Raw genomic sequence first — 130,559 nt, forward strand, 5'->3', positions numbered from 1 at the left:
TGAGGCCTGGTAGGGACCCTTCGTAGGTTTTATACTAATACTATATACCGGCACTCCCTATAAAGTGTTAATGTTTACTACGGATGTAGAAACCTTCACTCCCCCTCCGTACTAGCTTAGGCCGTTTTAAACTATTACTATATAGTTCCGGATAGCTTATAGGGTAGCTTATAGCCCTACCGAGGAGGGTGGTAATGGGATTTCTTCTCCGTTCGCCCCGAAACGCCCTTAGAATACTCGCACCCCGTTAATATTTAGTAATCCGTCTCTAATATATCCTACTATCTCCGGACATCTATATATTGGGTGATCTTCTCTACACGTGATGCACACGATCGGTCTTCGAGGCCTATCCTAGGCTATAACGCCTCCTTAGGAGTCTCGGGTAGAGACGTATTCTCTATTCTATGTATAATTCTATGGATAAACTTACGTTGGTTCCATGGGCATGCCTTATACTTAGGGGTGTGTTAAAAGATTTAGCCTTCGCGCCTACTAGTTAATAATGGCCGAAAGTAGCTTAGGTTTGTACTTCTTAAGGGATGAGAATAAGGGATTAGAGGTAAAGTAGGACTTTATCTTAATTAACGTAAGGTCTAGTTTACTAAATCTCTCTACTATCTCGTTAAACTTATCTAATCCTAGCGTGATATATACTTCGACTAGAGAGGGGTGGCTAAATTTATTAGTTCTTCTTTCTTCATGTGACTACTCTTCTAAGCTAGTCTTCTTACTCCCTATCTTTGATTTATAGTACATGGCTATGGCCAGCTCTTATGCGGCTAAGTACTTGTTAATACGAGCTAGTTCCTTAAGTGCTCTAGCCTTTCGTGATACGAAGTTATAGATAATTATCTAGTCGTAACTATGTGCTTCCATCGTGAGTTAACATTTCTCTATAGCCCGAGCCTTAAGACTATTAGGCAGCCCTTCTAGGAAGAGCTCTATTCGCGAATATAAGCTTAGGCTTCCTTTAGCCGTAAGTTTCTCCGTGATAACATGATACTAGGAGTAGTACATGGGGAGAGAGTAGGATGGGTCTACTTTGACCATTTCCACGTATTTTCGGACAAAGTGGATGGTGCCTTCCTCGAGGGCGGAGTTAAATAGAGAGAATTCCTTTAATAATTCTTCACGTAGCGTGGCCTACTACTATTTCTAAAACCCACCCATTCCTTTAATGGTAGGACGGAGATAGTCCTCGCAGTATAATGGTAGGGAGGTTATCTTCTTATTAGGCGGAACTTCGTAGTTTATATATATATCCTCGTACTTCCGAAGGAAGGCCGTGATATTTATTCCTTTAAAGCGCTTGGGGGCTAGGGTGGGTAGAGGTACTATCCTTCCTTATCGCGCAAATGCTACGAAGAAGTTAAGTATCTCTCTACGAGTTACTAGGTCGTTGTTTTAAGCTTCTATCGCACCATTACTAGTAGTAGGTGTGCTAGTAGAGACGCTAGGGGTAAGGTTATTAGTTAAGGGATTACCTTAACTAAAGGTTGGCCTAATGCGTCTACCTATAACACCTATCATCCCTTCTCCATGTTAATTAATCCCTTTATAAGGTGAACTATTACTATCGTCTTCATCGATATAAGGTTCACGGTATTCTACTTATGTTATTATCTTCGTGTGAGGCGTTCCTAAAGTAGTATACTCGTATAGCCGTGTTTATAAATAACAGCTATGGTAGTACTAAACAGGTTATATTTGTCGTTTTTAAACTCTTCTTTACTGCTTTATCTGGCCCTGTTTTATATCCTATTCCCCTGAGACATTTTCGAGTCGCGCTATCACCCGTATTAGCATGCGCATGCTTTTTACAGCTACTTTTAAGAGGCTAGCCCCTAGCGACTCCGGACTCCCTGTTTTCCGGACTCGTGGCTTCGATCTAGTAAGTCTAGACTACCTTATTAGGCACGCCATATACTTCCCCTAAGCTAGTTTCGGAGTTCTAATCTCCCCCTGTAAGTTCGTAGTCCGGGTACGACCTCTAAAAATGTGATGAGCTATCGCCACGTATGTCCCTTTTTATAAATGGCTATATCCTTAGTATAGTAGTCGCGACGAACTCACAAGTATCTCTCCTAGGTATTATGAGTTCTCTTTGAACGCACGACTTCTTATTAGTTCTCTTTTACAATAGGACGGGTCTATATAATACTCTTAATCGATTCATTAATAGCTAAGCCTAATAATTAATACCTATAGAGGCCTATGAACGTAAGGAAAGGTCGAATCGTCGAATATTAGTGATGGGGGAAGCGTGTCATTTAGAATGACCAAGGAAAACGCCCTCCTTAAATATACAATGAGCCATGTAATCGAGCTAGGGACACATACATGTGGGGCTGTAGGAGCGGCCTTCTACAATACTTAAGGGTACTACCGAGCTAGGATAACATATCCTTCTAGGAGACTTTAACCTCTATTATAGCTAGTAGGGTAGACTAACCATTACCCGCGAAGAGCTTCGAGCTAGAGAACTACGTACCTAATGCCACGGCTTTCTATACCTTCTTATACTAGTAGAATAGATTACCTAGCGAAAATATAAATAAGATAAGGGCGGATCCACACTCGACCTTACCCTAGCTACTAGATATATTTATAATAGGACTCGATACTACCGCCTAAGCCTTATATAGATAGACTCCAACTATGAATGCATGGAGACTATAATAGATATATCCACCCCTTAAGACTAACGAGGGCGATAGCTATAGAAGAATACTAACTAGGAAAAGTATCTAAAGGACCTAGAATCGACGATCCTAGACCCGTCTATAGTCGACGTATCTAATAGCCCGGCTATTAACCAGGCCGTGAATATACTCCTATAGGCGTACTAGGGAGTAAGAGATAAACACGTGCCGTACCGAATATATAGACCCCTAGACCCGAAAAGTATACCTTAAGTGCGAGAGCATAGGCGAGAAGTCCGGAGATTATATATACGCGTATACTATAACTATACACCTAAAGCGTAGAATAAATAGAGAGAGGCGAGAAGATAATAAGATAAGGTCCTCCGTAATAAGCGACGTAAATAGTAGTATATAGTTACGGATAGATACACACGTAATACTACTAGACTATAGTATATAGTAAAATAGGCTAAAAGCACCGCCTCCCCAACACCTATACTACTTATACCCCCTCTTATATATTAAGAAAAGATATACTCTATAAGCCTCGAGAAAATAGAGATCCTATAAGAGGTTATATTCCCTCTTCTAGAACCCGTAGACCTATTAGATATTAACGGCACGGAATACCCGGAAGCCGTAAGTATCCCTAGGGAAATCACGGATAACGATATACTCGGCGCTATTAAGATACTCCCGAACGATAAAGCGTCTAGGCTAGACGGAATTCCGAATTAATGTCTTAAGAGGACTATATAGGCGACCTTACTAATTATAGGCCATATATTCCGAGCGTACGCCCGTATAGGATACCACCTATAGAGCTTCTAAACTATATACACGGTTATACTCCTAAAACTAGGGAAGAGCCTAAACACGCCGAAGGGATGGAGGCCGATCGCCCTCCTCTCCTACCTTAGTAAGGTACTAGAAGCTACGATTACTAAGAAGATAAGTATAGTAGTATAGGTACACGGCCTTCTTCTAGTAAACTAGAAGGCGAAGATAGGAAGCTCCCTAATTATAGCCATTTAATATATTCTTAAGGTTATCTAGACTATATAGAAACACGGACGAGTCGTCACGCTACTCTCCCTAGATATAGTAGGGGCGTTTAATAAGGTAAACCATATAAGACTTATCTATAACCTCCGGATAAGGCGAATACCTAAGTAGATTACATGATTTATATAGTCCTTCCTCGCGTAAAGGACTACTTAAATATATATCCCCGGATACCGAAGCGAATATAAGGAGATGGTATACGGTATCCCGTAAGGGAGTACCATCTCCCTAATCCTCTTCCTCTTCTTTATAGTAGACCTCCTTTAGGGAATAGAATATATAGAGGTAGTCGGATACGCGGACGATATATATCTCCTCGCGGTCGATAGTAGTACTAGTAGAATATATACACGACTCGAACGAGACTATAAGAAATAGGTCTAGTAGGTAAAGCGCCACGGAGTAAAATTCGCACCTAAAAAATACTAGCTTATATACTTTATTAACCGCCGTAGAGAATAGACTACTAGGGAGGGGGTATGTCGCCCCTAAATCGACGCCTTTATAGAACTACTAGTATAGAGTATACGAGTACTCGGCGTTATAATCGATAATAAGCTAAAATAGGGACTATAGGTGGTACACGCCGTCTCTAGAGCCCTCTAGGTAGAAACCGCTATACGCCGGATTACGGTATCTACGTAGAGAATAGCCCGGGATAAGGCGAGATAGCTATACGTCTCCCTAGTACGTCTAGCCTTTATATATAGATACGAGTACTAGTACACGGCCCTTATATAAGCTCGGCGAGTAAAGCTTAAGTCTATATAAAACCGTATACTCCGCCTTATCTCCGGTATATATAAAGCTACTAATATAACGCTCCTCTAACGCGAGATAAATATAATAAGTATATAGAACTTCTACTAGATATAGAGACTTATATACTTTACTAAATAATAAGTATAAGAACGTGGAGGAGATAGGGTATATACCTTCGCTATACTACGCACACGTATCCGCGTGTATTACTAGGCCCTCCCTACTATAGAATAAACTCGAGTATAATATAAATACTATATAGAGGCGGACTCGAGCTAGACCGTGTAGAAGGTTTAAAATAACCCGGATACCGTCCTAAGCTAATAGAGCCCTAAGGAGCTTAGCCGCGTTATACGGTCGTAGATCTAGGATAAATAGAGGGAGGTACTTAAAGCCTAGTGGGCCTCCTAATAGGATAGGTATCTAGAATAGATCTAAGGGCCTTAGAAGGAACTGAGTAAATAGATATATAAAGGGCTAACGAAGGCCTAAGTATCTATACTCCTCTAAGCCTAAATAGGCGCTATAGGTCTCCTATATTATCTCTACTAGAGAGGCGTCCTAGATATATCTCCCTAGTACGAGGACTACGGCCGGAGAGGCATAATACGCCACTATCTCGCGACGTACTCTAGCCTCTATACCCTAAGATAAGCCCTCGTACGTATAACGAGGACCTCTAACATTACGCGATAGCTTAATAAGTACCCTAAGGACGTCGCCTAATAGATGCTCGTATACCTTTCTCTCCCCTAGTTCTAGTAGATCCGTGTATATATGCCGGAAGAAGCCCGATATATACTAGAAGAACCCCGGTATATGTCGGAAGAACCCCGGGAGAACCGCGATTATTAGTTAAGGGCAGCCCTTAACTAATAATCTCCGCATCTACACGTGCTACCTAAGGGTAAACTATTATAATATAGGCTATAGGCCTATAGGTAGCCCCTAGGGCTATATATATATAAAGAACGAGAGGATAGACAGAGCGTAGTTATAGATATAAGGGAGTTTTTCCTATTCATAGGTTTCTTCTTATATAGTAGCTTAGACTAGAGGAGGCATGCGCCTATAGAGTAGTACTCTACCTAGTTTACTAATATTATTATTATTATTATTATACTATATCTTAAGTCTCTTAAAGTACTCTATTAGATAGATAATAATAGAGATAACTTACTAGATAGCCCCGAACTTACTATTACCCTTACGACCCTCTAGATAATAAGTAGTAACTTAGAGTAGTAGAAGTAACTTAAGATATTACCCTATAACGTCCTAATTATAGTTAGTAAGGCTACTAGTCTAGATAAATAGAGGCTTCTAATTTCGAGTATTAACTCTCTTTATATAAGTCTTAACTTATTAAGTTATAGACTTAATTATTATCGCCTTGTCTTTATTAGCCTAAGTCTTAAGCGCGCGTCTTAAATACTTCCTTAAACTACTAGGTTAGTAGCTTAATTAAGTATACTTATTTCTCTTACAGGCTATCCTAACGCGCGTAGCTTCTCTACGCTTTATCTCTATCTCTTTTACCCTCTCGCGTTATATAACCTAGGTAATATAGTACTAGAAGAATTAGTAGAGGGCTTCTCTTAGCTTAATTACCCTTTTAATTACGGAGATATAGCTATTCTATTATATCTTTATAGGTATAATAATATCTAGTAGCTTAAAATTAGAATCTATAAAGGTAAATATAAGTAATAGAATAGATATAATAGGGTAACGTACCTAGCTTAGGAAGACTATTATTAATATCTCTCTAAATATCGTAGAATCGCCGTAAGCGTTCTAGAGTATTAATATACTAGATAATTATAAAAAGAGTACTAAGAGACCTAAACTTACGCCACTTATTAATTAATATATTCTTATCTTTTAAATCTAGTACGTCTTTATAAGTAAGCTTATCCTTCCTAAATAGAATACTCTTTATAATAAGATTAATAATATAGTAAAAGTACCGTATATAAAGATTTAGACGCTAGTTATCTCTAGAGCTAACTCTAGACTAAATTTCTTTATAAATATACTCTATCGTAGTATTATTATTTAAAGTAGAGTTAAGGATAAAGTAGCTAAGGTTCTTCGCCATAAGGTTATACTAATTTAGTATAGAGAGGGTAAGTTTAGTATAATTTAGACCTATATAGACTCTAATTATCTTAGGTAAGTTAAGGAGGAAGTCGTGGAATTCCCCTAGTAGTAATATTTATTAGTATACTTATTCCTTAGTATCTAAACTTTAAACTCTACGTAATTCCTTATCTTCTATATCTATAAAATAGATATAATATTCTATAAGTATAAATCTCTACTAACGTATTATCTAGCTATTAAAGGAAACGTATATCCTTAATAAGGCCCTAGCTATAGCCTCTATAAGTATACTAATATTCGTATTATATATACTAATAATATCACGACGTAGGGTTTTCTATATAATTAGCTAGTCTACTACGTATAGATTTACTACTCGAATTATCTTAATAAAGAAAGGACTCTCTATCTCCCTTAAGGCGTAGTTACTATATATAATCTACTTTAGTACCTTCTTTATAAACTTATCTATATAGTAAGCTTTAATAATAGCGTTTACAGTAGCCTAGCTAATACTAGACCTATTAAGGAGTTACTAAAGAATAGAAGAAGTACTATCTATAATACTATCTTAAGTAATTCCGTAGATAGCTTCTATATAGCGCCTAGTAGCTAAGGTCTATTAAGTAGCGTGGTATATTTCTATAAGATAAAGCTTTTTAAGATTATAATAATAGTAATAAACCTAGTAGATTCGGCCTATTTTCTTCTCCTTAACCCTATATCTATAGCGCTATAGCTAGCTTAGCTCGCTACGAGTTAAGAGACGCTTAATAGAGATATAGTATCTATAGAGGCGTATCTAGTTAATTATCTTATAGCCTTTAGAAGACTTAAAGTTAAAGGAAATATTATCTAAGTTATCTCGCTAAGCACGTGTGATTATTAGAGTATTACTAGAGATAGATACTACTAGTAGTATATTAAGTAACTCGGTTATAGACACGGTAGCTAAGGATAGAATAGATATAATTAAGGTTCTTTAGAGAGGTAAAAACGCGTATTAATTTATAGATATTAGGAATATTTAACATCCGTAGATATATCTTATATAGTATATCTATCTAATTTATATTACTAACTAGAATTAATGTATAATAATAATAATAATAATAATAATAATATTATATAACTAGGTAGAGTAGTACTCTATAGGCCTATGCCTCCTCTAGTCTAAGCTACTATATAAGAAGAAACCCTATAGGGAAAAACTTCCTTATATCTATAACTACATCTCGTTAAACCTCTATTTCGTCTTAAGTATATAGCTATAGGGTACGCCTATTAGCCTATAGCCTATATTACCGTTATTTTACCCTTAGGTAGCACGTATAGGTGCGGAGGTTATTAGTTAAGGGCTGCCCTCAACTAATAATCAGGGTTCTCCCAGGGTTCTTCCAGTATATATCGGGTTACTACCAGCATATACCGGGTCTCTTCCAGTATATATTTCCGGGTCTACTAGTACTAGAGGAGTAGTAAATATATAAGTATCTATTAGGAGACGTCCTTAGGGTACTTATTAAGCTATTATATAATATCTAAAGTCTTCGTAATATAGATAAGCTATTACCGTTATATATAGAGGTTAGGGTATATAGCTAGATAGTGGCGTATTATACCTCTCCGGCTACACGCCTTACACTATAGGGAGGTATTAGGAATGCCTCTCTTATAGATATAGTATAGGAGTCCTATAGCGCCCGTTCGGGCTTAGATAAGTATAGATACTTAGGCTTTCGTTAGCCCTTTATATATCTATTTACTCGGTTCCTTCTATAGCCCTCGAATCTACTCTAGGTACCTATCCTACTAGAAGGTCTAGTAGATATAGAGTATCTCTTTCTACTTATCTTAAGTCTATAACTATATATTTTTTATAAGTTCTTAAAGGCTCTACTAGTCTAGAAGAGCGTCCGGATTATCTTGGACTTCTTATACTACTTAGCTAGAGTCGGCTTCTATTAAGCACCTATACCGTATTCGATTCTAGCCTATATATAGGAGTGCGCGGTAATATATACTAATTCGTACACGTAGCGCGGCGAAAGTATATTCTACGTTTTCTATACGTTTCTATACTTATTATTTAGTAAAGTATACTACCCTCTATATCTAGTAGAAGTTATATATACTTATAACGTCTATCTCGCGTCGTAGTAGTACCGTGTTAGTAGCTTTATATACGCCTAATATAAGATAGAGTATACGGTTCTATATAGATTCGAGCTTTATTTACCTAGTCTATATAAGGGCCGTGTACTAGTACTCGTGTCCGTATATGAAGGCGGGTCGTACTATAGATATATATAGCTAGCGTGCCTTATCCCGGGCGGTTCTCTATATAGAGACTATAATCCGTCGTATAGCGGCTTCTATCTAGAGGGCCCTAGAGACGGCGTATACTACTTATAGTCTCTATTTAAGCTTACTATCTAGTATAACTCCGAGCGTGCGTATGCTTTATACTAGTAGTTCGTTAAATACGTCGATTCGGGGGCGTTATTCGCCTTCCCTAGTTATCTATTTCCCTTAATAATTAATAAAGTATATGAGCTAGTATTTCTCTAGGGCGAACTTTGCTCTATGGCGTTTTATCTACTAGAGGTACCTCTCGTGGTCCTATTCTAGTCGTCTACACGTTCGGTTAGTATTATTATTAATAGCTAGGAGGTATATATTATCGGCGTATCCGACTACCTCTATATACTTTATTTCTTAAAGAAGGTCTACTATAAAGAAGAGGAATAGGATCGGAGAGATAGTACTCCCTTATAGAATGCCGTATACTATCTCTTTATATTCGCTCTAGTACCTAGGGATATATATCTAAGTTATTCTTTCTATAAGGAATAACTATATAAAGCGTGTAATCTATTCTAGTATTTATCTTATCCGGAGGTTATAAATAAGTCTTATATAGTTTACCTTATTAAACGCTCCGGCTATATTAAGGGAGAGGAGCGATACTACCCGTCCCTATTTCTATACGGCCTAGACGACTTTAATAATATATTAGATAGCTATTATTAGGGAGCTATCTATCTTTACCTTCTAGTTCGGAGGGAGAAGATTATATTCCTATACCGCGGTACTTATCTTCTTCGCTATTATAGCCTCTAGTATCTTACCTAGGTAGAAGAGAAGGGCGATTAGTCTCTATCCCTTTAGGGAGTTAGGGCTCTTTTCTAGTTTCGGGAGTATAATAGTATAGGCAACTCGGAAGCTCTAGGGGTGGTACCCCTACGTAACGCATGCTTAGAATATATAAGTAATAAGCGGTAGGGTCGCTTTTATAGTATTTTTTAGGTATTAATTTAGAATTCTATCTAGTCCGGGTGCTTTATCATTTAGGAGTATCTTAATAATATTAAGTATATCCTCCTCCGTAACTTCTTCGGGGATGTCTACCGTATATAGATATTTAGCGCCGTGAACGTCTAATAGGTCTACTAGTTCCGGGAGAGGGAACATGGCCTTCTATAGGGCCTTAGTTTTCTTAAGGCCCGTGGAGTATATTCTCCCCTAATATATTAGGGGAGGCATAAGTAGCGGGGGTGTTAGAGTATCTACGCCCTTAGCCTATTTCGCCATACGCTATAGCCCTATTATATATTATATCTATTAACTAGTAATTATACGCTACTATTTACGCCTTTTATTATAGAGAACTTTATCGCGTTATTGTATCGCTTCCTTCTATTCTTCCTATAACTTAGGTATCCTTATATAGTATACGCGTCTATATAGCCTTCGGGCGTCTTATCTACTTTCCCGTACTTAAGGAATCTCCTTTACTTCTAGGGGCCGGTATATTTAGTATAGTACGTGTTTATTTCTCGTATTCTAGTATATTTATAGGAGTGTCTATACGGCCTAGTCTATGGCTAGGTCGTTAGATATATCGACTATAGAGGGATCTAGAATCGCCGATTCTAGGTCCTTTAGGTACTTTTCCTAGTTAGTGTCCTTCTATATCTATTATCCCCGTTATTTATTCGGGGTATACACGTCTATTATAGTTTCTATATATTCGTGGTCGGAATCCGTCTATATCTAGCCTAGGCGGTAGTATTAGATCTGGTAACTAATATACTCCGTGGCGAAGGTAAGGTTAAGCGTAGACCCGTCTTTATCCTATTTATGTTTTTTCTATATAACTTATTCTATAGGTATAAGTAGGTATAGGAAGTCGTGGTAGTGGGTACGTAGTTCCCTTACTCTAAGTTCTTCCCTAACCACGGCTAGGCCTCTCTACTATTAGTGGTAGAGGTTAAAGTCTCCTAGGAGGATATGTTACCCTAGTTCCGTAGTACCCTCGAGTATCTCGTCTAGTATAAGTATACGTTATTAGTTATATATATTATATATATATAGGGGGCCTATATCTATTTATAGGTGTAGTATTATCCTAAGGTTATCGTACTCGGTATACGACTATAATAAAAGTAGTATTAACCTATAAATGTGGAAGAGGACTCATCTTTCTAGTCCTAGAGGGTATATAGTATGGTATCCGGGGTGTGTGGTTAGTTTACTTATCTAGTAGTATTTATAGGGTTCCTAGATAGCGAGTATTATAGCCCTAGTCTCTTTAAGGAGCGTCGCCTAGTTCTCTCTTTTATATTATATATTTATCTATATAATTTAGAGTATATTCTAGTCTCTTATTAGATACTAGAGAGTATATATACCTATATACTTATTCCTCGGAGGCGCGACTATCCTCGCGCGGTAGCGGCTTTAACTATACCTTTTAGTCGTCCTATCGTCTTTAGAATAGTCTACTATTCTATCTAACTATCTTCTAGAGGGGAGGTTAGGGGTATTATAAAGGAAGGGCTTATAGTAGGTATTATATTCTATAACTATCTCGCGCCTCTCGATTTTAATTATATGAATATATTCTATAACCTATTTACGTTTTATATATGTTAATAACCATGATAGGTATTTCCTATTATAGTTTAAACACTATACTATATCCCTATTTCTTAGTCTATCTCCTCGTGGTTTATAAGGGCACTCCTAGATAGCGTGGTCCCTACGGTACTATCCGTACTTAGTCTTCTATAAGTACCTTTATATAGTATATCTATACCCTTAATAGTTAAAGTACTATATTATTACCTATACTCTATTCTATGGCTCGGCTATAAGGAGCTCTCCTTCTATTAGAAATCCCTCCTATATAATATATTATACGAGGGCGGGGTCTCGGAGCTCTATAATTATAGTAGAGTGTTTTTTCGCCGTCGTCTTAATCGTCTATAGGTTCTTCTACTACGCTTTTATAATCTTAATCCCTGGGTATTTTTGCGTATTAGATTATTCTATACGCGTAATATCCTCCGCTCCGATAGCCTATCCCCGTATAGGTACTACGTGTACTATAATCGGGTATATAGCTACTCTAATAGACGCGCCGGGGAAGATACTATCTATTACGTTTAGATCTCGCGAGATGTTTTACTACGTAGTATTCATTATAGTAGTAAGTACTACCCTACCTAGCGTAACTTTAGTAGCTATAACACTCGACTATATTCCTTTCTATTCGTTAATCTTATTTATAATTTCCTTTAGAGATATCTATTAGACCTACGCTAGCGTGTTCTTATTCTAGATTATAACACGTATACTATATACTCTATCTATAGTCCTAGTAGTTCTTAGTATAGTGGCTCCGGGTATTACTATAATCTAAGCCTACGTATTAGGGCGCTTACCTTAGGATAGCTCTTTCTAGATTCTCCGTAGGCTAGCTTCTATTTAGTTAAGCCTACTACTAGGTTCCTCTTATAGTAACTTTCTTTCTTCCTCCGTAATTCCTCTTAGATTCCGGATAAGGTTCCGGAATATATAAAGGAGGGTCTTCTTTCCCTCCTCGGCGTCCCTCTCTATATATATTATCTAGTATTTAATTTTATCTAGGAGGGTCTCCCCTCTCGGGGTCCCCTTAGTCTAGGTTATCTATAGTGCTTCGTACCCTTAGTTAGTTCCTATATTTTAGATAGGTGTCTAGCTATCTATATTAATATTACTATATAGCCGTTTCTACTATACTAGTAGGGGTATATCCGGCGTATGCTAGGGTATTATAATACCTAAGGCCGCCATGGTTATTAGTTAAGGGTAGCCCTTAACTAATAAAAGGGGGTCGGCGTATCGGCGTTTATTAGATATAGTCTATACTTATATTATTAAAGAGTCTTTAAGTATATATATATAGTATCTCTATACGTTAGTATCGTTATATATTATACACTATACGTATACACGTGTGTCGGAGGTTATTATACTTAGTATACTCTATTATTTAATGTATATAAATCGCTGTTTTACCCCGAGTTGACCAGTTTGGTCCGTTAGGGTATGAGAAGTTTTTTTTTTTAGAATTAATGTATAAGCCTAGTAGATTTTAAAGAGTTTTTACATTAGCGAGTAACCTTAACCCTAGAACCTATCTATATTTAATAAATATAGATATATATAGAGCCTTAAGTTACACGTTACTTAGTAAATAGTCTCCCTTATATTATAGAGTTAGATATATTTAAGAAACTTACTATAAGAACCTAGCTAAAATTAACTAATTTAGCTATATATAGAGCCTTACGTTATATACTATCGGTAAAGTAATATCCGCCCTATATATTTAATCTAATATAAGTAATCTAACTAATCGGATTAAGATTATACCGTCTTAGTAATCTTTTATAAGGCGTAGATTAAGCTTATATTCTCTATTAGAATATTCGAGCAGATTGAGCTTGCATGGATTCGGATTGTATGTGCCGAAGTCTGTCTACCAGGTACTCTAGCGTTCGTAAAATCCAGACCACAGTCTTTGTTCGAACAGTAAAAGGTAGGAACTGAGCGAATCAGGTAAAAGGTATTCGTATTTGCCGTTCATAGGTGCAACGAGGTGACCTTGAGCTGACGGGAGCTGAGCTGCGATCTGACTAAGAAAGTTCGTGAGAACATCAGGAATGACGCCACGACTAAGTACTTGGATTGGTAAATACTTGGTATCGATTGGCAATAGCTACGTCTAGACGCGCTCTGGACCTCACAATAGTGAAAAGTTGATAGCTCTGCACTGCAGCTTGCTGTCTTCCGCGCAATGGAAAACGATATACATATGAGTACATGACTCATCCAATCAAAGTGCCCCGGTACTAGCTCCGGATCAGGGAACCCTACCCGGGGTTCAGTCAGGCATCCTTATTCAAAACTCTATCTTCTCCACTACAGTACAACTTCGTCGTTCCACAGAGCGCTAGCACTTCTCTCAATAGTCTACTCATATATCAATGTTCTTGTGAAATCATTTGTCAGACACACATATCTACCTAATTTTACGGCGCCCGTTGTCAACGAGCCATGCTTCCCGATGGGCTCAAGAAATCAAAACCATCAGTGAACGCAGCTGTTTGTCACCGCTACATGCTCAAACACAACCCAGCGATAACGCGCTCTTTGACCACACATGACCAGAGAAAGAAGAAACTAGAGCTCAACTGAGCTTCCAGACGTAGTTCGACACACGTGTTACCTCCAGTTACAAACTGCTTTGGCCGCGATCCTGCCAGATGTCAGCTGCACTCGCGGTGGCTTTATGCATGCTTTTTGTAAGCATAGTCTGATGTTCGCCTATTCTGATGCCTACTTCGACGTGTATCTTCAACTTCCATTCCTCAGCGTCGCTGTCGTTGACGTAGGCACGTGCCGACGAACATTTTCCAAATTCATTTTGGCCCAGATCCCGAGGGATTTTCAGCCTTATCAGGGTGCGACAGCTGTGTCGTTTCCAAGCTTCCAGTGATGGATTATCTTCTATGATTTGAAAGATGAACTCCTGGAGTACTGTAGTCGTCATTTAGATCAAGACGAGTCATACTACCTCAATTTTGTCCTCTCAGACTCTGGCTAATAGTCGCGGAGAACTTTTGAGTGGTATTCGAATCTGCCCAATAAGGCATGCTCAAGGTGCTATGAACATTCAGGCAAACGAAAGTGTGAGCACGCAAAAAGCGGTCTGGACGTTCAACGTGTGCCATCCACCAACTCTTTGGCCTACCAGAGGCGTCTGTAAATTTTCCCATGGAGATCTCCCATGACCATCTGTCCTGCAAACTCGAGATTGTTCGACGAAAAGGCTGAACGGCATCATCCAGAATCTATGGTACCTTCTTATCAGAACGTCGAATAGTCTGGCCAAAGGCTTCATAGCTTTGTGACGTCTTGCTCAGAATTACTCAGCTGGAGGCTGACTGCTAGCAGTACTGGTCGGTTTGATATCGCATGTACCTCTACTCAAGAGATACAAAGGTTTACAACACAAATACTTTTTAGGAAAGACTTTCTCCGCATATACGCATCCTTGTCGAGGAAGTTAAGCTTGTTTGAGAGCTGGTCCACAATGCTTACTGCATGAAGATGCAGAATACAGCAGACTCACCAAGAACGGCCAATACGCTGTTTGAGTTCCAGCCTCGAACATCGTGGATAAGGCGCGAGGTTCACCTGGCATGAAATTATTGGTGCGCAGATCAGGAATCTGGAGCGTTCATAGGTTCTGGCTGGAGATATGCTCCTCGCGAACCTTGTTGGGAGATACCCCCAGAGTCTCCAAGTGACCGTCGGTTATCTCGAGAATATAAAAGTCGGTAAGACAGCCGTCTCTTTTGCGCTGATGAAGCCTCTCGATAGTTCTTCTCGCTGCTGTGTTCCTGCTTCTTCCAGGCTCTTGAAGGACAAAATGTCTTATAATTACTATTATCCTTGCCAGCTAGGTCAAATTGCGCAATTTCCATCCCAACATCTTCAGTGGACCCGCGATGAGTGCTCGATCTACCGCTTGACTATATCGAGACTGAACGAGTATTTGAGGACTAAGTTTGGAGAAGGTCTCAACTTCTATATCACGGTTAGTTCATCATTCAGGTCGATATTCTTGGAAGCTCAAGGCAGTACATAGAGCAAAGAAGATATGTATCATTTCATCATTCCTCGACAGTACAAACTTACCCAGGTGAGTTAAAATAATTCTTGGATGGTCGTAGAGATTTTCCTGACATGCTAAGGAGGAGAAAGACCAAGAGTTGGAGAAATATCGGCTAGTTGAAGTACAGCCGCAGTATGGTATGTGATATTTAGGGCTTTCGAGCATGCCACATTACTGCATGAGGATATAGGGCGACAAAGTGTTCTGTGGGAGGAGGTATTCGCTGTAGTAGCCTTTACTTTCTATTACGTACTATATCTGATATTATTATAGTGTGTTAGTAGAGGAGATATTATAGTGACTATATCGAATTTGGCTGCCGACTTCTAAACGGGCACATTGCATTGCTGCGACATCGCACCCTGAGGATCCGGCAAGTGCAGAACAAGCCAATAGCGTCCCATACCCTTCTCAGCCTGTTGCCTAGAGGTCTGCTAGTCTGCATGGGCCGACTGCCTTATTGTACGAAAGCACGCTACTAGTCCTTCAGTGGGTGCAGAAACTTTTAACTGGGCTCGTAGGCTTACCGGAATCTTCATTTCCCACCTCAAGCACTCGTAGGGAGCCGAGATGCAGATAGCATCTCATCCTCTTCCAATCATTCATAGACCACCTACGTATGCTACCTAGACATATATAGCTAGCTGCCACGTCAGACTAGACGGGTGAGGTCATCAGCCTGTTTTGTTTGTTGCTCTTGCTAATGTGCAGACCCTCGAATATGGCTAGTTTAGAACTATCACTTTTAAACTATCTTGAATTTCCCCGGAACCTGGTTGAACAGACTTCGTATGATTATATTCTACAAGGTATCTCCACAGTCGCATCGCTTACTGATCCTGGAGCCAATGGTCAGCTTGTCGGGTACGTTGGATATTGAATGATATATTCCTCTCGAGACGCTGATCGGCCACAGATGGCACCACGATATATCGCTCAAGAACATACTTGTTGTCAGTGGACCTACGAACTATAACTGTTATTTCAAACTTGCAGACTTTGGATTGAGCATGTTTAAGGAGAAGGGTCCCTTGGAACAAGTAAAGGGAATAGATACGCGAGGAACTCGAACGTACTGTACGTTGCAGCATTTGTACTCCATGCGAGCTGTACACTGACCCCTACGTGATAGGCGCCCCTGAAACATGTCGATTTGATGAAACAGATGAACGGCTCATCAAATTTGTTACGCAAGCCGTTGATGTATGGTCACTTGGTTGTATATTCAGTGAAGCAGCGGTCTGGGTAATGCATAACGGTATTGCTGGAATCAAAGACTACCAGATGCAACGTATAAAGGAGAACCAGCGATTTCCGAACCTGCTTGATTACGGCGACTGCTTTCACAATGGGATCCGGCCACTCGAGTGTGTCGTTGACATGCACAAGAAGATGATGTCAAATGGACCCAGGAGTTCCAAGGATCAATTAACAGCGCGAGTAATTGAGATTTTAGTGATACCGATGCTTACGGAGGCTCCCCATGGACGACCGCAGGCAGGATCTCTACCATTCTCTGCGACTCGAGTCATTCATGATTATGGTGGCATGTCCAGCATAACTCCGCCGAACACGTACGCCGATCATCAAACACCGATACTAAATACTGATCTCGAGGAGTCTAGACCCAACCACGGTGTAGTATCTCCAAGAGACACCAATATATATCCACAAGAATGTGATATCCAACAGATGCCCGTGGTGCCTTGCACACCATACGAGATTCCAGCTTCCGTACCGGAGGCACAAGCCCGGTGCAGTACCAACATACTGATACTTCGCCTATGATGTTACCTTTCGAACGATGTGGGCCCTCACAAGGTTTCACAAACTTATCTGGATGCAATGGGCCTCCAAGAGATGGTGGAGTCACCAGCAGCACGCCAGATTCTCAAAGCTCTTCTAGATCTACCCCTCAAGCTTCTCAACACTTTCTAGCACCCGAGCACATCGTGAAGGATGAGGTGGGTGAGCTAGGTGTCTCATTTTCAACTGGATCTACTCGACGCAGACAGACAACTCAACAAGAGGTGTCTCGCATGGACGTCGAGGAAGCTGAATGGGAGTTAATGAGTACCCACACCGGTGGGTATTGGAACATCTGGACCAGACAACGCTCGAAGCGGTATGAAAAGCTGATCAAGAGTGCTAAAGAGACAAGAGGAAGGAACCATGTAAGTCCGGACCTTTATTCCTGATTTTATCAGACTAATGTTAGAAGATATACATCATCGACAACTCGAAGAGCATGGATCAATACAAGGTGAAAGTCAAGAAAGTCATTTACGTTCTGAATACAACGCTACGACATGTTTCAAACAGAGGTAGCTTTGAGTTAATATGCACGTATCCGGAGGCTCGACAAAAGATGGACTTGAAAGTGTCTAAGACAAAAGGGATTCTTGACAGAATTACGTTTGAGGGTAATACAGGCATGGCGAAAAAGCTCACAGCAGTGTTACATGATTTCCTCGACGATGAGACAAGCTTGTCTCCTGGAAAATTCCTCAGGTATCTTTTCGTACGGTCTGGTCGTCCAAAAAATGACAGACCGTTAACGGTGTACATCTTCACAGATGGCGAAGGTGGCCGAGCTGAAGAGATAGAAACTTTGATCTCGCAATTTAAAGAACGACTAGACGCAAAGTATGTCGAGAGGGGTGATATAGGGATCCAGATCGTTTTCTATGGCAGAAATGCGACTGCAAAGAAAGTATTGAAGCGGGCTGACTCACCGCCCATTGCTAAGAACACTACAAAGGTAGCTCTGTACGACTTATCCTACATGATCGAAATGATGAAGAATTCTAACACTCAGACAGCGACGTTGTCGACATGGAAGCCGGAGGAGCCAGTGGAAACTTTTTGAAGATAATACATGGATCCATCAACAAGGATTACGATGATGCAGACACTATTATCGAGCACAGTAGTCTTGAATTAAACTAGCAGGCTGCTTCGGGTTATTGGGATTATAGTATAGCATCGGAGGCATAGCGTTTGATTTGATTACACAGTGTAACTGCTGGAGCGGGCCAAGTCCTTTAGAGATTCGCGTTTCCGAATAAGCCATTGGCACATATTTCGTCAGTCACTGATATGGTTTGGGTTGCCTCATCTCATGCCCTACGACACATACCTAGCGTGCTGACATTGTGGACTGTGTACAAATAATTACGAGGTTTCTTCCATCATGGTACACTGTTACGTGTGACATTCACAGTGTAATACGATACCTACATGTTAAACTCAATACGAGACAAAGCTGGAACACTCGATAAATCCAATCTACAGAACTTTGCCTAAATAATAGGTCCAAGACGATCGTCTCATGTGCACATACCTATCTCGCTAGCGCCGCTTCTGGGCAATACAACGTCAGTAACTACATCTCTAGCATGTCGAGGCTTCTATTTTTAAGATGCGGTACTAGTACAGCTAGCTAACATAAGACCGTACTGGGAGATGGTGTTCCATGAAGAATCATCGGTGATTTTACTGCCTAGACGATCGATTATGAATACTATGAACATGCGAGCGTATGCAAATTAATTCCGTGCAATTTCAATTCAAGACTCAATGTTAATAGAGAAGAAGAGTAAGCTCAATCCTCAGCTTATGGAAGGTTATCAGGACTATATAATCTTAACTTTAATTAGCTAGATTACCTGTATAGAATCAGGTGTAGAGACATAAGTAGATTAAATAAAAGTTACATGTATATACTAACATATATTAGAAACCAAGGCTCTAGATATAGTTGGTTTCTACTAGGGTTAGTTCTAGTATTATCTTACTAAGAAGTATAGCTAAACTCAGAGTTACCTGGTATAATCAAGCTTCCTAGAAAAATACCTCTTTGGACGACTGTTTCTGCACATGCCTCCTGAGTCTGATTATAATGGACGCTCGTTTCGTGATGTGTGACTCGTTCATATAACCACGTGATGATGATTTGTGGCGTGAGTTTCGTAAATGTGATGTATGTGTGCCGATATAAAGGACAATAGATGCGATCGTGGATGAATCTAGGGCGAGGGTGAGGAACAGGAGGGTGGTATAATGAAACGTGGGGTCCTGTAATTATCACTGAATATGTTCCGAGGAGGTATGAGGTGAAAGAATCTCGATCCCCGTGTGGTGTGATTGGAACATCAACATTCAACATGTTGCCTATGAGGGTGCTCCAATTTATTGTAACGATGGTTGGGGAAAGAACTTGTTAAAGAACTCAAGCATATCTAACACTTCTAAGACTGGATGAAGACTCAGCATGAAGCTCCTCGGCCGATTGAAAGATCTTTGACCGACGTTCGTCTGTTTAGATCTGCAGGCGTTATCGCCAGCTTTATCAACCTTTTCAGGTAAACATTTCCGTCTTTATGATATCCTCCGCCTTCCCCGACTGTAGAACCCTGCCCTTCTCCAATACAATACAATAATCTGCATGCTGTACCGCCTCTAGTCTATGGGCAATGGTGATCACAGTGCTTTGTTTCATCTCCTCTCTCAATACCCTCTGTATTTCATTTGCAGTGTCTAGATCGATTGATGCTGTAGCCTATGACGCTATCAGTCCTGAAAACGTTGACACTGCGTAATACATACCTCATCGAGAATGATAATTGAGCTCTGCCGCAACATTGCCCTTGCAAGTCCGACAAGCTGTCGCTGTCCCTGACTCAAATTTTTGCCGCCTGCTTCGATTGAGGTGTTGAGAGTCCAACCATGACGCTCGGCGATCTTTTTTAACACTTCTTCGCAAGCTTCGTCGGTGTATTCGGATAAGGGGTCGAGATTGTCGCGTAAGGTTCCTGGAAAAAGAACTGGATCTTGGGCGAGGAATGTCTGCAAGCTTTAGCTGAACTGCCTCAAAAATAGATGCACAATGGCTTACAACACGTGACCTTAGCGTTTGATGGTTTGCCTCAGCGATGTTAATGCCGTCGATGAGTATACGCCCGGCCTCGGGAGTGATAGTGGCTAGCAGAGCTAGGGCAAAAGTGCTTTTACCGGATCCTATCAGATGTAAGTAGTGTCCATGTCCAAGTATAAGAAATACAGCTTACCTGTGCGGCCAACAATTGCTGTGTTCGACCCAGCAGGAATACGCACCGACACCTCTTGTAAAGCTGGATCTAGGTTCGGCGCATATCGAATTGTTGCCTTTTCCCAGACGATGTCACCAGCATACGATGGCCACCAGGCTGGCGGATCGATCGACCCCTTGGGTTCTTGCTCAAGATGGAGCATTTCGACCACTCGTTCAACCGATACAAAGTCCATCTGAATCGCTCCGTAAATACGACAAAGCAAGTGAGTAGATTGGACGACTGTAGGTATTATTAGAGCTGACTCTCTATGCAATTGTTGATTGCCACATACATTTAGCTGCGGCGATCAACACAAACGCAGTGAGGCCCGGAGAGACTCCTGAGTAAAGAGCTAGCAATGTAAGGATAAAAGTCGAGAGAGCTGACAGGCTATCAAAGCGATAGGCAAGCCATGCTTGTAGACTCCAATAGAAGTGGTCCATCTTCTGGAATTTATCGGTGACAACGATGACTCGTTCAATGAATTGATGCTGTGCGCAGAATGCTGACCCGAGTTAGCAAACAGCGTACTTGATAGGACAGCATTTGCAATACCCCTGATTGTTGTTAGACCTTCAGCCAGAGCTCCGAAGTTGGAGAGCAACGGCGTAAGGGAGACCATCTGTAGGAATTAGAGCCGATAACCTCCTTTTAGATGTTCGTAGCTCACCTCGAGCCTTCGTAGACTCTGTGAAGTAGGTAAGAATCTCAGGAATGTTACAACAAACGCAGAGCTCAGGATGACTGCAAATATGAGGAACAGAGGCGTAGCAGTGGCAACTACGGCGATGGAGGACATCCAAGTAACTCCAGTAAAGACAGCCATGATCAAAATTATGCTAATCTGGCCATCAACGGTATTCATGTCGGATGTAAGCCTATTCATGAGGCGTCCGACAGGGGTAACATCATAAAAACGGAAAGTCGCGTGACTAACGCTAGCCATCACCTCTTTGAACATGCTTTTTCCGGCCACATATACTACTACCATCGTGAATCCGCGTGCCATCGTGGACAACAAAGCACTAACAATTGCGAGTAGAAGGAAAACCTTGAGCCAGGGATCAACATCTACCTGAGGAGACGGGAGCTGGTTGAAAAGACCTTTGCGCGCAGTCGAGGATGCTTTGTATGCTTCGCCCCATTCCTTAATAAACCAGGTTTGTAGTAGATCTGCGATGCGATATATGATCATGATAAGTATTAGCAGCGCCCACCATCTGTACTTGCCAGCTTTGATGTATTCCCAGTACACCTTCGCCTGGACCTCGCCATGTGCACGATGTTCGTCTTCGATAAACTTTTCAGGAATTGCAGTCTCTTCCTCCCGCTGACAAGCTTGATCATCAGCCTCTAGGTCCTCTGTTATTGGCCCACCGCGGATACTTGATTGTAGTCCTGTTGTGACAGGGTCAAGCACTCGGGTCTTGCCATCAATGATTTCAACCCACTGTTTGGCTAGTCCTCGACAAAGTTGTGTACGATGTGTGACTAGAACTGTGGTACGACCTTCCAGTAGCCGCCCAGAAATACACTTTTGTACTATATGTTCAGCCGTCTGATGGTCTAAAGCTGATAGAGGATCATCAAGCAAGATAATCTCAGCAGGACTGTAAACAGCCCTTGCAAGTGCCACACGCGCTTTTTGTCCGCCTGACAAACCAATACCATTCTCACCTATGTTGGACAAATCTCCGTGCTTGAAGGTGTTCAAATCTGATATGAGGGCGCAAGCATTCAGTACTTCCTTGTACCGTTCTTCATTATAGGGATATGTGAAGAGGATGTTATCCCGGATACTCATACTTTGAAGCCAAGGTGTCTGGGCACAATATCCTATGTTCTTGTTTGGGCGTATCAGTTCTCCTTCTGATTGATCTAGCTCCCCCAAAATGGCTTGGAGTAAAGCAGTCTTGCCACTGGCAACTTCGCCGTATATGACAGTCAAACCACGAGGGAACTTCAGTGAGACGTCACGAATGACCGACTTCTTACTACCCGGCCAGGAAAAGGTGGCGGACACCAACTCTACGTCCATAGCATTGTCGTCATGAGCATCTCGCTCTGTTCTTTCTGCTTCAAGCATATACGCCTCCAAACGATTAACAGCGACAGTTGCATTGAGCAAGACGGTAATGAGGCCGGGTAGCGCCTGCAGATTCGAGATTACTATCTGGAATAGGTCAATAGCCGGAAATGCGATGTCTACAGGCAGTGGCATCTGAGCAAGAGATGTATATGCCCAAAATGCGACAACGGGGAATAGAGCACCGGAAGCCTCAGTCAGGAATCCGATGAGAAGGTTCCACAGCCCAGATATGACTCGAAGGTTGAGTTCATGTTGCCTTGCAACAAGAATTTCCTTCAGCCAGGAGTCCTGCCAGCCATACCATCGTAAATGACGAATAGCCTCGACGAACTGCGTGACTTTCTGTAACTTTATGTCTGTAGCCGTACGACGTTTGTTCTCCCAGTATATGAGTATCTTGGCAACCAGGACATTGAGTAGCTGTGCCACGATGACGACAGCTGTCCCTACGATACAAGGCCACCCTATTATATTCCACAGAAGAACTATCGAGAGAATAAGACTCAAAGGTTGAGTAACTAGTGCCGGGAACTCCCAAAATCTGTGGTATTGTTAGATTACGATATTATTCCCTCGACGACACCCATTGGCAAACCTTTGAGCGATTTCATAAGCGTCGTTACTAGAAACTGTTAGTCACTACAGACAAAAAACATGAAGCACAAAGCGGACACATACCGCATCAAGTTCAGGATCTTTCCCATGGAAGCTGGCGGTATCACAGGGGAGGCTTTTTGGGGTTTCTTTTTGGCAAGGATATGTCTCACCATGGCGATGACTTTCGAGAATCCTGATTTGGGCGAGTTTGCGGACTGATTCTCCTCATTATTGCTGGCCACAGGTGATTCGATTCTGGCATTCGTGTCTTCTACGATCGAGGGCTCATGGGCATGAATGACTTTACGCTTCAGTGTTTTGTCAAACAGCATGGTGATAAGCTCGCCCCTTGAGCGCTCATATGCGCGTCTTGAGTACCATAGATTGAACACGCCCGACTGTGCAGCAGCTAAGCGTACGACTAGTGAGAGGATTGCCCAAGTCATCGCACTCGATGTATCTGGGCCGTCATCCTTTCCCATGGCCCTCAAAAGTTGCTGCAGCAGTAGCGGAGCCATAAGATCTATCCACAATTAATGGAGAATAAACAAGGCGGACTATTCGACCTACTTGCACCAAGCTCTAATAGAGCTAAGGTAGTGATGATCAAAAGATCCAACCCGTTAGCCCGGAGCAACCTTCCGATGACTGAGCCTTTCAACTCGCAGAAGTTGTCGAAGAGCCTCCGATGTTTGAATTCGTAAGGGAGATCCCAGACATCATCATCGTTAAGCTGACGTTTGTAGCCAATCGATATCAAAGGCGACATCCATGCAACAGTCATGTACTCCCATAACGTCAGCTTGTCTTCTGGACTCCGTAGGCTCGGATTAGGTGTTGCATACACAGGTGCAATTTCTCCTGCCGGTGCTCGAGGATCACGAAGTGGCATCCACAATATGATAATGATACCAACGACGGATAGTACTAAGCTAACAACGTCAGGTAGATTCTGGAAACGTTCCTGCTTTGGAACATAGATCAAAGCTAGTGTTTTGACAAGGCATATTACGATCAAAATACTCAGTATCGCGAAGGTGGTGGTCTGTGGGCGATATACGATGAGAATCACACAGCAAGCAGCCTAGTCATCAGTCATTATCGTAGACGGTACTGAAGGACTTGTATTCATACCCATGCGACTATGGGATACGCGTCAGAGACCGTGACACTTGGAAGGATAGCTTCCAACACCTGTGCCAGTAACCCTGCGAGGCAAAGTACCAGCAAAGCGATGAAGGGGTACGATCCAGGCTTCTCAAGGGAGTGCTTTGATAATTCAGCCTTTGGCACGGTTTCTTGGACGAATTGTCTCATCCATTGTGGTCGGAGTGGTTGAAGGAAACGCGCAAGGCAGACAAGAAGCACACTACCTGTGAAGCCTGCCAGTATCAATGCCAAGATGCTCCGGGCATCGTGTGGTTTCTTTACTGTATACTGCGACCCATAATACTTGCCAGATTTTAGAAGGTAACATTACATTCGAATCATGTATAGAACGCACCAGGTCGGTAAGATACTCAGGCGCACCAATCAATTGGATTGCGACCTGCTGAACGTATCCCATTTACGCTCAATATCAATTACGAACGGGTTTTGTGTAACGTCGGTCCGCTTTGAGATGTCGCGTATCGTACAAAGTTGGAGGGAAACAGCGATTCGTCGGATTGACTGTAACTTAAAAAGCAGTATCAACGGCGAAGCGACGTCTCTGAATTGTCAATGCCAGATTCTCTAACGCGTTGAGGGACAATCGAGTTTCTTGACCTGACGCGATCAGACAATCGTTGGACGGTCACAACGGTGGCGGTGACATTCGAATGTGGGGCTGGCGCCTGGTATTCGTTCCTGCCTGAGGCAACAGTATAGAACTAGATGCCTGAGCCCGCTGAGTCATCTAACAGCTTCCGAAAAACTTCTCAACAACGAATTCTTAGTGACCGGCAACACGGTTTTGAAATATACCAGGTATTCGGTTACAACTCGACACACTCACAGTAACGGTCGAACCAAAGACATGGGGCCAAGTTCACGGTGATCTTTGCCTTCTTAATATGAGGACCGAGACTAGAAGTATCTACCAAACAACCGACCGACCATAGGTACTGTAACCCACGAGGGAGATCTGCAAACCGTCCTTGCTTGTCTCAACTCTGAAGACCCTTGGACCCTTTGATTGTGTTGAGCCCAGTCGCGCGTTTGACATGCTCTCAATTAGATAACTACCAACCAACGAGCAGGACACTATAACGGTTCCTTCTATAGACGGTATTTTTAAAGGGCAACACCAACAACATTTCTGAAGAAATGGCTCTACGTCTACCTCAGGACATTATAGCCAAGTTAACGTGGAGTTTGCATACTCCCATGTCCGAACTCTTCAACATCATTACAAACACATTGATCGCTTGGCGCTTGGCGGGGTGTGGAGTGAGCCCTGAGCACAAGCGGGCCGAGGCTGACGCCGTAATCCGGATCATATGCCTCTTTCGAAGTATCACTCCGGACGCAGAAACGTCTTTGTGTATATCAGGAGTTCAATCCTATCAACAGGTTCGATTGCTTCCATGGATCCTGAGCTCGTCCACTATTCCCAGACTTTTTACCAAATCTCACAGGCGAGAGTCGGAGTCCTGACTGCCATGTGATCTCGCGAGTCAAATCCAGAAAGCAAACACAGGTGAACAGTCGTACTGGCGCAGCAATAACAGATACCTACGCTGGACTGGATAATCCCCGCAATCTTGGCAGAGCTGCAGTAAAGACTAATTTAGCACCTGAACCATCGTGGATTTTCTACTAAAACATGCAGCTCAACACAATCCCATACCGAACAGCGCTACTGTAATGCCTCGCAATCAACTTATTATAGTCACGCAAAACGCCACTGTTCAGATGTCAGCGGCTTTTACACGGAGCGACTGTCAAGTGATCACCACGAGGGTGTTTGCCATTGCATCTAAGCAAGAATTCCCGCGAATCTCCTCCCGTTTACGGCGAGCTAGCTCCCTAGGAATCGCTTCACTTGTAATCATAGATGATGGGATACCCCTGCAGCCGCCTCTGCTGATCTTGCGGGGAGAACAAACGATGTGGCTTCACACCTCATAGACGCCGTTGAAGTTGCCACCGACACCTAGAGAATATTGTCGTCCAATGGTGCTACGAACACATCCATCAGATTCAGTTCCTTGGAAGGGTAGTGGTAATACCGAGGCAGGGATTCCCCACAATGTAAGGTTATTGGCTGCCAAATGCAGTCCAAAAGCTGCGACAACAACAGGTCCGCGACTGGCGGCGACATACGCCATTATCCATCAACTTCGCGAGACGTATACCAACTCCCCATTTGGGTCAAGACGGTCGAGTCAGTTCCCTTGATCGACTATGAAATATATCTGGAATTTCACGTGGGAGTCCTGACTTTCAGATATAAAAGGGGGCCTGACCCTCTCCATTTCCACAGCATCAAGCACATTCAGACAGACTTCCAAGCATCACCACTCTCAATACCACTCGCAACTACCAACGGCTCGTCTTCATCAGTCAAAATGCAGATCACTCAACTCATTCCCTTCTTCCTCCTCGGAGCTGCCTTCGCCTCTTCCCCATCCCCCGTTGAGCGCAAGGCCTCCCTCGTCCAGCGCGACTATGCCACCATCTCAGGCGTCATCTCTGACGTCCAGAGCAAGACCAGCTCCCTAAAGTCCGCCATCGACGCCTACCAAGGCACTGGCCAAACTGCCTCTGTGCAGAACGCCCAAGACGCGCTCCTCAACTCCATCAACACCGGCAACTCCAAGGTCGCCGCCTCCTCCTCCGTCACCCTCGCCCAGGCCTACCAGATCGGCAACCAGGTCGACGACCTCACCGACGTTGTCAATGCCTCCGTCGATTCCGCTCTCAACAAGAAGTCTGCCTTTGTTGCCGCTGGTGATGCTGGCAAGGTCAAGAAGGGCTTCAACGACCTCAAGTCCGCCGCCAACACCCTTGGTTCTACCATCAAGAGCAAGGTTCCCAGCTCTGCGCAGAATCTCGCCCAGCAGAAGATCGACAAGCTGAACGAGGCTATCCAGCGCGGTGTTGACGGCTACGCGGATGTTGCTCGCCGCGCTGCTCGCGACTTCAAGGCATAGATTGCCCCTTCGCTACGAATAATGCCAGACTACATAAAAATCTGATTTGATGATTTATCTGAAGGACGATATTGGACAATGGCGGTATAGCACCACACATGTACATAGCCAACACAGCTTTCCTTATTTTGGCAATACATAAACAGTTGACATTGACATCCTCTTCCTCTTCTTCCTTATTTCCTGCGGTGCTAAGTCGTGGTTACTCCTTCCGCCGTCCAATATTTCCCTATACTAACAAACTTTCCGCTGCCCACCAAGATGTCTTTTACATAACACAAGCCAAACCAGGCGGGGTCCTGCATTAGTGCCACCAGGGTTATGCCCAGGATTTTCCCCAGATCTACGCTTACTCTCCACATCTCGGCTCGCAGTACCGCGCTAGCCCCCGTCTTTCGGTTGGGGCCACCCGGCAAGCCCTGAAGGGAAAGGCGCAATGGCATTTGATACAGCCATTACTGAAGCAATTGGACGGGCTGGAACGTGATTGGTGATTCAACTAATCGAATCTATTGAGGTTGAATATGCGATTCCTGAAGCCTGGGTTCTGGGTGAGGTTAAATTGCCTGCAATGGTGGGAGTACTAGATCTAAGCCGAGATGACATGTATCATAATTATTGAGAAAAGGGATTGTGTCTCTACATCTGGGTCCGTTATTGAAGCCAAGCGCTGTAAACTTGTGCTTTCGCATGTCATGCGTTGTTACGTAGTTGTAATCGAAAGTAAGTATTTGTGTGACTTGCTCTTTTCGATATGCATGCTGAGATTCTCAGGAAGTGGCTCCCTGGTTAGCAATCTCCTCCAAGTTGCCTTAGTTCACTGAGTCTAAAGTCGCCCAATCCACATTTTGAACCATCCAGTATCCAATTCAACCATTCAAGATATTTCATTGATCTATTACACGGTCCACAAGGTCGAAGAGAGCCATCGAACTGATGCGACAGAGGAATTGAACACTTCAAGGTAAATGAGCTCGTTAGCATGCAGACGGATGCATGACTGAATACAGACCCAAGTCTGGCCCATGACCATCACCTTGCAGGCATGATCAGACGCCACGTCTAGCGCAACGGGGTTTCCCATCTCGACACGTTTCCCAGCCCAACGTGGCGGATCATAGGAAAATAAGAAACCCGTTGCGGCTATTGAAGCTAGCGCGTTCGGTGTCCAGGTCAGACTTTCCGAGGCTTCATGTGTACGGGCATGTGATGCCTCACAACAACAACTGGACACTGCGCAAGTTCATCGGGCAGTGGCACAGCGTCCATGACCGCAACAACGTTGAGAGCGAACTCAGTCGTCGTATTCGGCTGTATCTCTTCCAGAATTACCGTCCCTGGCGACAGCTTCTGTTTTTCCCTTTGCTTCTTGCTTGCGCCAGAGACTGGCGAGGAAGTCCGCATCGCTAGCCTCTTCGATGCCCTTGTCCTCTCTGACTTTGAGGAAGCGCGGAAATCGCAGACTCAGGCCACGGTCTTCGTTGACCAGGCCGATAGCGGCCGGATATACTGGACTCAGAGTGATGTCTGCAAAAGCCATCTCCCATACCTCTTGGGGATTGAACCACACGTCAGGGCTACCAAAGTATTCAACGTAAGACGGCTTTGACGGCAGTGTGTTGTTCTTCCGGACAACTCCATCTGCATCTTCTCCATCCTCGTCGTCACTGAAGCTGACGTCTGGATCGTATTTCTTTCTGTTCTCTTGATAGAACTTGTCTGTAAAGCCACTAATGCATTTGGTGACGGCTTGCAAGTTGCCTGTCTCTGGATTGCGCACGGCGAGAAGTATTGGTGACCACCATTTGTTCTTCCTTCCTTGGCCATACCAGCCAGCGATTGGGATCAGATCGAGAGTGTCGGCTGCAGCGCTATCGTAGTCCTTCTTCACTTTGAGCCACGAATCAAGCCTCTTGTCCGGTTCATAGGTTGACAGAAGCGCTTTTCGGCGTCCTTTCTGCTTCTCATCTTTGCTTGCATTGGCTTGAGTCTTAGGATCCGCCTTCTTCCGTTTTTTTGAGGGCGTTCTGGGGGCTTCTGCGTCTGCCTCTAGTCCATCGTCATCCACGCCTGATACGGCGAGATCCGGATTGACTACGTTGTCAAGAACTTTGACCATGATCCCCTCGCACTTGTATTCAAGTGCACTTTTGAAGAACTCAAGGACAGCCTCCGAGTCGGTCGAGGTGGCGTCCATACTTTTGACCCATGTGAAGTGATGCGGAATCTCAATGAACAGGCTTCGTAGTAGTTCTCTCCGCTCCCGGAAAGGTCGATCTGTTAGTTCTTGTCCGTTCAAATACATTAAGTCGAAAGAGAACAGGCAGACATCAATCGTGACGTTGCCAATCAAAACATCTTTACGCGCTCGATTGGCGAGTGTCTGAAAAGCCTTGAGCTCTCCAGTGTCCCTATCTAGGGCTACAACTTCCCCCTCGAGGATGAAACTCTCCACCCCCTCGCCGCGAATCTTAGGTACCAAGCACACTAGATCTGGGTACTTATCTGTCATTACCTCTAGATGTCGGGAGAAGATCGTGACTTTGCCTTCTTTGTCGCAATGTACCTGAGCTCTCTGGCCGTCATACTTGTACTCACAAGCAAAATCACGCCCCTGTAACTTGACGAGCATTTCTTGGAGGTCTCTAGTAATCGAGCCCAACATTGGCCGGAGCGGAATATGCATTGCTAGCCCACATCTGAGGAGCAGCTCTTCCGTCACGCCAATATCAAGTAATGTTGGTATGAGGTCGTTGTAGTTGGGTCTTCTCGCAAAGCTTGCCTTAACAATTTCCTCTGCGTGGGTATAGATAGGCGTCAAGTCTTCCTTCCTCAGCTTCCGTAGTCTTTCCGCTGATTCAATTTTAAAGTCAGCTGTTGGTGGTCTCGAGAGCAGGAACGCTCTGGACAAAGCGATGAGCATGGTGGTCTTGACAGCACCAATTCGAAGGTGCTGAACCAGAGTCCGTACTATGTATCGACTTTCCTCTGCACCTCGTGCATCTTGAACTAACCTTTCGACGATACGCTGCTTGACTTCTTGACTTCCAGTTCCTCTGCTGTTGGCGATTTTGACAAGACATTCGAAGACAATCTTGATAGTGAGAGGTTTTGGCTTGCGCAGTGTGAAGGTTTGTCTTTTCTTGGCTTCGAAAGCGACATCACCAGCATCTCCATGCTTATTGTACAGCGATTTAAGACTTGTATTGTCCAGGCCGCAGACCTTTTTCAGAGCTTTGGAGATCGCAGAGCCGCCGAGTCCAAGCTCCAAGTCGATATAAGGCGGTGAGATAGAATTGGTTGCTAGCCAAACAGCAGGTAGCAAGCTTTCCGGATCTCCCACAATAATGGTTCTGAGGAGATTTACAAGGGTATCAACAATCTTGATGCGACTCTGCGTGCTGTTGACCAAGATAAAACACCTTGTCAAGAGAGCATAGGTGGCACTGCCATTCTCTGGAGCCCAAAGATCTTTCAACTGGGGCACATACTTTGAGGGCTCAAAAATCAATGGACTTTCATCAAAGGGAATGGTGTTCGTGATCGTGTCCTCTGTTGCGCTTGCTGATTGTAGCGACAATGTTTGTTTTGCCGTTGCCCCTGGTCGGAATGAAAATGATTGCTTTGCGACCTCCTGTGGTGATTTTTTATCGTCCATACCATCAATCGTGCTAGATGTGGTGTCATCAAGGGGATATGAAGGCGCATCAGCGTTTTGTGCGCGCTGTTCGGTCTGATTCTCGCGATCGAATTCCTCTTGCAGCTTCCGTGCAAGCTGCTCGTCCGTCAGCTCTTCGTGGTTGGCGTCCTCTATGACCGACTGATTCCGTTCTTCATTAACCAATGTTTCGAAGCCGCCAGTCATGCCACCTTCGTCCCTTGACCTTTGCACATCATTTGCAGGAAGGGATCTTTGCTTTCCGAAGAAGTAGTCGAGACTTCTGACCTGGGGCTTTGGTTCGGCATCATCTTTCTTCTTTCTCTTCTTCGCTGGACTACTCATTACTGCTTTGACCAAACATCTCACATCGAATTCCTGACGATGGTATGCGTGTCGCGGTCGCGTCCGGGTGCGTCATGGATGACAGAGCACAGACTAGCATAAACTAGATGAATTGGGTTAGGATATGCTGCCATTTACGGTCTAGCGCAGTACAATCCTAAGGGTTTGTGCAGGTTTCAACGTCGAACTTACTCTTCACATCGACGTATCATCTTATTTAGTTCTTAAACTTCATATAAATCTCTTACTCAGCTTATTAGATTCGAACGACTCTAACGAAACCCAAGCTCATCGGACGAGACGATCGTCATCAAGTAGCGCGGTAGAAATGATGCCATTGAACTCGATGAAGCTCATTCATATATGAAAACAGAAGGTTTTAAGCGTGTCCACCAACTCGGCTCAAAATGTACAAGGTTACAAAAGATCTCATAGCAGTATTGATCAAGTTTTATCTCGACCATAGTTGCCATGTCCTCTCTCATTTTTTCCATACTTTTGTCTATGATCTGAGATATTTCTCCAGTCATACATAGTAATAATAAAGCTTACTACCGACGTCATTGTATCGGAGTCCTGTCGATCATCTATCCAGGTTAGGTCGTTCTCATCTATCTTCCCTCTTGGACACATCAAGCAATTTTCAACGAATCTGTAGTCCTCGTAGCGTCATTAACATCAAGGCTTTTCTGTCAGGTGTCGGACAAGCCCAACGTTGTGGATATTTACAAAGCCTTACCGCATATGTCTGCGCTGTTACCCTTGCTCAGTCAAAAGCGAACACTCTCGTCGTACATATCTCAAGCAGAGGCGTGCTGCATTATCACCCAATTTGTACAGGGATGCGATATCTCTCTTTAACAATGACCCAACAGAATACGAGAGAAACACGCCTACGTGACCTACCCGGACACTCCGGGCTCACTTACAAAAGATCGGACTCATTCTGCTTCGAAACTCCTGATCACCACTGCCAGCAAAGTCAATCATATTCCAACTCTACAGGCGACAGATATCAGACCATTATGCTTCTCTGATCGACTGCGTGCACGTATTGATCTCTTGCGGCGCACAGCAGATTCATCCTCTACAAAAAGAGAAATTGCAAAAGTGCCCATGATGACGTTTGCATGAGCAGACAGTGATTGTCATTATTGTCGTGTGCTGACGATGACTTTTATCACATCAACATAGCATCGCAAGATTTCAGATATAGAAACCTTCCGAAGAAGCACAACACGCTAGCTGCTAGTCCAGAGGGACGTAAATCATACATTCAATGCTTTTGAGGCGTCAACAACCATGTACCCGGCGGCCGACCTTATTGTCGAGTATAATGCTGAGAGTGAAGAGAGGGGCTTAACCTCAGATATCAATCAGCTTTTATAGAGAAGTCTGCTGGGCTCACAAGTATATACGTCAGTGAATGCACTTCTCCCCAGCACAGCAGCTACCCGCCACACGATATTAAGGCAACAAGATCTACCCGGCGACACCTAGACCCAGATATAAAAGTTGAGGCTTACGGCATTGGAACCTTTCTTTCTCACCCACCGCGATCCCATTGCAAATTGAAGTCCTACGCGGTTATAGAATCATTCTGCGCGTTGTGTATCAAAATATGGATCTACCATGTTCTCCTTGAACACCTATTGTCCCGATCACTCAGCGCAGCGTCAGAATTCATGCGGCTGCGCCGCAGTATGGGGACACTTTGGCAGAGTCAATATCTACCCCTTACCCGAGAGGTGTCGTCATTGCATATATATACGGGCACTCTACATGGCCTTCCGCAATGTCTGCGTCCACTGCTTGTGATGATTTCTCTGTATGAGGAATGATTGGTTGACGGATCAATATGCTGTTGCGGTAATGATGAGTACCATGGGTGTCCTCGCGTGATACTCATCGAAGTCTCTCTTGGTTGATAAAGAGAGCCGTCAACGCATGAGACGCATGATGCACACTGTATCTGGCATTCACTGCATGATTATGTTCAGCATCAAGCGCGGTGTTGGTGGACTTACACGTTGACGTCTTACTCTAGCAGCTCTCTCCCATGAGCCATGACCCATCCAGATCACATTCACAGTGACAAGACCAGCGTAGTGACATATTGACACCACTTACCCGGCAAGCCTGTTATCTTACATATATCGGCCTCTTATTTCAACTCCCCTTTTCCTCCCCTTTTCCTCCCCTTCTCCTTCTCCATTCCTCTAGGACTTTTCAGCCAACCAAAGACCGTATGCATCAGATTTCGATGCGTACCACGGTAGAGAAGATCCGATAGTGTGTCTTGTGTTCGCGTCTGCTTTGGAATCAGGATTCGTGCCGAAATATCATCAATAATGATCATCATCAACGATGCGAGACAGTCATGTGCATCACCACTTTGAGGAGACTGTCGGGTTCATCTTCAGGGTCTACGTCCGATGACTGGGCTTCTAGGAAAGTTCTGTGACACGGGAGTGAAGACGCGCTTGTTGGGTTGGCAGTCAGTGGCAACATACAACAACCTCGCCCTGCAGAAAGGTCACATCATCAATGCCCGGCAAAGCATCGACCAGGTATCTTACCCGGCAGGCACTTCTGAAAACCCATATAACCGCCTCTGCTCTCATCATTTTCCTATTCTTCCTATACTTCTTGACACTCTCATATAATTGCTGAAGAAATGCTTGAACATGCGTCTTGCGCGAAACCTACGCAAATCTCGAAATATGTCTCGCTCCTTTGTCATCCTAACCGCAAATGGCTGTCTGTGAGGACTAAAGACCATAACGAAGACCATCACCATCGCGTGACAAGGGAGAGCACCGGAACCAAGGCAATTGTTCTGCTCTATTCGTACACTGAGACAGCTTATCTACAAAACGCTATATCTACTAAGAGCAGCGCCAGTGAATAGTCCTAACCAACACACCTTTAAGACGGAAACGCAGTGAGATAACAACTTACCCTACAGTTCCAGCACACATATACAAACACACATCAATCTCCTATATCCTCTTCTGTTCAATACACACAGAGTGATTGATTGAGCCAAAACCAAAGCACAATTCAGGTGTTAACTCTACCTTCCTGATCAAGTCATGTACGCGGTCTGGACTGGAAGAAAGATCTAGCATGTGCGATCTGCTACCTTGTCCAGGCAAGCTTGTGTTGTACACATCTAATCGATGATAGTGCTTGTTATATGCGTGCGATGATATGCATCATCATTGTGAACAGATATAAGGTTAGAGTCCTGAAGCATGTATAGGGCGAGGACATGAAGCACACTGTATTCTTCCATTACACGTGGCCAGCACTCCATAGAGGCCGCACCCTTACGTAGACTAGATATTGCTCTGTCTGTATCAAATAGCATAATAGCGAGAGGATATGAAAGTCGACGCTAGGTGTTGTTCTTGTTAATGATGTCCGGACACCACATGCATGACTCTCTATCTGACCGTGTTGAGAAGCTCGGTGACGAAGAACAAGACAGCGTCAATCAGTGCGCGGATGACGTTGTTTCATTGAGAGTGTGAATCACACTCATGTTCTTGAGCGAGTGCATTGGTGGTGTGAAGCTGATCTTTGTGAGCTTGTTGAATGTTGCAAGCAAACTACAGTAATTACACGCTCCATGTAAGGTGTTCACAATGCATGTAGACACCGAAATTAACGCACTGTAAAGAAGTGAAAGTATGGGGATCGTGAATGTTCAAGTTGCGCCTGAGGCACGTGCATTGGAGATTATCGTGGTAGGAGATACATAACAAGACTGTCTAAAGTTGCGATAAAAACGGACGCCTGGTTGACGGCAGGCGAATCGCAAAACAAACTCCAAGGCGAACCCAAATGCGAGCAAGCAAGCAAAATCGCTAGAGACTTGCAGAAACCCAACTGCTCAATGCGCCGACAGTCAACGTATATGGAAAAAGATTCGTTCGCAGCGCGGCACGATATGCCACAGCATAACCGTGTATTTAAACGCCCTTTATGGCAACGGTCCTCTCGGAATTGAGCTTATCGGCATTTTGTTGATGGCATTCCTTCTTGCAGTCTTCCAGACCAGAACATTTGTGGTCCTCCAGCAGCCGGTGCCTGCCGCAAAAGTGCCCGGAGCAAAAGCCGCAATCGCCGACTATCCGTTGGGCAGCGTCTTTGCACTCCTTGAACGAGCACCGGATCTTCTTTGGCGCTCCGCCGCGCAAAGGCATCGCAAGGTGTAACGTTGAATCCCGAGTTATTGAGCACTCTGCTAAGCTTGGGTCTGACTTGGCGGATGTTATCAGGTGCTTGCCGGCGTGCACGAGGCGGAGGTCTTGCGCTGGGAGGTTTGTTCGCAGTGCGATAAGTTGACGAAGCGTCGAGATTGATGTTGACGAAGGTACGGTGATTGGCAACGCTGTAGTGCTGTTAGTTGCTGCAAGAGATGGCAAGGTCTAGAATGGCGTACTGTCACCAGTGATGGTCTTGACGAAGATCTGCATGGTGTCATCCATATCCGAGCATGCCGAGGAGAGCGATGTGATGGAATTGGACCTGGAGAAGGAGTGCATCTTGAAGAGTCTGGGTTGAGTGTAGTTGAGCTGGGTTCGGAAAGACGACGATGACGACGACGGCGAGGAGGACGAAAGAGAAGGACAGGGAGTTGAAGCAGATGTTGCAGATAAGAGGCCGGTAGATGTTAAAGCCGAGGCGCAGGTGATGACGGAGATAGATAGCGTAGGTAGATAGATAGTGAGGTAAGTAGTGTAATGGTAGGCAGGAGGTGTGTAGAGAGTCGGGGGCGGCGCACGAGAGCAAGCGGCGAGCGAGTGGTTATAAGTGGTGGCGGATAAGGGACGACGACGACCAGGCTCAGGTGGTGACTGACACTTTGACTGAGTAATTAAGGTGGACTGTGAACTGTGGACTGGTGCAGGTGGAGTGTATTGGAGGCTAACTAGGCAAGGACGGAGCACAGCGAAGTGGTTACGTGTCGTGACTATTGCGGAAACATGGATCTATCAGGGCTCAAGATTGTGAAGGGGCATGCTAGATGTGCGAGATGTGCTAGATCGGTCCCTCGTGATACCTTCTGAGGTTTGACTCTTTGACTCTCTGGCGCTTCCAGGGTTAGGGACGGATGGGGGACCTGGAATCCTGGATGCGCTGGGCGAGGTGCTGGGAGTGGCTGAAGCGGAAGCATGAGCATGGATGAGGCATTGCATTCCCATGGATCTCATCACCGTCTGCTTCTGGCATTTCTGCATCTCTATGCCATCACCCTCCCATGTATGTACACATCACCGAATTATACGAGTCCCCGTCACAGAACACATCACACAACACCAGATACATCGGTGTCGGTCCGTCTAGATCTAATGCTAGATGACGATTATGGCGCCTCATTCAGTCCTCATATGCTAAGCTCCGGACTTCACCCTGCCGAGCCAGGGAGAGCCAGAGCCAGAGCTAGAGCCAGGAGCCTTCTGCGAGGTTCTACCGTCTCAGGCACAAGACAATCGCTTCGGAACGGACCATGCTATTCGAAAGTTCGCTCAAACTCTGTTTCGCGTCGGCGTTTTTCCAAGTTGCAAAGTTTCCCGGGCCCATAACGATCTTTTACCGCGGCGGCTTGAACGATATCGATATAGGAACGGGAAAGGGCGAGTATTGATCGAGACTCGAGAGTCCGATCCATGTCGACGCAGGGAGCCGCTCCGTTGTAAGACCATACAGGAACTATCCCCACATGAGGTTAGGTACCGCAGCCAGCCGGGATCCATTTCTTCCAAGTGGGATCACTATCACCTGTCTCTCTGTAGACGACAACGACAAGAGGCACGACATCGACATCGATATCGACGGCGCGGTAGTATGTAGCATGTAACTGAAGGAGACACACATTGTGACAGCCGACGAAACGCAACGCAGGCAATGTCTCAACAAATTCACCGCTGCGAGTGAGACTGGGAACGGGTACCCGATCCGTTGATCGCCCATCGCCACACAAAGTCTCCCCTCTGGTTCTGGTTCACATTTAGGGGATTAACAAGGTCCGAGGCATTGGAAGTTGAAGAAGTGAAGGTTACATTAATTCTCCGATCGACACGCCCGTGGATGGATACACCGACAACTTTGGTCGTCGCCAGTACGCCGTTCCGGGAGCCCCGAGCTGTCATGGTTGGGAGAACCCTCGCAGGCGACGATCAATCAACTGGTGTTCTGTGCTCTCCTCACACGCGATACGCTTGCTACAAAGACACAAAGCCATTCACGCCCAGCCAATCTCCGGTCTACTGCTGTGTTTGTCGCAGAAAGCTTTATTCCAACGTCACGTGCCCCAGAATCGGGACTCTGTCCTAATGACTGCCTCAGGTGCCCAAAGTCGATTTCTTGACCTTGCTCCGGTACAACTCGGAACGGAGAGCTGTGGTAAATTATACAATTCTAATGTGGGAAGAAATATCGACACGAATCTAGCCAAAGATCTCCTTACAGCATGGCTTTGGGAAAGCTTTTCATGGCCTGTCTTACGCCCAGATCCGCAAGAATCTCCTCTGTTCCACCGAGAATGGCATCGAACTTATATGTCCGGTTGAACATTTCAACGTGACGTCCCATACCAGTTTGTGTGATGCCGCGGCCTCCGAAGATGTTGGTAGCTTCATCGGCAATCATGTTGGCGCTGCGCGTCAAGTGAAACTTGAGCAAGCCGATGGGACCTGATAGGTGAATAGCCTGATCTTTGTAGCTCATGTTGCACATCTGATAAGTAATCGACTCCAACCACGATTGGCCACTCTCCACATGAGCAATCATCTTTGCGAGCCTGAACATACGTCAGTCAAATGGTATTGGCAAGGTATGCAAGACTTACTTTTGCCTGATAACGGCATTCTCGATCAGCTTCTTGCCAAAGACTATGCGCTGATTGGCCCACTTCATACAATCCTCAGTTACCATTCGGAGTTGTCTAGCGGTCAGGCAAGCCATCATGAAACGCTCGTGATTGAAATTGCTCACTGTCAGCTTGTCAGCAACCTTGCACGAGAGGTAAGGGTTGCCGGGACTTACTGATAACCTTGAAGCCTTGGTCTTCCTCACCCAGCAGATGATTTATAGGCACCTTGACGTTATCGAACTGGACGAACGTGGTAGCAGCAGCAGCAGAGTAAGCCGTCTTAATCGGACTCGTCTCCACACCTTCGCCCCTGGGAACGATGATGACTGAGAACCCTTTCTTTGTCTTACAACCAGTAACAAAGTAGTCAGAGAACATTCCACTGTCGACACGTCAGCACTTCGTCCACCCACAACATTTGCAACTAGGTTCCCATACTTGGTAATCCACTTCTTCGTCCCGGACACGATCCAATGCTTCCCGTCTTCACTCTTCCTCGCCGTCGTCCGCAGCCCCGCAACATCGCTCCCGGCAAACGCCTCCGTGATCGCCAAACAAATCTTCTTCTTTCCACTCAAAACCTCCTCTGTTATCCTATCCTTCAACGCCTCATCTCGTGCCCACTCCCTCACCGCCGTCAGCGAGATGGTCATACCTGCTAAATTTCCGTCCATGAATCCTCTAGCATTCGCACGGACCAACTCCTGCGCCGTGACGAGGTCGTGAAGATAGTCAAATTCCTCGCCCTTGACTCCGCCAGGCAACGTGCGCCCGTGGAGATGCTTCCCAGGGCCCAATCGCATGGCCAGTATGCCGTTCGCGGCCATCTTGTCGATGAGCTCTTGACTGATATACTCGCCACTCAACTCCTTCTCCTGCGCCTCTGGCCAAACCGTACTATCCACAAACTCCCTCATCCCCTTCCGCAATTTGTGATGACTCTCCTTGAAATACGGACTCTTGAACTGCGGCCGCAGCCACAGCGGCTCGCCGTACGGTACTTGAGACAAGTCTCCAGGCGCCATGGTAATCACTTCTGCAGCCTCATTTTGCAGCGTGCCGATGCACAGCGAGGAGTACTTCGTGAGCACCTCGTGTTTGTGCAGATTGTAGAATGCGTCCGTGGCGTCCTGTCCGGCGACTTGCTCGAGCACGATGTTACCGCCGGGGTGTGCGTCGACAAAATCGGTCAGGTCGTAGACTTTGTGGTCGATAATGCACCATAGGTCGTCCGGCTTGTCATGTGCGGAGACGGACTCGCGGGTGAGGGGTGCGGGAGCCATAATTAATGGTGAATACGGGAATGCGAGTAGTAGTCGTTGTCGTATCGGGATATTAGATATACAGTAGAGTCAAAGATGCAACGACAACGATATCACGGACCTGATGGCTCAGCAAGGATTCGAAACTACAAAAGGTTTCAAATGCATTTCTCATGGCTGGCTAGGTTATGAGAATGGTATTTGCCGAGGTCTGGGGAATCCTGGGGTATTAGTGCATGGCACAGAGCCGATGGCGCCGACGCATTTGATCACAACGGCGCTGATTGGTCGGATTATTTCGCCTTGCGAATTTCGTAGCACCGGAAAGTTCAAGGTTCGTATGACGGCAGCAGAATTTGTAAATATACAGAAACAGGGTATCGGATTCAAGATGCACACATGGTATCGCTCAGTTGATTCTGCCATTCTTCTCCCACTCGTCCAGTCCGTCTCCAGCAGTCTCCAGATATCTTCGCAGCATGTTTTCTGTACTCTTTAGGTCATGACTCTCCCTATATTCCTTGTACATTCTGTACAGCTCGAAGAATACTTCAATGGTAATCAGGATGATTATCGTCCACTCCAGACGTATGCCATGTCTCTCGCTCAGTTGCTCTCGCAAGATTCCAGCAATTTCTTGCGTGTAGTTGATCTTTTTGTTCAGCAGCTCGATGCGATCATTGATGTCCAGTGCGTGTCCAATGTCATGATAGTACCGCTCGAGTCCTAGATCATGTCGACTATCCCAGAAGTAGTCGGGGAGAGGATCTGTCAAGTCCGAGTATAGATTCAGTTGCGCACGCAGATTGAGAATGTCGCCAATCTTGGCGATGATGAACTTGCGCGTGAAAGGTAATTTAGTTCCTTCCGACAATTTTGCAATGATGGGCCGGGTATCGTCAAACGCAGTGTCAAGCTGATTCTCCAGCACGGCAAGCTTAGTCGAACGCGCAAGACCAGACGAGTATGCGATCTTGGCGAGCGTGGTGTCAGTTTCGCTTGCGAGGGCAATCTCGTCGGCGCTCAGTGGAGTGTCAGCAGGTTGGGCTGGTGGTTTCGTGCCGAGAAGTATGGTGTCGCCGACAATAGTGCTATTTTCGCGGCTGGGGTCTTCGAGATAATTGAACTCTTCAGTCTCCATGGGTACGGACGGGAGTCTCTTGTCTATGGCCGAGGAGAGCTTGGATTCGACGAACAATCGGCCCTCGCGAGTAGGGATGTTCCAGGTGACGACTGTACCGGAGGGAAAGATGAAAACATCACCAATATCAGTCGGTTCCTTGCCACTTTCACCAGGCACGTGCGACAAGAAATATGTCATGCGAAAGTGCACGACTTCTCTGTGGAGTCCTGTTTGGTAGGGATCGAGAGTGTATCCTTCCCTCTGAAGTAGCCTCACAACGACGGAGAGGTTGTATTTTTCAGTAGCACAATACGCATTCACCTGTTTTGTCTCCACATCCGGGTCAATGTATCTTGTGTTTCCTCGCTTGCTTATATAGCCATGTCGTAGACGATTCGCCGCTGCTACAGCAGGGCTGCGGAGAGATGAGGTGGCTTGCGTAACTTTGCGTGCCTTTGGCTTGCCCTTGGACTGCTCTGAGTCGCCAGTACTATGAACCTGCTCTTTCTGCGATTCTCCTTTCCACTGTGGATACGTTGTGGAGAATGCACTCTGCGGTGAGGCTTGACGTCGAATGTACAACGCTCGCGGCTTGAAAGAAGCAGGTCTGGAACTAATGGATGTCGTCGACCGCACTAGATGTAGAATTCCATGAGGGCGAAGTGAAAACATCGCCAGGATGATTGGTGTTTGGTCGTGTGTAGCATCTGCTGCTGCTTAGAGTATGTCGACTCGAGATAATGTATGCTTATTATGCAGAGTCTGCCAGGTTCTTTGACCAGACCAGGTATCTACCTAATGGCCGTGCTTCAACAGCTTGGCAAACGATGCGCTGTCTGAGCCGAAGTGGCTGGGAATGCTCCAATCGGTATGATAACACTCGCCGATATATATGCAGATGTGCATATAGCACACAGTGTTTGCAGCGGCTCACCAATATAAGAACTGTATATTCTGTGAGAGTGATATGTTAACTGTTCTTGCGAAAGTCTTCTGAGAAACGTCAGGCACAGCTGCGGGTAAGCTTAAGCTTCAGCCAATGGATGGCTTGAGTCTAAGTGTGACGTCTCGAACCGGCTCGCAGGCTTCAACGTCAATCAACAACACGACCTGGAGCTGCTGGCGCGCGCTACAACAGATGCGCTGTGTTCCGCATAATTCTTGAGCTCTCGCGCTACAACCCGCAGCTCATGTATCCAGCATGGCTGCGGAATCCACCGAGCGCGACGAGGAGACGGCTCCAACTACTCCGACCCGCAAAGCTCGACGTACCGACCAGGCTGAACCCTCAACCCCAGAGAATGGACGCCATACAGAGGAGGAGTTGGAAGAGAGCGAAGAGGAGGAAGAGGACGAAGAGGAAGGAGAGCCTACTCTGAAGTATACGCCTGTTACTGGAAGCTTAGGCTCAGTATACAGAGGCGGTGATGCAACTAGTGCAACCATAGTTGGAGGAGACAAGATGGTAGGGTATTTGCGACAAGACTTGAACTTCTACTGACAATGGGTAGATAATGGGTACACACAATGGCAAAGTCGTAAGTTCCCGATTTCTATGCTCCTCTGGGCCACTTTTGATCTCTTTTCAAGCATGTTCGATCACTGCCGACGTTCCAACCTCTGCGAAGCTATGGCGCTCACCAGGCATCGATAACATCAGTCTCTATATCACCATTGGCGCCTCATTTCCCTACCGTGCAGGGCTTGTTAGAAGCTGGGAATGCGACGGAGAGCCCGCGAGTGCCCTCGAGAGCACCAACCTCTGCATCCGGTTCTCAGGCATCCCCACAAAAACCTAGACAAGCCCCGGTACCTTCAATACCCTCAAATCAGATCTATATAGGTACTTCTTCAATAGATGGTACAGTATGCGTTATGTCTCTGGTCGACGAAAAGGACTACACACTTCGAAACTTTGCGCGCCCAGTGCAAGCCGTTGCACTGTCTCCGGATTATAAAAGCGATAGGACATACCTTTCCGGCGGACTTGCTGGGAATCTGATCCTCACGTCCGGCGGACCTACTGGATATAAGGCTGACGCAAATACGAACAGTGCCGCAGCCGCAGCTTCGGGATGGCTCGGCTCAATTGGACTTGGTGGCAATACAGGAAAAGACGTGATTTTACACTCTGGAGAAGGAGCTATTAGCACTATTCAATGGTCACTGTCTGGCAAGTTTGTGGTATGGGCCAACGAAGAAGGTATGAGGATCATGAGGACCAACCTCCACCTCGAGAGCGCAGACTCAGATTACGCCTGGAAGCGCGTTGCCTTCATTCCAAAACCCAACCGCAAAGCTTGGAGGGATATGGCTGGAGTCTGGAAAGCTCGCGCTCAATGGATCGACGAGAAACACCTTGAACTAGATGATGGTAGTAGTCCAGCTGCAAATGGGACATCCAATACTGAGAGCAAGGACGATGTTACGTCTCTACTTGGACTCACGCGAGCACCCAAGACCAAGACCAAGAAAAAGAAGCGTTCTGAGAGGTTGGTAGTCGGCTGGGGCGATGCAGCGTGGATCATCTCCGTTACCGCTGGCAGTACATCAGTCGGAAAGGACGGAGGGGACAGAAAAGTCGGAAGTGCGGATATAATGCAGATGTATGGCTCTATCTTACTACTCTACGCGCGTTGTCAAAGGCTAATGGGAGCAGCTTGTCGTTTCAGGACTGCATTGTGGCGGGCCTGACGCTATATACTCCTTCTCTACTCGCTGTTCTAGCATACCGCACTCGAGACGACGACGACAATCCACTTCCTGTTACAATCAAGGGCACACCGAAGCGAGGTGTACAGCACCGGCAGAATGGCCTGCAACCTGAACTGAGACTCCTGGACGTCAGCCATGGGCAAGAGGTGGAAGAAGTGGAAGTAGACACTTTGAACGCCAGGAATTTTGAATCTCTGTCCGCTGCAGACTACCATTTAAGTTCTTTGTACGTTCCTGTACCGAAACCGCTTACCGCTGCTCAAAGGAGTGCATTGGAGAGCATTGGTGGTGGTATATGGGACGTTGGAGTCAAAGGAGCTCGCCTCTTCAGTACTGGCGCCAGCATAATCAGTATCCCAGGCAGTGGCGATAATGTGCGCTCGTCCACGTCCGTAGGCTCGGGACCCAATTCCAACTACGCGTTGCCTCAAAAACGTATAGATTATCCGGCTGCAGCAACACCTGGTCTGAAGATTTTCTTCCAAAGTCCGTATGACTGTGTGCTGGCGGTCAAACGCGACTTTGGAGATCGCTTAGATTGGGATCTTGAGCACGAGAATTACAAGGAAGCTTGGGAGCTCCTCGAAAAGCATCCAGAAATCATCAGCAACACGCCTGACCGCTCATTCGAGCCGAATTCACCAACAAGCACGCCTTCGCAAACACAGGGTAGTCTACAGGAATTCTTCGCAGACGACTCGGCATCTCAGACCACCACATCCCTCGCGAAGACACAGAACTCGGCAGCCGAGAAGGAGAAGCGACGGATTGGAGACTTGTGGGTCCAACAGCTCGTTACCAGTCAGCGATGGAGCGAAGCTGGAAAGGTAGCCGGTCGCGTTCTGGGGCATTCAGGTAAATGGGAGCATTGGGTCCTGAAGTTCTGCCAGTCTGGTCACTACGACGACATTACACCGTACGTGCCAGTGCACCCAATCAGGCCGCCTATTCCCAGCTATGCCTATGAGCTCATACTCGGTCATTACATTGTTCACGACAAGTCAAGGCTGAAGGAACTTCTTGATACGTGGGACGTAGACCTCTTCGATCTTCCCAGCGTGATAAGCTCGATCAAGAACAGGCTTCAGGCGGGCGACGTTACAGAGGAGTCCATTGAAGATGGCGAGCAAGGGCGGGACTGGAGAATACTCCAAGAGATGCTTGCCAAATTGTATCTGGCGGATAATCGGCCCAGAGATGCACTGCACTGTTATATTCGCGTGCAGGACGCAGACGCGGTTATGGGACTACTGAAGGAGAATCATCACCTACTCGACGCCATCAGGGATGACATACCCGGGTTCATTCTACTGAGGGTGACCAAGGAGCAGATGAAGTCTGCGCCACGCGACGAGCTTGAGGAGATTTCGTCCGAGGCAATTCGCCTGCTGGTCGACGAAGCATATCAGGGCACCGTGTCGCCGGAAGACGTAGTGTCTCAGCTCAAGAAAGGGGGGATGAAACACCAGCTCTTCCTCTATTTCTACCTCCAAGCCATATGGAAAGGGCAGGGGACGATGAGAGACTTTGGAGATGACAGGCAGAACATGACGGAAGAAGGCAAGGGTCTGATTGAGGACTTTAGTGATCTTGCCGTGAATCTTTTCGCCGAGTACAATCGGCCACTGCTGATGGAGTTTCTCAAAGCGTCACACAGCTATGATTTTACCAAGGCGTTGAGGATATGTGAGCAGCGGAAATATGTCCCTGAGAGAATGTAAGTTGCCAACGTCCCGCTTAAGTTTGAGAGAGAGGCTAATGGGCGCATAGTCATTTGCTGTCAAAAATGGGCCAGACAAAAGATGCTCTGCGCCTGATCATCTCCGAGCTTGGCGACGTGTCCCTGGCAATCTCGTTTGTGAAAGAGCAGGACGACACGGATCTATGGGACGACCTGCTGACGTACTCGATGGACAAACCGCGCTTCATCAGAGCGCTGCTGGAAGAAGTTGGCACGGCCATCGACCCGATCAAACTCATTCGTCGGATCCCGGAAGGACTCGAGATTGAAGGTCTGCGCGAAGGCATCGGCCGCATGATTCGTGAATACGGCGTACAGCACAGCATCAGCGAAGGCGTGTCCAAGGTCCTGAGGGGCGAAGTGTCCATTGCAATGGAGACGCTGCGCAGCGGGCAGAAGCGCGGCGTCCGATTTGAAGTAGCACACAAGAACCCGCCCGAAGTCGAAATCACCGTCCAGCCCGCGCCTGTCGCAGAGCCTGTCGAAGAGGCATATCTCGCCATGAACATCGCTGGTGCGCCGAAGCAAGAACTCGAGGACGAGGAGGACTACAAGCCCGGCGCTTGCGTGGGCTGCAGAGATATATTCCTGGAAAACGAGACGGACACGTTGATTGGCTTTGCGTGCGGCCATGTCTACCATTTGACCTGTCTTCTGGACCAGCTCCCGGGGAGCTCTGCAACGGCGGAGGCTGCCCAGGCCATGCAGCAGAGGCTAGCGGCATCGGTCGATGCAGACGACATTTCGTTTTCTAGTCGCAGCGTCGGCGCAAAGGTTGCCCATGCACATATTATCAGGAGTGTTGTGAGGGAGGGCTGTCCGGTGTGCAAGGGGAAGGCGTCGACGTGAGGAGGGGGCATAGGACATGGGACATAGGACATACGACACAGCAGTCTTGTTCACTTTGTGTAGGGGGGAGGGGGCGGGAGTTGTTTCGTATGATATCTGATGCTTTTATCAGTGTGCATATTCTTCTTTTCATTTCTTTTCTTTTCGCGACAAAAATGCATGGACATGGGCGTTTGTATAGCGAGCGACTGACTGCCAGAACGTGGATGTAGTAGGCGCAGAAGGGGGGGGTGGAGGGTAGGCTTGCGCGAGGCTGAGAGAGCACCTATGTAACTTGTAGACTTGTACCACACAGAATGTTGGACTCTGGTGACCCTCCACCTCCTCATGATAGTATGCAAAGTAGGCTTGGCGTGTGGCCTGAGGCAGCAGCAGCACTCGGCTAAGCACAGCTGCCCAGTGGTGGTGTTCGGCCCGCGATCATTTATTTCATGCTGCGTAATAAAATCCGCTTACACCCGAACGTCATCGTCCCAGCAAACACCCGATATAATTACACAACTTCTCCATTCACTCACTGATCCAACTCCCCGATTAACTCAACACTATAAAACAACAGAAAAGAAAGAGATATGACGACGACGACGACACCATCATCATCCACCACCACCAATACCAATACCAACAGCAAAGACACTGTCGTAACGGAGGGCGCACCGGCACATGGCGTGGTAGCGCATCTGCTGCCGCCGACGTATAAGCGGATGGTGGCGAGCTGGCTGGAGGAGGATGCGCCGAGCTTCGACTATGGCGGGTTTGTGGTCGGGGAGGAGGTAGGGGAGGCGAGGCTTTTGGGGAAGAGCGAGGTGGGTTTGGGTTGTTTTCTTTGTTTGGGGGGGTCTTGTGTTGTTTTCACGGTTTGGGGTATGGAAGATGCTGAAGATGTCTTGGGAGGGGGGGAAGAAAAGAGCTTGGGATGAACGTGATTCCGCGATATGCATTTCCACGTTCCCTGACTGATGCTCTATATCATACCCTCACGACTAACACACAGCCACAGGGCATCATCGCCGGCATCCCCTTCTTCAACGAAGTCTTCCGCCAACTAGACTGCACGTAAGCCAGCCCACCCCCATGCACCCCCCTCAAAACAACCCCATTAACCCACCTCCCCAAAACAGCGTGACCTGGCACCTCCAAGAAGGCCAGCCCATCCACCCACCCGCCACGCACTGCGCCACCGTCCGCGGCCCCATGCGCAAGCTCCTCCTCGGCGAACGCGTCGCGCTCAACACGCTCGCGCGCTGCTCCGGCATCGCGTCCCAGACAGCCCGCACGCTCGCCCTGCTGCGCGCCGCCGGCTACACCGGCACGCTCGCCGGCACGCGCAAGACGACGCCCGGGTTCCGGGTCGTGGAGAAGTACGGCATGCTTGTTGGCGGGGCGGACGCGCACAGGCTTGATCTGAGCCATATGACTATGCTGAAAGATAATCATGTGTGGGCTGTGTCTGGGGAGGGACAGGGGGGGGCTATCGCGGCGGCGGTGCGCAAGGCGAGGAGCGCGGGCGGGTTCGCGACTAAGGTCGAGGTCGAGTGTCGGAGTTATGAGGAGGCTGTTGAGGCGGCGGAGGCGGGCGCGGATGTGGTGATGTTGGATAATTTTAGTGCCGAGGGGGCGCGGGCGTGTGCGGCGAGACTGAAGGAGAGGTTTGCGCGGGGGACGGGGAGGGGCTTGTTGGTGGAGGTGAGTGGCGGGTTGACGGAGGGGAATATTGGCGAGTTTGTGTGTGCGGATGTGGATGTGGTGAGCACGAGTAGTATTCATCAGGGGGTGAGGCATGTGGATTTTTCGCTCAAGGTGGTGCCGAAGGCGTGAGGGCTTGGTGTCTGTCTGTCTGTCTGTCTGTCTGTCTGTCTGTCTGTCTGTCTGTCTGTCTGTCTGTCTGTCTGTCTGTCTGTCTGTCTGTCTGTCTGTCAAGGCGGATGGATGCTACATGGCGAGGTTCAGTAGGTAGAGCAGAAGAGCATCACGATCGAACCATGTCGAACGGTGTATATTGTTCTTGCACACACACAGTAACGTATACGATACGATACGTACACTCCTGCCTCAGGCACACCCGCATAATCCACCACGTGCATCCGTCCTGAAACGCTCCACTCCAAGCATCGTGACACATGGACAGACACGCGCACCGCATTGGCTGGCTGGTGTTGCAGTCCAGTCCACACAGTCCGCAGAACGAAAGATGGAATTGGCCTGCACTTTCGATCAAGAGGGAAGGGAAAAATAAAAAGAAAAGAAAGAAGAAAAAGAAAAGAATTAATCCGGTGATGATGATTTATAATTAAGCCGCGGAGGGGTGGGGGGAGGAATACATACTCAGTGGCAGCGGCAAGAGCGGCTGTTGTGACTTTTTTCTTTGTCGACCTACGTGCCTGCCTACGTACCTAGCTACCTACCTTACATGTATGCATGGAGGGTGTGTCGTGACACACATAGCATAGCATAGCATAGCATAGCATAGCATAGCATAGCATACGATACATACACACATGCAACTAGATACGTACGTCTGCGGCGCGCAGTCTGAAAGTTTCTTCTTTTTCCGGAGTTTTCTTGACTTTTCAAGTTGAGTCACTGATTATAGTGTCAGGTGGTAATTAGAGTGGTGGTAGGGCAAAAGTGAGGTAGCTGGGTAACATGAGCTGAGGCAGCAATGCATTCGGTAGTTAGTGCTGCGTGGGATATTAGTGTTGGACAGAAGAAAGAAGGATCATAGGTTGTTGAAGAGGTGTATGGTGGTGTTGGTCGGGAGTGGTTAGACTGATAAAGATGGATAGGGAGTATCAGCGTCATGGCCGTGATGGTAATTAATTACTAGGTAATTACTGTGCAAATGACAGTCAGGCAGGTAGTCAGTCAGGCAGTCAGGCAGCAGTGATGCAGCATGGCAGACAGAAAGACGATGTGGGAGGTGCATCTTCCCCCGTCCCCTTCCCCCGGTCGTTCACGTGGCCGTGGGTAGTGTAGTCTGTAGGCTGTAGTCAGGCCCAGGACCAGGACCCCATGTGGAAAAGTGCAAGTGCAAATCAGATCAGATCAGATTCCTCGAGACGGGCAAGATGGGATAGTTAATTAATTAGTACCGTGTCGTACCGTGTCGTGTCGTGACGTGCCGAGTCGGAGCAAGCAGGAGTCAGGACAAGCAGGACACGCAGGACAAAGCAAGGACAAAGCAAGGACAAAGCAAGGACAAAGCAGGGCCGAAGCAAGGGTTGAGAACTTGAGAGCGAGTGGTGGGTGTGTGTGATGCTGGCGAAAAGGAAGGAGGAGAGATTAGTAAGCTCAGGCAGGAGGTTGAAGCAATAATTAGTACCTGTAAGGAATAGCGGTGGTGTGATTTGGGGGAACAAGTTAGGAAGAGGATAGGAGAATATTGAAGCGGAAGGTGCAACGTGGTGGTGATGGTGATGGACGTTGACCCGACGAGCACGAGACAACAGGAGCAGCGGGATTCGCACCGACTCAGACACCTTCGTTCACATGGATGATGGAGAAGAGGTGGGTTCCTGAGTTTTGGTTCCGGGATCTGGGAATCGGGGGGATGTGGGGTGAGGTGCAGAGTATGATGTGTGATGATGATGATGATGTGTGATGGTTGTTGGGCGGGATAATGATGGTAGCTGTTGTTGTTGATCTGCAATAAATGAGCGGAGGTGACGACGGAGAGATAGAGGATGCGAGAGATAAAAGTCCGAGGGAAAGGGATCCGGATCCGCGGCTTGGATACATGGAGGATACTTGGAGTACTGTGTGGATACAGACAGTAGTTATGACTGCTGGAAGGATGCATGATATTGGCTGTGAATACTACCTTACCATGTGCTGTATCCACATGCACATGCAACTGCACACGCACACGCACAGGCAGAAGCACACGCACACGCACATGCTGCTGCTGCTGCTCCTCATGCTCGAATGGCCAAGCTGGCGGTGCAAAATGACTACTACAGCGACTACAGCGACACAAGTGAAACAGGTCGTGCTCTGACTCCTTTCTGGCGGGGGCTTCTGTCTTCTGGCTGCTGCCTGGACTGCCTGGACCATCATTACCACTCACCAGCCAGTCACAAGTCAGGCAACACGCTCTCAACACGCACCCAGCACATCTACACATGACGATAATAGGATAACAAGACGAAAAGACGCGCCAAGCGATCAACACGCCGCTGCTCGACCTTCTGGAACACCTGCATCAATCATCGTCACTCCTACTATGAAGTAATAGCTAGCTAAATTAATCTAATCAACTAATTAACTACTCCTACTCCTACGCCGCCTGCTAATTAACCCTCATATCCACGCAAATCACTTTTACTTTCCCGCACATCACCTGCTTGCCTGCTCTCCAGACAACTCGCTCGCGTGGCCTTCTGCCGTCTTGCTCCCAACTTCCCGGGTTCAGGCCTGCAAGCCCTGATCGGTGAGTGAAACTGCTGCTAATCCTAATACTGTACATCCTTCTCCTACTACTACACTACATAATACTACATATTCACTTCCAAGCCCCAAGTCCAAGCACAAGCACAAGCCCTTTTATTCGCCGACCCCATATCGTCGTCGTCGTCGTCGTCAATATCAATCACTGTGCCCGCCCTACTACTAATCCTCCACCACTACTTACTTCCGCCTCCTTCCCCCCCCCCAAAATTCCCACCATCCGTTCTCCGGCCCGCCGCTCGTCTCAGCACTAACTCGACTTCGTTGCGCCACTAGACAAACGCCCACTTCTGCTTTTTCTTCCTTCTCTCTCTCTCTCTTTATACCACCACTACTTCATCATTTCCGTCTCTTCTGCCTCACCCCTTCTTTCCATCTCTCTGCCACTTCTACTCACAAATCCATCCGACTACGCGCACTTCACAAAGAAACATGCGGCCTGCTGTATAACTGGCTTGTCACGCTCCAGGTGAAAGATGGACTTCATAGTAAGCTGCCTCCCCAAAATCTACATAATCACCACATCCCACCTCCTGCAATCACTCACTGACGACGCCGCCATCATACAGCTCTCCCTGGCGCACTTCTGTGAGATTTGTGGTCCTACCTCCACCATATGTACTCAAATCGTGCCGGGCAACTGCGCGACTTGCCATCCTTGCCTCACCCCACCCTCTGAAGAACCCTCGCAATCCTCATATTCCACGAATCCGACATGGACAGACACCTCCGCCTCCTCTCCCACTACCCGCCTTGCCCATCGCATGTCCGGTGTGGCCTCACCCTTCGAATCCCCGCCCCTGAGCCCTCGCACCCCCTCGAGCTCCTTTAACAACCCATACTTTCCAGCCACCATCGATGGCTTTGCCGTCACTAGGTTCACCGAGAATCTGGGGAGCGACGGCGATGGCTGTGATAACTGCGACTTTCTCGTGCCAGAGCATGTCCGTGCTCGTCTGCCAGAGGGTGCCCCGGGTAGCCCGACAAAAGATGGACGAGGCAGAAATGGGAGTCCGGTGCTGCGTTCTTGCCAGTCTGTCCTGGCCCGGGGTCCTTCACCCGATTCAGATGAAGACGACGACGACGACGACGACGACGACGACGACGAGCAGTCCAAGTCTTATCTGAGCAACTCGTCATCCTCCCCGTCAAGCGTGACGTCCTCGACGCCAACATCGCCTCTTTCGCTCCCGCGCAACACCCACGCACACAAGCTGATATACATGTCGACCCGCCAGCCCATCTCGCCATCCGCATACTCCCTCCTCCGGCGGTCCTACGTCCGCACATTCTCGTGCGAGGCGCTCCCCAAGAATTCCCGATCTGGTCCCTTATTCTTCGGCGACTGCTCCTCCGGTTATACAATCGCATACGTCTTTCGACTGCCAGACCCGAGAGCGCGAGGCCGCTTACGCACATATGCCCTCATCGCGCTCGGTGGCCGCGACAGCAGGCGCGTCAGCTCCGCCCTGGTCAAGGTGCTGGAACACTTTGAAAGCATAGCAAATCAAATCATCACCATGGCCGACCGCGTGCTCGAGCGTGACTCACCCGTCTCGAGACCAACAACCGCCATCCAACAGCCGCCTCCCACAAGTCCATTGCTAAGCAACAGCAGCAGCAGCAGCAGCAGCAGCAGCACTAGCTCAGCAAGCCTTATGCCTGCTGTGCCACAACAGACACCCGAATCGGGTAACCGCGTCAGCAACACCGGATCCAAGACTGCCCCCATTGATCCGTACCCGGCCTTTGCATCTCCACCACCACACGCCGACAGCGCCCGCAGATTTACCCCGGCCTCGTCGTTCCTGTCCGCCAAAAAGGTCGATCCCGACGGCTATCCCCGAGTCAGCCGCGAAGTCATGCGCGCCAAAGGCTTGGCCGACATTGTAGGCAACCAAAACTTCTTTGTCGAGTTACACGCCAAGTTCACCGTACTCCTCAGCAGTCTCATCAACGACTTTGGCACTGGTGTTGCTGCCTGACTGGGGGGTTGTTGGGAGTTTACCGCACCGCACCACGCCTCGATGAGTCACATATATATCAATATTGGTGCTCTGTATAGCCAAGGGGTCCCCTCTTCGTCCGTCTCGGAGCCTGTACCACCACCACTATGGCGTCGATGAGGCCTGATGACATGAACCCGATTTTCTTTTCCGCGCCATGCTGGGCATAACTTTGTGCCACGCTGCGAGCATGCTGTCTGTCTTGCATCCCTCTTCTTCTTTGTAACCTCTCTGTTTTTTTTTGGTGTCCAAGCGGTAGTATGCACGTTAAACATCCCGTTGTCGCTCTCAGATACCCCCTTCTTCCGCATTGCGCTTTGCACTGCATCCTCTGTCTGTCCTGTCTTAGTTCCTTTTGTGTGTTTTTTTTTTTCGTTGCTTTGCATGCGAAAATGGCCACCATACAATGCAAATGGCCATGTATATGGTTTGGGGGTTACAGTTATAGCGGAGGGACCTGAGGTCCGTGGTTCGCGGTTCACGGTTCGCGGCTGAGAGCTTTTTGTCGACTTCGTTTTCGTCTTGTGTCTCTTACGGGCGGACAGATACACGGGAGATGTGACGGCAACAAGGCCCGTTGACCTTTTTTGTTTGTCCTGTACTTTTATACTACTCTTGAACTTTTCAAGAATTGCCCTGGGAGCGTGGTGTTGTTGTCTTTTTTTTTTTCTCTCTGAAAGTCTCGTCCCTTTTTACCTCTAGACTTGTTTGTTTGGCGTGACACGGGAATTATGGGGAATTAGATCTGGGCGGGGAACATGCGATGTCGTGAATGATGGCGGTGGTAGCTGTGGTGGTGGACTGTATTGTATAGAGAGCAATGGGATGAAGATGAGAATAAGAGAGAGAAAGGAGAAAGTATGATATGATATGACGGGTTTTTGGTTGTCGTTGACAAGCAAGGACCTGCCTGGTTGGTCTCCTTTATGCCGTCCGTATAAACTAGACTTTTTTTCTTTCTTTCTTTCTATCTATCTATTCTTTTCTCTCTTGTCTTGTTCTTCTTGCACAATAGAAAGAAAGAAAGAGAGAGAGAGAGAGAGAGAGAGAGAGAGAGAGAGAGAGAGAGTGAAGAGAGAAGAGGACGGATTTGAATATATGAATACACGTCATTACACACACATCCATTGAGTAGCATTTCTCGAGTTTCTGTGTACATGTACATTGTAGGTCGCGGTGTATATGTACGGAGCTGACGTGACTATATATACTTGCCTTGCCCCCCTTTTCCCTTTCCTTTTCCTTTTCCTTCTCTCTCCTCTCCTCCCTCCCACCGTTCCCTCCCCCATCCATCTCACCTCACCCTCAGACTCACCCCCAGACTCACCCCCAGACTCAACCCCTAACTCCCCAGCTCAATCCTCCTCCCAAGCACACTCCTCGCCTCCGCCTCGCCCACAACCTCCAAGCCCAACTCCTCCAGCACGCCACGCGCCTGCTCATTATCCGCAAACAGCCTCTTCTCCACCTGCCACAGGCCCAATCCAGACGCTGCCTCCTCACTACTATCACCACCACTACCACCACCACTCCGAAAAGGCAGACCAAGCAGCAAGACGCCCTCGCGCAACTTGCGCAGGCCGGACTCTGCGACTGCACTGCTACCCGTACTACCACCACCACCACCACCACCAACAGCCAAGTCAACAACTCTGCAGATAGACGCCACGTCAGCGCCAAGCTGTGCCGCGCCGGCAGTCGAAAAGGTGTGCTTGACCAGCACGCCGTTCCAGAGCGCCGTCTGCAGCGAGGCGAGCACCTGGCGGACGACTCGGCGGAGGGGCGCCTGGGCGACGGCGCGGGCGAGAAAGGTGAAGGATTCGCGGAGCGTGTGCAGCGTGGTGTCGAGCTCGGCGGTTGTCGTGGTCGTTGGCAGGGCCGATGTGCTGGGTCCGGAGGCTGGGAGCGTGCTCCAGGGGTTGATGCGCGTGTAGGGCCGCAGGGCCAGGGAGACTGCGTGATTGAGTGTCTCGACGATGATCTTCTCTGCGCGGACGCGGAGGCGCTGGTATGCGGACGCGGTTTCGTCAAAGAGGGCGCCGCCTTCGCCGTCGCTGCCGACTGTCGACGAGGTCTTTTCTGCTACGTCGGTGACGGACATGGCGGCTGTCGTCTTGCCTAGCGATGCGCTGTTCCGCGCCCGATCTTGGAGCTCTTCCCAGAGCTCGAGGAAGAAGACGTCGTCGCTCCAGTCACGCATCGCGCGCTCGAGGTAGTCTGCGCTGCCGTACACGCGGCATAGTCGGTCTAGGCCCCCGACGCCTTTCAACGAGGAGTCTTCTTCGGCTGTCGTCCCTTGGAGGCTGCGACCCACGGTCGACGTCAGGGTCAGGTACGCCTCTAGCGCTTCGTGAAGTCGGGCGTGGTAGCTGTCGAATATGGAGATTTGAATGTCGATGAGGAAGCGCAGCTTCTGGGAGAATGAGGATAGAGGGCGGTAGCGCTCTGTGGGACGTCGTTAGCTCTCAACCGGCCATACTCCTACTCCTACACGCCAACCCAGATCTCACCGGTTATCGTCTCGAGCAAGTCGTTCACGCGGATGGCTGCCTTGGTCGGCTTCGTGGCGCCCGCATCCATGCTGTCAAAGTCGAGTTCTCCACTATCAGGTGACTGAATAATATCTCTGTATCGGGCGAGCGCAACTGCCCCCAACATGGGTCAACCATGGCACACACGGCAGGGGTCGGGCGATCGGGCAAAACACTCACAGTCTTTCTCAACTTGCAGCCACCGGCCGAAGAGGTCCATCTGCACAAGTACCTCCCACGTGATGCCTTTCCATCCTTCAATGCCATATCCCCCTTCGTATCTCCACTCATCTCGGATGGTCGTGTCAAAATTCATAAGCTCATGCATGTAATGACTCAGGAGCTGCGGCTGAGCAGCAGCACGCTGTATCGAAGAGAATACCTTGGTTCGGACCATCGGTAACAGGGCCGTAATGAGGGCGGAGGTGGCATCGATGTATGCGGCGTTGAATGCCAAGTCGGTACCGCGGAAACGGTTGAGTAGCACAGGCTGCACGTAGCTCACGATGAAGGTATTGTACGAGGCCAAGAGTGAGGTGACATGCGAGAGGAAGTATTCCGGCTTCTCCAGCCGGTTCGTCGGCCGATCTCCTTCAAAATGGTAGCGGAACCTCATTTCCAGCGGCAGCACCAACACCTCCAGCGGTAGCAATATTGTCGGACCCTTGTCGGAACCCTGTTTGGTCTTTGATTCTTCCTGTTCGAGAAGATCTAGTCTCTGCAAGTCCAGCAGCTTACCGACACAGTCGTCCCACTCGTCTTGTAGAGTCGCAGGTATCACCACGTCGGACTTGGGCCATCCGAGCTGATGCAGGAGCTTGTCCAGCTCTGTTGCGTACGACTCTTTGATCCGGCCGTACACATGCCGCACACGCTTCTGCACATCGTGTAGCAGATGCGGAGCTGCTCCGTCCGCAGCGTCTTGTAAAGGGCCCAGTGTAGCAGCAAGAGTGCGGAGGCGACGATATGGCTCGAGTGCATCTTGCCCCGGGGTGTCCAGGAGACGGTCGCTCTCTTGACTATGGTTGGTCAGCACATGCCTGACATTGTGTCCTGATGCAAATTGTTGTACATACCTCAACGTGTCCACCTCTTTGAGCAAACCAACATAACCGGCGGCCACGTCGAGACGTTGTAGCTTCTGGAAGATGGCATCGAACTGCGGGACGGCGTCGTCGCTAGTCTCAGATTGCATGACAATCTGAAGGCGGCGAGTGATATCATCCTGGACCTTGTTGAATTGCTCAGACTGGCGATGAAGCTGGATGGCGTGGTCCCGAGAGGCTTTCTTTGCATCTTCCAATTCGCGGGTGGCATGGTCGAGCTAGGAGGGATGGTAAGTGGACGCGCGACGGGCGCATGAGCAGTCTTACCTACTTGGGACTTGAGCAAGCCATATCTGGTCCTGACGTCGGTCAAGAGGGCATCAACGGTGGCCAGGTCAGCCGAGGTCTGCAGCTTGTCGTCGACATAATCAGCGACACGGACAGCGCAGTCTCCATCCGCAGCAGCAGCAGCCATGTTGGTTGTCGTCGCGATTTGAGGAGGGGTGAGGGGGGGCGCAGTTTCGTGGGAGCAAGGCTGACGAGGGGAGCCGCTGGGGGGAAGCGAATGGCAATCAGCTGGACTGACCTGAACAGGACAGACGGCGTGTAGGTGGTGGTGGTGGTTTTGTTGTCGTGTTGTCGTGTTGTGTCGTTTGTGTATTTGGTCAGTCAGTCAGTCAGTAGTATATAATACGTCTAGCTAGGTAGTGGGTAATTAGTAGTTGTAGGGTGGGGCATCACATCCAAGAATCTACCAGTACCAGCCAAGCCTCTCTCAACACCGCCGCCGCTGTTCAGTTTGCTCCCCCCGCCGAGAAGTCGCCTCTCAATAGGCTACAATAGGCTCTAATAGGCTCCAATAAGGCCCCCGTCTCCCCCAAAATGGTGGCCCCCCGCCCCCCAAGGATAGGCTGGTTACTACTGGTGGAGATGACCAGATTAACACAGGACTCCAGGGCTATTAATTACTACTACCACTCCTCCTACTAATCACTCCTACTAATACTCCTACTACTAATTACTCCTAGGTCTAATACCAGCTACCATGCAAAGTCTGGTCTGGTAGATTGTAGATGCGATCGTGCCACGCTGCTGGCAATTAATGCCTGTCCACCGTTGCGATCGGGGCGTCCACATTCTGCCCTTTTGGCCAATCACTCGCCTCCATCTACCCTCTGCATTGTCTGCAGGGTGCGCTGGGCATTCACAGGCTGATCTGATGCTGATGCCGGTGCTGGATAGGATAGATTCATGGCTAGATGGATCATCATCATCATCGTCATCAACGATCAACTGTGCTCTTCTCATCACGGCAAACCCCCTCGCCCTCTCACCCTCTCACCGTCTTACCGTCTTACCGTCTCACCAGATCTTGACAGCATTCTTCTGGGATTACAAGATGCACTGCAAATCGACCAGTGCACTCACTCCCCCTTGCTCCATACCGCATTTGTTCTTGTGTCCTTCATACTCTCTTGCTGTAATTCGTTGGCCATGTTCTGTCTTGTCCCTCGTACCACCCACGATCCATGAACTTCGAACAGGTGGTGGCTCATCATTCGAAATGACATACTGCATACCATATACCTATGCTACAAGACCTCTCTTCCCAGTCCGTCTCAACATCACCAGATCAAACACAATTCTGGAGGCCAATGTATTGTGTGTAGTAGCCTCACTTGCGCATGGAATGGTGGCCCAGTAGGGAAATGGTTAGTGCCCGTCTTGGGATCCGAACGGTCGCGTAGGATTGTGTTCTAGAAGTCGCTTCTCGATGTCGACCCTCTGCATTCATCCACCGCCATCGAGAGTGAGAGAAAGTTGCACTTTTGCACTTTTGCACTTCTACTCTGCCCTCTGCCCTTTTGCACTGCATTTCCAACAACCCGCCGCCTCTTACGCTCACTCCACTCACTCCGCCACGCCTGCACTAATCCTGCATCTGCGCGTCCGTGTCTTGTGTCTGTCTTTCGTCGTGTCTGTGTCTCGTCACCCATCCAACTTTTATCGCTCCGCTTGTCAGCTCGCTCAACTGCCGCCAATCCCTCAAACCAATCCTTCTCCCAAAACTTCCTTCCTACCATTCTTGCCTCGTTTACTCGTGCAAATACCGCTCTCTACTTCTTCCCGCCCTCGCCTTGCCTCTAAACCCGGCGCTGATGTCGGTCGTCTAGAAGTTTTTATTCTTTTTTTTTTCACACTTCTCGCTTACCGCTCCGTGGTTCGCGCGCCCTCACTCCGTCCCCACCACATCATGCCGAAAGAGAACAAGAAGCGCGGCCGCCGCGAGGAGAAGAAGAGGAAGAGAGACGATGAAGACGAGGATGTCGAGGCTGTGCCTCGTACTAGAAAGAGTAGAAAGTCTGCCGACGATGCTTTTGCAGTGCAGCCCTCGCCTGCTGCCACCCATGACGTCGATGCTGCCAAACCTACAACCGAAGAAAATTACTGGGTCGGACAGCTGGACGAGGAAGAGCAGGAGTACTTTCGTAGAGCTAGCGAAATGCTGGAGCTGAACCAGTTTTCAAATCCAGAGGAGCGCATGCTCTTTCTGGAGAACCTGCACAAAGAAGTGCACGGCAAAGAATTGAAGATCGCCCACAGCCAAGGCTGCTCAAGATTGATGGAACGACTCATACAACTGGCCACTCCCGCTCAACTCAAGAGCCTCTTCCAGACCTTTATCGGAAAGTGAGTATCATGTCCGCACGTTTTGGCTTTGAGACATGCTAACAGCGATAGCTTTTTGAACATGGTACAGCATCGATTCGCATCCCACTGCTGCGAGGCCATATTCATCCATTCTGCCCCAGTTGTATCACACGAGATGCGTGAGGGATCTAAGACTGGTGCGCCATCGGATCCAAACGAAGTCTACGTCACCATGGAATCGCTCTTTCTCTATGCTGCAAACGAGCTGGAGGCCAATCTCGGCTATCTAATCACCGATCGATACGCATCCCACCCGCTGCGTGTCTTACTGGTCGTCCTGTCTGGCATGCCACTCGAGCCGACAAGCCGACGCACCCTGTTACACAGCAGAAAGAAGGAGTCTAATGCAGTTGCCCTTGGTGCCGAGAACACTGAAACCGTCACACCCGAAGAGCGTGTCGTCCCGCAGCACTTCCTGGACGAAGCTCAGAAGATTATCAAGCTCAGTATCTCAGGGCTCGAGACGACGTACCTGCGCGCCCTTGCAACGCATCAGACCGGCAACCCCATTCTACAACTGCTACTGCAGCTCGAGCTCTCCAAGTTTAGCAAGTCAAAAGTCGCCAAAGATGGTGAGACTCTCTTTCGTCGCTTGCTACCCGACGATGACTTCACAGAAGGCTCCGAGAGCGAGAGATTTGTCAAAGGCTTGATATACGATCCTATCGGCTCCAGACTTGTCGAAACGATCGTAGAACATGCACCTGGAAAAGTGTTCAAGTCACTGTACCGCAGCTACTTCAAAGACCGAATAGCTCAGCTAGCTCGCAATGACGTTGCTGGCTATGTTGTTTGCAAAGTGCTTGAGCGTCTGAGTAAAGACGATCTTGAAGAGGCTGTCAAGTTGGTCATACCACAGATACCCTCTTTGGTGGAACGTAATAGGACGTCTGTGATCAAGACACTTATCGAACGCTGCGTCGTACGCGACGCCGACACGGCCAGCCTTGCGACAGCGCTCGAAGCGTCATACGCCGGCAGCAATGGATTCGAAATTGCACGTCTGCTCAAGCTCAGCGAAGTCGCTTCCGAGTCAACGATGTCATCGCCTCCGCCAAAGGCGTCGCAACAACATCGTGCGCCAACGTCAATGCCAGAGCGTCTCCACTCGTCTCTCCTCGCTCAGTCCATGCTTACAGTGCCCGGCACGTTGTCCGATCTTGTATTCGACTCTCTCGCTCGGCTGTCTACTCCACTGTCAATTGCCCTCGCACGTGACCCGAGTGCATCACGCACGTTGCAAGCAGCCCTCAAGTCACCATCGGCGTCCCTCATCTTCCGCCGCAAGATGATACAACGGTTCTATGGCCATATCGGCGAGATGGCACTTGACCCTTCTGCATCGCACGTCATCGATGCTGTATGGGCCGGCACATCTGGCCTAGCTTTCATACGTGAACGGATCGCCGAAGAACTGGCCGAAAACGAAGCCGCTCTCCGCGGCTCCTTTGTGGGTCGCAATGTGTGGCGAAACTGGGAGATGGATCTGTATAAGCGACGCAGAGATACATGGGTGAAGCGAAGCCGCCAAGGGGCTGGTAACGATGGCTTCATGAGCTTCCCGGAGAAGAATGATGGAGCCGCAGATGCGAAGGAAGGGACAAAGAAGCATAAGAGTGCTCTGGAATTGGCGCGGGAAAGACATTTTTTGGACAAGAAGAAGAAGGACAAGGAGGAGCAGAAGAAGCAGAAGATTGGGAAGGAGCAAGAATCTCAGCCTCAGCCACAGGAAGCATCCGTTTCTTGACACGATCGCTACTACATTCATTCATTCCGTACCGTCTTTCATTCTATCTCCACTCTGCCGCCACCAGCGCGCAGTTTTAACGAGTCGTTCCGCCCGACGCGGACGGATCTGTTGGGTCATGTGTTTGTCGAATTTCACGCATCTGCATGGCCACCGGCGTTCTACAAAACTGTCACCATACACAGAGGTAACCTGGGATTCACCTATCAAAAAATCAATTCTTTATTTTTAGTTTTGTTCATATTCGTGATCTGATGCTGTCATTGCGCCTCAGGCTCGAAAGGAGCTTGTTGTTTCGTTATACGTGGCCGGGTGCTGATCGACTGCATGGAATCTGTAGACCCTACCTATGGTATCAGTGACGCTATAGGCACACAATACACTCGTCTTTTATGTCGGTATATACATGTTGGTGCTTTATGTGGTACATGTCCTGCTGTCGTCTATGCTACTCGATATTCCTTTTTTCTCTCAGATGGCCACCCGACTTGCTCTATTTACCCATCTCATATCCTACCCCATATACACACACACACCACTAACAACACGCTCTTTCCTACCCGTCTCGTCCCTTCAATCATCTCATCTCATTCAATCACTCACCCTTCCCCCGCACATCCTCCCCAAAAGCTCCCTCCCCACCTCCTCCACCGCCCGCACAAACCCATCCACCGTCCCCGCCCTCGTCCCCGCATTCACAACAACCCTGACAAACTTCCCCTTCTCGCCCGGCGCATAGTCCACCATCCACCCGCGCGGCACTAAGCCCGCAATAAGCGCCTCCGTATACGCCGAGTTCGCATCCGCGTCCGCCGACAGTCCGCCCGGCGCGTGGTGGAATGTTACTTGGAGACAGGGTGGGCTGGTTGGGGGTTCTGCTGGGAGTTTTTGGGGGGTTGTTGTGGTGGTGGTGGTAGGAGACGTGCTATACGGCACCATGACGAAATCGGGATGCGCGGCTAGGCGCGCGTGCAGTGCGGCGGCCGTGGCAAAGGCGCGGTCGAGCATGGCGGAGTAGTAGTCTAGGCCGTGGTACTGGAGGGCGAGGTAGAGCTTCAGGGAGTCGGCGCGGCGGCCGCATTGCGGGGTGAGGTCGGCGAGGTCGTAGAGGGTTGTTGCGGGGTTGAATTGGGCGTTGGAGGATGTGGGGTCGGTGTGGAAGAGGCTGTTTTGGTGGGTGAGACATGAGATATATGAGAAGGTTGGTGGTTGAAGGGGGGGGGGAAGAGAGAGAAAACGAAGAAAAGGGGGATATCAAAAACTCACTATCCCGCCGGCAAGCTCATCGCCCTCCACACACACCTCAGATCCCGCACGACCAGGAACGAACACGTCATCGGCACCTGCAGCATCTTATGCGGCGTCACAGCCACGCTATCCGCCCGCTCACAGCCGCGCAACCGACTCCCGCGCAGCCGCTCGTTGAACACCACCCCGCCGCCCCAACTCCCATCCACATGCATCCACACGCCATGCCGCCCACACACATCCGCTATCCCCTCAAACGGATCGAAGCTGCCCAGCACCGTCGTGCCGGCCGTCGCGTTGACCAAAAACGGTGTTTCCCCAGCCTGTTTTGCGGCGCTGATCATGGCGTCTAGCGCGGCGGGTTGCATCCGGCCGTGTGTGTCGACGGGCACGCAGCGCACGGCATCCCGGCCGAAACCGTACATTTGCGCGGCCTTTTCGATGCTGTAGTGCCCGTGTGCGCTGGTGAAGAGGACGAAGCGCCGGCCTGCATTGCCCGTGTTTTTCGTCTCGGGAAATAAGGTGTTTCGCGCGACGACAATGGCAGAGGCGTTCGAGGCGCTGCCGCCGGGCTGGCTGATGCCGCCTGCGAACGGACACGCGTCAGCATCACCACCACCACCGAAGAAAAGACGGGCGAGCAGGGCGGTAGTGTGTTTCTCGACGAGCGTGAGCACGGGCGAGACGGCGTAGACGTGGGCGTTTGTGTTGAGGACGGCGAGGAGGAGTTCGGCGGCGAGGCCGATGGCGTTGGTGCTGCTGTACAGCTTGTCCATGAAGCCTTGGTCCCAGGTGTTGACGGAGTAGCGGAGGATTTGGGCTACGGAGGCGAGGAGGCCGGGTTTGCGGGTGCCGGTGCGCGGGATGCTGAGGTTGAGGAGGGATTTGAGTTCTTCCGGGGGGTGGTGTTCTACGAGGACGGTGCGGGGTGGGTTGGCGGTTTCGTTGTTTGGGGTTTGGGGCTTGGTGGTGGTGGTTGTGGTTGTGGTCATGGTGTTTGCGTGGTCGTCGGCGGCGCGGATGAAGGGGATGATGAGCTCCATCATGGAGGTTAGGAGCTGTGTGGTGGTGTTAGAATACAAGGGGGGTCTAGGGTGTGGTGTTTTGCTTGGTACGCACATCTTCGACTTCTTCTGCGCGCTGTAGGGGTGGCTCCTGGTCGAGCTCTGCATGTGCATGTGCATGTGCATGTGGTGCTGCATGCTTGCTAAATCCGTTGGTCGCCATGGTTCTATATACAGTATACTAACGAGGTACTATCTGATGATGATGATGATGCCGAGAGCGAGTGAAGGTCAGAAAAAAGAAACAGAATATATAGTAGTGATTTTTTGGATGAAGCATCAATCCACCCGGTGAGAATTTTCTGGTGTAACGTCTGTCATCCTGGGGTAAAATTTCGCAATTCTATAATTAATCTTGTGACGTCGGCGGTTCGGAAGCCCTAGCCGGTTCGGCTCCGGTTTTTCCTGACCAATCATGATCGAGGACCCCCGGAATGCTCGTATAATCTTGTGACATTGAGAAAGAACACGATGTAGTAGATGATGTAGATGAAGAAAGGTTTTGTCAGAATTTGAAAGGAGAGTGTCGATAGTGGCCAGTGAGACAGCTTCAACATACATGAGCGGATTGACCCCGTACCCCCTTGGAACCCTGGTCCACGGTAAAGTAAGTCAAAGAAATACCTACGAGACTCAATCGCTCATAATACCCTACCTGTAGACCTCATGCCACGTATTATGACCCCCCAGTCAGGCCTTTCTCCTTCCTCAGCTCCTCCCATTCGTCTCTACACATCCTGAAGACCACATCATCACAAAGCACACCATCCCGAGTGACGAAAGCATGCCGTATCACACTTTCCCTCAAATACCCAACCTTCTCAAAGCATCGGAAGCTCGACGTATTCGGCGACAACACCCCGCCCCAGAGCCGGAGATACCCAAAGGCTTCAAAGGCCCAGTCCGTGAAGCCGGCAAGCACCTCCGTCATGATCCCCTTGCCCCAGTACGGCTCGCCGACCCAGTACCCGATCTCCGCCGTTCGTGCGCCAATGTCACTCCCGGGCTTCAGACCGATGGACCCGATACAAGAGTGAGCTTCGCCGGGTTCCGGGGCCGAGAAACGAGGAGTCACGTCATCGTAGTCGCCTGGTCTGACGCAGATTGCGAAGTTGTACTGCGTTGGGGCGGACAGACACATGTTGAGCCACGCATAGCCCTTTGCAATCGTGTAAGGCGACGGGAATCCAAGAGTCATGTATTTGACCACCGCGGCGTTGTTGCCAAAGTGGGACATTGAGAGCGCGTCATATGGGTGGTAGACTCGGACATAGCAAGACTTGAGCTTGAGTAGCGGCTTCGGGGGGAAGTTGTAGTCGACGATGGCGTTGGGTTGGTTGGCTTCCTGGGCTCGTCAATTGTGTGTTCATTCTTGTATTGCGCAAAGAAGCTCACAGTCGGTTGTGCGGGCAGTAGTGGGACTGCCGGGCCCTGAGCAGCTTGCACCTGTGCGGCTTGCCCTTGGAGTTGTTCTGACATCCTGTGCTCGGATATGAGAAAACTAAGGGCCACTCTATACGAATGATTGTAAAATGAAGCCTTGGTCACGAATAGCGGTCAGTTGGATGTCTTTATGTATATGAGCGCAGAGATGCGTCTGTTGAGTCACGGTGTTGCTCTTGATATACGAGTGTTCAGCCGAATGTCACCATTTCCAGTGTCTGCCTCAATGCAACCCAGGCGGGGCTGAGTAGCCTTGCAACTTGTGGGGGCCTTTTGCGTTCGCGGGCATTTGATAGTTTGGAGTCAGCCTGGATTTCAGGGACTGACTCACTGTGGTTTACCTGCAAATGACAATATAGATGTGACTCAAGGGGGTGATGAAGATTGACTCCGTTCAACCAACATGGCCTTTCGTTATCGATAAGAGGACATGGTCACGTGGTGATCCCAGACATCTCACGCACGGATGCTTCGATGACTTCTTCAGGTGGACTGATCGATCGCAGATTCTCCTCGTCTAAGTACGGTCATGACAGTCAAACCACAGCATTCCTTTACTCGTTCGAATCGGTCAGTATAAGTAGGGCCATGGTGACACCTTTAGCACACCAGCCAGTTGGCAAACTCAAGGCCTTGGCCGTACCAACTCATCTCCGAGCCAAGTTACCAAACTACGCTCTATTCTCGTGTAGAACTCCCAAAGGTCGCGGATAGATCGGACAACATCGCATAGCCAAGCTCTTCAAGCCTGCAATGAGCCTGAATGAGGACCTATAATACATTCCGTCTGGATGGATCACGTGCCATTGTCAGCCTCGCCGCGCGGCGACGAGCGGCACCGCGTCCAGGCCGATCCATCTCACGTTCAGTGTGGGCCGGGGGCGAAGAACAAAACGTCTTCATCGCCATCTCATCAAGCCTTGTCATGGTTTTGAAAAGTCTCTGATATGACCGAGAGAGCGTCACAAAGCTCTGTGTCCATATTCCTAGGCAATATCCATAATGGCGTCCCATGCCTCGAGCTCCACGAGAGCCAATGACTCGCGCGATGATATAGAAGCGTCAGCTTCATCTCGCAGCACCGATTCGAAGGCATATCCGATGATCAAGATCGAAACCACCGACGGCCCTATTCGATCCAGCCCTACGGATAATAGTTCCCAGGGATCCTCGTCGACAGACTCCGGCACCCGGACTCGGTCCGATTTCGAGAGACTACCGCTCTTTGCGCAAAAAGCTACGAGACGGGCGCAACAAGTCTCGCAACCCGTGACCGGACCTCTTGGAAAGGCCTGGAGATGGATTCAAGGTCCGGCGGATGCGCGTCGATACCGCATGGAGAAGGGTTTTCTAGGGAAAATACAGTTTTATCCAATCGCGGTGCGCAATCGTTTACTTCCCGGACGACGTCCGAAAATACTTGCGCTTCTAGCCTACTACATCCTATGGATGTCTCTCTTCGTTCATATTTTACGCCAGGCATATACCGTAAGAAGTGTTGGAAGATTTGGCACACCAACCACCTTGAGTTGCACAAGTCGATTATGGTAATGAGTTTCCAGTCTTTGAGCGTCTGCATACTTACATCTACAGGGGTGACGGACTCACGTGTGGTATCAACGGCGAGACTTGCCGGCCATTCGAAAACAATACGTGGCTGTTCCGCTGCCCTGCTGGCTGTCTTGACACCATGGTATTGAATCCTTATACAATAGGTGACCAAGAAATCAACTACCGCTCACTCGTCGTCGGTGGCGCTACCGCCGACGAAGAAGCGTTCAACTATCGAGCAGACTCTTTCATCTGCGGCGCTGCCATTCATGCTGGCGTCATCACGGATGGTAGTGGTGGTCTCGGGCTCATCTCCATGATTGGAGAGAAGACGTCTTACCCAGACACCACTAGTAATGGGATCTCGAGTGTGGGCTTCAATGGAAGCTTTCCTTCTACGTTCACATTCGATCGAGACCCGGTACTGGCTGACTACCAAGACGGGTATGATGATCCTCAATGGCGCCTCCTGGGTGTGTCTGTAACTTTTACCGCAATCCTTTCGTTGTTCACCACATCAGCACCTGTATTCTTCGCATCTGTATTCTGCGCCGGATTTTTCCAGGTCGGTTTGGCATCCAACCCACCCGAGGCTATCGACTTTAACACCTTGGTCTCCATTGCGTTCAGCAGATTCCTACCAGCTGCTTTTATGATGGCCATCATGTATCGAATCAGTATTAAGAAGTCCTTGATTGGGCTTGAAGCCCAGATTGAGAAGACTGTCCTCTGGATCGGAGGCTTCTGGGTAGGGTCCCTTGCTCACTACACTACGGAGAAAATACCTATCCAGCGACTCACGCCTCACGACCTGAACCAGCAACCTGGTGCTATTGCCGCATTGGTTATCATCATCATTGTCTTGGTCGCCATAGTCTTGCTCCAAGCATGGAATTTCCGACTTGAAGGTCGCCTACCGCGCTATCTAGCATTGTACATTACTCTCGGTGTAACCATACTGTTACTACTCGCGATACCGGGTCTAAATCTCCGCATCCATCACTATATTCTAGCTCTACTACTCCTTCCAGGCACAGCAATGCAGACACGGCCAAGTCTACTCTTCCAGGGGTTTCTTGTTGGCTTATTTATAGACGGCGCAGCGCGTTGGGGCTACGCCAGCATCCTCGAGACCTCCGCCGCTCTCCGAGGCGATGCTCAGTTGGGCAGTCTCCTACCTGCAATCGCCACGCCACTCGTGAACGGTAGCAATATCACCTTCACGTGGGACAGGCCGACACGCGGATATGACGGCGTGAGTGTCTACGTGAACGACGTTGAGCGGTTCAGGGGATTCCAGGACGACAACATGGATTCATTCAGCTGGACGCGCCATGTTGAGGGACTGCCTGAGTACTTTAGATTTGCATTCATCGCGTTTGGCAAGATACAGGGTGTTGCCGTGGCGGATTATACGAAGGCGGGGATCTGGCATCCGGATGGGAGTTGGACGCAAATGGCCGCGGGCGCGAGTCGGGCATGAGAGCGTTGGGTTGCATACTGGATAGAACTGCATGATAGAAATGTTTAGACCATGGCTATGTCTCAGATTGCCATCAAGACATGACAGAAGCCCGCTTTAGCATTCTGATTAACTCCAGCCTCAAGGAAAAGGCTCTAATATGCTAGTTCATGGTTCTACGGTTCCCACGAAGCACGCTAGATTCTGATATGAGCATCCATGAGGAATATAACTATGTAGACTTCAACATAGCAATTATTTGAAAGATCCAAGAAATAAGTCTATTCCACTATCAGATAAATACTAACACGTGATACCGCGTACCGCGTTACGCACCAGTCGCGTAATCGTCATCCCGACCGAAGCACACGATCTCTCTCCGCCACGACGACTCACTCCTACGACCCACCTTCTACCACCGGCCAGAACCACAACCCCCCAACGATGCCGCTCGGCTTCGAGCGTCTCAACGAACGCACCACCCGCCCCAACCCACTCATAAACTTCATAAAGCCACTGCCCGGCCCATCCTCCACAACCGCACACTCCATCCTCTCGCGCATCGCGGCGCAATGCGTGCCCGTCATGCGAACGCACCACATCGCCGTCATGGCCCTCGAGGAATACCCCCCTAATCCCGAATTCGTGGGGCGCAACTTCAACGCCGGGGAGGTCATACAGCTGGTTCTGAAGGACAGGGCTGGGCGGTGGCTGCCGTTCAGACATGTGCAGATGGTCATGATGCATGAGCTGGCGCATTGCAAGGAGATGAATCATAGCAAGGCGTTCTGGAAGGTGCGCGATGCGTATGCGGGCGAGATGAGGGCGCTGTGGGAGAGGAGGTATACCGGGGAGGGACTGTGGGGTGTGGGCAGGGATTTGAATGGGGAGGTGAGCGAGAGGGATGGCGGGGTGGAGTTGGATGTGCCGGAGAACTTGTGTGGGGGTACGTTCAGGACGAGGCGGAGGAAGAGAAGGAGAGGTGGGAAGGGGGGTGGGAAGGAGGGCGAGTTGACCTATGCGGAGAAGAAGCAGAGGAGGATACTAAGGAAGTTTGGCGCTGGTGGGGTGGCCCTAGGCGCGGACGATATTAAGAAAGAGGAGCTTCAAGGTGGGAAGATGGTCAAGGGGAAACCGAGAGTTGCGGGCAGTGCGAGGGGACGAGAGCTTAGGGCTGCGGCTGCGTTGGCGAGATTCGACCAGGTCAAGAAAGAAGAAGTCCATGTCAAAAAGGAGGAGTCCGAGACAGAATCCGACTCAGACTACGGTGATGTCGAAGAAATGGAGGATACGGCTCTTGACCTGGACGGCAAGCAGATGACGGATTCCAACGGCCACGGCATGGTGAAGATCTGCGAAGACGAAGACGAGCAAGACGACAACGCGAAAAGAGAAATGGCTGAACTGTATGCTGCCAACGGTCAACTTGCCATGAGAAAGCGACAAAACCAAGCTCCAAACTCACCCAGTAATCAAGCTCAGCCTAAAAGCAGACCAGCAGCAACAAAAGCCACCAAGAAGCCCCCTGAATCGAAGCCAAAGTCTGAACCTCGAACCGAAACACGAAAACCTACTGTACCCACCAAATCCAAGCCTTCAAAACCAAACACCACCGCGAACCCTGAGCCCACCCATCGATCTACACGCGAATGCCCAACCTGCTCCCTCCTCAACGACCCCGGCTCCCTGACATGTCTAGCGTGCGCCAACGTCCTCGACACAAGACTCCTCCCCATCCACTGGCGCTGTCAATCCCTACAGTGCCGCGGCGGCGCATACATCAACTCCGGGGATACCGGCATGTGCGGTATCTGCGGAGCTGCAAAACCTCCTTGAACGCCATCTCGGTTGTACTAGTGGACCTGCCACATCAATTACCATAACTCTCATCATATGTCTTGGTATTCAACATCCGCAGAAGATGTTCGAGACGTCGTAACTCGTACGCATGGATTCGCACCATTTATGTGTGCGTACGAGGATATCCGTCAAGTAAACTCCTCATTACGAGTACCACTGTGTCCGAAGCTTGCTTGCTGCTCTTAGTAGTATAAGCCGACTGTCGGGCCAACTCCAGTCCATCCAACTATACCAATGGCTGTAAGCAGTCTCAGCGCCCAATGCATGTGTTGGCATATAAGGCACCGTCATTCGCGCAAGCAAGGGATGTTTTTGTGGTAGATAAGTACATGTAGTATCGGTCCTCCTGAGAGATATACATATATCCATACATATACACATAAATATAATGATTTTACCACATCCATCCTCGAACGCACATCTTCCTAAGGTGAGACAATCATACTTTGCCACATGCAGAACGAACCAGGACTCGCAGTCATCTGTGACTGTCTTCTATCATTACAGAATATATATACCCGACTGCTTATAATAGGTAATCGTTTGACGTTCTGTTCCAAGTCAAGATGGCGGGAGGGAAGGTCCGAATCGAGTTCGAAACAAGTGCGTTTGTAATACTATATCAACGCCATTGCTGTTAATACAACTGTGATTTGGAGTTTGAAAAGGGGGCTTTGTGGGCTCAATGGGGGTCTTTGTTTTGGGCAATAAGTTGGACGCATGCGTGGATGAAATGCGTTACAGAGCGTTTTAACAAGTCGGAGGTTGTTCGCCTTGACATTCTTCGACTGACACATTAAGAAATGCGAGGCCCATTATGTAAGCCTTTGCCTGGAATCTCCTTTGCCTTTGTTGGTCATCATCCCCCAGCGCGTGCATAAAATCAATTCATATGTACAATTCCTCACCTCGATCCTATCACCACGTCCAAATATCAACAACGCCACGCTCAACACAGAATCCACGCCAGGTCGAGCCCGAAACAAAACGAAAATAAAAGAAAGAAAAAAGGGTTCGAGAGACATTCTTAGAGAAAGATATACTGCAAGAACACGGCAAAGTAGCCAGTACGTCAACAATCAGCAAGCCACCACGAAGTCATCAACTCGGGGAGACTGCTTGTTTCAAGCTTCACTCCGGGTACGACTGTGGCCCTTGATCCCATCCCCGCGCCAAAAGCCGGGGCTCCTCTTCCCTTCCTCGACGCTTCCGCCGAGATCCTTCTTACTCCTCTTGAGCCGGAGGACGCGGCCCATGGGGCTTCCATCGCTGCGTTCGCTGGCGTCGGTGCGGCCCTCGGCGCGCGCGAGGACGTTTGCGCGCACGGCTGCCTTGCGGGATTTCCACATCTCGCGTTCCCTTTCGGTGTCGTGGGCTGCAGATGTAGTATCTGGCGACGTGATAGTCGCGTCCTGAGAAGCGGGAATCGCCGAGTTGCCTGCGAGCTCGGGGAGGCTGGGCCGCGGGACGGACTCGTTGCTTGAAGAGCGCTCCGTCTTTTCGGGTGAGGCGTCCGATTCTCGACCTGTGCCGTTGGGTGGCGTTCTGGGATACGCGGTAACGACGCTCTCGCTCATAGTTCGCCGGCTCTTGCGCATCTTCAGACTGACCTCGCGGATAGGGGTTAGGCTCTGCATGGGGCTGTTGCCGATACGCGGTACGCTTCTTGGTGAAGGGGATGGTGGCGGGCCAGAATATGGGTGTGATGTTATTCCCAGTCCTCGAGGGTTCTTGGGACTGTCCTCACTGGGGGATGTGAGGGGTGGCGGCTTGGGGAGTTTCTTGTGTATGCTAAAGCTGGAGCGTGAGCCTAGTTTCGGAACCTGACCGGAGCCTTGGGGTGCGGACGCTGCGCGCTCTGTTCTACCCATGCTGATGCTTGAGAGAGGCGTGCTCATCGCTGTGCTTGGAGTTCCGGGTGGAAATTGGGGCGTGCGGGGCGAGTAACCGGGACCGGTGGACGCGCTGGATACGGAGCTCTGAGGTGTGTCTCGCGAGGGCGAAGGGTGCGTCTGCTTATGCTGTTGAAGTTGGAGTAACATGGTGTCGCGCTTCTGAATACGAGCCGCGAGCTTTTTCGCTTCACGCTCGTAATCGCGCACGACAACGCGGTAGGCGACAATGTCACGGACGTGGTAGTCGTTCTCCTTCTCAAGGATACGCAACTGCGTTTGAGGATCTTGGGAGTCTTCGCTCAATCCCAAGAGGCGTGCGGCTTTAGATTTGGTTTCTTTCATCTCTTTGCTCAAGAGGCGTTCTTTGTCGCGTGGGGACAGATCCGTGTTGGCTAGAGGGTATAGCAGCGGGTCAAGATGGCCATCTTCGAGGCACTGCTGACGCTTGCAGGCTTTTCTCTTGATCTCGGATTTGAGCAAGCGGTAATACTCTTCGGAGTTGAGTTGGATCTTTGCGATCGACTCCTCGTATTTTGAGCATTTTGCCTTGAGTTCGAGATTCTCACGACGAACACGGCCATACTCACCCCCCTGAGTACCTTCGCGGACAAGTTTTTCATTCACCTTCATCACTTCTTTAAGCCGCTGCTCGGCGTCGTCGAGCTCTAGACGGAAGTGCTCATTTTCTTTCTTGAGACGATGTCGGTCAGATTTCGAGGTCGTGAGTTTGGATTGCAGGTCTTCAATCTGACGAACGAATGCTGATATTGCGTCCTCCTCAGGTCTTCGTTCATTCGCGGTCTTTAGTTGAGCTGTAAGCTTATTAATCTCTGACTCGGCGCTCTCAAGTTTACGTGCGAAATCCTGGGATTGAGCATGGACAGCTTCGACACGCAATTCCTTGTCCTGAAAGAGAGTTTTGTGCTTCTGCTGAAGCCTTTTGATTTCGCCCTCATACGTGAATGCAGCCTCAAGCGCATCGACTTTCTCCATGTTGGCTTCTTCGAGTCGCGCCTCTAGAGCCTGAACCTCATTCCGAAAAGCAGATTCTTGCTTTCTGGCATTCTCGAGCTGAGTCATGATAGCGATCGTCTGTGAGTTTGCAGTCTCGATCTTCTTTTTCAATCTGGAGTGCTCCCGACGGACACGGTCTTCCTCCTTGGAGCTACGGGTTGGTGCCCTGGGAGGTACAGAAGGAACCGAATTCGGAGAGTCTGGCCGGATCTCTCTGAATGTTTGCAAATTTTGAGCATCCTGGGGCTGGTCTGGCGCATTGGTTAGAGACTTGTCTTTCGGGCGGCAATCGGACTGCTCGGTATCAAGCATAATCATCATATGGGAACTCGGAGCTAGCCAGCGGCTAAGTAAGCCGATCGACGGCGCAGAAGGATGACTTACCATGATTGAGAGGCTTTGATCTTGATTGCCTCTGTTCCAATCCTTCGATGTACGTCCTTAGGGAGTTCATCTCCTTGGCGTGGGATTCGACGAGGCTGCTGACGTGAGCCTCGTGGCTGCCCTTGAGGCTCGAGAATTGGTCGGTAAGCGTCGATATGGTGTGCTTTTGCGCATCTAGCGTCAGCTTGAGCTGCTCGATTTGCTGGCCATCGGAGTGGATAGAAGAAAGGGAGGTGCGAGTCACGTGACTGGGACCACCATACGAACGGCTTCGGCTCCCCAGCGCGGCTGGCCTGAGGCTATTCCCAGATGAGCTGCAGCCATTCTTTTCGACATTCAAAGGTGAAGGACGCAAGCTGCTGGAGGACTCGGAGTCGTTCCCGTCGTTTGTAGATTCGAAGCTGCTATTTGGATTCGTCGGCTGTGAGCATAGTGTGATGCGACTGTCCATGGCAGTATTGATTGCACTTAAACCGCGAGTGAGTCTGCTCTTCCGAAGCTCGGGCATGGGAGGAAAGAAGGAATCCATAGGGGTAGTTCTTGGAGGAGCAGTGCGGACTGTGGCAGAGCTGGCTTGATAAGTTAGACGCCTCCGACGACGTTCGTCATCTGTCGCAGAAGCGGACCGGGGCTCCTGGGGAAAGCCACGATTCTTCAGAAGGATCGAGCCAGGTAGTTCGGGAACCAGGTGTTCTGGAGTCGACGGCGCAGTCTTAGAGCGTGGGTGTTGTGGTCTTGGCGGCAGTGGCTTATGGTGAGTAGCAAGTAGAGGCGACTTCAGCATACCATTGACTACAGCAAGTAGATTGGAGGCGGAGCTGACAGAATGTAGGGCAGCATCGTGTAAGTCGGAAGCCGTGTAAATATTGTGAGTCGAGACGGACAAGTCGAGGGGTTTTGGACGGTTATGGGGGGCCGCGGATTTCTGGTATGACAGTAGTGGTCAGCGAATGAGAAGACAACAACACACTCGGAACAGCAGAGGTGTTGAACGGTGACGGTAGTCGACAGGTGGGAGGGAAGACATTCAAGGGTGCCGTCAGCCAAAGCCGCAACTGCAGCTCCACGTAGCCTCTCTCGGTCGCCTGTGTCCGGTGCCCTCTTAGCCGTGCTAGACATGGTCAGGCCGGCTCCTTCCAACAAAGCCAACAAGTTACAAGGGCTCCAGACCAACAGCTGGCGGGTATAGAGGCATGGGTTGTTGTTATGAACTTGTTGCGAAGAAAGTTGGAATGTTGTACTATGGGTGTGATGTATCGCCGATTCCAACGGAGCATTTTTATGGGACTACGGGGACAGACTTACCCGGAAATGGTCGTTTGCGTAGCCGTAAGTGTGGCTGTAGCCGAATCCGGACATGGCCGCGTGTCCAGAGTGAAATGCTGCGCCCGCTCCGGCTCCGGCCGCAGCTACAGCTGGTGAAGTGGCCGAACAAGATGTGTCGGGCCACTCGCACTCGGTGTCGATAGCCACCAACCCGCCCATGGGAGGCGTCCCAGGCCATGATGTCTTCGACTCGGCCTTGGAGCGCGAGAAGAACTTGGACGCCATGACAATTGCAAGCCTTTGCACGGGCGCATGCTCAATTGTGTGTGAGAATAGTTGTCTGCTTGTCTATCCTCGCGTGGTCGGGACGACCTGGACAGTAGGGGGTTTACAGCTTGTGGTTAGGAGACTGCTGCGATTCATGCAGAAAGAGGTATTATTCGTATATGGACTACTGGCAGACTGTGCTGCACTGAGCAAAATAGATTGAAGATATGCGCGTCGGAAACCGAGCAGACAAAACCAGGGCTATGGTGCAGCTTTTGAACATTATAAATGTGATATACCAGTCCAGGCGCATTACGAGACCTGCCTGTTGTCCTCTCCACTACCTGCTAATTAGTCGGAACTGTAGGCGCCTGGAGTGCTGGACTGATCAGTGAAGCAAACAATCAAATCCAGGTACCCCCAAATATCATGCCACTGACAGTCAGCGATCTTGGGTCCAGATAATTACATGAGGGTTCCGTTGCGGAGCGGCGCAGGCTTAGAGGAGGAGAAAGGCATGGTGCAGCCACATCCGTGGGGCCGGAATGAATGAATCCTTCGAGTACATGCATATCGATCGCCGGGGCACACTTCGTTTGGCTGATAGACGACGAGCAATGTCTTGGATCTCAAACGTGGCCCCACGAGCTTCTCCCAGGCTGAGAGTAGTCTTGACTCCACTGACAGGAGAGAGCATTGCGCAGCCAGTGGATAGACGCCGCAGCCTGACACTTTTCCTGTCCAGCATTATACCTCCTGGTCGTCGCTTGGAAGCTGTCGCAGATGCTGCAACCAAGCGCCGACCGTACGTGTCCAGCCCTACGCATTCTTCGACAATTGAATCTAGTAGCTCAGGGGCAGCGTATATTCAGACTATTGACTGCAGGCTGAAATCTATCGCGCCTGTGGCCGATGTGTAAGTGATGAAGGATGTATTTGATACGATCCGTCGAAAAGACTTCGTACCTGAGCCTCAACAATGGCGCTTTACCCGAACAGGCAACCCTATCTTGCGGCAAACACCAGAAAATCACCTCCACCAACCTTACACCTTGTCCACACTCCACTACTCCTAATAACCACCTGATCTCCTTGCCACCACTCAATCAGGCTACCTTTCATAACCCTTGTGTTTGCTAGTACACCCCGAACGACGTCGCATTCATGTTGCAAACGACCTGAGACACCCTCACACTCTCTTAGTAATTACTCAGCTTGCTACTTGGTCCTGTAGCATAAACATCCTCTCATCCACCAACGCCCCATCACACATGACGTCTCACATACATCCAGATCGCCTCTCGCGCCTTCCTCCTGATGATTCAGGCAGTCATCGTCGCATAGCCTATGATAAACCACAGTCGCCTCGCCGTCACACGGGTCGTGTAATCCGCCATTCTGCTTCGCCACACCACACAAGACACTCCCCGTCTGATGACGATCGTGCCGGACGTAAGCGTCCCAGGAGTAATAGCAGGAGTCCAGGCCGTTTGCCTACAAAGCGTGGCCGGGAAAACTCTCGCCATGAGCGCCACCGTCGCGATCCTTCCTTGGAGAGCAAACCCCGAGTTCCCGCAGGAACGAGGAACCGCGATAAGTACCGCAGGAGCCGAGATTCGCGGGAACGCGAACGGTCAGAATCAAGAGATAGGAAGATTACAAGACCACGGTCGCGCTCAAGAGATAGACAACCACGCGGCACCTCGCCGTCGCCAAACAGAAGCTCGAAGCGTCCTCGCAGCACGTCACCAGACCGTCACCGTCACCGTCGACGACGCTCACGTTCACGATCACGCTCAAGAGACAGATACCGCCATCGCTCACGCAAGCACTCGTCTTCACTCTCTCCATCTCGCCGACACAGACACTCTCCGTCCCGCAAGCTCTCTCCTGCTCGCTCACCGGTCCGTCGCAGCGGCCCCCTCGCAAGCCAGAACGCCGCCTTCAACGCCGAACTCGACCCGTCCGCCCCTCCGCCCGTCGAGAAACAAAAGCCCAACTTTGCCAATACCGGCCTCCTCGCTAAAGAAGCAAACAAAGTCACCGGCACAAACATCTCGCTCAAATACCACGAACCGCCTGAAGCACGCAAGCCCCCTGCTAGCGCTCCATGGTCCCTCGTCATTTTCAAAGACTCTGCCTGCATCGGTACAACAGAGCTTAATGCGCGAAGCTGCTGGCTCATAGGACGCGAGGCCAAGGTGGCGGATATACTTGTCGAGCACCCGAGTTGTAGTGGGCAGCATGCAGCGATTCAATTTCGTTACAGAGAGAAAGCAGGGGGAAAGGGCCGGGTGAAGCCGTACGTGATTGATCTTGAGAGTCGTAATGGCACGAGTGTGGATGGTGAGAAGGTTGAGGGGGGCCGATATATGGAGCTGAGGAGTGGGGACGTCATTCGGTTCGGCGAGAGTTCAAGGGAGTATGTGCTTATGTGTGCGAAGACTTAGCTGCTCTCAGGACCAGGTTTGAGCATTCGCGATACGGAACACACTCGCGACTATTATAAAGATCATGGTAGCGTTACGCGATTAATTGAGGATTTATCGACATTCCCAACGTACGCCGTGCTTACTGGTAGTCTTATTCATACACCCCTTGTCATCTCACGCTCTTGGACCATCCTTTCGATCTAATCCATTGCTTTTTTCGCCTGACCCTTCAGCTCATCCTTCTTCCCCTTAGCCTCACCCGCGATCTCATTCGCCTTACCCTTGGCCTGTCCAGCAATTTCCGACGCCTTGCCCTTGACTTCGCCTTCGCTCATTCCAGCTGCTGATTTCGCCTTTGCGGCTGCTTCTTCTGTGTGCGGGAGATGTATGTCAGCTTTGATGATTGCGGTGTAACATTTCAAGATTGGGAGGTGTACAGATGGGAGGAAGGATACTGAAAGCTGGGATAACATGTAGAGCAAAGACTGCGGAGGGTTCGTGCTACGTACCGCCCTTTTCGATACCGGCGACGATGGTGTCGCTAACGGCACGGTCGGCCTTTTTCACAGGCTCCCTGACGGAGTCGGGGACGACTTTGGCGCGGAGAGGTGTGGTGCTGAAGAGGCGAGCCTGACGGGCGATAGTGGTTCGCAGCATTTTAACTGTTGTTTGGTGGATAATTGGTTTGAGGGAGTTGATATGTGAGCTCTGGTGAGTTGTTATTGGATGGTGCGTTGGGGTGTTATGAATAGGTTGAGGGATGAGGATAGAGATTGAAACGAATGACAAGATGGGAATAAGAGGCTGGAGAATGAGGCTCGGAGGAAAGATGTCGATGATGCTTTCTTGCAGGCTAGTAAGTCATCGTCTTGCTCCTCGCTCCTAACGAGCTCTCTGATTCCCATCTGTCTCACCATTCACGGATCCATCAGATCCACCAAGGAATGCACTTACAATTTGGATTGGTTTCAGTTCTGGAGAGAGTAACGTAACAGGAAGAACAGAGCAGAAGCTGTCAATCGTCAGCTTTTGTCCGGAGCTCAGAGCCCGTGCTCGGTTTACACAAACGCCGGGTGACCGCGAAATGACGTCGCCGTATACATGCAACAGCATCTGGCCCAAGCTCCTTCATAAATGTGGGGTAAGCATCGAGATTGGATTTTTGGCCCTCGGATGCAAGTCACGTTTAGCGCACAATCGCATGATTGGTCACATGGCATTTTCAGGATCAGGATGTTCATAACCAGGGTATCTATCCTGAGCATAACCTGATTAAGACCGCAAATAGAATTTCAAAGCTGTGCATCTTGTGGAGTTCTTCTGTATACAGCAAACGTGCATTCCAAAAATACAGTTGCTACTAGCATTAGATTACAAAAATACGTCGAATACCTCGCAGATTTCTTCCAGTGTGCAGGTCTAATAATACAACGCCTGCTGCCACCATCGACATCGTGCATTCGCAGCCGGGTCTGTCGCAGGCGAGATATTCGTCCCGTTGATCTCAACAATGCCTGCGTTCGGTCCATACGTATTGAACATCGGCGTGCCATATGGTCCAACTGGGCGGCCCAGTTGCGCAAAACTCGTGATCCATTCTTGCATCGAAATGGCAACTGTAGCATTCTGCACGCCCAGTGGGTTTAGTGATGGTGTAAGCGTCGTGTTGCCAGTGTAGTAGGTGTACGAGATGTCTTGCCCATGAAGCGCCGGTGGAACAGTGAAATAGTATGAGTAGGTCTGGTTGAGAAACGCGCGGTCAAGGTAGTTTGCGTTACAAGTGAATCCCAGCTCAGATAGGGCAAGGGCAGCACGACCGATAGAGTCTGTGTATGGCTGCGAGCCGTCAAAGGTCGCAGGGTAGAGCACTTCCGTGATGTACTTGATGACGTCGGATGGGGTGTTCGGGAATTTTTCGACGAAGTAGTTGTCCACAGCGGTATCATTGGTCAGGTACGGGCTGGTGAAAAGAAGACCCTCGTCCCCGTTGTATCCTACCATTACGCGGAGACTTTGATCGAATTGGCCATATGACAGGAGTTGGCCTGGAAGAGCAGGAACGAATTCACCGTCTACTACTGGGCCATAGGTGAACAGGCCATATGGAGAATCGAGGCCAACCTGTTGCTGATTGGCTTTGTACAGAGTCTCTTCATCAAGCTGGCGGGCATCTTCCAAAGAACTGACACCGGCATGTCGAAGGAAGTTTTGGAACGTAGTTTCTTGGGCATATGTAGAGACCACCGGGAACCAGCCTGGAGACTGCGGGACTGCTTGCTGGAAAGGAACAGGCCCCTTCATCCCACCGTAAGCTGTGATTTGATGCATAATAGATCCGCCACCAGCAGACTCGCCAAAAACAGTGACCCGGTTTGGATCTCCTCCAAATTTGGCGATGTTCTGCTGAACCCACTCAAGCGCAAATCGCTGGTCAAGCAAACCAGCATTTGCAACACCATCGGTCTGGATCGTTGGTCCGGAAGCCCAACCATACACACCAAGACGATAATTCATGGCAACATAAATGACACCGTCTGTGGTGGGCGCCGTGAAGCTACGGTCAAGCAGACCAGATGGCGAGCCAGAGGCCGCTTTAGTTCCAGCCGTATAGCCGCCTCCATACACCCAAACTAAGACTGGAGCGCCATAACCCTTCCCAGCTTGCTCGAAAACTTCTTTGGGGGTAAAAACATCCAAGAACAGGCAGTCTTCAGTCTCTCTTGGATCTTTCGGGGGCGGGGAGAAAGTTGTGTTTGCAGGAGGAGTGAAATTTTGGCCACTCAGATAATCGACGAGGAAATTGGGTATCAAGACTTGCCATCCCGGGTTTGCTTGTGGACAAACACGCTCAATTGAGTTGCCATCATCGATGACATCTCGGTTAACAGCGGGTGCTTGAGGAGCTCTCCACCTAAGTTCACCAGTCGGAGGTGCAGCAAACCGAATGTTAGAGAAGTTGTAGTACGAAGTCTGGCTTTCTTCTTGAGCTTCCTGTGGCGAAGTTAGTTCAGGCCTGCCTCGTGAAGGGTCTGCGTAGGTATATACAAAGTAAGATGAAGCACGTTGAAGCTGATAGCCTAAATCGACGACAGGCAGGTCATTATTTTGCGCACTGACATAGGCCAGGACAGAGGCACAAGCCAGAGCTTGCAGTGTTATGGATGTTACCATTGTGAGGTAGCTTCGTATGCGGTGGTAGCAATACGAACTATGTCGGGGGCGGACTACGTCAGGGTTATGGAGCTTCCGCTGGTCGATATAGGCACAATGCGATAGCTATAAGAAATGACAAGCGGACGCGCGTCAGACAAGGTACAATGCTCGATGATCACCGCAAGGAATCCGTACATTTGAGCTTTCCTCGTCCGGGGTCCGTGTAGTTCATATACTCACTCCCAGCTCCAGGACTGTGGTCAAGCTGTTGACTTCCTTCTAACGGCACAATATGGCACCCGACACCATACCCCGCATATAAGTCATGGCTCACCGTTCCATTCATCGCCCAGGCAATGCTTCGTGCCGCAAAATGGAATTAGTTAGTACCCAGGGTGAGTAAATACGTGGTGCTAGTCTGCTAGACACGGGACCGCGCAGCTGGATCTACACGGTCCGTGATGATGCATCACAATGCTTGCATAAGAGCCCGAAAACAGTTTGATGAACAAATACGCATAAGCCTAGATTATAATCGCTTCGGTGATTGTGTAGTAATTGGGAGACGCCAGCCGCAGTCGGTCCTCGGCCAAGAGTCGGGTAAAAATGGACGGCCTCTGGCTAATACCTGGAGCTAGACGTTTTTGGGTATCGAAGCTCCGTCAGCCTCATGTGGCGGAGACAAAGTGAAGTCATAACGCCAGAAGAAACAGTAAGCGGACGTCGGCATCAGACCTCGTGATTTGTGAAATGCGTGTTGTATGCGCCGCACACGGGATCGAGAGTTGAATTGTGCCACACAATACGACCTTCGCGTGCATGTGAATCTTTCTGGTGTATGGGCGCTCTGATGTTGTGCAACGTTGCACTTTTATGTCGAAAGCATACGGACGACAAGTTCCGGATCATCCTGCTTATAATCGACGGCGTGGTTGGAAGCTGTGACAATGCGACGACGACGTTTAGTTCATCGGCACAATCTTGTTTCCGGTCCCGCAATGACACGTGCGAGACACCCTCGGTATCGCCAGCCGCCTGGTGAGGAAATGTAATCACCATATCGTGAAGACTGCTTCTGCCTTCCACCGTAGTGGAGAAGAAAGGTCCATATGAGTCTATGAAGACATACATTTGGCTCCTCTTCAGATCTCTACCAAGACTCCTCGGAGATTGAAATACGAAGCCACTATATCGACGTAAACGCTGCGCTTTGATTTGAGTAAATTGGTCGCCATCATCTTGGTGTATACTAAAATTGCACGCTCTTTTCAACCATACACGCAAAGCCATTACTCGTCGCCAAGGCTGTCCATAGCCGTTGCCCAGCCATCGCGGGCATCTCTACCATGTACCCGTCGATTTGACCAAACCTAAAGGATGCTCGTGAGCTAGTGCCCCACCGCATTTGGAACTGGTCGCTCAGAATCGCGAAGGTATCACATCACGTATAGGATATCAGTGTCTGGAGAAGGATGTTAGAACACATCAACGATACTCACGGGCAGTTGTTCTTAACTCACTCAGCGGGTGACTGCAACTAAGCTGGGGCTTCTGACTATATTTTCCCTCCAACTCGTCACGAATGCTGTTGAGCAATTGCACATAACTCTGGTTCGGGTTCTTCTTCAGAGCACTAATGAATGCATACGACATAGCGCCAGTAGCCTGGCTAGCGATTGTGGCGTCAGCGCTAGAATATGTCAGCTTCCTTGAAGGCGAATGGGTTTCGGTTACGCACGAAGTTTGATCGTCTTTGCTCCCAGACCACATTATAACATCCGCAGGCGAAGTCTTGGTGCGCATGTTCTTTTGGAAGACGTCGTCGCCGGTAGTAAGTTTCTTCAGAAGGCCAGCACCCGTGGAAAACATGCCCCCAATATCTTTCCTGGCATATGCTCCAACAATGCCCAATAATCCTGCACCAGCCTCTTTTGCAAGATTTGGTTCTTTGAGGACGCCTTGTGTGGAGTAGATGTACGGTAAATCTAATGCGGACCCGGAGTGGCAAGAGTCGAAGATTGCTGTAAGCCTAACGCCTGCTTGTAATGGCTGAACCCTGTGTTGTAATCAGTGGTCGCACTATGTGTCAAGCATTCAACGTACATTATTCTGTGCATCTCATCATCGACAATGTGGCCCGCGGTACGGAAATCCACTGGATAAATAACTTCGTCGTAGCCATCTTCTTCGTCGCCATCAAGATCTTTGGTTTGGCCACCGTGGCCGGAGTAGTGGAAAAATAGCGAATCGTCGGGTCTGGCATCCTTGACTAGCCAGTGCATAGCACGGAGGATATTCTGCTTGGTGGGTTGACTCATCGGATTCTGCTGGTCATCGGTCAGGATAACCATGTCCTCCCGCTTATAGCGAAAGAAGCCGTTCAGGTAATTTGACATGTTCTTCACATCATTGATGCATCCGCGCAGCTGACCGCGCTGATTGAAGTAGTTGATGCCGATGAGTAGTGCTTTGCGACGACCATTGCACGCAGAGTACCGGAAATGGTAATTCGAGGGAGCACCATGGCCAAATGCCTGTTCTTGCTGCGGAGGCGGTGGAGGCGCATTATGGTTCCCTTGTGTCCATTGGTTGCTATTCACAGTTGGCATTCGTCCTACTACCAATCAGTTACGTGCGTTTGGTGCTCATGAAGAAGATTTGTTTACCAGGTTGTGGATATTGACCTGGGGGTGGGCCTTGGGGCTGGTTGTTCGGCGGAGGGTAGTTGTTGTACTGCTGTGGAGGAGGAGTCTATCTTCAATATCAGTCCTGTAACAGGCCTTGTCAAGGAAACATAAAACAAACGTTCTGGTACCCGCCGGGTGGGCCTTGAGGCGGATAGCCTTGGTAATTCTGCGGTCTGAGACTTGTCAGCCTGCACCTGAGAAACAAACCACACCTTTCCTGCCTCGCTCCAACAAATAAAAGATGTGCTCTTACGGTCCGTATTGTTGTGGTGGAGGACTGTTATACAGCTGCGGCGGCGGACCTCCATATTGCGCCGGAGGACCATAGTTTTGAGGCGGCTGGCCATAATTCTGGACAGGAGGATATCCGCCACCTCCTTGGTGAGACTGTCCACCCGAATAGTGACCTCCGGGAAACTGATTATAAGACATCGAGGGGCGCAGAGGATATGGAACGAGAGAGGTGTGTCAAGCGTTCAGCAGGCGAAGGGATGTAGGGGAGAAGGAGGCTAGGACGACGATACGTAAATAGAAGAGTAATGGGATTTCGTGAGAATAGTCAAAGTTTTGAGCGTCGTAGGTAGGGCGGAAGTTCACGATTCGGTTGTGTGCGAGGTACTGATGGCTGGAGGGATATTACGGCGGGGTAGTAGGGTCTGGAGCTGACCTAGCTGACGATGCGTATGCGTACAGGAGAGGATGACACAGCTTGGAAGGTGGATGACTGACACAAGTATGGCAGGTAGAATGCTGTATATATATGGAGATGGTAAAAGAGAAATGAAGCCGTAGATATTGAATTGAAGGGCCGCAGCTGTACAAGAGAGTAGAAAAAAAAGATGTGGTTGACAACCTCGAAACAAACGTCTCTAGCTTTGTTCGACCTCCAGCTCTCGTCTCTACGCCTGCATGCGCGGATATGATTGGCCACCGACAGATGGATTGGGAGGTTTGGGTCGTTGGCATATGCATATACACTTCATACAATTATCCTTCTCTGTCTCATTGGCTGTATCGAGGCTACATCATGCATAGCAGCAATCGCCAGCGCACTCTTGCTCAAGCTCCGCCAGGCTCTACACATATGACCCCAGAACGAACTCCCCTCCCCTTTAGCGGCCTCGCCGAATCTTCGCCATAATCGCCTCCGTATGTGTCCATACTTATCCTTACCCTACATCACTAATATCGTACCCGCGTCGGGCTATTCCACGAATCATCGGCTTGATAATTATACGGCGAAAAGCCTTCACAGCGGATCCCCACAGACACTAGGCATACCGACATGGCCGCTCGTCCGCCCAATGTAGTTGCATAGCCATCGCTCACTCTTGACGGGCTCCGTCCCTGGTCGGCAGTACTTCGTTACAATTGTTTCGTTACAGTCCCTCGGGAAGTGATATCGGAGCTGGTTCTGGGGCTGAGCTTGCGTTTTTGCGAACGCGCGACTCAAATTGCCACGCCATGAGGTACAGTCGAGACTCGCACGATAGCTGATATAGCGATAAATTTGGTATAACCATAGCTTTTCTTTGGCTACTTAACTGGGCAGGCGTATTTAGCTAACATCCCGATATCTAATAGATCGCCTTCTTTTAGCCCCATTATCGATATATTAAGTCGTAAAATAGGTATAGAATAGGTATTGACGGGCCGGGAGATGGCTCTTGATGGAGGTAGCCAATCAATACCTAGGAGGTAAGCTTACGTAAGAACCGACTGTACGATAATCTCCCTAAAACGATGTCATTGACGTGATCGGATTCGTATCGTTATAGCGAGTTTGACTGTACATGTATTGCCTTTACTGTGACCCGATCCATGAAGAGCGTTCAAGCGGTCTTTTTTTGTGGTTAAATTGCAACTGGATTGGGACAGGGACTTCTTTTATGCCATTACGCGCGCGCAAATCCCCGCTACTTGAGAAGAGAGCCACACTTCTTTTCACAATTGCAATCATCTACAGCGGTGATAACAGGCCATCTGATCTTACCACCATGTGGGTTGCGTTGCAAGACAAGAGTTGGCTACTACTATATTTTGCCAGAAGGCTGTGGACGTCCTCCAGTTCCCGGAAACGAACCTGATCGCAGAAGCGCCACATCCCAATCCCCCAGCCCGAGTCATTTCAGTCACAATATTTCATGTGAAGCGCATGGTGCTCAGGTGTGTATATAGATTGGGGTTAGAAAGGCTGGAGCCCGGGATGCGTTTATGGTGCCATTCTAGGGTGAATTGGATCAAGAGGATGTCAGGAGGGATGGAGGTGCTGAGATCTAAGTTTTAGAAGGTTGATGTTCCCGCTGACTGAGTAAGCAATAAAATTAAGCATACGGCCGGGGGTGTTGAGTGTTGTCTAGCTGGGGAAGAAGGTGAAGAGCTGAGCTACGTCACGGAGTCTTCTGAGGCGCTAGTACCTGGGTCTGCGAATGCCAGTACTTCTGAGCGGTCGTCGTACTTCATCATTTTGGAAACCTGTGAAGACGCTCATTGTTAGGCTTACAGGTGTTTTGATGGCATGTCCAGACTTGTTCTCTGACCTCTTTACAAGCCAACTTGTAAATGATTCTCGAGGAAGACACGAGGGGCAGCGACTGTCAGCTGACTGATTTATGCAACGATTTACATATTGAGAGGCCGGTATTTCACTTCGATGGCCGAAGAAGACATTTAGACCGACTTCAAGTCTTCAAGGAAATAAACGACGCGTACAAGATGCATAAGCAGCCCCTGAATAATAGAGTGGAATTTACGAGCCAGTGTCACCAATACTTCTGTGAGGAGAAGAATATGCCTCTTGTAGCCACTATCATGAGAGTAGGCAGGAAGGGCCGGAGCCCTTGAGGCGTAAAACATGAAAAGTCCAAATGGAAAGATCTTAGGTAAGTTGGTCAAATCATATCAAGGTAGAAAGGTCTTGCAAAGCCAAGATGTTGTCTCGTGGAGCAGAAATGAGAGGCTTCCGGAAAAGAACGGACGTTTGGGGACGAGCACGGTTAGGCGAGGATCAAGTTCGAAAGAGCCCTTCCTGGATCTTGTAGGGAGGTAAAGAAACCATTGTTGTTCAGACATAGACTCAGCTTCTCTCAGACTTCTTGCTGAGTCAGGATCTTTCTTGATGATTTCTTTGAGGAAAGAGCATGACGTGTTCGCCATTTCTTCCGGAATTGACCGTCCTGATTTCCATAATAGAAGATTTCACCCCATCCTGTGCTTGTATATTTCGATTCTCTGATCTACCTTCGACGACTAGCTGAGCCAAAACCCTCTCATTTCTATCATACCTGCTGATGCTGTATCGGTTCCTTTCCTTGTAAACTCCTTCCTATTACTTCTAACTTATCTTTGGCTCACACCTGGTCACCTTATTGTTGCGTTCCCCATGGCAACCTATCCTTTCATTCCATATCCCACTGAGGATGAATGGGCTTCGCTCGACAGCTACCAAGCAACCACTCGCGACTTCGATGGTACGCCGTTTCTCCTGGTAGGAAGACTCAATGAAAGCACGCCACGACCTGGCACTCCAGTCTATGGAAATGCTAGGGCTCAGATACGCATGTCATCGAAGAGAGGACCAATCCTCGAGTACCCGGCGAAGCTAGTCGATGACAATGGCCGGCCATTCTGCACTGTAGACATTCCTCACTACTGTCAAGACGATGCAGATACAATCAGCATTCCAAAATGTAACTTGTTCTCGGCATTAGATACTGATATCCCGCGGAAGCTTTACAATCCGAATAATCTGACTGCCACAACAACACTATGGAGCATCATTGCAGGCCTGCTGGAGTCGCAAGAGAAGAATGTGCGCTTCAGCCTGAGATGTGAGATGCAGAACAGATACCCTCCTCCGTCTGGACAGCCACCAAGGAAACTTAGTGCTTTGCCGGAGGCTCGCAAGCCATCCGCTTTGGCCATACCGAGTCCTGTTGAGGTATGGCTCCTTTCGCAACGCTGAATCTATTTGAGCTCACATCCTGTCAGGAAGCTCTATCCGTGATCTCATCACCTCCGTCAGAACCTGAGTCCCGAAGAGAGCCATATCTGGAGTCTGAAATCGAGCCCGTGGCTCTCTGTCAATGCGGTAATCCACTTCCTCCTCGAAAGGCGGCGACATTACCTCCAGAAATACCATCGAGGAGAGAGAGTGTTGCTCGGATTGCTTCTCCCCCAAGATCACCAATGGAAGCTTCACCCACACCGAGTGTGCCACAATCTGTCCAGCCCTCTCGTCATGCGAGTCTTATGTCTGCTCACCCACAGTCCCGACAGCCCAGTATCGCACCACCAACACGTCAACCATCGACATATGAGCCAGTTTCTTCGCGGCGACCGACTATCGCACCTCAAACTCAACAGCCTACCATCATTGCAGACACTATGCCTCTACGACGTGCGACTACAGTGCCTGCATCTCGGCAGCCCAGTCTGGCTCCTGCACGTGCGCCTTCACGTCAACCAAGTGTCGCACCTGCAGTAGATAAATCTCCCTTCAGTGATCCACTACAAGGACCACCTCAAAGACGCAAGAAAGTGCCTGGACACGGGACCTCGCCTGCTTTGGCACCGTCTGTTTCGACCGAATCAAATGATACGACTCTGCCAGACGTGCCACCTCCACCAACACCTCCCCCATTGCCACCTGCTTCTGCTCCGACTGGCACGATCCACCCCCGGGTATCTATAATCCCTCCACTCCGCCTCGCAAGTCGCGAGCCTACTCTAGTAGGTAGTCCAAAAGTTGCACCTGCTCTCGAAACCTCGCTGACCGAGCCCGCATTCCCTTCGCCACCGCGGATAGGTCGTGTTCCAACAATTCTTTCCAAACTTCAGAATCAGCCTGACTTTGATCTAAAGCCAACGCCCGGTCGTCGTGAGTCCGCGGTACCCGCAAAGAAGCTGCCTCCGTTGACACGAGATGATCGCGATAAAGCGTCGCCTCTAGACGATTTAAGGAAAGCGCTAAAGAATCGACGGCTGAATCATCGACAACGGAATGTCAATGATGAAACTTTGACCATCATGACAGAAGCTTTAGCAGCACTGGAGCAAAGTACGAGAAGTGCGCTAAATATCAATGATCAAATGGATGACGAGAAAGCTATGGAGGTTAACAAAGAAGTTGCACAGGATCTTGAACGGTTAAAGCAGCAGTTTGGTGAGGACCTAGTAGGCGCACTGAAGAAATTAGATGACGGCGAGTCTTGGTGAAAGAAGCCGGTGTGCTCTTGAATCTTGCCTTTTTATCATGAAGCCGAGAGGAATACATGTCTTTCTTTCAGTACATGTGTCTACTAATCTCTCTGATATCAGATATCAGTGAATATGGCCGACGTTACTGGACTGTTGTAAGTAAGTCCTGTGTTCTACTCCACACCATCTTCTGTTGTATCCAAGAACGGCCGGAAAGCTGCAAACTCCAAGAACTTCCTCGTCTTGGCCTGATTCATTGGCTCCATACCCCCATCCGCTTTCTTCAATGCCTCTAAATACGCCGGCCTCTTCGCTACATCGCTTAGATACCTCAAAATATTCTTAAAAGGGGCCAGGTTCACAGGATAAAATCCACGCATGGTCGTCAAAGTGAACACCGTCATCGCGTCCGCCGCACTAAGCTCCTCGCCAGCTAGATACCTGGTCTTTGAAAGTCGATTGTCGACGAGCTTCAGAGCGTTCTTGAACTTATCGCCGAAGCGCTTGCCGATAGCCGAATCGTTTTGACCCGCGAAGCCTAGAGACATGCTGCGACCTAGGCCAGGTTGTAGCGTGCCATTAGCGTAGTGTAGCCAGGATAAATAGGGCACATAGTCCGGGTCGCCCGGGGTTCGGATCATTCGTGTCCCAGGCGCTTTGCCAGAATACACGGACAGGATGTAATCGACGATGGCCATGGATTCGAAGAGCTCCACAGGTGGAGACATATTGGTGTCGCGGAAGAAAGGGGCTGTGCCGGTTGATGTCTGAGATTATTAGGAAATGTACCTTGAATCGGCGATGATATGATAGATGAAGACGCACAATCTTTTTGAGTTCTTCAGGAGAGCCACCGCTTTCAGGGTCCCGCTGGAAGATTTTGAGGTCGTAGGGAACTTGCATTTCCTTAGAGACATTTAGAATTCACAGGATTCTGAAGTTCAAGAGGAGGGCAGAGGAACCTCTAAAAGCCAGACAACCCTTTCGCTCTGACTGAGGTGCAGATGATACACTTCGAGAGGCATAATGGTCGTGTGTCTGATGGTGAATATGCTGTTAGGCTTGAGAATGATATGCTAGAGGTGATATTGTCTGAAGAATAGACAGCTAGGCACTTTACCGTATCTATATTGGACCATGATGACCAATAGAGCGTTTCGTTCGAACTATTGCTCCTGACGTAGCCTAAACGCTTTCCAACTTGTATAGCCGGCTGGGATGAGTGACGTCATAGGTTGAATGAAAGTGATATATCACGTGATTTCAGCGTGACCCGAAAATTTGAGAATCCGTCTACCTCCAGCGTCAATTACGAACAACAGATGCGTCCAGCCGCGCACGAACCTTCGATTCTCATCTTCTGACTTGGTAGAAAAGGTATTATGAAAGAGCAAGGTCATGACGGGCTAGGATTGCAGATTTGTAAATGACACTTGGGTACACCCGCTTTCGCATTTGCGTTTAAAACGGCTTCTACGTCTTCTCTGAATATTGCAGAGCCCTATGAAGTGCTTCAGACCACGGTTGAACTTTTCCAGTTCCAGACGAAATTTAAGGCGCTGGCGTGCGTTCACAATGAGCAATGATACACAACGCGTGTAAAGCACGCGTCTTTTTCTGCTTGTGGAGAGGCTCCGCGGTTGGAAGCACCGGAAACGTCGATCTTCCACCATTTCTAACATGTTGTAATCATGTTTGTCGTGTAGTCTATGCTCAAGCAGTCCCTGTAGACTGTTTGCTGAGGCACAAGACGCATGCAACCATGCTGCAGCCGCTATGCTTGTGCTTCCTTCCATATTATATGCCGGATGCGTCGGCTCCCAATCGCGGCGATTGTACGACTTTTGACTTATTTGGTTCCATCCGCAGATTTCCCGAGTACTTCGTGACCGGTCGCTCTACATGTTATCTCGTACGCTATTGATGGCTTTGCTCTTTGTACTTCTGCTCCCGTGAGGTCGAGCAGTCTGCCTTGAAGTATGCCTCATAGAGCACTTTGATATATGGTGCAGCATATCATTACATTCGCGAAACGCTTCATATCGAGATTATCTCCTATGCCAGAAGTCAATGAGCATGAAGATTTATCTTTCCCACAGATGTTATTTCTATAGATACGCGAACCGTGTGTCTCATCTGCAATATCCCGTGCACACAAGGTATTGTGATGAAGTTTAAGTCAACCAACACCTTTTAGTCATTGCATATGTTGATCTTTGTAGGTAACGTTTGGTCCTGGTCCCATGCTACTTGGTCGTCCTACAGTGCGATACTGCTGTGGTCTCTTCAGCATTCAATGTAGAATATAGGGCTGTTGAATGTCTGAAGAGCATGTAGTGCGACAACAGGACAGAGTACTTCTAGATCCCCCGAACTTAGTCGCAGCTAACGACGAATTCATTACGTATCACAAACCGTGCATTCCATTTGCCTGCGGCAACTTGAATATGTACTACAGAAGTCAACGCAGTTTGCTACGGGCAATTTAGTCCACCGCGCGGCGAAGCAGGACTGCGAGTCATTGTAGGTAATTTGACTTCAATATCTGGGTTTGTTCGCTTATTACGTCTGTATTAAAACCATCCTGTGAAATTCATGATCTTTCAGAAACGATCTCTGGCAATGGTTCTTTCAGCGCTACGTCTTAAACCTAAACCGAAAGCAGAACTACAGAAAAGTCGGTGTATGGACATCGTTCAGTGTTCTCCTAAACCACAACAACCTCCAGCAGACCCACCAGGCGCATGCTTAGTGTCCGAATCAGACCTTGGCGTAAAAGGTGTGTCTTGCAGCCTGTCGCTCGAATATCAGTCAACTGACGCCTGCAGTGCTATTCAGTGGAATTACATCGAGCCAGTGTAAATCAGTCACATCATTGTATCCGCAACCACAACGTTCAGGATGCAGTGACCCCCCGGCTAGCTCGCCCATGGAGTTCGATAAATTCCATGAAAGGCTGCAAATGCGACTCAGAGAAGAGAACTTTTCTGAGAAAAGGATCCAGTGTTGCCTCGAGCAATTGCGCCATAATCAATGCGACTCGGTGCAGATGATGGTAACAGAGATTCGTCAAGCCTGGGATCAGCGAATTAATGCCTCGAGTCTGGTGTATTCTATCAGACGTTGGTGTGCCCCTTTGTTTCACTTCCAGTGGTCCCTCGATACCCTTTCGCAAACTTGCACTCCATTATCTGCCGCTTGGGGTGTCTCAAGGATATTCTTGCAAGTAAATCATCCCCGTAGGATGATTACATGAGTCCCGCTGAACATCACTAAGGTACTGCACGATCTGACCGACGTACCAGACAGTATTGCAACGAAGTTTGAGTGCTTGCAAGACCACGTCCCCATATTTGAGGCCTACAAGATTGCGTTCGATGAAGACCCGAATGTCGTTACACACAACGTACTTGTTAGAGTATACGTCGAGTTCTACATAATATTTCTGCAAGTAGAAAAGATTCGTCTTCGATCCGCAAGTAAGACACACAGCGCCGCCCCTCATATCTCTGATGCTGTAGCAGAGACCAGCTGATGATCTAAGACAGACCCACTCAGACAGCCTGTGTGCATACTGAAGGCCAGCAAACCATTGATAGACTCACTACAATCCCTCGAGTACTACAAGAATCTCTTGAACGACATGGCTATCCCTCACTTGTTAAATGGACAGAGAGAGATGAAAGAAGAACAGAAAGACACGAATAAAACTCTACAGCAGGTAAGGCATGCTCTCGAAAAGTTAGACCAGAGGCTTGAGCTCGAGCGCAAGAGATCCTTTGGTCGCTATGAGCAACCAAAGACCCTTATATTGATGCGCGACTTCGACCACGATAAGTTTGTTGGTCGTCAAAAAGACTTGGATTTTGCGAAACGAACCTTGAGCCGCAGTGATGGGATGAAACGTCGTGTAGGGATTTATGGGCCGTCTGGCATGGGCAAGACTGAGTTTGTGGGTTTGTCTTCATTACATCGTATCATTTTATTCACGCCTCACGACAGGTGCTTGCGTACAGCAACTTATATTCCGAATATTACGAATACCGCATTTTTCTCGATGCCAGCAACATCCATGTCCTTTCAAATACTCTCGATTCCGCTTTGATTGGCTTGAACTTATCCGACCACGGCAACGCGAATGCAGATCGGCAAGCGCTAGCATTCCGAGATTGGGCGTCGAATGCACATGGCTGGCTTTTGATAGTTGACAATATCAAGATCGAGACCCAAGAGTCGGTTCGCCGATTGATGCCAGATGGTGGATCCACTGGGCACATCTTACTGACCTCGCAGAACAAAGCTATAGTGGCGTCGGTGGTGGCTTCCAGTGATAGCTGCATTCAACTGGAGCCGCCATCACACGACGACGCTGTTGAGATGTTCATTGTGACCAGTGATGCACCTCGCTTCTCACGCGACAAAGCTACGATAGGGAAGATCGTCAAGTTCCTTCGATATTTACCGCATGCCATAGCTCAGACTGGTGCGAACCGTAGGAACAACGGGTGGAGTTTGGATATGTTGTGGGAGCGATTGTCTAATAACCCGAAACGAGTAAGTCGGATACACTATAAGACACCCATGATATCTGTCTGATCCGTCGTAGGTATTGTCAGGAAGACCAGACGATGGACGAGAATCGATCACCGCATCGCACGATCTAATATTCAACACACTCTCAGATGATGCGCAGAGCTTGCTGCGGGTCATGTCTTTCTTTAGCCCATCTGCAATCCCGACGCTTGAAGACTGCATCGAACGCCGCGTAAATTCCTCCCTGCACTCGCGAGCTATACACAAAGCAACACCATCAGTGCCGTTGAAAGAACACAAACCAATCGACCAAATCGCAGCTCTTGTGTTGAATTGGTCGCGCTTAGAAGGCGCTCTTCAGTGTCTACGCAATGTGTCGATGATACACAACAGTGCTCAATACGTGCTTCATATGCATGACTTCTCGCAGCTCATGACTCAGATGAGTCTGGAGCCATCACAGTGTGAAGAGTGGACCTCTGCGTGCATTGCTCTTCTTTGCTGGACGTTTCCCGAGCATGATGCTACTTTCGAGGAGCGCCAAAAGGTTAATGTGTATCTAGCGCAGGCTGAGATACTTCTGAGTAAGTACGATTCGAAAAAGGACGACAAATCTGATGACTCTGTGGCGTATGCTACTGAACTGGAAGCCATCGTTGGACAATGCTTGATAAGGAGGCTGAGACAGAAGGATGCACTACACTACCTAAAGCTGTCTCGAGATTCTTACCTTCATAATCAATGGCAGGATCCCCAGCTCCTTTTGAATGTCACAAGACATATCGGATATGCATATCGTTACGCTGGAAATCTTTACGAGGCCGAAATCGCATTTAGAGAAGCGCTACAGCTCTGTGAGAGGTCACATGAAGCTGAGTCAGATGAGATCATCCAAGCAAAAAATGATCTTCTAACAACAATAGAAAGATGCTGTCGACCTCAGGAGGCCGAGGGTCTTTGTCGCAATCTTCTGCAGTTAGCAACGGCAAAAGGTTATCATGATGATCATCCCGTAACACTTGCCATAACACACAACTTGGCACTCTGTCTTTTGAATCAGACAAAGTTTGAGGTTGCCATACAGTTGTCCTTGGAAATCATCAACATCGAAACAGGAGAAGAGCAGGACGGCTCTAGTCTACTCAGAACTTTTAACAACCTGGGTGTTGCGTATGATTACTCTGGAGACTACGAAAGAGCGGAGAGCTTCTATCGAAGAGCCTTAACGGGCTTCAAGGAAATGTTTGGCCCACAAGACACTTTCACACTCCGTAATCAAAGCAACCTTTCCTCTGTTCTATTGACATTGGGACGTCTGGATGAAGCAGACGATCTTGCAACGGAAGTTCTTGGGCAGTTTCTCGTATGTACTGGCCATGATGTGTTCGACACTGCAGTCGCTCAGCGGGACAAAGCAGAGGTTCTACGAGTAAAAGGACGCTTCCTGGAGGCGAAAGAGCTCCTAGTAGCTGCCTTGGGAACAATGCGCGAAGCTTCGGAGTCGCATCCTCTCATCCCTGGTACGATTACATCTTTGAGCTTAGTCGAAGGCAATCTCGGTCTCACAGCAGAGGCCCTAGTCCATGCCGAGGAAGCTTTTCAGGCTCGTACGACACATTTTGTGGATTGTATCAATGTTGGCACCTTCCAGGCAAACTACTGCTACGCAACGGCCCTCGCTGCAACGGGTTCCACAAAGGAAGCTGCAGTGCTCTTCATGGAGTGCATTGAACAATGCCAACGTGTTCTTCCAGAGAATCATCCTTTATGCCTGATGGTCCAGAATAGCTTAGCCTGCCTTACTTGGGCGACTAGCCCACTTGAGTCCTTGAAACTCCTGCAGGACGTCAAGTCCGGTCTCACTGAAGGTGACGGAGACAGTTCCGGCACAGAGTCGGGGCAGCCTCGCATCCGCGGATTCGGTTCCGACAACTATGCGGTACTCATTGTTTCCCTGAACATTGCGCGAATACAGCTCCATATCGGATGCACATCTCAAGCCGAATTTGTAATCGACTCCATGAGAGCAGCACTTATTCGTGTATTCGGGTCAGACCATCCCGTCGCACTCGTCTACTATGTCATCCGCGGTCTGATACAGGCTTCCAAGGGTGACAAAGAGGCAACAGAAGAAGCTTATGAACTTTTCACAGAAGCCGCCACCGGGTTCGAATCAAAGCTATCACCGGATCACATGGTTCATTCATGGACAAGGTGCCTCATGACAAGAGCATTACGTTGCCTTGGCCGGTCAAATGAAGCAGCAGCTCTAGAGACTTGGCCGAATGCCCGGGATGAGAAACGCACGCATAATATGTTTCTAGAGGAGCTGATGAGTCCGAGAATGGATAACTTTGACTGGGTCCGTTACACTCTATTTCCTTGTGGGGAGACTTTTGTGCATCGACAGTTGCGTAAGACTATGTGTCGAACCATATTGCGCGAGATTCCCAGGCTCTAGGATCCGTCAAGGTCCCAATATTTACATAACATCAAATATGAAAATAAAAAAAAGGTTTTTCATGTATGTCATCTATGCCCACATCGACCAGATTACGGTTATAAGCTTGCCATAACTCACGGCGCCGTAGCCCGAGCGGCATCCTTGGTCAGTCGAAGGAATTCGGCGTCCACCATCTCCGCCACCATAGACTGTCGACAAGATTAGCCATGAATAATGCTTTTTCGACATTTTAGGGTGTCTTTGCCTCAAGCGAGATTTCTGGTTTCCAGCCAAGTTTCTGCCTCGCACGGCTGCTGTCTCCCAACAAGCATTCAACTTCGACTGCTCGGCGAAGATCTGGATTGATCTTCACCAGTATCTTACTATTGCTTTCATCTACAGCTACCATGCGATCATTACAGCCTTCCCATCTGTGTAGTATTGTCAGCGCAACCAAGATGGGATGTAAGGATATCGATACCGTAAGGCAACCCCAACATGATCGTATGCTGCTTCGACGAATTGTTTCACAGTAGTTCCCTCTCCTGTCGCAAGAACCAAATCCTCTGGGGTGTCCTGTTGTAGCATGAGCCAAATCCCACGGACGTAGTCACGCGCGTGACCCCAATCCCTAGACATGTGGACCCCTGCCAGTGTGAGCGGGAACTCCGCGTTGCCTTGCGCGTAACGGGCCGCTTCCCTAGCTATCCGTTTCGTAACGAACCGGCTACCTGACAAGGAAGTCAACAAGGCTGCGTATAGTCTATACAGGATGTACCTACCCCGACGGCCTGACTCATGATTGAAAAGAATTCCATTCACTGCATACGCGCCGTGTGCTTTTTTGAAATTCTGCACAAGCCAGTATGTACTAAGCTTCGAGATCGCGTATGGTGACTGGGGGCGGAACGGTGAGCCTTCGTTCAGAACACAAGTTTCGTTGCTGGTGCCCCCGAAAAGCTCTGATGTGGTCGCCTGCATACAAGTTAACCCTTGCTATCAGAAACCCCTGTAGCTGCTTGACTCGGGCGCTTACGTTGTACAACCGAATTCTTTTCTCCAGTCCACATATCACGATGGACTGTAACAGGTTCATTGTACCCTGCTGATTGACTTGAAATGTGTAATCCAGCATTACAAACGAGAGCGTCACGTGGGATTGGGCGGCAAGATGATAGATCTCGTCGGGACAGATGACATTAAGAATTCGGATAAGACAAGGGCAGTCCATGATGTCGCCACCATGTAGATGTAACTTTCCCAGTATATGACTGGCGTGTCCCATCAGTATAGGATCACAGGAACACGTGCGATGGGATGAGCTGACCGAATGTTCTCCAAATTCGCCCCTTCCAATGCAGTGCTCTTGCGTATCAGGCCATGTACTTCGTAGCCGTGTTCTAGCAGGAGTTCTGCAAGGTAGGAGCCATCTTGTCCAGTGATCCCTACACTCTGTCAGCATAGTCGCGAATAGCAGAGTTTCGTGTCAACCTGTAATAAAAGCTTTCTTCATGATGGGAGCGTGGAGATTTGAATGTTGAACAGGTGTTCTGCGGGTGCTTGCACGACTTAAATAGTACACGCGAAACCTTCTCGGGTTGATACCACGCACATGTCACATCGGATGCGAACGCTGCTTCATGTAGAAGCTGCTCTATGCAGATAGATCGGCCAGGCTCGTGCTGTCGAGGGACTGTCAGCCCCTGGCATACAACCCTGGCATACTGGTTCGTCAACGTCAATAATTCCTCGGACAATAAATTATTATGAGATACAAGGTAAGAGGGTTTTCAGGTTATTGATCGATACAAGTGATTTTTCGATCTGTATAAACATGGTTCAAGGTACTCAGCCCGTACTGCCTTAGACTCTGGAGAATACCGAATGTTTAGGATTGATCCGATGCGACGCTGCGAAACATGCTTTATTGACCAGTCCTGCGTATCATTGACATCCGTTTACTTTGTTTGTCACGTGAATTATCTTCTCTCAATCAGTATCAGGCAATGGACGTTGTTTGAGGATTAGGTTTGGCTGACCTCAACACCAAGATTTGCCATCGAAACACTTGAAGACTCGTCACACGCAGCATAGATCCAGATCTGGCTTACGTCGACCCCTTTAAAAAGCTCTGCCTCATCTGACATCGCTGTGCCGAGTCCATCGACTGTGTGCTGTCCGAATTCAGTGTTCTGTAATTCCCCCATGATAAACTGGGACGAACCTTAGGAATTCGGGAGCCGATAATACTCCACTCAGCATTAACACAACCAGGAGGAGGTATTCTTCCCTTCCTAGGAGACTTGGCTACATTTTGGTTACACCACTGGTGCTCAAGTGTCAGCTGCCATTTTCCCGGTGACTGAGGGCACGTCAACTCACGTTCACCAAATCCGTTTCCTCAATCTCAGTACTCGGTGGTGAGAGTAGACAGGTTCCTGCAGGGGACTCCAAATCACCCATGATCACCTTCGACACATAGACCACGCACTCGAAATCCTGCTCCCGTTCGTTCAACTTCGGTAGCCACTGACCCGTCTCGGTGAATGCACACCAGCCAATAGCAAAAGCAAGGGAGTTCGTCCAATACACGGCTGGTGAGCATGAAAAGTAGCCCCTGGGTCGCGAGAATCGGATGGATGGACCCCACTTGCTGAAAGATTCAAGTATCGCTGAACTTACTTTGTTGCCGCATCCATGGAAGACATACGCTGGCTGAAGGGGATTTCCCATACCGGAGTAGCGGTTTAGCTCAAGCGCTGAGCTCAATCTCATTGTGTTAATGGGAACATGAAGTGGTGCTCTGCTTTCTTTTTTGTATCCGTCGTCGACTTCTTGGACTGGTATCTGGCGTCTTATAGGAGGGGGGCCAGGTAGCCATGGGCGAAGCGGATCAAATCGGACTAGGCCGTCAGTAAGCTCTATGGACTCAACAGTAGAGAACATGTCGGAATATGAGACAGGCTTGATGTTCTAACCTTGGGAATGACTGTGAGTAGCGTGGTATTTATTATGCTCCCTCCAAGAGCTAAGGCTCGAGGGATGTGCAAAAATCTTCAAGGATAGAATCAATACTACGTTTGTCCATCATCGCTAACTCGTTAGAGATATCCTGATTCTTCCGTCGGTGATCCATAGATCTCTAGAACAGGACTGTCCTCCGAGCGATTCTGAGTAGTGCGTGATTCCTGATGCACAATATGGTAAAGTGGTCAGCATTTCCGAGCTTCCGTGATACACAGAGTTTTCACAACAAATTAAGCTCCCAACTGACTGGGGATGCTACGATCCACAGCGTACGCAAAATCATAACACAAGCCAATTCAGGGCAGGTTGGTGTATGCCGCGCTTAAAATGATGCTTAGCGTATGCCAGATGTCCGCATTCAGGATTGTCCATATACTTAAGTGATCGGCACTCGCCCTCTTCGTCCTGCAGCTCTCAGCCTAAACGTTCTGCTTTGCTAATGTGTTCTTGCGACTAATTGACCTAAGTAACACCTCTTGTTGACAGAAGATTCCTTCTTTGGGATCATCGTATGGTTTTGACCACTGACCGGTGCTCTCTTCTGTCATGATGTTGAACCAGTGTTCGTGTATATTTATGTACTAACACTCCGACTGAGAAGCAGTTGTCGAGCACAGCGAATAAGAGTAGCATTATAATGGGCTGGCGACACGGTCACATCTTCTCAGGTTTGGGAAGTTTGTAAGCTGTAACGTGTCACCGACTTCTACAAGCACCCGAGGAACAAGTGGAATCAGACTTGGTTCATGCGTGGTACCGAATCAGTAAATCATCCTCTGCTGGATATTTGCGCGCAAGTAGTAGTTTCGATCTCGCGTAAAAGTGCAAAGTGATATTTAACTAACTAGATGGGAAAATCTTGATCGACTTTGTTCATCTATCGATAACGCTAATCCGTCCGTAACTTTTTCAGCGCAACTCTTGGCATGCACGCCTATGCGCGATATAACGTTTTTCCATAGTAAATGAGCATTTTAAATATTATCGTGCATAGCAGCTATAACGTCGTGAAATACGTCGAATCCATGTATATAGGCACTTTATAGTGTTTATAGGCACTATATATAGTTATTAGTACGTCAATAACCCTACTTTTAACGCGTGTATACCTAATATTAGTATTATAGTGGCTCCTCGGCTATCGAACTAGGTACGCGTTGATATTATTACCTATCTCTAGCTTAGTATACCTCCTACTTAGATAGTAGATATTTACCACTATAATAAGGTAACTATATACTATATATAGAGGAATCTAAATATATAGAGATAGGCTATAGCGCCATTAAATTCTCCTAGTTGAAATCCGAAGGCGTCGACTAATAACTAGACGATAGTACTCGTCTTACTATACCGATTCGGATACCTATACTTAGATAAGATTTAGCGATTCTTAGAAGAGGAAAGAGATATATAGATAACTCGCTAGTTAATTAGGCATAACCTTAAGAAGCGAGGCTATACACGGACGAATATTAAGAGAATCTATATAAACTAGAGTTCGGTTATACGCGACTCTTATCGCTAAGATATAAAGAACTTTACCTCTAATTAGCTTATCTTTATTAATAAGGCTATATTTAATAAGAAAATAGGTTAGAGGCTATAGAGATACTTACCTCGTGGTAATCGAGCGACTTAGTATAAAAATATATAACGTGGTAAGACGTGGAGTATCTATGGCGTGATTAGCCTAGACGGATTCGTTTACTATTATTTTAAGAAGGGATATTATAAGTAGGAAGACTTTATCTATAAGGAGGCGGGCTCTACGCACCAACTAACTACACTAAAAGGACCAAATCTTAAAGCTACTACTTTAAGGGTAGAGTACACTACTTATATACGACTACTGCATACATGTATAATCAACTGGCAGGCCACGTGCTCCTCACGTGCCTAACATTATCTCGTGGTTAAATAAGTGTCTATTACCGGGGATTAAGGCTCGCCACCTAAATAAGATAATAGTTATCGTAATAGATAACCTAAATCTTCATTATGTCCCTAAAGTTACGGCTATTTTAACTAGGGCTAGCCACGTCGTACGCTATCTACCTCCGTATTCGCTAGACTATAACCTAATCGAGCTTATATAGACGGTACTTAAGGCGTAGATACGTAGATAGTAGGTATATAAGCGCGATAAGCATCGTAACTTCGGTAATTTCATGGAAAGGGTACTCCGTGATAGCTACTATAATAGATTCGTACTAAAGTTCTTTAAGTACGCGGCTAAGGGTTTCTATATTAATAAGGAGATTCGTATACGCCTAATAGAGTAGTTAGATAGCTTTAAACGTGGTAGAGATGGCGAAGATATAGTTAAATTAGTAGAGAGATTTAAAGGAGCTAAAGTCATAGAGGACCCTAATATTACTACTAACGTATTCTAACGTATTTCCTAATTAAGTAATATAAAAGTAGTATAAATATATATATATATATCCTAAAATATAGTCTATATAACTCTACTCTATAGTCGTAGAAGGGTATTAGTAGTATCCCTATCTACCTATCTATCTCTCTTCTTTAACTCTCTCTTATATTTAGATAGCCACGCGCGATACTTCTATATATATGGTATAGAAATGCTATTTACGAGCGCATCCTTATATAATAGATGCCTACACGTTCTTATTGCCTTAACTTTACTATACTTATATAAGTTCTTTAATAACTATGCCTTAAAGTTCTCTAGCGCCTTAATCTTCTTATCTACTCTCTCTATACCTATCTACCAGTCTATTATCTACTTAATAACCTCTACCTAGTCTATATATAGCGCCGTAGGACTAGAAGCCGTAGCTACTAGAACTAGCTTAGGCGGCGTTACTTCTCGAGGAACTAGTAATATACTAGATAGAGGTAGAGGATATTAAGGCGGAGGGTATACCTAAATAGGATGGGGTATATAAGGCTAGATATGCCCATATAGGATAGCCTCTTATTTAAATATACCATCGCGGTAATAACGTTTTACCTTACGTTCGTCTATCTACTCCTTATTATATATTCGATCCCGTCTCTCTTCACGTCTAGCTTAAGCCTTATTACGTTTAGTCTATTATTCTTTACGTTTTATATCCCGTAATTACTACTTAGTAGTAAATAGCTATATATCCTCTTATAACTTCGCCTATTTCTCTTTATTAAGCTAACGCTTATTAGGACGCTTCGACTATATACCGATAGGCTCACGGTTACGGAATCGCTCCTTTAGAAAAGACGGTAGATTCTTAATAGAGACACCCTCCTCTACTTCTACGGTAAGTACGTTTACCTAGTAGTAGATATCTACTATTATAACTTTATAGTGCTAAGTACCTATACTAGAGCCTTTATTAGCCTATACCTAATAGTACCTATCCTTATAAGGATAGTTGTTAACTCCACACTTAAGACGAGCGACTAGAGCGTGGTAATACTACGTAGTATTCGCTACTACGTCTACTCGTATAGTATTCACGGCGCTAATAGGGCTATTCCGTCTCCCTCCTAAACTAGGTGCCCTAGCTTATATATAGTATATAGAGGCGTGTAATAGTAGTGTCTCGAGATTATTTGGAGGAGAGAGTAATTTACTATATATACTAGTAGGCGCAGGCGTTCTACGTATATTTACTAACGACGTTACGCTATAAGGTCTAGTTTTAGAGGCTTATTGTTAGGACTTAGCCTTAGGTAGGACTCGACCTACACGTACCTTAGCTAACAGGGTTAGAAGGTGACGTGAAGGGCGGTGAATAGTCACGTGCTAGATAGATCGGCGTCCCTTTATATATATACTCTCGGATTCCTACCGAAAGGGTTCGGTAGTAATTCGTTCTATAATAGAATATACCCTATTATTCTATCTAGCTACACTACTATCTAATAATCCTATTCTTATATTTAAATTACTACCTATATAGTACTATAGTTAAGATGGTCTAACTAGAACTAAGAAGGTCGACACGATCTACTATAGGGATAAGTAATACTATATTAAATAATAGGGATCCTCTATAATCGGTATTAAATCCAGCCGTTCTTAATAGAGAAGTGGAGATGTCCGACCGAATCACGGAACTTTCTAATAAGGAAATAGTGGATATACTAAGCGACTTCCCATGATAGGAAGCTAGATAACGAGTCGTGGTAGAGCTACACGAGGAATCGCAACCATTAATCGCCGAACTATAGGAGTATATCGCTAATTAAGCCCGAGAGATATAGATCCTTAAAGAATAGACCGAACGTGCGAAACTCCTCGTAAAACGACGAGAACTTAACGAGTCTCTTAAAAGACTACGCGGAACGATAGTAGGTGGACGACTTCCTATACTAATTTAGGCGGAATCAGTTCACCTACCATTAGAGTTATGATAATCTACCGTATACCCGGCCGCTTCGTTACCGATTTACCCTACTCCTTCCTTAGGTATACTAAAACCTAAAGATCCGACTATATTTATAGAGAAGAACCAAAAGAAGTAGAAAGATTAGAAGAGAGACTGCGAGAAGTACTTCCTCGATAACCCTATGCTCTTTTCTACCGAAGTATAACGCATTTCATTCGGAGAACGTTACTTAGGTTTATAATCCCGCGATTAATAGGATAGATAGAAGGAAGTTAAGCTACTATCGGCGATAACCTAGGAACATTTAGCTATATTTATACTAAATACCCTCGGAACTAATAGAGAACGCGAAAGAAAGGCACTATCTAAGTTAAGAAGCGTGGCACAACGACCGAACTAGACACCTACTTAACTACTATAATACCTATAAAACCTCTAGGATAATATCCCTACACTATAGGAAAATATTCGTATATTCTAGTTTCGCGAAGTACTACTCCCGTTAATCCGCGAAAGATTAGGAATAGTATTATTAAGTTTTAACTATCTACACGAATTAGAGGAGAAAGCTAACGAATACTACCGCATCCTTAAGGAATGCGGCTCTCTAGGTAAAACCGACGAACCCTATACGGGTTAGAAACGAGGTCGATCGAATACGTTCGATCAAGAGTAACCTTACTATAATTAATACTAGAAGAGTATAAATCGGGGTAGAAACGCGTTAAGAGGATACTAAAATAATCGAGGTGGTGGTTCCTAACGCGGAAAAGGATAAGGCATAGGCTTAAATATAACGCCTATCGTAAAATAGCAGGATTATAGCGCACTTTATTACTATAAGTATGGAGAAAAGGGATATATTTCGCCTAACTACAAGAATCCGAAAAAAGAATAGGCTAGTACGCGAGACCTAACCGCGTTCTTAGCTAAATTATATATACTTAGGAGGAGCCGTAGCGCCTTCCGGCGAGTAAAGACCTAATATTACTAAAAGTATTATTACCTATAGTAAATGGTAATAAAACTATATAGGCCCTTATAGACACTAGTATAGAAGATAACTATATTTCGTCGATTCTCGCCAAGGAGTATAGATTATCGTACGATCTCGGTAAAGTTAGCCGAACCATCGTAGTTAATAGACATGAAGTTAGAACTTTAGGTAAAACTATAACGAATTACGAAGTTCATGACTTAAAGATAATAAAATAGTAGATATCTAATGAATTTATCGTGGCTAATATTAGCTAATAGAATATGATTCTAGGGATGTCTTAGCTTAAACGCCTAAACCTAATCCTCGATTTTTAGAAGGAGATATTAACGTTCTATCGATATCGCGGTAAATTATACTAGTAAGTCATAACCATTAGTAAGGAGGCATGGAACCTCGCCGTGCGGACCCGATCGTTACTAGTCTATCTTATATCCCTATCGATCGTCGACGAAGACGAAGAGGATAGCAATAATCGGGGTAAAGACACGCTACCCGACGTATATTCGTAGTACACGGATGTGTTTTCGGTAGGGGACGCGTCACTTCTCCCCGACCATAGGCCGTATAAGCTAAAGATCAAGCTTGAAGAGGGAGTAGACGTCCCTTATAGTCTACTTTACCTACTTTCAAGACTAGAACTCGAAGTTCTTCGTAAATATATTAAAGAATATCTTAGAAGAGGCTGGATACGTCGTAGTATATTATTAGCCGGCGCACCTATTCTCTTTATAAAGAAGAAAGACGGAAGTTTACATCTATGCGTCGACTATCGAGTACTAAATACGGTGACTAAGAAGAATCGTTATCTATTACCGTTAGTTAGTAAATCTTTAGACTAATTAATAAAGGTAAAGTACTTTACGAAGCTAGATTTATAAGATATATATTACTAGCTTCGAATCCATCGCGGAGATGAGTAGAAAACCGCATTTCGGACTAGATATAGTCATTTTAAGTATACTATTATACCGTTTAGGCTAATAAATACGCTAGAAGTATTCTAAGGATATATTAATACTATACTTATAGGATTACTTAATGTAATCTACGTAGTTTACCTCGATGATATACTGATTTACTCCGATAGCATGTAGGATTACAAAGAACACGTGAAATCGGTACTAAATCGTTTAAGATAGTATAAACTCTACGTAAAGTTATCTAAATGTAAGTTTTACTAATAAGAAGTTGGGTTTCTCGGCTTTATTATAATACACGGCAGCCTTAAAATGGAGCTAGAGCGTGTTAAGACTATTATAGAATGGCCAGAACCTACTACTATACGTTAAATTAGGACGTTTATAGGTTTCGTAAACTATTATCGTAAATTCATTATAGGTTTCTTACGAATTACGGCGCCGCTTAATAAACTCATAGAGAATAGCGGTAAAATCCCTATAGGTGGGCGAGCATAGCGTAAAGCTAAGTCAGTCGAGATATAGTTAACGCCGGAAGCGCGAGATACGTTCCGATCGTTGAAGAATTGCTTTATAACTACGCCGATTCTTAGGTATTTTAATCCCGAGAAGCATATTCGGGTCGAAATAGATGTATCTAGATTCGTAATTACTAGAATTATTAGTTAACCGTATAAAGATGCGAAAGATAAGGTGTAATGGTACCCGGTCGCCTTCTTTTCCCGTAAAATAGCGGATATAGAGACGCGTTATAATACGCACGACTAGGAACTACTTATAATTATTGAGAGTTTTAAGTAATAGCGATATTATTTAGAAGGCTCCGTATATTAGATTGAATTGTTATCGGATCACGTAAATCTATATTACTTTATATTAACTAAGGTTCTTAATCGCCGATAAGTACGTTAGGCTAAGTGGATATTAATATTTAACTTTAAAATCTTATATAAAGCTAGAAGAGAGAATAAAGTAGATCCTCTATCACGGCGTAAAGATTACGAGAAATCGTCAAAGAATAACGTAGATAGTCGGTGTAATTTAGACTATACTATACTATAGATACTAAAAGACTAGTTATCTAATAGAGTGCCGGAAGCTAGGACACTTTCGGCGACTCTCCGCGGGAATTAGAGCGGGCATTAAGTAATCTAAACTAACGTCTAAGAAATAGAGTAAATCCTCGAAGACTTAATTAAATCTACCTAGAATTCCGATGTATTAGTAAAGAAAGTCATAAGTATAAAGGGAATAGCTATAGAACCGCCGTAGTTATTAAGGTGGGAACGACGATCGGACGCGATCTACTTCTAAGGCCGACTCTACGTGCCGGAAGGCGGCCTATAAATTAATATTTTAAGGGAATAGTATAATTACGCGTTAGTAGGGCACTTCGGCGTTATAAGGACGGTCGATTTAATCCGAAGGACGTACGACTAGCCGGGTCTTTATAAATATATAAAAGACTACGTAAAAACGTATAACGTTTACTAGCATACGAAAGTATATAGACACTTACCATATGGCGAATTAAGGCCATTACCTATGCTAAAGGAAGCATAGAAGGAATTGTCGATGGATTTCATTATAGATCTACCTCTAAGTGAGTGTCTTAGGTATATTTATAATAGTTTACTCGTAGTTTTAGATAGATTTACGAAGATATTATACTATATCTCTATAAGGAAGACGATCTAAGCACCGGATCTTATAGATATACTACTTCGTGACGTAGTTCGGCTCTATAGTACGCTAAACGGTATAGTTTTAGATAGAGGTCCGTAGATAACGTCTAAGTTTTAGAAGGATTTCTACTATACGCTGGGAATTAAGCGGAAACTTAGTACCGCGTTCCACCCATAAATAGATAGGTAGATAGAGCGGTAGAATTAGATAGTTAAGGTGTATTTACGCGTATATTATAACTATAAGTAAGATAACTAGGTAAGGTTGGTCTATGTCGCGGAATTCGCGTATAATAATAGCCGACATGCGTTAACCTATATAAGTCCGTTCGAAGTAAACTTTGGTCGAAACTATAAAGCATAGTTTATAGGAACTTAGTGTAAATTAGAGTAGCCTAACGTCAAGGCGACGGAGATTACGATAGAACTATTCTAAATATAAAGAAGCGTTATAAAGTTATTATAAGATACTATAGATTATAGTAAATCGCACTATAATAAGGGTAGAAAGCCTATGATCTTTAATGTTAGAGATAAAGTTTTACTAAATAGTAAAAATATTCGTAGTATTAGGCCGAAGAAGAAGCTTAACTATATAATAATAGGTCCATTTAAGGTTACTCGTGTAATTAATAACTAGGCGTATGAGTTAAAACTCCCTCCCACGTTAAAGATATATAATATATTCCACATCACGCTTCTCGAGCCATTCCATGCCTTATCGTTACCGGATTATTCTAAATAGACGTTATATAAAGTAGTTACGTAAGGAGGTGCGGATATCTACGAAGTTAAGTAGATACTAGGCTAATAACGTGCCGAAGATGGCACGTGGCTATATAAAATTCGTTAGAAAGGGTATAATCCTAACGAAGATACTTGGGAACCCGTAATATATATTAGTAAAGCAGCGATGTTAGCGTATAAGTAGTAATTAGTAAAGAAAGCCGCGGAATCATAGAGAATTATACTAAAGTACGGCGATTTAACGTTTTTTAGTATAGTTCGGCGCCGAGGACGGCCGCCTAAAAGGAAGAAGGTGAAAGAGATATAGATCTTTAAAACATTCTAAGGAATTAAGGAACTTCCTTAGAAAGTTCGAACTTAGAACTTTAAAAAATTAACTAAAAAAGAGACTTAGAAAAATAATTCACTAAGAGAAATAGACATCGAAAATCGGTGCCAATCAGTATAGATCAGTATAGATTACTAAAGAGATTAAAGAAGTTATTATTAAAGAAAGATGAAATTAAGGAAGCTAAAAGAAAATATAAAGATCTATATAGATCTATATAAACTTATACTAATCTATCTAGAAGAAGTAAGATCGCTTTAAAATTAAAACTGAAAAAACTAAAACGCTAGATAAAAGAGACATATTAGCACTAATTAGTATAGATCTAAACCGATTAAGTTGGAGTAGGAGTAGAAGTACTAATTACCGCGATAGTTACATCTAATTCCTTCCGCTGGTTCTTGTTTAGTATAGTATAGAGCTTTATAACATAAGTCTCTAGCCTTTTGTTCCGACGCTATAAATTCTATATAGCGCGCCTTATAGCTATGAACTCCTCTATAGAAACCTACGGAGCGGCGGAACCTAGGACGGAGAGGGACGGACCGGCGCGGGCACGCTAAGAATTATATAAATTAGCGAAAAGATTCAACGATCGGTATAGAACCACATACTATTAGTATAGAAACTTCTAGATTAGAGCCATCTTCCCTAAATTTACGGCTCTTTAGCACGCGCGAGGAAGGAACCTTAGCCTTTTTACTAGAACCTTTTCTAGGAATTTTAATATCGCCGGTATATAGAAAGAAGTCCGAAGGAGCAGAGATTTTAGCACTATTATAGAGATTAATATATATTAGTAAGAATCTATAACGATTTAAGAAAAACGATATTACCTAGTAATCGCGGTAATAATAGCTATAGTAGATTCCGATAAACCCTTACAGATCTTATTAGAATCGTACTCCTAGGCGTAACCCTTACCTTAGGTATATAGCTCGTAGAAAGCCTTCTCTAAGGCGTTACGATCGGTGGTACTACGCTCCTTATTAGCAGGGGTTACTAGAGGCCTAGTAGTAATCTATACCGATATAAGTAAATCTACGTAAAGTTCTTCGAACTTACTTAAATACCTATAAGTAATAACGCTTCTTGGTTATATAAGTACCGTATATTATAGATTTAGTACTACCGTAAGTAATATACGACGGAAAGCGATAACCATAATAATATATAGCTAGATTATTAGAGCCCGGCCTAGGTTAGGGTAGATTAATGGCTTTTAACATGTCGGTAACGTATATAAGATAGGGATTATTCGAAGGCGCCTATTTCCGCGCCGATTACTTTAGAGCGTCGAGATTTCGGGAAACCATATTATGATTATTATTAATTTATATAGATTATTACGAATTATGTTATTACTAGCTAAGGACGGTACGAAAATTAGTAAATTACGCAAATCGCACTAAATAGTAGTAAATCTACATAAATCTATGTCTATAAGGATCGGGTGATATACCTAATAATCTAAAAAACTCTATAAAGAGTTAAGAAGTTTTTTAAAGAAAGGAATATTTCTAAGAAAAGATTTTAATATAGGTAGTACCCGGGCTTACCTAATTACATCACGTGATACGCTAGGCCTAATTAGGTAATCTCACCTATATAAGAAGTTAAGATAGATAAAATCTAGTTTATTAGGAAAACACTTATATAAATCTTAGATCAGCAAATATCAGTAAGTATCTAAGATAAAGCGTAGAGAACGACTAAGGTCTTACGAGACTTAGGATGGGGATATAGAGATAGGTAATAATCTAGGTCGCTAAGGGTAGCTTCCTAGAGGGAAGGGATAATTATTAGGACTTAGCCTTAGGCAGGACTCGACCTATACGTACCTTAGCTAATAGGGTTAGGAGGTAACGTGAAGGGCGGTAAATAGTCACATGCTAGATAGATTAGCGTCCCTTTATATATATACTCTCGGATTCCTACCAAAAGGGTTCGGTAGTAATTCGTTCTGTGATAGAATACACCCCATTGTTCTATCTGGCTACACTACTATCCAATAATCCTATTCTTATACTTATACTCTTCGTTTCTTTATAGCTTTATATCCGGGGTATAGTACTCTAACTTTAAACTTTAGATTAATATCGTGTTTTGGTTTCCTTATATAAATACGATTAATATAAGATAGAATCTTAACCTTATCTATAAGGGCGAATAAGACTTCTATTAAGTATATATACTTATTTAAGATAGACTAAGATTAGATAACTAGAGATGTTTTTCCGTTAAACTCCTACGACTCATTAATAACTATCTCTTATATAGCCTTATTTATCTTATCCTTAGTCTTATCTAGTGCCTAGAACTCGCGTAGAGTTAAAGATAGGTTCTTCTATTTCTCCTTCTTTCCATTAATACGAAGTACTAATATTAGATATAGTATAAAGAGAGTAATAGCCGTAGAAGGACTTAATAGAGGAGGCTCGTTTTCTATATTATGCTTATTACTATATAACAGCAATAGCGACGAATATATATCTATCGCCTTATTTAACGCCTATAGTATAGAGATAAGTATCTCTACTATATTCGCGTTATAATTAGATATACTAGCCGTATATTTAACGATAGGAGCTAGTATACTATTTACCGTCTTACTCTTAGACTTCCTATTTCGGACTACCTAACTACGGCTTACTATCGCCCTTACTATCGGTTAATATATACGACGCGTTTAAGGAGAAGGAGGAGCCTCTATTAAGTAGTCGGGTATCTTAAGCGGCCTACTAAAACGAGCCCTCTTACCGCTACGACGCGCTATAGGCATGGTTTAAGGGTATTTTAAGTATTATATAATATGGAGATAAGGCTAATGAGTGCCTATATACGTGGATTCGACGTATTTCACGACGTTATGGCTGCTATGCACGATAATGTTCAAAATGCTCATTTACTATGGAAAAACGTTATGTCGCGCATAGGCGTGCATGCCAAGAGTTGCGCTGAAAAAGTTACGGACGGATGGTCTTGGCGCTTTCAACAATCGAGCGATCCGAATGCATCATGAGAAATTGGCTGGCTTACCAGTGGCTGGAGCTACCCAGAGCGGCATCTACTACCGACCACATTATCGTCGTATATATACTGAATCTGGCCTAGATCATGACTGACTCGAATGTATAAGAAGTCTACGCGGACCCGGAGCGTACGAGGCTCGCGACTTCTCCTCCCTCCCTAATATTCCACTATGAGGCTCCTAGATACAAACACAAAGAAGCTTCACAACTTCATAGCTGAGGTACCAGCCTACGCAATCCTCTCGCATCGATGGAGAGCAGAGGAAGTCACATTCCAGGATCTCCAACGGCAAGACGTGTCTTCCATGAAGGGATGGGCGAAATTAAGCAGTGCATGCGAGTTTGCCAAATCATTTGGCTGCGACTGGCTGTGGATGGATACGTGCTGCATCGATAAGACGAGTAGTACTGAATTGACTGAATCGCTCAACTCTATGTTCAGATGGTACAAGAAGTCTGCAATTTGCATTGCGTATATTGACGATCTGGACATAGAGAGCTGGGAAAATAATCTTTCTAGAGCAAGCTGGTTCACTCGAGGATGGACATTGCAGGAGCTAATTGCCCCTAGTGAGGTTCTCTTCACTACCAAGGGATGGGACGTCATTGGATCCAAGACAAAATTGGCTCGCAAACTAGCAGAAGTTACGGGAATCGAAGAGGTGGTGCTCAAGACTGGCAGCATGGATGATGTCAACGTCGCACAGAAGCTTGCTTGGGCTAGTAATCGAGAGACTTCCAGAATCGAAGACGGGGCTTACTGTCTACTTGGGATATTTAACGTCAATATGCCAGCCCTCTATGGCGAGGGGTGCAATGCCTTCATCCGGCTGCAGGAGGAAGTTTTGAAGAAGAGCGATGATCGCAGCATATTCGCTTGGGGGTAAGTATCAACAAGTCTTGCTCGAGTCCGTTCATCCTCGATAACCCCGTATACGGTTACTAACAGCGACCTTATACCTTTTCTGACGATGATACTAGCATGCTCTCTGAGTGCTCACCTTCAGGTCCCCTTCCAAGTCCCTCCAAGACCGATATTACAGGGCCCCAATTCCGCATTGGCCTGCTATCTCCATCTCTTGAAGGCTTTCAAGACTCCTCACCTCTGCATAATATCACGCTCTCTTATCTCTGTAAACGTCTCTCGATCCCTCCAATAGACGGCGAAATCACTACCACGAACTACGGTACCAAGATTCTCTTTCCCATGTTTCCCATTGAAGCCGCAACAGACGATTATCAGCATCATAACGTCTATATTGCGCTTCTTTCTTGCGAAAGTTTAGACGGCAATGTCATCGGCATCTACCTTCACCAACTTTCTGACCACCATTTTGCCCGCGTCAGCTCCTTTGTTGCTCCTGACCTCCTTAGTATTCCCTACTCACTCATTCCCACGAAGAAACTCATCTACGAAAAATGGATTTACGTTACACGTGAGCCGCCGGCTCCACACGCCGTCTCCATCCTCGCCATGATAAACGCCACCGCACTCTTGCGCTTCTGTGCCGAGTCCGGCTTCATAATCACCGGCGAGGGTGAGATTGGAGAGTTGAACAGTTGGGGACCGCCTGTATTGCCATCTGCGGACACCATGGAGCCGTGGACGGTGGATGCCCAGGAACTGGAGCCTAAGTACGTCCTCCTACAAAAGCAATCGTCGAAGCTTGGTCTACTCCTCGCCCTCACAATAGAGCCAGAGCGGCAGGGGCGTGCAGACCGCAACTTGTTCTCCGTCAAAGTGTGTGTACTTGCGGAGCGTGGCGGAGACGCGCCATATACAGACGAACATAGTCTTGAGGCAGTGAAGAATATTGTTGAGTTTTGGAAGACGACAAAGAAGGATGACACACCTATCTCGAGCTATTGTACCGTCGCGGTGCCAGATATGGGAGAAATGACACTACTCATGATCTGTGAAACAGAGCCAAATTGGAGGAACGTGGACTCATATAATGACTGTAGATATAGACTGGTATTGAGATGGAATGGGAGAAGATTAGCGTGACCTCTTGCAACTATAGAGAGAGTCTTCGTGTATGGCAAAGTGTAGAATGCCCAGAGCATATTTACTCTAATGCCCTACAGACTGTACCAGGTACATGCAGCTCTCAAATAGGATTCAGGATACCTCCTGTGCAGGAATTCGCTCTCCAGTAAGGCTAAACTATGTAAATGTTGGCCTCTAGATTGCGGTGCATATTGTGGGCCCAAATAGCTGCGTGATCATTTGTAAGTCAGTATACGATCTTTGCGTATCTATAAGCGACACAATGGTCCTCAAGAGGATAATACTTTGAGTTCGTGTGTACCAATACATGTTCGTTACGTTAGCTGATAATATATTCGTTTCAATTGACTTCTCTCGAAGTTTCGGTCATGTTCATATGCGACATTCATATATACATTATAGATCATAGCCCTTGGCTGTTCCACAATTCCCGTTATTTCATATCTCCATCTATGCAGCCCCGTTGTACGCGATGGCGTTAGGAGTGCCAATTTTCAAGGTAAGTCCCTTGGCGGCACCCATGGTGCTTAAGTCAACAATACGCTTGCAAAGCGCAGCAGGAGTACGCGAACCCTCAAGAGTGAGAAGGTAGGCACCAAGGCCGGTGATATGAGGGGTAGCCATGGAGGTACCAGATATCGTGTTCGTATCGTCATCAGAGCCGTTCCAGGTCGACGTAACGTTTAAACCAGGAGCAAGGATGTCAACAAGCGCACCCCAGTTAGAAAAGCTGGCAAGTGTGTCGGTGCTATCAATAGCACCGACTGTGCAAGCACTCTTCTCAGATGCGGGGGATGAGGTGATAGTAGGAAGACCAGAGTTTCCAGCCGCTATGGCGAGGAAAAGGCCTTGGTCGATGGCGGCCTTAGCGGCGTCATTGGTCATCTGGGAGAAGACTCCGCCCAGAGAAAGGTTACCGACAGCCTTACCGGTACGACCTTTGGCCTTCATATCGTTGGCAGCCCATGCAATACCTTCCAGTACACCCGAGTTAGAGCCGGAACCGGAGGCGTCGAGGACCTTGACGGCAATAAGAGAAGTTCTCTTCGCAACGCCGTAGGTTGCTGAGCCGACCGTTCCTGCAACATGCGTTCCATGGCCGTTGCCATCGCTGTTGTCGTTATCACCAGCAAAGTTAGCACCGAATGAAGCTCGTCCTCCAAAGTCATGATGGGTAGTGCGAATGCCGGTGTCGATGATATACGCAAACGTGCCCTCGCCTGCAGAGGAATCGTAGACATAGTTTGAGCTGGGAGTACGGTGCGAGATACGAGCCAGACCATAAGGAGGATTATTCTGAGTGATGAGAGCACTGGCATAGACCTTGGTGTCTGGTTCGATGGCTTCAATAGAGGCAAGGTTGGCAACAAGCTGAGAAAGAGCGTTGTCACCCTCGAAGGCGAAACCTTGAAAGGCGCCAATATTGAAAGTGCGGGTTGGCTCAGCACCGAGGACTTGTCCCACACTGGCAAGAGCGCTTGACAGAGCATTTGCGTCAGAGCCAGACTTGAACTTTGCAATCCACTTGTTAGGAATGACCTCCTGGTCGGCACGCGTCTCGCGAATGGGAGCGGCGAGGACAGCCGGCACAGCGGCAAGGAGGGTAAAGAAACGCATATTGATACCTGAAACGAAAATGTAGTATATCTTAAGCGTGCTGCTGGGACAAGCAGGATGAACAGCAGGAGAGGATGGGCTTCTTATAGCAGAGCGAGCACACCATATTCCGAAATCTTGATCCTGCCAAGCATGCCTTTCGGCCGCTTATTCCTAGGGCTGGGTGAAGAGAAGAATTCGAGGTTGAAGATCATAACATAATCGGACAGAAGGTTGCCGCCAAAGGACAAAAAACCAGCGAACCAGAGGAGTGCCAAGATTGAAATGGCCAAAGAATTGATAAAGGGCAGGAGTAGCATAGCGCCAGCGGCTGAGTCGAGAAAGAGATCTTCGTAGATCAAGCCAGGCGTATACAAGCGGAATGCAGAATGACGAATCTCACGCTGCGGTGTGAACTCCCGTGTTGATTGCATGTCTCCCAAGCGCTGTGTGGATAGGATGACCATTCAATGTGGGGTGAAGTGTGAACGCTGCCTCGGTGTTGTTGAGATTCCTTGCGGGGTCGCACTACGCCTGCGCTATCACTATCACTATCGTGGATCTCAGCACTCCGCTAGTCTATCCTCTTCGGGGAGACGGATCGCTGTCAGTCTAGATAACGCACTCTTGTTACCTGGCTAATGGATAGGTCCAAAGTGACAGGTCTAGCTCACACCGTGAGAAACCGTAAGAGAGCATGAGCTACAGCACAGGCTGCGACTCGGGCTGACGTTCAGGACCGGCTCCAAGAATACTCCTCAAGCAAGCCGGAGAACAGAAAGCCGAAATGCAGTCGCCCTCGATCCGTATGCAGACATACCCTCTTCTCCGGTGGCTAGGGCTTTTTCAAACCTTCCTGTCGTAGAATAGCACATCCTCGTGTCTCTGAGCTTAAACTAGACGACGTCTCTTGGCATCAGTATGATCTTTCCTTCTTTCGGGTTACTGGCATTACACCGTTCCAAAAGTTCATGGTAGTGCCTCTGTCCGAAGGGATACTCGTCGATGAGAGGAGCGTCGAGATGGCAACTGCGATACTTCGAGTGGAGAGCAATAGAGACGATGCTAGCTTGTCCTCTGCAGATCTCGTTGATGTGGTGGAATTTTGCCTCTTCGGTGGCTTGTGGCTGTCGCTGGTGTTTGATAGTGTCTGATGGTGATGCAACGGTAGACGCCTCTTATTCTGCTGTACAGGACAAACCTTGAGGGTCGTGAGGCAGGAGGCCGAGGCTCCCCGGCACTCAGCCCTAAGCTTCCAGGTTTGCGCCTAAGGCAGTGAACTGTTAGGACCAAGTGGTCCACCGGGGCGGCAAATCGCACCCCGGCCAAATCCGTCAACCACAAGCAGGCAGCGGGCACAACTTGATTTGCATTAATTACCTCAGAGGAACTTTCACATATTCTCTCTGCATTGCGACGTTAGAGACACTACCCAATCGTCTTGCTCTAGAACATTGTAATCAGGGCTTAGCCGAGTACCTTTTTGACGCCGAGGGCCCGAGATGACGAGCCAATGAAGGTGTCTTGACTGTTGGCAACATTGATTGGGACTACAATATCTGTAGAATCACGGTCCATAGCTAATCCATTATTCAGTCGATGTTACTCTCAGCCTATCGCGCATAAAGCCCTCGAACTAGTATGCAGGTCCGTGCAGCGCCTGTGTATCATCACTGAATCTTCTGCTTCTTCTTCTTTACTTATGCAAGGCATCTAGCTATGGCGCTTCATTAATCTACATCTATCAGCTATTAGCTAGCCTCTTGCTCACAGACAACAGAACCACATAGTGCAATGTACCTTCTTCGTGTAGATTGCACTATGTATACCTACCAGGTTTATTTCATAGTCCATCTGCTGAAAATAGTTCACTGCTTGATGACTACAATTGTCAATGAAGCATATTCGTATACCAATGTCTCGAATAATACCAATCACCCTCTTCTGACCTATACTTCTTATGTTATCATAGAGCAGTCTGGAGAGGGTCCTGTGGACCTGTATTAGTGGTGTGATGATTAATCTAAACACCGCGCTAGTAAAGTATTTTAGTTAGGGGACGGAAGCTCAAACGAATTTGAGAGACAAAGAAGTACCTAAGAGACATTCTTCAATCGCTTAGTATCAGTAGAATAATAGCCTCGCTTCTACCTCTCTCAATCAGAATCAAACCAGTGTAAAATAAAATATTGTGTCCGTAGCGTAATCTGCATGTTCTCTCCTGACAGCGCTATACGAGCCTCCCCACATTATTTACCCCTGTTCCCTGTCAGCAAGGCGGGACCATTCTCCCGGAGAGGCTCAACTCATGGCCCGAGCCTCATCAAATACGTTAGATGACGACCGTTCAGTCCACATCGAGATATCGTATCATCGAAATTGCAACACCTTGCTTCTTATTTCTTATAAGGTTACGATGCTTGCAGTGATGTGGTACGAAAGCATTCCTCAATACCAGCCACTCTCAACATGCATTCAAGCAGTTTTGCAGTCGTGCTGATTGCTGTTACTGTACCTGCTCTTGCGCAGTCCGGGGCCTGGGCCCAATGCGGTGGGGACAGCTTTTCTGGACCTAAGACTTGCACGTCAGGATACTACTGCGCGAAGCTGAACGATTTCTACTCGCAATGTCAACCTGGAGCAGCCATATCCGCACCTGCCAGCGCCATCCCAGCTCTATCCTCGACTAGTTCAAGAGTCCCATGGTGGTTCGGTATCAATCTATCCGGCGCGGAGTTCGGGGAAGGTAAGTTTCCCGGCGACTACGGCATCGACTACACCTGGTACAACAAATCCACCATCGACACTTTGATCTCGGTGGGCATCAATCATTTACGTGTCAACTTCCTCATGGAACGCCTTACGCCAGGTTCCCTGACTGGTGCTTTCGACCCATACTATCTCGGAAATCTGACTGATCAAATCGATTATATCACCAGCAAGGGTGCATATGCTATGGTACAACCACACAACTATGGCCGCTTCTATGACGAAATCATCACCGACACCGCAGGCTTCAAGACCTGGTGGTTGAATGTTGCAAGACTGTACAAGGATAATGATAAAGTTGTCTTTGACATCAACAATGAATTCTATGACATGGACCAGCAACTCGTCTTCGAACTCAATCAGGCCGGTATCGACGGCATTCGTGGTGCTGGTGCTAACAAGCAATGGATCACACCTGAAGGGAACTCGTGGACGGCGGCCTCAACGTGGGTGTCTAGCGGTAATGGCGCGAGTTTAGTGAAGTTAGTGGATCCAAGCGACAAGCTGATTTATCAGATGCATCTGTACCTTGGTGAGTCCATATCAATTCTCTGAAAACTTGGGAATAATATATTGTCTAACACGATGATAGACACGGATGCCTCAGGCAATGATCAAACATGTGTTAGCGGAACAATCTTTGAAGAACGTCTCGTCGCGGCGACAACTTGGTTGAGAGAGAACAAGAAGCTGGGCTTGATTGGCGAGTTTGCAGGAGGTGCAAACGAGCTGTGCATTCAGGCGTTTATTGGCGGTCTGAAGTACCTCAAGGCAAATCGTGATGTGTGGACCGGACATATGTGGTGGGCTGCTGGGCCGGTGAGTGAAACAGCTTTGCTTTCTCATGATTCTGGCTAACAGGTTGATAGTGGTGGGACGGTTACCCCTATAGTATGGAGCCGCTGGTTGGTATTGCATACACCGACGTCCTACCCAAGATTCTGCCGTACGTATAGGTACGCTTCGATCATCCACTGACCCTTAGACTATTCTGCTCGCTTTACCAGATAGAATTATATGCCAAGATTAGATCGTATGACATAATTGACAGCTAGCTTACGCATATGAGTGCATTATTACCGCCGGATTTACTTTGGGGTTTGTTTTATGGGAATGAGTAGTAAGACTTGGATATAGCTGAGTCCGTAGTCCGTAGGCGCAATAGTGCTCAATATACATGCGACCTGGTGCTAACAACAAATTCAAGTCTTTATTTAAGAAGCCTACATGTTGAGGGCTTGATCACCCCTAAGACATATCTGAGCATATGTTTACTTAGGGAAGACATGAAGACGCTCGTCAAACACTCAAGTAGTGGTAATGGGCAGCCTCAAGTGACCGACGGTAGGTGTAATGTAGGTCATGAGCCGACTTAGCCATACCTCCATGACACCAAATATGGCAGATATTAGTAAGATGGAGTTGAACGACCAGGATAATATCATATCGAGATTGTCGGCCTTTGCATTGCAAGTATAGACCCTTGGACGGCTCATAGAACGCTGGCCCGCCGCCGCGTAATGCTTGTACGGCCATTCGACCAACGGAGAAGAGTGGGGTCCAAATCTGGGGATCTCTCTGCTCCCCATGCTTCTGATACTAACACTCCAGGAGTAGACAAGGCGGAGAAGTGTTGAAGCGTGCAGTTCGCTCGTTCCTGTTGGCTAGGCTTGCGGTTGTTAGGCACGGACCACATCCACAACAAGGTCGACGTCATGGATCATAGCTGCCGACGTCCTCAGATCTCCACCTCGAACTTTCCCGAAGCCGTAACGTGTCAATCATGCACGGATTCTATGAGGGACTGTGGATCTTACGGATCACGAGACCCGTACATTCAGGTTGTTTGCATTTTGAAAGGACGACGGTCCCACATCTAGATATTGTTACTCTTTGCGAGCAGATGTGGTGACGAGACTTTCCACCAGTTCACTCTTCGCTCTACCACATGGAGTACGACAGTAAGACCGACGACAATGTGCTAGCCCATGCGGGCAGTCCAGATGTTGTACTCAAGCACGAAGTTGCACCCTCGCATACGAACGCGGCGGTATGGGATAATCGACAGACATATGGGCCGGCAGGTAATTGGTCTACAATGCTTACGACGAAGTTGGTTTGACAACTGCCAGGGTTTCGTGGTCTACTGTCGTCGCCTTATGTTGCGCTATGCGCAGCATTTTCTGCGATTGGGGGACTATTATTTGGTTACGACCAAGGCGTGGTGTCTATAATTCTAGTTATGCCGCAATTTCTGGACTACGTCCCTCGTATTTCCAATGATGCTTCTGGGTCTGGTTTCTGGAAGGGTTTACTTACAGCAATGATCGAGCTCGGGGCACTGCTAGGTGCATTCAATATGGGGTGGGTTGCCGATAAGTGGTCTCGGAAGTACGGCATTGTCAGTGCCGTAGTCATCTTCACTATAGGATCTGCTATCCAAACGGCCGCTGTCGATTATGCCAGTTTGATTGTGGGTCGCCTGGTTGGAGGTATCGGAATCGGAATGTGAGTGGAACAACGAAAGATCATCCCGAGGCACCTTTACTAATCTAGTACAGGCTGTCAATGGTCGCCCCGTTGTATATATCCGAGATTTCACCTCCGGAGATCCGTGGAACGCTTCTAGTGCTGGAGGAGCTCAGCATTGTGTTCGGTATCGTTGTTGCGTACTGGATCACTTACGGCACCCGTGAGATTGCTGGGGATTGGTCTTTTAGACTGCCGTTCCTTCTACAAATCCTGCCTGGGGTAGTCCTTGGCATTGGCATACTATGGCTTCCGTTTTCCCCTAGATGGCTGGCCATGAAAGGGCGCGATCAAGAGGCATTAAAAAGTCTTGGGACATTGCGACAACAGCCGGAGTCAGACAGTCGTGTCATTCAGGAGTGGTACGATATCAGGGCTGAGGCCACATTCCAGAAAGAAGTCAGTCTCGAACACCACCCACTCCTGCACGCTACGGAGTCCAAGACGAACAGCATCAAACTCGAAATGGCATCTTTTGCCGATTGCTTCAAGAGAGGATGCTGGAGACGGACCATGGTCGGAATGGGTCTCATGTTCTTCCAGCAATTAGTCGGTATGTACCAAATGGTGGTGCAGTCTAAACGAGAGCTAACCTACTATTGAGGGATAAATGCTCTGATATACTACTCAAATTCACTCTTCGAGCTCATGGGCCAAGGCTATGAGACAAGGGTAAGTCCAGTCGCAATCATCCCAGTCTAAATGTGCAGCCTGCTAAACAAGCACAGCTCATTCTTTCCGGAGTGTTGAATGTTTTGCAACTCGTGGGAGTCTTAACGTCCTTATATACTATGGATAAGGTTGGAAGGAAGCCGTTATTGCTCATCGGTAGCGTCATGATGTGCATTTCTCACCTCATCATCGCCGTCCTTGTCGGGCTATTCGATGAGAGCTGGTCCTCGCACAGGGTTGAGGGCTGGGTTGGCGTGGCTTTTCTATTTGCATACATGATCGGTACGCCAATTGATATGTTACGATGATAGTGAAGCTGACCACTAGACAGCCTTCGGGGCTTCATGGGGACCGGTCCCATGGGCTATGCCATCAGAAGTCTTTCCTACCTCTCTTAGAGCCAAAGGTGTAGCGCTGAGCACGTGCTCGAATTGTAAGGGAGTCTATTCCTGTGTCAGATGTGATCTAAATATCTACAGGGTTCTTCAATTTCATAGTTGGACTGATTACACCCCCAATGGTGCAAAACACTGGCTTCGGGGCATTTGCTTTTTTCGCCGTGTTTTGTTTTCTCTCGTTCGTGTGGACGTGGTTCTTCGTACCCGAGACAAAGGGAAGAACATTGGAGCAGATGGACAATGTGTTCAAAGACGTTAGTAGCGAAGCTGAAGAGGAACGGAAGAAGAGGATTGAGATGGAGATCATGGGAAGTGAGGGGATCCAGGTGACGGTCTAGGATGGCCGTCATAGTTCATTATTCATACCGAAGTAAGATCTATCGTACCTTTCGTATATTCCAAGTCCGTACTTAGGACCGGCTCCGTGGCATTCAGTTTGTCAGATAGTATATATTTGGCAGGTCGTGATGTACGCACGTGGAACGGACCGGGCGCTTACCCCTCGCCCTCGCTGCAACGTGCACTTACAACCACGTCAGGGATCTGCGTCACGCCCAACTTCAACGTACTGACCGGGCTTCCTCGTAGTCTTCTATACTTCCACCTGCCAAAACGCAGAGGACACTTTGCGTATATTCAGTATTCGAGGGGATCCTGATCCTGGTAGCAAGCTGTACCTGTTTTACTGGTTACGTGTTAAGGCCAGAACAAGAGCAATCTCGAAAAGCGCGTCGCATCGCGAATAGTTGGAGCTGCAGTACTCTCCGATATCTCAATACCATCATCGACCTCTGCAGCCTGTACCTGCGACTATATCTTACCGCCTCATCCAGTCCTTATACAGTTCTCTGTAACCTGTAGTTTCCGCTCGAGTCAAGATGTCTGAATTCTTTACCAGTCTTTGGGAGTCAATCTTCACACCAGGACCAACTCCAACGCTTCTCATCGCAACGAATGCCACTTTCGGTGCTCTCTCTCTCCTTCTCGTCACCCTTCTTGTCGCTACCCAAAGCATACACTTCCTGATCTTGTCAATACTCAGTGGAGGTCTATGGTGGGCAATAAATTGGTTTGCCACGGAGCTCAGAGCTGCACAAGCAAAAGAGGAGGAAGCGAAACAGATCAGACGCCGGAGCCGCGAGAAGGATATATCATTAGGGAATAGTGGCCCAGGGGTAGGGGCTATCGGTGGAGATGGAGAAGGCATGGACAGCGGAGACGACACAGAGACGGAAATAGATGAAAGGCTCTCAAAAGAACCGCAGGCTGTACTTGGTGGATCAGGAGTACAGGCAAGGAACTCTGATACTCAGGGTCAACTGGCCGGCCAGCGTGGGCATGGATATGGATCAGGAGATCGATCAACGGCGGCGCAAACAAGCCTTATTCCACCCCGCGACGAAGGGATGAAGAAAAGAAGGAGTATGGCTGAGAGCGATGCGAGTTTGAGCACTGACAGCGAGTGGGAGAAGGTTGAGGAGGAATAGCGTTCACATCGTTCTGTTTGACTTGTCCTTGATGTTTCACATACCCATAGAGACGCATGGCATTTCCCCAATGAAATAATTTTCCTTATGATACTCTCTATAGAGACATGAGGATTCTTTTGACAGGTCCAATGTTTGTGACGTGCTCACGATTGCTTCTCCTATACTATTGCTTGAAGACACGTGATCTTTCGCACGGATGATTCTCGGTCTCCCCAGTGGCATGCACAGCACGATGTTGAACTTGCAGCTTCAAGCTTTCCACTTCTTCACGCGCGACCTTCCTACGCCGCGAGATCACATACGTCCGCTCGCGCATCCCATATCATTCCTATTCTCGACCCGACTCGTCTCAATCGTACATTATCAATATGAAGCTCGTCAGGTGGGTGTTCCAATATTCCGTCGCAATGTCTCCAAAAAGCTCGATCAGCCCGAACAACCTCTCGCGATACGCTGACCATGCACACCAGATTTCTCATGAAGTGTCAGAATGAGACTGTCACTATTGAGCTCAAGAATGGTATGTGCTCAAATATCTCCCGGAATGTCTCTTAGTGCCAAGCCAACCATATATTCACAGGCACCATCGTCCACGGCACAATCGCATCTGTATCACCACAAATGAACACGAATCTCAGAACAGTCAAGATGACACCGAAACACCGTGAAACCATCGCCCTAGATACACTCTCTATTCGTGGATCGACGATTCGATACTACATCCTCCCAGACAGCTTGCCGCTTGATACTCTTCTGATTGACGATGCGCCGAAGCCAAAGAACAAGGCTAGGAAAGAGGTGGCTGATCGTGGTGCGCCAGCGCGAGGTGGCCGTGGTCGGGGCGGACCTCGTGGGCGTGGACGGGGCGGTGGTCGTGGTCGTGGTCGTGGATTCTGATGAAGCAGGGCCTAAAGATGAGTTTAAAGATGACATAACCTGGGCAGTCTACATGTTGATTCGCATGACGGTGTGAGTTGAAAACTTCACGCTCGCGGAACATGTCAAGATATCTTGCCATCAAAAGAGCGCGTACAGGACTTTGGCTTCATACGGGAGTGCAGACAGATGAAAGTGGGAACATGGCCTAGTACTGGCGGCAACTCACTCTTCAAGTCTGTCTTCAATACAGTCGCGCCTGGGTGGACTGATGTTCACAAAATACTATACAAGCTTCAAGAGCTTTCTTCATTCCAATCACCCCAATCTTCCCATTTAAGTGTCGATGCAAATTCATGTCATTGGTGTGGTTACTCCCGGACCCTATCAAACAGCAACCTCAAAGCAAATCGAAATCCTCATAGATTTACAACGCATAGCTAGAGCTCGAATTTGATATGCACTAAATGAGGTCTCTATTCGGCATCCTCCGGCGCAACAGGTTTTGTGTTGTTCACCTGGATACCGCCACGCTTCTTCTCTCTACTATCCTTGAATGGGAGTCTCCAACCCCCTTCACTCTCTGGCGTACTTAACCATAGCCGCATAAGATGCCTCCTTGGTGCCGGCGCCGGATAGTCTTTATACTCCGTCCTCGAGTGTAGTACATGCTCGTTTGACAAAAATTGGATGTCGCCCACGTCCAGCACCATGTGCAGGCTCAGCCTCATACATGTGTCCTCTAACACCTGCAACGCCTCTGTCTGCGCTGCACTTAACGGCGGAATAATGCCCTTGTCCGAGAACCGGGCTAGGCTCCTCACATAGTACGGGTCCCATTTACTGTAAACCCTGCGCTCCGCCGCTGGGTTGGCCGGATCCGGCGCCTCGAGATAGAACACACTGGTGCGGATATACTCCTCTTCACCCGTACTCGTCTCGCCCTTGCGGTCAAAGTACCAGATCGGCTCCGTTAGCGTCTTTAGCACATCTGGGCGCTCCGTTCGCAACGTGTTATACACATGATGGCTGCTCACAATGTCACTCTCACCGCCCTCCAGCGCCTTCGCAACGCACAACAAGCCCACAATATCGCTGTCGTCGGCATGGAAGAATTGGCGCGCGTTGGTGCGGTAGATGCGCACTTTGTCAATCTGTGAGGCATCTTCGCCGAGGTCTTTGACATGTCCGAGGACGTGACCGCGCCCGTTCTGACTGACAAAGTACCCCAAGTACGTGCCGAGGCCCATGTATGCAACGGCAGACTTGCGATTGCCCCAAAGTTTCACGGGAAACCCTTTGAAGAGAATGAAGCCTTTACCGTTGAGGAGATCGTCACGAAGGGTTGTGAGCAGTCTTTGCAGCCCGGGTAGCGGAAAGTTGTCCTGGTGGGGGTATCAGCCTCGCTCTTCATATGCAGCTCTCTCGTCTCTATCCTCACTCCTAACTGGAATACACCTAGGTACTACATACCTTACTAATCCCCGTCAATGGTATGCCACTCTGCAGGAATACATCCGCTGTCTCGCTCAACTCGGCCACTTCCTCCTCGTTAAACACATACGTCCAGCGCTCTGGGTTTTTGGTGTAGTCCTCAGCTTTCCAGACCGTCGGTCCTATGATCTGCTTTGGGAACTTGTCGTACGGAACGAGGAGGTCGTATAGTGGAGGGTGTTGGCCTGAGGTGCGGATCCCATCGGGGAAGATGTCCTGGGGGACGGAGTTGTTGTTGGAGAATTGGTGAGGAGCTGTAGGTAGATTTTCAACGAGTCCGGGGACCATCTTGAATCTCTTGAAGTGTTGGCTACTTGAGAGTTCAATGGGCGCATGTGGAATCTATCCTGACCGTGTGTATGCGAATATACGTGTATGGTACTCGTAGTCCAGATCGAATGAGACGGGACTTATATATATTCTTACAGCCCCGCCTCATCCCTGTGGTCTGCCTAGCTCTGTGCGCCATGAGGCTGGCAGCATTGCGTGATTGTCATTCCAAGAGCCGTTCTACGGTTTCTGGACGTTTGTGATGGTGCCGTGTCGATCGATGGCGTGCTTGCACATGGTGATTAGGTAGCTATGCCATGGACCGGGGCCCGTGTGGGGTAAGGGTGAACAGCGGTGCTACGGTATAAAGTATACGCAGGAAGTGCCGAGAACATCAGTAGTTTGTTGGTTAGTCCAGAATTGGAGTGTATTATATGCTAAAATTGTGCTGAGGTTATGGATGTAACATGGACTTGCGTGTACAAGCTGAGAGAGTGTTCAAAAGTCACACATTCCATGGACAAGATTGGGTATCTTCATTTTAGAGGTTATCACAATCGAGGTCTCAAAATTCATCATATATGTCATGCGTCTCCACTCTTCACTTGACCTGATGTCGCCACATCGCTCCACTGTTCTATTACCTTGAAAGCTTAGGCACCGTTATTCGTCGCCCATATCGGTGCGTTACACGTAAATCCCGTCGTTGTCCCATTCTCCACCGCGTCACAACAATAACTCGTCGGTGCGCTAGAATTACTCGAGACAATGACACCAAAGTTCTTCACATCGAACCCATAACAAGGACTCGCCTTGCTACAGTCCAAAGATACAGCAGCACCGCTCCTAGTCGTGCCAGACCAATTTTTGAGCGCGATATCATGGATGTTGAACTTGCTGGTATCGCATTCGCCTGTAGCACCTTGATAATTTGTGCACTGCGTGACCAGAAGTGTATTCGCAGTGTTGACGAGCTTGAAGTCTTCGAGAGTGATGTTCTGCATGTATCCAATACCGCCACCGCCGCCGTTTGGTGGATACCCCTGTGCGATACCGGTCCACGTCTTAAAATACGTGCCAAACTTGGTGCCTGAAGCCGTTAGGTTGCGGATGACGACGTTCTGGATGGTCTCGAAGGTATTTTTGTATTGTCCAATGGACCCGAACGCAATTCCTTGGCCCCTGTAGCAGATGCTGTTTGAGATTAGGATGTTGGTGCTGTTGGCTTTGAGTGAGATACAGTCATCGCCATTGTAGACCACCCAACGGTTGAATGTGATGTTGTTTGCGTATATTGTATCTGCGCCGTCGGTGTTCGATGTGCCAGACTGGGACTTGAATCAGCTTGCCCTCGTACACACGTGAGATTGGGGCTACAGTACCTTATTGATTGAAGTTGTGTTGACATATATGTCCTGAAGGAGCACATTCTCGGAGTGAATGACCGTCATGGTCCACATCTGACTGTTTATGAACCTTAGCCCCTCGAAGACTGCATCTTTGACTCCGGTAAACGTAATCTGATGTGGTCGTCTAGGATAGTTGCTGGCGCCTTTGACAAAGTCGTACCATGCTTGACCATTTCCATTGAATGTGCCGTAACCATGGCCTGTCCAATGGATTCCACTTCCGCCAAACAGCCAAGCTGAGGATTGGTTCTGGTAGCCGACTGGAAGGGAGTTGCTCAACCAGTAGGAGAGATTTGAGTTGTCCCATGCCAGCGTTCCTTGCAGATCGACATCCACATTTGAGAGACCGGTTATGTTCATGACACTACCAACTGTATAGGTTGTGTTCTGGAAAACGACCTTACCTCTGCTCTGATTACTGTTGTGGCCGCATTTTCGAAAGGCATCGATGATTGCTGGCGCCGAGTCATCCAAGCCTGTAGGGACTACACATACTGCCGCGGCTGTGAGTGCTGGTAATGATGCCAGAGCAATTGAAACAACAGCTGTGGTGCCAAGCATGGTGAATGAGACAAAGTGCTGTTCAATGTCTTTGTAGCAGTGGCAGACTCTTTACCTCATCTATATCGTTCCGTCACGGCTTCTTTGTAGATTATTCGGTCGACACATAATACATGTTACCTTTGCGGAACAACAATAAACCGAATCTGTCCGATATTGTCCTCGCATAGTACGTAAAGGTAACTAAGCGATGATGCGGGGAAACGTGAGAGGTCATCGCTCATCTTCTTGTTCCTGGCACTCGGTGCAGAAGTAGATCTTGACTTGCTACTTGGAAGCTTCCGCAATCCACCAATAGAGATTCTTCCGTACCGACGTGCAAGAACATCGAAGATCGTTAAGGGCCTGCTCGAGTCCGATACTCCATGAACCATATCACGTGCTTGCACGCGTGAGCGTCCAGGAAGGCCTTTGCCAATTATAGGTACCCATAGTCAGGAAGAGCGGCTTGCATTTGGGAGTTGCGATAATTGATCAAACATGGCCGATGTTGCTAAAATGACTCGTGGTGATGGGCCGAGGGATATCATCTGGCGGGAGCTCGGATCAGATAATGCCGACACATAGAAATAATTCATCCTCAATACGACGCCTGCTCTTTCTCTATGACTTCTCTGAGAACCTCTGACATCGATACGAATGATCTCATTCTTCCTTTTCGGATCCTAACTCATGCCTAGTGGTCGCGTCTGATTTACCATTCCGCAAAGCCTGGCAGTAATCCTCGAGAACCTAATCGCCAATCTCTCTCAAGTATATTCTATGACGCTTTGCTTTCTGATGCCACAATATTTATATCTCACTGGACGCCGGGGTGGAGTCTCTCTTCTACGCCCGACATATGAAGGTGCAGCTGTCTGATCAGTTGCATTAGCATAAGTCTCTCTGGCAGTTTCAGCCACATTGTGAAGCTGAACGCGTGCCTCTGGGCTTTCTAGTCTGTCGTGCAAGTCCTTAATACAGCCAGATCTTGTGTCACAGCGCTTGTGGTGATTTAGGCTAGATCTCAAGCGATGCATTGATCTCCTCATCTGATATTTGATCCACATAATGCTTACCAGTCCCGATGGCTTCGAATATCAGCCTCTCGACACTGACGGCTCGGTCATTCGTCTATTGCGACTCGGTCGTGGCCGTGACCTTTCCGTGATACAGTGTACGCTCAAACACGTCTCTCTAGTCGGAGCAAATCAGATGCCCTACGAAGCCTTGTCATACACTTGGGGCGGCAAGCTCAGGAGCGTGCGTATTGAGGTCAACGGAGTACCTCACATGGTAACCTACAATCTCGCAAAGGCCCTTACGCATCTACGATATACCGATCAGAAACGACTGTCATGGGTCGATGCCATTTGCATCGACCAGTCAAATCTAAACGAAATAGTGATCAGGTCCAGCTCATGAAGCGGATCTTTAACCAAGCTGATCAAGTCATCTTCTGGCTAGGCGACGCAAACCGCGATACCAACATTCTGTTCAACTCACTAAACCAGCTGCTTATGGAAAGCACCAAGAGATACTCTCAAACCTATCTAGACGAAGGGGAGTGGAGAGAAATATGGCAAGAGCTTCAATATAAGCGAGTTGTAGGACATAGCGAACCATATTTGACACTGCGACAAACGTCTGGCCTTAGGACTCTATTTGATCAACCGTGGTTCAACAGGATGTGGTTCATACGAGAAGTTGTGTTAGCACGCACAGCTGAGGTTTGTTGCGGCTACAAATCAACACCTGCTCGTATCTTTGCCCTCGCGCCCGTGGTACTTGGTATTTGGACTAGCCGATCCGTGATACTTGACATCATGCCAGGGTCATCTACAGTGAATCAGTGGTGGGTACCAAATTGAAATTTAGGCAATCGTCTTTTCCGATTCAGACAACATGAGGCCAGTGATGAATCGGATAGAATTTATGCACTGCTGGGCATAGCTTTAGACGAAGACCTTCACGATGCAATTAAGTTCGATTACTCAAATTCGCCTGTTTCTGTTGCTGAGGAGGCCCTAAACTTCAACTTCCCGGAGGTCGAAACTTCTCCCTTGGGAGTGGATTATATGTTTGAGGTTATTTGCAAGGAACTAAAGCTAGAATAGATGACAACTAACAAATTGAAGAAGAGGAAATAGACGAGAATAATCATGAAGGAGAATGAGGGAGAAGCCTCTAAACAAACCATGACTATGGAAGCACCACACGCTGCCGATGTATTACTACTTCCAAGGTCATTGACACATCTGATTTGCAGGCAGGTCGCACTTCCAGCTATATGATACTGACTACCGATAATCCCATACGTCAAGATCTGTTTTCCACACGACCTATCAACAGCACTGCTACACAGTTCTTTGGCTTCTGCCATGAACTTTCTCACCTCTAGACATGGTCAAAGAGCCCTCTCGACCAATACTCGTGGATGAAATATGGCTCACCCCCTAACGGCAGTAACGCCTGCGCCGATTTTGATCCGAGATAGATTGCTCCGAGAAACGCTGCTTCATTAAGATGTAACGCATGATCTTCCTTTCACCCAATCGTGACACACAGTATACACAACCATTCCTTGTTTGGACTAGTCGTGTCCACTCCAAGAATATCGGGTGGTTCGTTCCCCGCATCGTTCGGATATTAATCCCGATAACCTTAGACTGGACCCTCATAGGAGTCATGTAGATTGAAAACACGGTAATGAGACAGAATCCCGACCAGTAACTGTTTCGGTGGAACAGTGCCATATTTGACCGATATAACACTCAGGCGAACATCATGGAATACTTCTTATGTAGCCACTTCCAAACGAAGGTTTCCGCAGGCTGCACTTTAGAATGTACTTCCTTCCTATCATCGCGATCTTCTCCTCGCTCTGCACCGCCGCTCTTCAATACCGCGGTGTCGACATCTCCTCCCTCCTCGTCACGGAACAAGCCGGCATAACCTACAAATCGACCTCCGGCACCACCCAACCCCTCGAAACTATCTTGAAATCCTCCGGCGTCACTTCCGTGCGCCAACGCATATGGGTCAATCCTTCCGACTCCATTTACAACCTCGACTACAACGTGAAGCTGGCGAAACGCATGCACGCCGCCGGGCTTTCCATATACCTCGACCTGCATTACAGCGACACTTGGGCCGACCCTGCGCACAACAATGCGCCCACGAAATGGTCTAAATACGACTTGAACACCATGGCATGGGCAGCATACAACCACTCCCTGGCCGTCTCGAACCGCTTCGCCGCCGATAACATTCCCGTAGATATCATCTCTGTTGGCAACGAAATCGGCAATGGCTTTCTATGGCCCATCGGCACAACCACGTCTTACCCTTCTATTTCCAGGCTACTGCATTCCGCGGCATGGGGTATCAAAGACTCGACCCTGAACCCAAAGCCGAAGATTATGATCCACCTCGAAGATGGCTGGAGCTGGACCAAGCAGCAGTACTTCTACGACTCAGTGCTGAAGAGTACTACGGACGGACTGACGAGCAGTGATTTTGACCTGATTGGCGTTAGCTATTATCCGTTCTGCAACGCCGCGGCGACGCTGTCCGCATTGAAAACGAGTTTGAAGAACATCAATTCGCGATATGGGAAGAGCGTGCTTGTAGTCGAGACGGATTGGCCAGTCAGCTGCCCAAACCCGAGTAACGCATTTCCGAGCGATGCCAAGAGCATTCCGTTCAGCGTGGCAGGGCAAACGACTTGGATCAAGACTGTTGCGGCAGCAGTTGCGCAGACACCAGGCGGGTCGGGGTTGTATTATTGGGAGCCGAGCTGGATTGGGAATAATAATTTAGGGTCGAGCTGCTCAGACGTGCTAATGGTCGAGCAGAACGGACAAGTCAGAGCGAGTCTGAATGCGTTTGGGCAGATATGAGGTTCATTTAAATCTTTCTGTCTACCTGTACGATAATTTATGAGTGACTGGGCGGATACTTGACTCCTGAGACGACTTAGAGAAATGAACACAATCTGCTATTGAAATAGCAACCTACTTCGGCGAGGGTGCGGTATCCTGTCTCACAATCAATCTCCACACTAAGCCTCGACCCTCGAACTCAGACTCACCAAATAGACCTGATAGAAGCTAAAGCGCACCTTGCCGTCCTCCTTGTTCAACACAGCCCTCGCAGCCCAATCCTTCGAGCAACTCTCTCCCGTCTTCATCACATAATCGACTGTTCCGTACAGCATGAACTCATTTGAATTCGGTCCGAATGGAAATACTTTTAATGGACTATGCCGACGTTGCTCAACCGCACTCCACATTACATGTCGCAGAGCGATTATATCTATTTAGTGTTAGTGTCGAAAAATGCGGTGTGAGTTCTACAAGAATAGAGAGAGCATATACCTTGATGCCCAACGCATTTCTTTTGACCCATGACAAGTGGTGTGTCTGGCACGAAGTATTGTGCATATTCTTCATGAGCCGACGGGTTATCAGACACCTGATAGAACTCTTCAAAAAATGCTTTGTAGAGGGGATCGTACGGAACATCGGGGTACTGAGACTGGTAAGTGGACATTTTTGAAACTGGAATGATGTTGTTTAGTATTGAAAATGTTGCAATTAAAGTAGTCGGTTAGAAAACTCAAGGTGGAGACATCAGTTGATGCATAACGTCGGTCGGCAATATATCCATCCGGATTAATGAACGGAATCGGGCCGAGGACGCTATGTCCGGATGCGGCATTTGTGACCTGCGACCATTGGGCGTGTAAGATTTTCAAGGTCTAAGATGTCTGATCGAAGAAGTTAGATGGGAGAGAGCGACGGAGGTATCTAGGCTGAGGGGTGTGAGACTGAGGGAAGTTGCCTCGTAAGATAATCTAGACGCGTGCAGAACAGGGTGGTAGTCGGTACCTGTCTGGCGTTGTGAACGTAAACACAGAATGGATCGAGTTGTCGCAACGTGCGTCGCACCAA

General features: G+C 47.8%; 40 protein-coding genes across 40 annotated transcripts; 19 read left to right on the forward strand and 21 right to left on the reverse strand.

Annotated features, from left to right (window-relative positions):
* Nucleotides 1-16,312: 16,312 nt before the first annotated feature.
* On the forward strand, nucleotides 16,313-18,460 carry EJ05DRAFT_486256 (uncharacterized protein; the record flags this gene model as incomplete). The annotated part of the gene is made up of 5 exons (XM_033745516.1): nucleotides 16,313-16,455; nucleotides 16,508-16,668; nucleotides 16,724-17,227; nucleotides 17,284-17,765; nucleotides 17,813-18,460. 5 exons carry the CDS (start codon nucleotides 16,313-16,315, stop codon nucleotides 18,458-18,460), a joined length of 1,938 nt encoding a protein of 645 aa, XP_033600657.1.
* Nucleotides 18,461-19,796: 1,336 nt separating this feature from the next.
* On the reverse strand, nucleotides 19,797-24,560 carry EJ05DRAFT_380849 (ABC bile acid transporter). The gene is made up of 10 exons (XM_033741228.1): nucleotides 23,941-24,560; nucleotides 23,452-23,893; nucleotides 23,369-23,395; nucleotides 21,355-23,314; nucleotides 21,240-21,306; nucleotides 20,977-21,189; nucleotides 20,661-20,924; nucleotides 20,489-20,610; nucleotides 20,200-20,439; nucleotides 19,797-20,152 (listed from the first exon to the last, which is right to left on the reverse strand). Exons 1-10 carry the CDS (start codon nucleotides 24,260-24,262, stop codon nucleotides 19,952-19,954), a joined length of 3,858 nt encoding a protein of 1,285 aa, XP_033600658.1. The 5' UTR covers nucleotides 24,263-24,560; the 3' UTR covers nucleotides 19,797-19,951.
* A 2,361-nt stretch (nucleotides 24,561-26,921) lies between these two features.
* Nucleotides 26,922-27,506, forward strand: EJ05DRAFT_486258 (uncharacterized protein; the record flags this gene model as incomplete). The annotated part of the gene is made up of 1 exon (XM_033745517.1): nucleotides 26,922-27,506. The coding sequence occupies one exon, from the start codon at nucleotides 26,922-26,924 to the stop codon at nucleotides 27,504-27,506; it is 585 nt and encodes a 194-aa protein (XP_033600659.1).
* A 1,139-nt stretch (nucleotides 27,507-28,645) lies between these two features.
* On the reverse strand, nucleotides 28,646-31,547 carry EJ05DRAFT_380867 (putative DNA ligase I). The gene has a single exon (XM_033741229.1). It carries the CDS (start codon nucleotides 31,507-31,509, stop codon nucleotides 28,801-28,803), a length of 2,709 nt encoding a protein of 902 aa, XP_033600660.1. The 5' UTR covers nucleotides 31,510-31,547; the 3' UTR covers nucleotides 28,646-28,800.
* Nucleotides 31,548-35,184: 3,637 nt separating this feature from the next.
* Nucleotides 35,185-36,276, reverse strand: EJ05DRAFT_380900 (ubiquitin-like protein). Its single transcript, XM_033741230.1, has 2 exons — nucleotides 35,960-36,276; nucleotides 35,185-35,908 (listed from the first exon to the last, which is right to left on the reverse strand). The coding sequence occupies exons 1-2, from the start codon at nucleotides 36,060-36,062 to the stop codon at nucleotides 35,487-35,489; spliced, it is 525 nt and encodes a 174-aa protein (XP_033600661.1). The 5' UTR covers nucleotides 36,063-36,276; the 3' UTR covers nucleotides 35,185-35,486.
* A 1,461-nt stretch (nucleotides 36,277-37,737) lies between these two features.
* Nucleotides 37,738-39,869, reverse strand: EJ05DRAFT_380932 (acyl-CoA dehydrogenase NM domain-like protein). The gene is made up of 4 exons (XM_033741232.1): nucleotides 38,831-39,869; nucleotides 38,566-38,774; nucleotides 38,369-38,513; nucleotides 37,738-38,320 (listed from the first exon to the last, which is right to left on the reverse strand). The coding sequence occupies exons 1-4, from the start codon at nucleotides 39,673-39,675 to the stop codon at nucleotides 37,984-37,986; spliced, it is 1,536 nt and encodes a 511-aa protein (XP_033600662.1). The 5' UTR covers nucleotides 39,676-39,869; the 3' UTR covers nucleotides 37,738-37,983.
* Nucleotides 39,870-40,063: 194 nt separating this feature from the next.
* EJ05DRAFT_493100 (DUF155-domain-containing protein) lies at nucleotides 40,064-41,430 on the reverse strand (the record flags this gene model as incomplete). Its single annotated transcript, XM_033746091.1, has 2 exons — nucleotides 40,064-41,267; nucleotides 41,414-41,430. 2 exons carry the CDS (start codon nucleotides 41,428-41,430, stop codon nucleotides 40,064-40,066), a joined length of 1,221 nt encoding a protein of 406 aa, XP_033600663.1.
* Nucleotides 41,431-41,705: 275 nt separating this feature from the next.
* EJ05DRAFT_452890 (uncharacterized protein) lies at nucleotides 41,706-46,387 on the forward strand. The gene is made up of 5 exons (XM_033742416.1): nucleotides 41,706-42,242; nucleotides 42,289-42,315; nucleotides 42,368-43,383; nucleotides 43,437-45,209; nucleotides 45,263-46,387. The coding sequence occupies exons 1-5, from the start codon at nucleotides 41,979-41,981 to the stop codon at nucleotides 46,080-46,082; spliced, it is 3,900 nt and encodes a 1,299-aa protein (XP_033600664.1). The 5' UTR covers nucleotides 41,706-41,978; the 3' UTR covers nucleotides 46,083-46,387.
* A 142-nt stretch (nucleotides 46,388-46,529) lies between these two features.
* Nucleotides 46,530-48,218, forward strand: EJ05DRAFT_538437 (nicotinate-nucleotide pyrophosphorylase-like protein). Its single transcript, XM_033749453.1, has 3 exons — nucleotides 46,530-46,888; nucleotides 47,083-47,138; nucleotides 47,204-48,218. Exons 1-3 carry the CDS (start codon nucleotides 46,655-46,657, stop codon nucleotides 47,898-47,900), a joined length of 987 nt encoding a protein of 328 aa, XP_033600665.1. The 5' UTR covers nucleotides 46,530-46,654; the 3' UTR covers nucleotides 47,901-48,218.
* Nucleotides 48,219-49,415: 1,197 nt separating this feature from the next.
* EJ05DRAFT_476479 (uncharacterized protein) lies at nucleotides 49,416-49,946 on the reverse strand. The gene has a single exon (XM_033744039.1). The coding sequence runs from the start codon at nucleotides 49,818-49,820 to the stop codon at nucleotides 49,554-49,556; it is 267 nt and encodes an 88-aa protein (XP_033600666.1). The 5' UTR covers nucleotides 49,821-49,946; the 3' UTR covers nucleotides 49,416-49,553.
* Nucleotides 49,947-51,004: 1,058 nt separating this feature from the next.
* Nucleotides 51,005-52,513, forward strand: EJ05DRAFT_486266 (uncharacterized protein; the record flags this gene model as incomplete). The annotated part of the gene is made up of 2 exons (XM_033745518.1): nucleotides 51,005-51,016; nucleotides 51,098-52,513. The coding sequence occupies 2 exons, from the start codon at nucleotides 51,005-51,007 to the stop codon at nucleotides 52,511-52,513; spliced, it is 1,428 nt and encodes a 475-aa protein (XP_033600667.1).
* A 1,316-nt stretch (nucleotides 52,514-53,829) lies between these two features.
* EJ05DRAFT_465225 (RINT-1 family protein) lies at nucleotides 53,830-56,586 on the reverse strand (the record flags this gene model as incomplete). Its single annotated transcript, XM_033742772.1, has 5 exons — nucleotides 53,830-54,979; nucleotides 55,045-55,179; nucleotides 55,246-56,084; nucleotides 56,142-56,389; nucleotides 56,443-56,586. The coding sequence occupies 5 exons, from the start codon at nucleotides 56,584-56,586 to the stop codon at nucleotides 53,877-53,879; spliced, it is 2,469 nt and encodes an 822-aa protein (XP_033600668.1). The 3' UTR covers nucleotides 53,830-53,876.
* A 1,326-nt stretch (nucleotides 56,587-57,912) lies between these two features.
* On the forward strand, nucleotides 57,913-60,972 carry EJ05DRAFT_531913 (rRNA processing protein Nop9). Its single transcript, XM_033749049.1, has 2 exons — nucleotides 57,913-58,802; nucleotides 58,854-60,972. The coding sequence occupies exons 1-2, from the start codon at nucleotides 58,366-58,368 to the stop codon at nucleotides 60,568-60,570; spliced, it is 2,154 nt and encodes a 717-aa protein (XP_033600669.1). The 5' UTR covers nucleotides 57,913-58,365; the 3' UTR covers nucleotides 60,571-60,972.
* On the reverse strand, nucleotides 60,831-63,045 carry EJ05DRAFT_486269 (PLP-dependent transferase; the record flags this gene model as incomplete). The annotated part of the gene is made up of 4 exons (XM_033745519.1): nucleotides 60,831-60,917; nucleotides 61,174-61,735; nucleotides 61,837-62,876; nucleotides 62,938-63,045. 4 exons carry the CDS (start codon nucleotides 63,043-63,045, stop codon nucleotides 60,831-60,833), a joined length of 1,797 nt encoding a protein of 598 aa, XP_033600670.1.
* Nucleotides 63,046-63,270: 225 nt separating this feature from the next.
* On the reverse strand, nucleotides 63,271-64,580 carry EJ05DRAFT_381208 (acyl-CoA N-acyltransferase). Its single transcript, XM_033741233.1, has 3 exons — nucleotides 64,278-64,580; nucleotides 63,538-64,227; nucleotides 63,271-63,474 (listed from the first exon to the last, which is right to left on the reverse strand). The coding sequence occupies exons 1-2, from the start codon at nucleotides 64,359-64,361 to the stop codon at nucleotides 63,559-63,561; spliced, it is 753 nt and encodes a 250-aa protein (XP_033600671.1). The 5' UTR covers nucleotides 64,362-64,580; the 3' UTR covers nucleotides 63,271-63,474; nucleotides 63,538-63,558.
* Nucleotides 64,581-65,426: 846 nt separating this feature from the next.
* Nucleotides 65,427-67,359, forward strand: EJ05DRAFT_438857 (LCCL domain-containing protein; the record flags this gene model as incomplete). Its single annotated transcript, XM_033741846.1, has 2 exons — nucleotides 65,427-65,872; nucleotides 65,919-67,359. The coding sequence occupies 2 exons, from the start codon at nucleotides 65,427-65,429 to the stop codon at nucleotides 67,357-67,359; spliced, it is 1,887 nt and encodes a 628-aa protein (XP_033600672.1).
* A 374-nt stretch (nucleotides 67,360-67,733) lies between these two features.
* On the forward strand, nucleotides 67,734-69,597 carry EJ05DRAFT_476486 (WLM-domain-containing protein). The gene has a single exon (XM_033744040.1). The coding sequence runs from the start codon at nucleotides 67,783-67,785 to the stop codon at nucleotides 69,172-69,174; it is 1,392 nt and encodes a 463-aa protein (XP_033600673.1). The 5' UTR covers nucleotides 67,734-67,782; the 3' UTR covers nucleotides 69,175-69,597.
* Nucleotides 69,598-70,158: 561 nt separating this feature from the next.
* On the reverse strand, nucleotides 70,159-72,888 carry EJ05DRAFT_381298 (uncharacterized protein). The gene has a single exon (XM_033741234.1). It carries the CDS (start codon nucleotides 72,492-72,494, stop codon nucleotides 70,323-70,325), a length of 2,172 nt encoding a protein of 723 aa, XP_033600674.1. The 5' UTR covers nucleotides 72,495-72,888; the 3' UTR covers nucleotides 70,159-70,322.
* Nucleotides 72,889-74,641: 1,753 nt separating this feature from the next.
* On the forward strand, nucleotides 74,642-76,474 carry EJ05DRAFT_511044 (uncharacterized protein; the record flags this gene model as incomplete). Its single annotated transcript, XM_033748217.1, has 2 exons — nucleotides 74,642-74,940; nucleotides 75,259-76,474. The coding sequence occupies 2 exons, from the start codon at nucleotides 74,642-74,644 to the stop codon at nucleotides 76,472-76,474; spliced, it is 1,515 nt and encodes a 504-aa protein (XP_033600675.1).
* Nucleotides 76,475-76,541: 67 nt separating this feature from the next.
* Nucleotides 76,542-77,481, reverse strand: EJ05DRAFT_476489 (uncharacterized protein). The gene is made up of 3 exons (XM_033744041.1): nucleotides 77,411-77,481; nucleotides 76,966-77,164; nucleotides 76,542-76,826 (listed from the first exon to the last, which is right to left on the reverse strand). Exons 2-3 carry the CDS (start codon nucleotides 77,111-77,113, stop codon nucleotides 76,657-76,659), a joined length of 318 nt encoding a protein of 105 aa, XP_033600676.1. The 5' UTR covers nucleotides 77,114-77,164; nucleotides 77,411-77,481; the 3' UTR covers nucleotides 76,542-76,656.
* A 272-nt stretch (nucleotides 77,482-77,753) lies between these two features.
* Nucleotides 77,754-79,627, reverse strand: EJ05DRAFT_531917 (acetylcholinesterase precursor; the record flags this gene model as incomplete). The annotated part of the gene is made up of 2 exons (XM_033749050.1): nucleotides 77,754-79,447; nucleotides 79,502-79,627. 2 exons carry the CDS (start codon nucleotides 79,625-79,627, stop codon nucleotides 77,876-77,878), a joined length of 1,698 nt encoding a protein of 565 aa, XP_033600677.1. The 3' UTR covers nucleotides 77,754-77,875.
* A 1,019-nt stretch (nucleotides 79,628-80,646) lies between these two features.
* On the reverse strand, nucleotides 80,647-82,830 carry EJ05DRAFT_381412 (uncharacterized protein). The gene is made up of 7 exons (XM_033741235.1): nucleotides 82,550-82,830; nucleotides 82,415-82,469; nucleotides 82,276-82,360; nucleotides 81,713-82,226; nucleotides 81,348-81,665; nucleotides 81,130-81,299; nucleotides 80,647-81,071 (listed from the first exon to the last, which is right to left on the reverse strand). The coding sequence occupies exons 1-7, from the start codon at nucleotides 82,726-82,728 to the stop codon at nucleotides 81,046-81,048; spliced, it is 1,347 nt and encodes a 448-aa protein (XP_033600678.1). The 5' UTR covers nucleotides 82,729-82,830; the 3' UTR covers nucleotides 80,647-81,045.
* Nucleotides 82,831-85,465: 2,635 nt separating this feature from the next.
* Nucleotides 85,466-87,513, forward strand: EJ05DRAFT_538451 (uncharacterized protein; the record flags this gene model as incomplete). The annotated part of the gene is made up of 2 exons (XM_033749454.1): nucleotides 85,466-86,236; nucleotides 86,287-87,513. The coding sequence occupies exons 1-2, from the start codon at nucleotides 85,679-85,681 to the stop codon at nucleotides 87,511-87,513; spliced, it is 1,785 nt and encodes a 594-aa protein (XP_033600679.1). The 5' UTR covers nucleotides 85,466-85,678.
* Nucleotides 87,514-87,668: 155 nt separating this feature from the next.
* On the reverse strand, nucleotides 87,669-88,520 carry EJ05DRAFT_493112 (glutathione S-transferase; the record flags this gene model as incomplete). The annotated part of the gene is made up of 3 exons (XM_033746092.1): nucleotides 87,669-88,262; nucleotides 88,321-88,401; nucleotides 88,458-88,520. 3 exons carry the CDS (start codon nucleotides 88,518-88,520, stop codon nucleotides 87,669-87,671), a joined length of 738 nt encoding a protein of 245 aa, XP_033600680.1.
* A 1,171-nt stretch (nucleotides 88,521-89,691) lies between these two features.
* Nucleotides 89,692-91,166, forward strand: EJ05DRAFT_381841 (uncharacterized protein). Its single transcript, XM_033741237.1, has 3 exons — nucleotides 89,692-90,274; nucleotides 90,324-90,721; nucleotides 90,773-91,166. Exons 1-3 carry the CDS (start codon nucleotides 90,091-90,093, stop codon nucleotides 91,028-91,030), a joined length of 840 nt encoding a protein of 279 aa, XP_033600681.1. The 5' UTR covers nucleotides 89,692-90,090; the 3' UTR covers nucleotides 91,031-91,166.
* Nucleotides 91,167-91,603: 437 nt separating this feature from the next.
* On the forward strand, nucleotides 91,604-94,683 carry EJ05DRAFT_381843 (TPR-like protein). Its single transcript, XM_033741238.1, has 2 exons — nucleotides 91,604-92,049; nucleotides 92,102-94,683. The coding sequence occupies exons 1-2, from the start codon at nucleotides 91,744-91,746 to the stop codon at nucleotides 94,487-94,489; spliced, it is 2,694 nt and encodes an 897-aa protein (XP_033600682.1). The 5' UTR covers nucleotides 91,604-91,743; the 3' UTR covers nucleotides 94,490-94,683.
* On the reverse strand, nucleotides 94,364-95,984 carry EJ05DRAFT_531920 (NAD(P)-binding protein; the record flags this gene model as incomplete). Its single annotated transcript, XM_033749051.1, has 7 exons — nucleotides 94,364-94,680; nucleotides 94,737-94,902; nucleotides 94,953-95,198; nucleotides 95,250-95,446; nucleotides 95,508-95,742; nucleotides 95,799-95,916; nucleotides 95,963-95,984. 7 exons carry the CDS (start codon nucleotides 95,982-95,984, stop codon nucleotides 94,606-94,608), a joined length of 1,059 nt encoding a protein of 352 aa, XP_033600683.1. The 3' UTR covers nucleotides 94,364-94,605.
* Nucleotides 95,985-96,376: 392 nt separating this feature from the next.
* Nucleotides 96,377-97,539, reverse strand: EJ05DRAFT_381875 (uncharacterized protein). The gene is made up of 4 exons (XM_033741239.1): nucleotides 96,854-97,539; nucleotides 96,696-96,797; nucleotides 96,511-96,645; nucleotides 96,377-96,454 (listed from the first exon to the last, which is right to left on the reverse strand). The coding sequence occupies exons 1-4, from the start codon at nucleotides 97,415-97,417 to the stop codon at nucleotides 96,416-96,418; spliced, it is 840 nt and encodes a 279-aa protein (XP_033600684.1). The 5' UTR covers nucleotides 97,418-97,539; the 3' UTR covers nucleotides 96,377-96,415.
* Nucleotides 97,540-109,531: 11,992 nt separating this feature from the next.
* Nucleotides 109,532-111,885, forward strand: EJ05DRAFT_476498 (HET-domain-containing protein). Its single transcript, XM_033744042.1, has 2 exons — nucleotides 109,532-110,433; nucleotides 110,532-111,885. Exons 1-2 carry the CDS (start codon nucleotides 109,721-109,723, stop codon nucleotides 111,556-111,558), a joined length of 1,740 nt encoding a protein of 579 aa, XP_033600685.1. The 5' UTR covers nucleotides 109,532-109,720; the 3' UTR covers nucleotides 111,559-111,885.
* EJ05DRAFT_381930 (oryzin precursor) lies at nucleotides 111,726-113,645 on the reverse strand. The gene has a single exon (XM_033741240.1). The coding sequence runs from the start codon at nucleotides 113,176-113,178 to the stop codon at nucleotides 112,012-112,014; it is 1,167 nt and encodes a 388-aa protein (XP_033600686.1). The 5' UTR covers nucleotides 113,179-113,645; the 3' UTR covers nucleotides 111,726-112,011.
* EJ05DRAFT_500753 (uncharacterized protein) lies at nucleotides 113,262-113,591 on the reverse strand (the record flags this gene model as incomplete). Its single annotated transcript, XM_033747033.1, has 1 exon — nucleotides 113,262-113,591. The coding sequence occupies one exon, from the start codon at nucleotides 113,589-113,591 to the stop codon at nucleotides 113,262-113,264; it is 330 nt and encodes a 109-aa protein (XP_033600687.1).
* A 1,848-nt stretch (nucleotides 113,646-115,493) lies between the features above and the next one.
* Nucleotides 115,494-116,882, forward strand: EJ05DRAFT_511055 (glycoside hydrolase; the record flags this gene model as incomplete). Its single annotated transcript, XM_033748218.1, has 3 exons — nucleotides 115,494-116,458; nucleotides 116,519-116,745; nucleotides 116,796-116,882. The coding sequence occupies exons 1-3, from the start codon at nucleotides 115,627-115,629 to the stop codon at nucleotides 116,880-116,882; spliced, it is 1,146 nt and encodes a 381-aa protein (XP_033600688.1). The 5' UTR covers nucleotides 115,494-115,626.
* Nucleotides 116,883-117,715: 833 nt separating this feature from the next.
* On the forward strand, nucleotides 117,716-119,863 carry EJ05DRAFT_528774 (putative MFS monosaccharide transporter; the record flags this gene model as incomplete). The annotated part of the gene is made up of 7 exons (XM_033748915.1): nucleotides 117,716-118,010; nucleotides 118,059-118,434; nucleotides 118,488-119,008; nucleotides 119,060-119,127; nucleotides 119,184-119,409; nucleotides 119,459-119,560; nucleotides 119,607-119,863. The coding sequence occupies exons 1-7, from the start codon at nucleotides 117,875-117,877 to the stop codon at nucleotides 119,861-119,863; spliced, it is 1,686 nt and encodes a 561-aa protein (XP_033600689.1). The 5' UTR covers nucleotides 117,716-117,874.
* A 180-nt stretch (nucleotides 119,864-120,043) lies between these two features.
* On the forward strand, nucleotides 120,044-121,141 carry EJ05DRAFT_476503 (Pkr1-domain-containing protein). Its single transcript, XM_033744043.1, has one exon. It carries the CDS (start codon nucleotides 120,404-120,406, stop codon nucleotides 121,010-121,012), a length of 609 nt encoding a protein of 202 aa, XP_033600690.1. The 5' UTR covers nucleotides 120,044-120,403; the 3' UTR covers nucleotides 121,013-121,141.
* Nucleotides 121,142-121,215: 74 nt separating this feature from the next.
* EJ05DRAFT_382086 (Sm-like ribonucleoprotein) lies at nucleotides 121,216-121,996 on the forward strand. Its single transcript, XM_033741241.1, has 3 exons — nucleotides 121,216-121,397; nucleotides 121,486-121,535; nucleotides 121,596-121,996. Exons 1-3 carry the CDS (start codon nucleotides 121,384-121,386, stop codon nucleotides 121,910-121,912), a joined length of 381 nt encoding a protein of 126 aa, XP_033600691.1. The 5' UTR covers nucleotides 121,216-121,383; the 3' UTR covers nucleotides 121,913-121,996.
* EJ05DRAFT_476504 (Clavaminate synthase-like protein) lies at nucleotides 121,938-123,945 on the reverse strand. The gene is made up of 2 exons (XM_033744044.1): nucleotides 123,365-123,945; nucleotides 121,938-123,276 (listed from the first exon to the last, which is right to left on the reverse strand). The coding sequence occupies exons 1-2, from the start codon at nucleotides 123,671-123,673 to the stop codon at nucleotides 122,368-122,370; spliced, it is 1,218 nt and encodes a 405-aa protein (XP_033600692.1). The 5' UTR covers nucleotides 123,674-123,945; the 3' UTR covers nucleotides 121,938-122,367.
* Nucleotides 123,946-124,198: 253 nt separating this feature from the next.
* EJ05DRAFT_511059 (pectin lyase-like protein) lies at nucleotides 124,199-126,105 on the reverse strand. The gene is made up of 2 exons (XM_033748219.1): nucleotides 125,038-126,105; nucleotides 124,199-124,983 (listed from the first exon to the last, which is right to left on the reverse strand). The coding sequence occupies exons 1-2, from the start codon at nucleotides 125,623-125,625 to the stop codon at nucleotides 124,309-124,311; spliced, it is 1,263 nt and encodes a 420-aa protein (XP_033600693.1). The 5' UTR covers nucleotides 125,626-126,105; the 3' UTR covers nucleotides 124,199-124,308.
* A 570-nt stretch (nucleotides 126,106-126,675) lies between these two features.
* EJ05DRAFT_500760 (uncharacterized protein) lies at nucleotides 126,676-127,475 on the forward strand (the record flags this gene model as incomplete). The annotated part of the gene is made up of 2 exons (XM_033747034.1): nucleotides 126,676-126,959; nucleotides 127,010-127,475. 2 exons carry the CDS (start codon nucleotides 126,676-126,678, stop codon nucleotides 127,473-127,475), a joined length of 750 nt encoding a protein of 249 aa, XP_033600694.1.
* Nucleotides 127,476-128,144: 669 nt separating this feature from the next.
* On the forward strand, nucleotides 128,145-129,521 carry EJ05DRAFT_476506 (glycoside hydrolase family 53 protein). The gene has a single exon (XM_033744045.1). The coding sequence runs from the start codon at nucleotides 128,451-128,453 to the stop codon at nucleotides 129,504-129,506; it is 1,056 nt and encodes a 351-aa protein (XP_033600695.1). The 5' UTR covers nucleotides 128,145-128,450; the 3' UTR covers nucleotides 129,507-129,521.
* Nucleotides 129,522-129,620: 99 nt separating this feature from the next.
* Nucleotides 129,621-130,158, reverse strand: EJ05DRAFT_500762 (uncharacterized protein; the record flags this gene model as incomplete). The annotated part of the gene is made up of 3 exons (XM_033747035.1): nucleotides 129,621-129,644; nucleotides 129,698-129,921; nucleotides 129,984-130,158. 3 exons carry the CDS (start codon nucleotides 130,156-130,158, stop codon nucleotides 129,621-129,623), a joined length of 423 nt encoding a protein of 140 aa, XP_033600696.1.
* Between the last annotated feature and the right edge of the window lie 401 nt (nucleotides 130,159-130,559).

The sequence above is a fragment of the Pseudovirgaria hyperparasitica genome (assembly GCF_010093815.1).
Source record: "Pseudovirgaria hyperparasitica strain CBS 121739 unplaced genomic scaffold EJ05scaffold_8, whole genome shotgun sequence".
In the NCBI taxonomy this organism is placed as follows: Eukaryota; Fungi; Ascomycota; class Dothideomycetes; order Acrospermales; family Acrospermaceae; genus Pseudovirgaria; species Pseudovirgaria hyperparasitica.

Excerpts from the sequence above, each read along its gene's own strand:
- EJ05DRAFT_380900 (XM_033741230.1), bottom strand. The coding sequence starts at position 36,062 with ATGCACTCCTTCTCCAGGTCCAATTCCATCACATCGCTCTCCTCGGCA. Across the intron at positions 35,909-35,959 it reads CAAGACCATCACTGGTGACA|CGTTGCCAATCACCGTACCT; the intron begins GTACGCCATTCT and ends ACAGCACTACAG.
- EJ05DRAFT_476498 (XM_033744042.1), top strand. The coding sequence starts at position 109,721 with ATGAGGCTCCTAGATACAAACACAAAGAAGCTTCACAACTTCATAGCT. Across the intron at positions 110,434-110,531 it reads CGCAGCATATTCGCTTGGGG|CATGCTCTCTGAGTGCTCAC; the intron begins GTAAGTATCAAC and ends CGATGATACTAG.
- EJ05DRAFT_476489 (XM_033744041.1), bottom strand. The coding sequence starts at position 77,113 with ATGCTGCGAACCACTATCGCCCGTCAGGCTCGCCTCTTCAGCACCACA. Across the intron at positions 76,827-76,965 it reads CGCCGGTATCGAAAAGGGCG|AAGAAGCAGCCGCAAAGGCG; the intron begins GTACGTAGCACG and ends TCCCGCACACAG.
- EJ05DRAFT_452890 (XM_033742416.1), top strand. The coding sequence starts at position 41,979 with ATGGCTGCGGAATCCACCGAGCGCGACGAGGAGACGGCTCCAACTACT. Across the intron at positions 42,243-42,288 it reads TAGTTGGAGGAGACAAGATG|ATAATGGGTACACACAATGG; the intron begins GTAGGGTATTTG and ends GACAATGGGTAG. Across the intron at positions 45,210-45,262 it reads AAATATGTCCCTGAGAGAAT|TCATTTGCTGTCAAAAATGG; the intron begins GTAAGTTGCCAA and ends ATGGGCGCATAG.
- EJ05DRAFT_381412 (XM_033741235.1), bottom strand. The coding sequence starts at position 82,728 with ATGTCTTATAATCAGTTTCCCGGAGGTCACTATTCGGGTGGACAGTCT. Across the intron at positions 82,361-82,414 it reads CACCCGGCGGGTACCAGAAC|ACTCCTCCTCCACAGCAGTA; the intron begins GTTTGTTTTATG and ends TATTGAAGATAG. Across the intron at positions 82,227-82,275 it reads AGGTCAATATCCACAACCTG|TAGGACGAATGCCAACTGTG; the intron begins GTAAACAAATCT and ends ACTGATTGGTAG.
- EJ05DRAFT_476506 (XM_033744045.1), top strand. The coding sequence starts at position 128,451 with ATGTACTTCCTTCCTATCATCGCGATCTTCTCCTCGCTCTGCACCGCC.
- EJ05DRAFT_380867 (XM_033741229.1), bottom strand. The coding sequence starts at position 31,509 with ATGAGTAGTCCAGCGAAGAAGAGAAAGAAGAAAGATGATGCCGAACCA.
- EJ05DRAFT_381208 (XM_033741233.1), bottom strand. The coding sequence starts at position 64,361 with ATGTCAGAACAACTCCAAGGGCAAGCCGCACAGGTGCAAGCTGCTCAG. Across the intron at positions 64,228-64,277 it reads TACTGCCCGCACAACCGACT|GAAGCCAACCAACCCAACGC; the intron begins GTGAGCTTCTTT and ends TGACGAGCCCAG.
- EJ05DRAFT_476503 (XM_033744043.1), top strand. The coding sequence starts at position 120,404 with ATGTCTGAATTCTTTACCAGTCTTTGGGAGTCAATCTTCACACCAGGA.
- EJ05DRAFT_382086 (XM_033741241.1), top strand. Across the intron at positions 121,536-121,595 it reads CACTATTGAGCTCAAGAATG|GCACCATCGTCCACGGCACA; the intron begins GTATGTGCTCAA and ends ATATATTCACAG.
- EJ05DRAFT_381930 (XM_033741240.1), bottom strand. The coding sequence starts at position 113,178 with ATGCGTTTCTTTACCCTCCTTGCCGCTGTGCCGGCTGTCCTCGCCGCT.
- EJ05DRAFT_476479 (XM_033744039.1), bottom strand. The coding sequence starts at position 49,820 with ATGTATCCAAGCCGCGGATCCGGATCCCTTTCCCTCGGACTTTTATCT.
- EJ05DRAFT_381875 (XM_033741239.1), bottom strand. The coding sequence starts at position 97,417 with ATGTTCTCTACTGTTGAGTCCATAGAGCTTACTGACGGCCTAGTCCGA. Across the intron at positions 96,798-96,853 it reads AGGAAACGGATTTGGTGAAC|TGGTGTAACCAAAATGTAGC; the intron begins GTGAGTTGACGT and ends CTTGAGCACCAG. Across the intron at positions 96,455-96,510 it reads TGGCAAATCTTGGTGTTGAG|ATAATTCACGTGACAAACAA; the intron begins GTCAGCCAAACC and ends GATTGAGAGAAG.
- EJ05DRAFT_476486 (XM_033744040.1), top strand. The coding sequence starts at position 67,783 with ATGCCGCTCGGCTTCGAGCGTCTCAACGAACGCACCACCCGCCCCAAC.
- EJ05DRAFT_538437 (XM_033749453.1), top strand. The coding sequence starts at position 46,655 with ATGACGACGACGACGACACCATCATCATCCACCACCACCAATACCAAT. Across the intron at positions 46,889-47,082 it reads GGCTTTTGGGGAAGAGCGAG|GGCATCATCGCCGGCATCCC; the intron begins GTGGGTTTGGGT and ends ACACAGCCACAG. Across the intron at positions 47,139-47,203 it reads TTCCGCCAACTAGACTGCAC|CGTGACCTGGCACCTCCAAG; the intron begins GTAAGCCAGCCC and ends TCCCCAAAACAG.
- EJ05DRAFT_381298 (XM_033741234.1), bottom strand. The coding sequence starts at position 72,494 with ATGGTAAGTCATCCTTCTGCGCCGTCGATCGGCTTACTTAGCCGCTGG.
- EJ05DRAFT_476504 (XM_033744044.1), bottom strand. The coding sequence starts at position 123,673 with ATGGTCCCCGGACTCGTTGAAAATCTACCTACAGCTCCTCACCAATTC. Across the intron at positions 123,277-123,364 it reads CATTGACGGGGATTAGTAAG|GACAACTTTCCGCTACCCGG; the intron begins GTATGTAGTACC and ends TACCCCCACCAG.
- EJ05DRAFT_380932 (XM_033741232.1), bottom strand. The coding sequence starts at position 39,675 with ATGGCTCCCGCACCCCTCACCCGCGAGTCCGTCTCCGCACATGACAAG. Across the intron at positions 38,514-38,565 it reads CCAAGGCTTCAAGGTTATCA|TGAGCAATTTCAATCACGAG; the intron begins GTAAGTCCCGGC and ends ACAAGCTGACAG. Across the intron at positions 38,321-38,368 it reads AATGCCGTTATCAGGCAAAA|GCTCGCAAAGATGATTGCTC; the intron begins GTAAGTCTTGCA and ends ACGTATGTTCAG.
- EJ05DRAFT_381843 (XM_033741238.1), top strand. The coding sequence starts at position 91,744 with ATGCCAGATGGTGGATCCACTGGGCACATCTTACTGACCTCGCAGAAC. Across the intron at positions 92,050-92,101 it reads TGTCTAATAACCCGAAACGA|GTATTGTCAGGAAGACCAGA; the intron begins GTAAGTCGGATA and ends GATCCGTCGTAG.
- EJ05DRAFT_511059 (XM_033748219.1), bottom strand. The coding sequence starts at position 125,625 with ATGCTTGGCACCACAGCTGTTGTTTCAATTGCTCTGGCATCATTACCA. Across the intron at positions 124,984-125,037 it reads ACACAACTTCAATCAATAAG|TCTGGCACATCGAACACCGA; the intron begins GTACTGTAGCCC and ends TTCAAGTCCCAG.
- EJ05DRAFT_531913 (XM_033749049.1), top strand. The coding sequence starts at position 58,366 with ATGCCGAAAGAGAACAAGAAGCGCGGCCGCCGCGAGGAGAAGAAGAGG. Across the intron at positions 58,803-58,853 it reads TTCCAGACCTTTATCGGAAA|CTTTTTGAACATGGTACAGC; the intron begins GTGAGTATCATG and ends TAACAGCGATAG.
- EJ05DRAFT_381841 (XM_033741237.1), top strand. The coding sequence starts at position 90,091 with ATGATCTTTCAGAAACGATCTCTGGCAATGGTTCTTTCAGCGCTACGT. Across the intron at positions 90,275-90,323 it reads ATCAGACCTTGGCGTAAAAG|TGCTATTCAGTGGAATTACA; the intron begins GTGTGTCTTGCA and ends TGACGCCTGCAG. Across the intron at positions 90,722-90,772 it reads TCTCAAGGATATTCTTGCAA|GTACTGCACGATCTGACCGA; the intron begins GTAAATCATCCC and ends AACATCACTAAG.
- EJ05DRAFT_380849 (XM_033741228.1), bottom strand. The coding sequence starts at position 24,262 with ATGCCACTTCGTGATCCTCGAGCACCGGCAGGAGAAATTGCACCTGTG. Across the intron at positions 21,190-21,239 it reads AGGTCTAACAACAATCAGGG|CATTCTGCGCACAGCATCAA; the intron begins GTATTGCAAATG and ends AACTCGGGTCAG. Across the intron at positions 20,440-20,488 it reads AAACGCTAAGGTCACGTGTT|ACATTCCTCGCCCAAGATCC; the intron begins GTAAGCCATTGT and ends TAAAGCTTGCAG.